The 144,179-nt window shown below is 42.9% G+C and overlaps 1 long non-coding RNA gene across 2 annotated transcripts; it reads right to left on the minus strand.

Moving 5' to 3' along the window:
• Positions 1-17,801: 17,801 nt before the first annotated feature.
• LOC137518745 (uncharacterized) lies at positions 17,802-104,562 on the minus strand. Of its 2 annotated transcripts, XR_011020887.1 has the most exons (6): positions 102,286-104,562; positions 76,216-76,277; positions 70,368-70,508; positions 61,636-61,749; positions 29,878-30,036; positions 17,802-18,038 (listed from the first exon to the last, which is right to left on the minus strand). It is a non-coding gene; the product is annotated as an uncharacterized lncRNA (long non-coding RNA). The 2 variants fall into 2 exon arrangements; XR_011020886.1 differs by lacking the exon at positions 17,802-18,038 and having other exon boundaries at positions 26,782-30,036.
• Between the last annotated feature and the right edge of the window lie 39,617 nt (positions 104,563-144,179).

Consider the following 144,179-nt stretch of genomic DNA (forward strand, 5'->3'; position numbering starts at 1 on the left):
ACAGCCCTGTACTTTACAAGTGGGTAGCTGTTAACCTCTTGCCGACCGCGTCACGCCGATGGGCGTGGCCGCGGCGGCAGCCCCAGGACCGCCTAACGCCAATTGGCGTAAAGTCCTGGGGCTCTGTTTTGCAGGAGATCGCGCGCAGGCTGCTCGCGCATCTCCTGCTCGGGGGGCGGAGCTCCGCCCCGCCTTCAGTCTCCGAGCGGCTATTGCCGCTCGGGAGACTGTTAGACGCCATGATCGCCATCTATTTACACTGTGCAGCGCTGCAATCAGCAGCAGCGCTGCACTGGGGACAGCCGTGTGACAGGGCTGTCCCCCTGGGGGACAAGAGAGCGATCGGCTCTCATAGGCAGAAGCCTATGACAGCCGATCGCCGTAATTGGCTGGCTGTGGGGAGGGAGGGAGGGAAGACGTTTAAAGAAACAGGCATTTTTTTTTAATAAACACAAACAAAAATATTTCTTATAAAAAAATAAACATGGGGGGAGCGACCAGACCCCACCAACAGAGAGCTCTGTTGGTGGGGAGAAACGGGGGGGGGGGGGGGGGGGAATCACTTGTGTGCTGTGTTGTGCGGCCCTGCAGCTTGGCCTTAAAGCTGCAGTGGCCAATTTTACTAAAAATGGCCTGGTCACTAGGGGGGTTTAGCCCTGCAGTCCTCAAGAGGTTAGAGTGTGTAACCAATCTGCAGCAGTAGAAATATTACCTGCATAGTGACAATGCTGGATTGGTAGAATGCAGAATGTGCATGGTGGCCAGATTTTGAAAATGTGTTGTGTGCCTGATTTCATATTAACTAGAGATGGCCCGAACTGTTTGCAGGAAACAGGCCATGGGGAATGACCTTGGGGTCATTTCCACATTCATCATACTATGCATTACTGCGCAGCCGCTTTCCCGGTGGCCGCACGCCTGCAGCCGGTAGTGCTCTGCGTGACGTTGTGCACATGCGCAGAGCACCCCTGGCTGCAGGCACGCAATCGAGGAGGCGTGGTCGTCAGGAAAGCATTTGCACAGTAATGCATAATATGACGAATGCTGAAATGACCCCGAGGTCATTCCCCATGGCCTGTTCGCTGCGAACAGTTCACAACATCACTAATATTACCCTCCCTGGTGGTTCATTTCTTTCTAGATTTATGGGTCTTAAAGCGGTACCTTTTTTTCCAAGAATTTTAAGCCCTCTATTCTTAAGTCATAACTCACCAAAATACGGCAGAATAAAAGTCTTGTAGACATCCCGCATATGATAAAAGACTAGAACACAAAATTGTTGAAGTAATTACATTTAACATTACACTTAAAAAATTGTGAAACTGTACAAATAAGGCACCAGTCTATACAGTATACCTAATACACCTCCTGCGTGTGGTATTTTGAAACTGGGAACAACACAAAAGTTATATTTCTGCAAATGCCAAACCGAACAGGTGGGTTTTCAGTCTGGATTTAAACACGTCCAGAGATGGAGCTGTCCTGATCTGTTGTGGAAAGGAGTTCCAAAACGTAGGAGCAGCATGACAGAAGGCTTTGGGACCAAAAGTTTCCAAGTGGACTCTGGGTATGATTAGATTATTAGAAGCTGTGGATCTGAGATTGCGGGGATTGCTATGCAGCTGCAACATTTCTTTCATGTATCCAGGGCCCAGATTATTTAGTGATTTAAATGTCAGTTGGCCGATCTTGAATAGGACCCTCCATTCTATAGGTAGCCAGTGAAGGGAGTTCAGGACTGGCGTTATGTGGCAGTGACGGGGTTGGTTGGTCAATAGTCAATAGTCTGGCAGCAGTATTCTGTATCAGCTGTAGGGGGTACAAGTCCTTTTTTGGAAGGCCAGCAGAAGCGTGATTCCTTTTGGACTTTTTCCCTTTGCTATCAGTCATAGGCGGCAGGCAAAGAGTAGTCAAAATCCATGCAGAGGTCTGTACAGGTGGCAGGCAGAGAGTAGTCAAAATCCAGGCAAACATCAGTAACTGTAAAGCAGATCAGCAGAAGCACTTAACTCAGAAGCAGTTGGGAACCAAAATGGCTATATTGTTAACATACTGTGATTTCAAATGAGCTTATCTGCCATCTCTGCCATGGCAGTCATGTAACACAGGGGAGAGATCAAATTACAACTTGTGATTAGAGACAGGCAGCACGCAGAGAGCAGTAAAAATCCAGGCAGAGGTCTGTACAGGGTACAGGCAGAGAGTAGTCAAAATCCAGGCAAACATCAGTAACTGTAAAGCAGATCAGCAGAAGCACTTAACTCAGAAGCAGTTGGGAACCAAAATGGCTATATTGTTAACATACTGTGATTTCAAATGAGCTTATCTGCCATCTCTGCCATGGCAGTCATGTAACACAGGGGAGAGATCAAATTACAACTTGTGATTAGAGACAGGCAGCACGCAGAGAGCAGTAAAAATCCAGGCAGAGGTCTGTACAGGGTACAGGCAGAGAGTAGTCAAAATCCAGGCAAACATCAGTAACTGTAAAGCAGATCAGCAGAAGCACTTAACTCAGAAGCAGTTGGGAACCAAAATGGCTATATTGTTAACATACTGTGATTTCAAATGAGCTTATCTGCCATCTCTGCCATGGCAGTCATGTAACACAGGGGAGAGATCATATTACAACTTGTGATTAGAGACAAATGAGGAGGAATTAGACAGGCTAAACTCTCTACATACATACAGGGTGCATTTATCTATGTTTTTCTTCTATCCTTTGCAAGAGTTCAGGTCCAGAGGGGGAATTAGACAGGCTAAACTCTCTACATACATACAGGCTGCATTTCTCTTGTTTACCTTCTGTCCTGTGCAAGAGATCGGGTCCAGATGGAGGATTATGCTAGGCATAGAAGGGTCAACACCTCCTTATCAATCGAGCCGCTGATGGCTCGATTGATAATATCCGACAGGTCCGATGACCCGCCGGATAGATTTCCCGCTCGATCCCCTCGACGAGCGGGAATCTATCCGGCCGCCCGCGGGGATGAGCGGGGACGCGGCGGGAGTCGATCCGGTGGCTAATTGAGCCGTCGGGTCGACCCGTCTATGCCCAGCATTAGACAGGCTAAACTCTCTACAGACATACAAGCTGCATTTTTCCATGTTTACCTTCTGTCCTGTGCAACAGATCGGGTTCAGATGGGGGATTAGATCAGGTTCACATGGGGGATTAGATCAGGTTCACATGGGGGATTAGACAGGCTAAACTCTCTACATACGTACACGCTGCATTTCTCTGTTTTCCTTCTGTCCTGTGCAAGAGTTCAAGTCCACTTTACATTTTGGCGCCACCCCAATGATATCACACCGCACCGCCGCTGGCCACTGAGATCCAGGAGGAAGAGAGGAGATGGGGATCCCAGGAGGCCAGCAATGGAAGCCTGTAGTCCCGCTGGACATCGCTGATCATGCCAGAGACCCAGGTAAGCTGCAGAAGCAGAGATTTTAGCTAGCTGGAGCGTAGTTCAGGCTTATCACTCCCAACCTCTAATTCTCACGCTGAGCTACACCCGGGCTTGCTGCCAGGGAGGTTAATATACCGGGTCACCCTCAATAAAGACCATGGCCTATTGCATGTTATTCATTGTAGTGTTGTTTGTTAATGTTAGTACAGTTACGTATAATCCAGTATACTAACACATTACATCTTGTTTTGTGCACACTTGCAAACCAATGACACAAATGTGGAGGGAGGATTTCTGGGATTTACACTAAGCCACATACTGTTGTCATGGTTTCCAGGCAGGGCGGCCCAGTGGCGTGATGGAAAGCACTCTTGTCTTGCATCAGTAGGTCCCTGGTTAGCATCTGGACCAGGACACTATCTGCATGGAGTTCATATGTTCTCCCAGCATTTGTGTGGGTTTCCTCCGGGCGGTACTCAGGTTTCCTCACGTTAATCGGCTTAAAAATTGGCATTAAGTTGGGTAAGTACGATGGTTCTTGGTAGAGGTGGTTGTTGAGGGCCACCTCGCCCAAGAGTCTAACGTGTGTACTGCATCCCCGTGACCACCCTCGATGTGCGAACAGGCAATCCGCCACGGCTGATCAACTCGGCTGAGGGTATTGATTTTTTCCCTCTCACTGACTGCTCCATCGTCCGCTGCTCTGTTGTTTCTCCTCTCCCCTCCATAGCAACAGAAGGCATTGCCTGCCTGCAAGCCAGTAACGCATCTGTACAGAACTCAGCCCAAACTGTCCTTGAGGGATTGAGTCCTGATCCCTACTGGGGGCATTCATTGTCTGTGTGTCCACAGCTTTAATCTAAAATAGGAAAAATCCCTATGGTAGGAATTAGATTGAGAGTCCCTATAAGGGACAGATAATTCCAACACTGCATAATGCCCAGTGAAAGATGTCAGCACTATATAAATACTACATAAATAAAATTTAAGCAGTTGCAGACTGAAGGTGAAAGGTAATATTTAATGGCATTCAGTTACAAAATGACTTGCACAGTAATGATAACTGTTATGTATATTTGTGATAAAGCGGAGTAACCCTTAAATCTGTCTCTACTGAAGCATTTTGTTTTTATCTTTAATTTGGCCTTCCAAACAAAACTATTCAGTGTCGCTGCTCATCTGTAATGAATAGCAGTTTAATCTATTAATAACAGATTTGTGTTAATTGTTAATTACTGGTTCCTGACTTTTTGTGCACTATTCCGTGAGGAACAAAAATAAATTTACCATTAGAGTTATGACCTTTACACAACCTTTCCACCAAAGCCATGAACTAAATGTGTAAAGCGAAGAAGTTATTCCACAAGACCAGCTCACACAGACGAGTAATAAAAATGCATCTTTTTTGCCAAGAAAAATTCCTCCTAACTGTGGATGCCGTAGCCAATGTACATATGTGTAACAGTTTGAATTTATTTGGACTGTTATTAGCTAAATTTCACGCTGTTTATTTTCTCAGAGATTAATTACATTTCTTTTATCTGATCAGCTCTAGCACAAGAAAGGATATCAAAAAAGTGTATCCACCATAGGGTGCCTGTGTACGTAGGAACAAAGGGAATGCTTTAAAGCAAATAAAGGTACTCACAGATTTTTCCAGTTGTTCATGATTATGTTTTTAAAGTGAACCAGGTGAAAATAATCTGATGAGACAAACAATTGTATTTATCCTCCTATTACTAAAAATTACTTTTTTTTAGCTATCCAAGGGTTTTATTTTATATTTAAACATTTACAAAGTAATTTGAATGTTTTGTTTTCTCTGCTCAGAGGCAGCCTATTAAGCATCCCTAAATGAAAATACATGAACTATTGACCTTTTCTATCCCCCCCTGCTCTTTCATTAACTCTTTCAGGCAGCAAAATAAGACAAGTAAAACAGCCTGGTTATTTATGTTTTACACTGTATATACACATATTTATCTCATCATGTCACGTCGCCTTGGGTACACATTAAGAATTGATGTTGTCACTATCCACATTTACTGATGACGCATTAGGGAGCACGCTTGTATGAATTGTGCACGTTGTGCCTTGTACAACAAAATATGCACCGCCGTGCTTGTACGTTTTTTTTCCATGATAAAAAGATCCAACAAGGTTCTCCTTTTTTTCACACAATGCATGCATTTCCAATCGCAATGTATTTAATCGCAAAAAATAATAAAATTGCAAATGAATGTAAAAAAATGCACATGGAAAATGCAAATGAAAAAGCAATGGCAGAGCATGCAAAAATGAAATTGCAAGAACAAGTGTGCTCCCTGCCTAAAGTGGGCTGTATTGCAAAATAGGGATGCTTTATCTTTTACATGTCAGTTATTATATGCAAAAAGACAATAATCTAGATCAGATTCATGTTAAGATAAATGCAGGAGGAACTCGGTCACCATAAACCGGATTAAGAGCTTGTGTGTTTTACAGCAATGGACATAACTGTGTTGCTTTAAAGAGGAACTCCAGTTAACATAACGTAATGAACAAAAGTGCTTAATTTTTACAATAATTATGTATAAAAGATTTAGTCAGTTTTTGCCCACTGTAATCTTTCATCTCCCTGATTTACATTTTGACATTTATCACAGGGTGACATTTTTACTGCTGGCAGGTGATGTCAGCTGCTGATTGCTTTTTTGGCAGTTGGAAACAGCTGTTATTTCCCACAATGCAACAAGGCTCCCACAGTGTGATGTCAGCACCATGGTCCTGACATCACATTGTGGGAGGGTTTCACCCCAATATCAGCCATACAGAGCGATGATCCGTTTGAGGAAAGGTACAGATTTCTCATGGGAAAGGGGGTATCAGCTACTGATTGGGATGAAGTTCAATCTTTGGTTACGGTTCCTCTTTAAGTTGCAGCACTGATCTGAATGGGACCATGCTACATTGCAAAAATGCATGCATGTAGCAGTGAATTGTGATAGCACACTTCTGTCAGAGGGATCATCAGGCAGTGCATTGCATGGACCTCTGAAGTCCTTGTGTATCACATGCTATATGCATTGCTGAAATGCGCGTTGCAATGTGGATGGTAGGAACATGCTCTTGGGCTAAAGAACCAAAATGTTTATGCAAATATTTGATTGGCTGTTAGGTGGGAAAAGTGTGGTACCCTGGCATCATATCAGATGAAAGCAAGGGTTGATGAACTGCCAATGAATTAGCGGTTGTGTAATTGCAGCCACATGCACACACCCACAGCAAATCATACTTCTGTGATAAAACCAGTTCAATCATAAATTTTGTTTCAAAAGTTCTCACAGCAGAAGCATGCATTAGGCTGCAATCACACAACTGCTAACTCACAAACCTGTGAGAAACCCTCACTAGGCCCATCATCAACAAAGAGGATTGCAAACTCCCGCACTTTGAAGCATCACAGTATTTTGCCTACTGGCTAGTCTTTCTCAAAGTCTTTTACATTTAAAGTGAGTATAAGTTGGTCAAAACCATGGATGGATTTATGTTTTTCCCATCTTTGGGCCACCTTTCTTGGACAAGGGACAGATCCATGGGCAGCCCCCACTTCCATGTGTATCATCCATGTGCAGCAGCCCCTCTTTTCCAAGCACGGCTTCCTAGGGCAGCAGCTTCCCTCCTCCATGTGTTGCTCCTGGTTTTCAGCTTTCCTTTTGCATTGTAGCCTCCTTTTTCAAATGCAGCAGCCTCTATTCCATGTCCAGCCACCCCATTGGGCAGTAACCACCCAACACCAGGGCCTTTGGCCTTTCCAGAAAAGCGGCCCTGGACTCAAAACCATTTAACCACTTCAGGACTCAGCCTTTACCCCCCCTTAAGGACCAGCGCTGATTTCGAAAATCTGTGCTGGGTGGGCTCTACAGCCGCCAGCACAGATCAAATAACAGGCAGAGCAACCAGATCGCCCCCCCTTTTTCCCCACTAGGGGGATGATGTGCTGGGGGGGGGGTCTGATCGCTCCTGCATGCGTGTGGGTGGCGGGGGGGGGGGGCACCTCAAAGCCCCCTCCATGGCAGGATTCCCCCTCTTCTCCCTCCCTGCCCCGGAGATCGGAGGCTGCACAGGAACAGATCTGTCCTGTGCAGCCTCTAACAGGCTCCTGCCTGTCATGTGACAGCGATCCCCGGACGCTGATCGGCCGGGGATCGCTGATCTAGTACAACGCTGCTACTGTTAGCAGCGTTGTAAAAATGTAAACAAAGAGGATTATTTCCGCTTGTGTTTACATTTAGCCTGCGAGCCGCGATCGGCAGCCTGCAGGCTATTCACGGAGCCCCCCGCCATGAATTGACAGGAAGCAGCCGCTCGCGCGAGCGGCTGTTTCCTGATTAATTAGCCTGCAGACGGCGACGCAGATGTGCGTCGCTGGTCCTGCAGCTACCACTTTGCCGACGCGCGTTATGAGTGCGCGGTCGGTTAGTGGTTAATACTGCTACGCGAAAATAGTGTAGTTAACTTAGTGAATGAGGAAATGGCTGATAATGAGTAATGGCTGTACATGCACAGACTCCACCTCTTGTTCCCTTTGCTGTCTTATGTAACTAACCATGCATTTCACAGAACAGAAGGTGTTACAAAGGCTGCTTAGCACCAAACAGTAGATAGGGACAGATAACCTGCTGAAATATAGAACCTTTATTTATAAAGCTTTGTTGTAGAAAATTTCTCATTCATGTCATTATAATTCATCTGGAATTTGGAAAAGCCATCATGAAGGTGGAATCAGTGTTTGTGCAAAGAAACCTGGAGCCAAAGTGAAGTAGCTGCCCTGAGGAACGAATTAATAACAGGCTGGAAGTTGACTGGACAACTGCCAGAGTCAGATTAAGACAGGCCAGGCAAAGTTGCTGCGGACCACGGGCCGCATTGCTAAAATATTTTCCCTCTTCCCTCCCTTCTTCCCGGGCAGGCAATAAGCGAGGGTTAACACTCACCTAATCCCCGCTTTCAGTGTCACGTCTCTATGGAAACAAGGCGTCACATGACATGCTTCGGGATGTGCCAGCGTATTACACTCTGGCAGCCTGCCTGTGATACGCTGGCACGTCCTGGCAGCATGTCATGTCATGCTAAATAACTTTATTATATTCTACTACAGTATACAGTATGTCACTATGGTGCCTCTTGGAATTTAGTGCCTTTAGAGCTTCTAAACCCAAATTTTAAAAAGGCAAATTACCAAAACAATCATGCAGATTCATATAAATTACAATTTGGTTCTAAACATTTCAAATGGGAAAAAAAACAAATAGTATCTCTGCTTGCCTGCAGCTGTGCACCCATCCACACATGCTTAAGATTACTAGATCTTGGATAGTTTCCTTTTAGCAGACTGGGGGTCATATCCTGTTGCTGAACTCACCCGCGCTAAGCATTGGCGAGTTATTAATTTAGGCGATGGGGGCATCACCTAATCCTATTTAACTTAAGACCCCCAGGCGGAAAAGAACTCGCTTGAGCAATATAATCGCCCAGCGAGTTCTTTACACGCCATCCAATTGCCCTTTTCATGTCTCCGGGAAGCGATGCTTCCCTGCAGATATGAGTGTTAGCTTAGACCTGCAAAGAGCAGGTCTAAACATGCTAACGCATGTGTTGCGCCGCTGCATCTGGGGGTCTCCTTAAATAAGGAGAACCCCATTGCTCCCTGTTGGGTTCCTGCACATCTCTAAAGCCCCCCACGTAGCTGCACTGTCACCCCTGTCATCATACATACCACCGCTAAACACCCGCCACCTCTCGCTGCAAGTTCTGTCACGTAATTACAGTGTATCTGTCATTGTAATTATTGTGTGCATTGGAGCGTGGGCAAAGCATCTTTGAATCTGCAGAGGGGTTCACCATTGGTCCATTGTCTGAGCCATTGGCTCAGACAATGGACCAATGGGGAGCCCGGCTGCAGATTCAAAGATGCTTTGCCCACGCTCCAATGCACACAAGAATTACAATGACACATACACTGTAATTACGTAACGGAACTTGCAGAGAGAGGCGGTGGATAATTAGCGATAATATATATAATAACGGGTGACAGTGGAGCTACGTGGGGGCTTTAGAGATGTGCGGTAACCGGACGGGGAGCTCTGGGGGTCTTCTTATTAAAGGAGACCCCCAGATTAAGAGGCAGAAGATGGCGGCGGATGTTCAGTGGGTGCGCGCATGTGTGGGGAGTGAGGTCGTGGTGCTGAAGGACAGCACCACAGCATAAACCTCGCTCCCCATCGCCCAGAAAAAGGGAACATCGCTCAGGCTTTCGCCTAAGTAATGCTCCCTAACGATCGGCCATTGCGCTAAGGAAATGGGCAATAGGATTTGCTGGTAATCCTTGCAAGATGGCAAGGTGATAAGTAGCTCGCATCTGCAAGCTAATTATCACCTGGAATAAAATATGCCCCAGGGAGTCTTACAATTGCTCTCCACCTATTTCCTCTCAACTACCCCTTCATGTGCATATATGGTTTATCCCGAATGAAAGGGATGCTGACAAATGTAGTCTAGCATCTACTGTTTTTTTCTACTTTGGTTGTCACATAGTCTCACCTGATTGGCTCACCAAGCAGCTGAATGGAGGTAGAACAATAAGCAAGTTGTACTGCAGTTCAAAGTACATTTGGTTAATGAAACAGATATTATGCTCACCACTTTGCCTCTGTACACAGTTTGTATTCACAAATCATCCAAAATGCTGCTAGAATCTGTCTCGTTCAATGTTGAGTTTAGTTGGGCTTTAAATGTATACATTAAATCTTACATGACCTTTGCCTTGGACACTTATGCCTTAATATAGCCCGAGGACACAACATTTTAAATGTAGCTTAGTTAGATTTTCCATTGCACTATTGTTCTGTTTAAAAGTAAATCAATAACATATGTGAATTACTCCCAATGTCTAAAACCATAGACTGCTGAGTGGGGCCTGAAGATTGGCTTTGAAACCTTTAGACCATAAATAGTGAAACATATTGACTGCGTCCCATTCCCACTAACACTTAGCCAGTCTTGATGGAGGCTGTGGTATGGAATGATGAGCTGAACAGTTCATCATGTATTGTCATTTGATATACTTTGTCCATTTTAGGGATTTTTGAGTTGTGTTCCGAATCAAAAACAAGTTTTTATTTACTGCTGAGCAACTAAAATTCAAACTTTGGAATGTTGGTTTTCAATAACTTTTTTTTAATTAGAAGCAGAGGGGAAAAACACGAATCTACGATTTTCAGCAAAGTTTAATTTCCCTGAAGACACTTGTAGGAGACAGTTATAAAATAAGAAAAACAATGGAAGGGATTTTTCTGAGATTTGAGAACAGTGGAGAACATCAGTTTTCCAGGAAACCTGGGGTGGATATTTAATATATTTTGATACTTACCCGGGGCTTCCTCCAGCCCCCTAAGCACTGCTGAATCCCTCAACGTCCTCCTGAGTGCCTCCGTTCTCCTGCTAGTGGTCCCGGTAATCTGCCTCAGTCACGCAGTCAGTCTCTTCTGCGCATGCGCGGCCCCGACTGGTGCGGCTGAGCCAGTTACTGGGACCGCTAGCAGGAGAAAAGAAGCACTTGGGAGGACGGCGAGGGATTCAGCGGTGCTTATGGGGCTGGAGGAAGCCCAGGGTAAGTATCAAATCTTTCTTTATTGATGTCTCAGGGTTACGTTAAGAAAATCGTTTACTTAAGTGGCAAAAGTTTGCATCCCTCTCCTTAGTCATATCAGCATATGCTGAAGGTTGCTGGAAACTTAGTGAGAAGTTTATGTTATTGGAGTTGCAGCCAGGCACCCAAAACAAAAACAAACCTTTAATAACTCCAGAACAGTCTTTATTTAATTAAAAACTGTATCTGTGGGTATGTGAGACGACCCAAGTGGTGGTTGCAACTTTTATCATGTAATAACAAAAAATTGCTTTAAAGAGGAACTGTAGTGAAAATAACATAATGAATACATTTGCTTATTTTTTACAATATTCATTTATAGATTATTTTGTCAGTGTTCGTCCATTGTAAAATATTTCCTCTCCTTGATTCACATTTTGAAATTTATCACTAGTGGTGACATCTTTAGTTCTGGCAGGCGATGCGTACGGAATGTTTGTTTACTGAGAGTTCTATGCACAGAGGGAGATATTGCTTACTTGGCAGCTGGAAAATGCTGTTACTTCCCACAATGCAACTAGGTCCACAAACAGCAAGGTCCTGACATCACACTGTGGGAGGGGTTTAACCACAATATCAGCCATACAGACCCCCTGATGATTTATTTGAGTAAATGGGGTATCAGCTGCTGATTGGAATGAAGTTCAATCCCTGGTTAAAGCTCCTCCTGTGAGGGTTTTTTTTTTTTGCCCAAAAATACTTATCTTCATAGAGGGTAGCCTTTGGATCCTCCTTACTTCTGGATCTAGTAGAAAGAGTCAAGCCTATTTGGCTCCATGCTAGTGTGCAGGTGCAAGGGTCTTTGAAGGGTCCCAGTGCTGGAACAGCGAGATGATGGTGTATGGGGGAAGCCTCTGGATTATCTGGAAGCTTCCCTCCATCTAGGTAAGTACCCCTTTAGGGTACTTTTTGGATACAGGTAAACTTTATAAGCACCTCTCATGGGCCTGCCTATAAGACTCCAACCAGTAGTGCAAAGTAGATGCATACCTTTCTGTAGCTTGTGCTACATTTTTTTCATTTAAGAATTTTCAATTTTAAAATCGTAGCTGCCATCTTGGCTATGTTATAACTTCCGGGTCACCCCTGTCTTCTCTGTTAGAGAAGTGCATCACTGCATGAAGCAGGAAGAGGAAGTGACACGCATGGCCATTGCAAGAGGCTCCTACAGAGGGGTCATAGCACGACTTTGTTGGAAGTCTTAAAGGCTTAACCACTTCCCGACCGCCGTATGTACAATTGGCGGCCGGGAAGTGCACCCCGCAAGGACCGCCGTATTGACAATTGGCGGCGGTCCTTGTAGGGGCATGGGCGGAGCGATCGCGTCATCAGTGACGCGATCCTCCGCCTCCGCCTGGCGCCGCTCACCCGCCGCAACATCCCGCCGGCCATACGGAAGCGCCGGCGGGATGTTAACCCCGCGATCGCCGCATACAAAGTGTATAATACACTTTGTAATGTTTACAAAGTGTATTATACAGGCTGCCTCCTGCCCTGGTGGTCCCAGTGTCCGAGGGACCACCAGGGCAGGCTGCAGCCACCCTAGTCTGCACCAAGCACACTGATTTCCCCCCCCCCCCCCTGCCCCAGATCGCCCACAGCACCCATCAGACCCCCCCCCTGCCCACCCCCCAGACCCCTGTTTGCACCCAATCACCCCCCTAATCACCCATCAATCACTCCCTGTCACTATCTGTCAACGCTATTTTTTTTTTTATCCCCCACCCTGCTCCCTGCCCCCTCCTGATCACCCCCCACCCCTCAGATTCTCTCCAGACCCCCCCCCCCCCCAGACCACCCCCCCTGTTTACTGTATGCATCTATCCCCCTGATCACCTGTCAATCACCTGTCAATCACCTGTCAATCACCTGTCAATCACCCATCAATCACCCGTCAATCACCCCCTGTCACTGCCACCCATCAGCCAGCCCCTAACCTGCCCCTTGCGGGCAATCTGATCACCCCCCCACACCAATAGATCGCCCGCAGATCCGACATCAGATCACCTCCCAAATCCATTGTTTACATCTATTCTCTCCTCTAAACACACACTAATTACCCATCAATCACCCATCAATCACCCCCTATCACCACCTGTCACTTTTACCTATCAGATCAGACCCTAATCTGCCCCTTGCGGGCACCCAATCACCCGCCCACACGCTCAGATTGCCCTCTGACCCCCCCTTATCAATTCACCAGTGCATTAATTACATCTGTTCTTCCCTGTAATAACCCACTGATCACCTGTCAATCACCTGCCAATCACCTATCACCCATCAATCACCCCCTGTCACCCCCTGTCACTGCCACCCATCAATCAGCCCCTAACCTGCCCCTTGCGGGCAATCTGATCACCCACCCACACCATTAGATCGCCCGCAAACCCGCCGTCAGATTACCTCCCAAATGTATTGTTTACATCTGTTATCTTCTCTAAACACCCACTAATTACCCATCAATCACCCATCAATCACCCCCTATCACCACCTGTCACTGTTACCTATCAGATCAGACCCTAATCTGCCCCTTGCGGGCACCCAATCACCCGCCCACACGCTCAGATTGCCCTCAGACCCCCCCCCTTATCAATTCGCCAGTGCATTAATTACATCTGTCCTTCCCTGTAATAACCCACTGATCACCTGTCAATCACCTGCCAATCACCTATCACCCATCAATCACCCCGTCACTGCCACCCAACAATCAGCCCCTAACCTGCCCCTTGCGGGCAATCTGATCACCCACCCACACCAATAGATCGCCCGCAGATCCGACATCAGATCACCACCCAAGCGCAGCGTTTACATCTATTCTCTCCTCTAAACACCCACTAATTACCCATCAATCACCCCCTATCACCACCTGTCACTGTTACCCATCAGATCAGACCCTAATCTGCCCCTTGCGGGCACCCAATCGCCCGCCTACACGCTCAGATTGCCCTCAGACCCCCCCTTATCAATTCGCCAGTGCAATATTTACATCTGTTCTCCCCTGTAATAACCCACTGATTACCTGTCAATCACCTATCAATCACCCATCAATCACCCCCTGTCACTGCCACCCATCAATCACCCCCTGTCACTTCCACCCATCAATCACCCGTGTCACTGCCACCCATCAATCAGCCCCTAACCTGCCCCTTGCGGGCAAACTGATCACCCACCCACACCAATAGATCGCCCGCAGATCCGACATCAGATCACCACCCAAGCACAGTGTTTCCATCTATTCTCTACCCTAAACACCCACTAATTACCCATCAATCACCCCCTGTCACTGCTACCTATCAGATTAGACTCCTATCTGCCCCTAGGGCACTCAATCACCCGCCCACACCCTCAGAATGCCCTCAGACCCCAGCCCTGATCACCTCGCCAGTGCATTGCTTGCATCTATTCCCCCCTCTAATCACACCTTGAGACACCCATCAATCACCTCCTGTCACCCCCTAGCACACCTACCCATCAGATCAGGCCCCAATTTGCCCCGTGTGGGCTCCTGATCACTCGGCCAATCCCTCAGATCCCCCTCAGACCCCCTTCCGATCACCTCCCCAGTGCATTGATTGCATCTATTTTCCCCTCTAACCACCCCCTGAGACACCCATCAATCACCTCCTGTCACCCCCCTAGCACTCCTATCCATCAGATCAGGCCCAATACAACCTGTCATCTAAAAGGCCACCCTGCTTATGACCGGTTCCACAAAATTCGCCCCCTCATAGACCACCTGTCATCAAAATTTGCAGATGCTTATACCCCTGAACAGTCATTTTGAGACATTTGGTTTCCAGACTACTCACGGTTTTGGGCCTGTAAAATGCCAGGGCGGTATAGGAACCCCACAAGTGACCCCATTTTAGAAAAAAAGACACCCCAAGGTATTCTGTTAGGTGTATGACGAGTTCATAGAAGATTTTATTTTTTGTCAAAAGTTAGCGGAAATTAATTTTTATTGGTTTTTTTTCACAAAGTGTCATTTTTCACTAACTTGTGACAAAAAATAAAATCTTCTATGAACTCGCCATACACCTAACGGAATACCTTGGGGTGTCTTCTTTCTAAAATGGGGTCACTTGTGGGGTTCCTATACTGCCCTGGCATTTTAGAGGCCCTAAACCGCGAGGAGTAGTCTAGAAAACAAATGCTTCAAAATGACCTGTGAATAGGACGTTGGGCCCCTTAGCGCACCTAGGCTGCAAAAAATTGTCACACATGTGGTACCGCTGTACTCAGGAAAAGTAGTATAATGTGTTTTGGGGTGTATTTTTACACATACCCATGCTGGATGGGAGAAATTTCTATGTAAATGGACAATTGTGTGTAAAAAAATCAAACAATTGTCATTTACAGAGATATTTCTCCCACTTAGCATGGGTATGTGTAAAAATACACCCCAAAACGCATTATACTACTTCTCCTGAGTACGGCGGTACCACATGTGTGACACTTTTTTACACCCTAAGTACGCTAAGGGGCCCAAAGTCCAATGAGTACCTTTAGGATTTCACAGGTCATTTTGCGACATTTGGTTTCAAGACTACTCCTCACGGTTTAGGGCCCCTAAAATGCCAGGGCAGTATAGGAACCCCACAAATGACCCCATTCTAGAAAGAAGACACCCAAAGGTATTCCGTACGGAGTATGGTGAGTTCATAGAAGATTTTATTTTTTGTCACAAGTTAGCGGAAAATGACACTTTGTGAAAAAAAACTATTAAAATCAATTTCCGCTAACTTGTGACAAAAAAATAAAAACTTCTATGAACTCACCATACTCCTAACGGAATACCTTGGGGTGTCTTGTTTCTAAAATGGGGTCATTAGTGGGGTTCCTATACTGCCCTGGCATTTTAGGGGCCCTAAACCGTGAGGAGTAGTCTTGAAACAAAAATGACCTGTGAAATCCTAAAGGTACTCATTGGACTTTGGGCCCCTTAGTGCAGTTAGGGTGCAAAAAAGTGCCACACATGTGGTATCGCCGTACTCGGGAGAAGTAGTATAATGTGTTTTGGGGTGTATTTTTACACATACCCATGCTAGGTGGGAGAAATACCTCTGTAAATGACAATCTTTTGATTTTTTTACACACAATTGTCCATTTACAGAGGTATTTCTCCCACCCAGCATGGGTATGTGTAAAAATACACCCCAAAACACATTGTACTACTTCTCCCGAGTACGGCGATACCACATGTGTGGCACTTTTTTGCACCCTAACTGCGCTAAAGGGCCCAAAGTCCAATGAGTACCTTTAGAATTTCACAGGTCATTTTGAGAAATTTCGTTTCAAGACTACTCCTCACGGTTTAGGGCCCCTAAAATGCCAGGGCAGTATAGGAACCCCACAAATGACCCCATTTTAGAAAGAAGACACCCCAAGGTATTCCGTTAGGAGTATGGTGAGTTCATAGAAGATTTTATTTTTTGTCAAAAGTTAGCGGAAAATGACACTTTGTGAAAAAACACAATTAAAATCAATTTCCGCTAACTTTTGACAAAAAAATAAAATCTTCTATGAACTCACTATACTCCTAACGGAATACCTTGGGGTGTCTTCTTTCTAAAATGGGGTCATTTGTGGGGTTCCTATACTGCCCTGGCATTTTAGGGGCCCTAAACCGTGAGGAGTAGTCTTGAAACGAAATTTCTCAAAATGACCTGTGAAATTCTAAAGGTACTCATTGGACTTTGGGCCCTTTAGCGCAGTTAGGGTGCAAAAAAGTGCCACACATGTGGTATCGCCGTACTCAGGAGAAGTAGTATAATGTGTTTTGTGGTGTATTTTTACACATACCCATGCTGAGTGGGAGAAAGATCTCTGTAAATGGACAATTGTGTGTAAAAAAAATTAACAAATTGTCATTTACAGAGATATTTCTCCCACCCAGCATGGGTATGTGTAAAAATACACCCCAAAACACATTATACTACTTCTCCTGAGTACGGCAATACCACATGTGTGGCACTTTTTTGCACCCTAACTGCGCTAAGGGGTCCAAAGTCCAATGAGCACCTTCAGGCTTTACAGGGGTGCTTACAATTTAGCACCCCCCAAAATGTCAGGACAGTAAACACACCCCACAAATGACCCCATTTTGGAAAGTAGACACTTCAAGGTATTCAGAGAGGAGCATGGTGAGTCCGTGGCAGATTTCATTTTTTTTTGTCGCAAGTTAGAAGAAATGGAAACTTTTTTTTTTTTTTTTCACAAAGTGTCATTTTCCGCTTACTTGTGACAAAAAATAATATCTTCTATGAACTCACTATGCCTCTCAGTGAATACTTTGGGATGTCTTCTTTCCAAAATGGGGTCATTTGGGGGGTATTTATACTATCCTGGAATTCTAGCCCCTCATGAAACATGACAGGGGGTCAGAAAAGTCAGAGATGCTTGAAAATGGGAAAATTCACTTTTTGCACCATAGTTTGTAAACGCTATAACTTTTACCCAAACCAATAAATATACACTGAATGGGTTTTTTTTTATCAAAAACATGTTTGTCCACATTTTTCGCGCTGCATGTATACAGAAATTTTACTTTATTTGAAAACTGTCAGCACAGAAAGTTAAAAAAATCATTTTTTTGCCAAAATTCATGTCTTTTTTGCTGAATATAATAAAAAGTAAAAATCGCAGCAGCAATCAAATAGCACTAAAAGAAAGCTTTATTAGTGACAAGAAAAGGAGCCAAAATTCATTTAGGTGGTAGGTTGTATGACTGAGCAATAAACCGTGAAAGCTGCAGTGGTCTGAATGGAAAAAAAGTGGCCGGTCCTTAAGGGGTAGAAAGCCCTAGGTCCTCAAGGTCCTCAAGTGGTTAAAGGCATGCCCATGAGAGGTGCTTGGAATCCCTTTAAAAAATCCAGACCGAGTGGGTTGGTTCGCTTATGTTCCTCAGTTTTCTCTTCATCTTTAATAAATTGACCTCACTGAAATGAAAGCAAAAACAGTGCAGTAAGCTGCGGTGCCACATGCACATATCACCGGACAGCATCACAAATTACTGCCTGGCAAATTGAATTTAAAATAAAGTATGACCCTAAAGTGTAATGAAGTGCTTTATGACTAAGCACCACTCTCTACATACTGGGGCTGACTGAGCTACAATGCCAAGTACCTGCAGCTTAAAAAGTTTTTTATCGTGATGATAGATTCAGATCTGTGGAAAGCAGAAACAAAATAAGTAGCTCCTCCCCTTAAATAATTCCACAGTCATAAGCAGAGGGGGCATGACTTCAAAACAAAGGGGCAACATTGTTCCCTTTTGCTTTTAGAGCTTCGCCTTTACCACGTTGGGACAGGAGTTCTTTGGGAAAGATCCTATGCCTAGTGGAGTGCTTACTCATAGGAATGATCACCTTGAATTTAGAGCAATCAGATAATATGTGTGGAGTTCACAGATCTCATACATATTGGCCCACTGAAGGTGATGAAAAACACAAGCACTGGCTGGATGGTACAGATGGATGGAGTGGTGAATGGTTGGTGGACAGCCACCATGTCTCAACAAAGCTGCAACATCATCAAGGAGGTGGCAGAGTCATGTTTGCTATTGCCTAAGTAATGCAAGCATTGCTAGGGTTACACACGCTAGAAAGTGCATTACCCTAGAAACACTCATGTTACTAAGGTAATCCTAGTCACACTAATTGGGAAACTCGTGCTATGCTGACAGTGGTAGTAATGATAAAATTGCTGTGCACAAAGAACATTTAGGAGAAATTGTAATTTAATAGGGTCCTTAATTTGTTTTTCAGTTTTATCTAAATAAAGACCCAGCTTGTAAAAAAGTACTAAAATTAAGGTGAGATAGTCAACCCCAGTGTCACGTACCTGGTATGCGTGAATCCTCTGGGTGGCTGGATGGGCGCCCAAAGGCGACTACTGAGTGTGACTGGATAATCCGATGTAAAGTACAGGTACAACAGATAGTAGACGTAGTCAGTGATAAGCCAGGAGTCCGTTAACAGGAAATCAGTCCGAAACAGGTGAGGTACAGGAACGCAAGTCAAATGGGTAGTCAAAGGATTGCCAAGGATCAAAGCCAGGAAATCAGTTCATAAGGGAAAGTCTCTTAGGACACAGGAACACAGGGAACAGGGACTCAGAAAACCTGATGCTCAGGCAACCAGCCTGAGTCCTGGAAGTGCTTATAAAACATAATGCAAGAAGTGAGCTCACCTGCTCACATGCAAACAAGGATGCATAGCAGATTCCAGCCACTAGATGGAGGGGGAACGTCTAAAGGTCCTGGAAGGGAAAACAATAGTCAAAGTCCTGAGCTGGTGGGTTGCCATAGGCAACCACTTGCTGAGGCGTGACACCCAGTATGTACAAGCAGTATAATCTGTTATGCTGTATTTGTACTGATAGTAGGCAGGCTTCAATGTTTGGTGTTTCCTGTTGTTTTCTTTCTTTTTTTTTTATTTGGTTTTAAACTGTCCTGCTTCTTCTATGGTTGTAACTGCCTCTCTTCAATCAGCACGAAGAATGGGCATACAGAATCTAGTGTTGCCTAATTTATGTAGTGTAAAAAAATTATGCTTTAAAAAAAAAAAAAAAAAAGAACTAAAATCAGTAAGCAACCACACTGAATAACTGTTCCAAGCCTCATCTAAAGCTATTTTAAACACACTTAGGTATACATTTGCTATCACTTATCTTTAAATAAGCCTTTCCAATTCAATACGCAAATCACCTATGTATTGTATAGCCAGCTCACGCACTGTAGTTCCACCCCGCAATGCGCATGAATCGGCATAATGCATAATTACATGGCGCAACATAATGGCGATGGGGATCACAGTTACGGACTTAGTCTGACCCTTTATCAGAGGGAGCTGACTTCGGCTAGACTAGATCCAGCGGCGCAGACATTGAGGGGATCAAATTGTTGAACTATAGATGAAACTTTGATTTAAATGGGCTGATGCCATGTCAAATTATATCTAACAACGGCTCCTCCAGCGGCAGCCGTTATGCTCCGTGTCGGACCATGTCTGACATCAGGAACTGGGGAGGACAATCCACTATCAGACAGTGGATTGGAAAGGGTTAAAGATATAATTTGAGAAAGACAAAATTATATTTATAGATTGTAAACACTGGATGTAAGCAGAGTATGTGGTAAAGTTGTTCGTTGTTCAAATGGATATCTGTCGGTGAACACCTATAGACCCGATGTACATTGATCTTGCACTGGTTGTGTACTTCATATACCAAGGGTGTTGTGGCAGATTATAATTTAATCAAAGACCAGAGCTTGCCACCTGTGGATTGTTTTGAAGTCTCAGCATGCCCTGCCAGCCATAGACTGGTTTGCTGAAAATGTATACACGGGTTTCACGAATACAGTGGGGATTAAGACTGTACAGATCCTGCCAAAATACAACACACTGTGTGATTTAAAGAACATATGTGTTTTAGAAACAATTTAAAGCTGAAGTAAGTCCAACATACAACAGTAGCAATGCTTAGAGACTTACATTTTAGAAGAATACAATTTTGAAGATCAATGTGTTAGCACATTTAAATAATATTAACATGTGTTTCTGAGGCTCACAATACATTGTAGTTTAATGTACTATTTATTCTTTTCATTATAGCGATGTAAAACATTCTGTAGACCAGCAAACTATACACAGATCAGGAAGTAATTGTATTGAAAAATCAAATTGGTATTCTTTGAAAATCACACAGTCTACTGTTTTTTCACTCAGACCGTTTTGTTTTTGCTGTCCACCAAGTCACCATAAAAGTTACCTTTTTCCCACCCCACCCTTTAGGATAAGGGCCCACTAGAAATCGCTAACCGCAATCAAAATTACTTAAACACTTTTGTAGCAATTTTGTAGCAAATTTTGAAGTGTGTTTAAATCTACAGCTCACAATTTGTATAGCGATTGATATTTCCATTACCACAAGGCTATTGGCACAGCAAGTGGTTTGGGGTAATAAAAGCATTGCAAAATCACTTTGTACAGCAATTGAAAAGTGTTTTTTCAGTGAACCTATACTTTGTATTGAAGCGCAAATACCCCAAAAATGCTGCAGGTACCGTAATTCTGATTTAGGAAAATCACTATGCCTACTGTGGGATCACCTCCATTTACTTTCATTAACCTTGCCGTTTTGGAATCACCGGTGATTTCCAGACGCTACTGAAAGCGCTCCTGTGGGCTCCAAGCCTTAGTTCACAAGAGAAGGTTCTGTCATCAGTCACTGCCTCCAACTGCAGGGGTTAACAGCATACTGTGCAGACTGAAAGGTCTAAAGACTGAAACTCTGACAAGATTGCATTGTGCAGCTCAGACAGTCTGCAGGGCAGGTTAGTGATGGGTTGCTGACCAACTACTTTTAAAGCAAGTTATTTGACATCAACCAGTCAAGGACCAATAAAAACAAGCTGTGCCTCTAAATGTCTACAGAGGACTAGGAAAGCACTTCAGACTGAGGTTGCCCTTTAAGGTAGACAGATCTTGTTGTTAATAATGTGCTGCTAGGGCCTTACCTGCATTTAATCAGCCACAGCTACAGCATGTCAGTAAGTAAAGTAATGAGTTGGCAACGTTGTATAAATGCAGAAATAACTATAAAATATCACCAGCAGTTGGGTTCAGTCTGACTTCGCCAGAATATTTATTGCCTTAACTTTCTTGTATAGTTCAGAATTGACGAACCGCTATTGAATGCCCCAGCTCTTGAAATTCTCTATTTATACCAATGTTTTCAGCATAAAAAAATATTCTCCTCATTATTTAGTGCAGACATTTTGTAGCACATATAAAAAATGTAAACCAAAAAAAATGTATAAGGTTGTATGGGGAAAACGTGTGTGTAGCATTTCTGGGATACAGGAGAGGCACATGAATATAATGGGGACTATATATGTATTCCTCTGTCAAGCAGTGGTAATTGCCACAAACATAATGGAGAAAATAATCCACATCTGTCACATAGAAATATGGTACAATGTAGGCCTTTTATTCTGTATTTAGTGTAATGGTGCTGGCTACATAGAAATAGATTGGCAACACCGCTCTACTTATCCGCGAGTGTTCATATGTGCCAATGCATCTGGATGATTTTCCACCATTACCCATTAATCTTTCTTAAATGTAGGATAATGCAACAAGTTGATGTAAAAGAAAGCTTTATTAGCTCTGAAATTTTTACTCCAGAAGCATAATGTACTCTATAAAATATACATATCATGTTGAATGTATTAAGAGGCTAGAATTCATCATAAGGCCAAAAAGTAATGAAAGTTTCATGTAACAATTCCAATAAACCTATAATACTATTAAATAATTCAATGGTTTTAAGGCATATGTGCTTCATTGGCTAAAGATGACCACATGTTCACTCTTTTGTTATTACAAAATAATTTCTTATCAAGTTTTATATTAAAAAGTACCACCTCTGCTTTATACCCACAGCAAAGTAAACAATGTGTAAATGTTACTCTTTTTCAGCCAGTCCAAAATATATTACCAAGACTCACTCTACTTATAAGAGAAGGTTGACACTGTGTCGGGCAAGGAATTTTTGCTGAAAGCGTGTCGGGCATGCCGCTCAGGGGGTTTCCCTAGCTACAGGAGCCCCACAGTATAAGTTAGATAGGTGCAGGGGCTCCTGTACAATGTAGCCAGTATTAGGAACGTACAGCATAGTTCCCCCCACCCCCCGATCCCCCCCTAACACCCCCCGATGCAGCCGATGCCCACTAGATACATACCCAGCCTCGTTCCAGCGAGAGCCCCAGCTGGTCTGCACAGCTCCGCATATCTTCTGGTATGCGGAGGATGTGTGCTGAAGTCATGTGACGTGTTTTACAAGGCGTTTTGCGTGTGTTTTAATGCATTTGTGGTTCGCATATGCAAAATGCATATGCATTTTTTATGCATTTTGTATGTGTTTTTCATGCGTTTTTCTTTTGCGTTTTATGCAAATCACTAGGAAGACCACAGGAAGAGGAAATACATCATAAAACAATTTTTTTTTCCAAAAATGCATGGAAAACGGATACCATTGCATTTCCATTGACTTTCATTATGTGCATTTTTTGCTGCGTTTTTGAAGATTATGCAACAAAACCAGCGTTTTTGAAAACGCACGCATCAAAAACACATGATTTCCTGCGGCCTATAGACTCCCATTAGCGGCAAAAACGCAGCTGTTTCCGCAACACTAGCGTTTCTGCTATGTGTGCACCTAGCCTTACAAATAGGATATGACAATTGATCTCCTGGAAGATTTTAGTTATTTTTTATGTTTAGAAAAAAATCTCTCAATGGTGGCTTTAGTTAATGCATAATTCCCAGCACTATAAACATTACTTTTAGTTGAAGAATGTATAACTTTATGTAGGTCTGTAGGTAAGCACTGAAAAGTGATGGGTGGGGCTGCAAGGATTTTGGATTGCAAACAGGCACTTCTCTTATATAATAGAGACACTTTGGACCCATATGAATGACATTATGACTTCAGTACTCTTCCTTCAGTCAGTTCCAAACTGTCAGGAATATTGAGGTGTCTGCTGCGTCAGTTAGCAGATATGAGTGTGGCAATTACTGCGAGCTTGGGATCTGATGCTGTCTACCTACCACTAACTAAGCAAATAGGCAGGAGGTCTCCTATTGCAGGGAAATATAACAACTGACTACCAAAAAAATCCAGCATAGGAAATTTCTTTACCCAAATCTGGGCTAGCTGCAGAAAACAAAGGACACCTTTTTAGACATTTCACAGTAACATTTATTCAATTGTAAATTATTAGTTTGGGTTACAGTAACTAAAGTACTTTGTACAAGGCCTGAGCTGTTGGTTCAGATCTGTAGAAAACTCCTCCCACAACAGCTCGCTGACATGGCTGTACATGGGTGCACAATGTACTTTAAGGCCCATACACACGAGGCACGGATGTCTCCAGTTGCATGGAGACAAGAGACTGTTGAGAGTATCCGGCAACGACAGTTCTCAGCACTGACACTTATCTACACGCGGCGATTAAAGGTGCGCGACACAACGGAAATTGTCTCTCAGATACAGTAGTCGCTTGCTGAACATCCCATACACACGCAGAGACAAAACTGGACTAAATGCTGTGCGCAGCTTCCAACTCACAGACACCCGTGTACAGCCGACACAGACATAAATAAATACATATATACTCGTGCTGTATATGCAGCATCATACAACTGACTGCACATAATTAAGCTATGTAAGTATATAAGTATATATATATATATATATATATAGAGAGAGAGAGAGAGAGAGAGAGAGAGAGAGAGAGAGAGAGAGAGAGAGAAAGAAATGTGCACATCACCATACAAGTACATTACGCCTGCATAGTGTGCAGTTCCATTCATCTGTCAGTGATTCCAGCAAGTAGGAAACCTTGGGCAGAGCAGCGCTCAGGAAGTGGCGTTGAACTGTCGCAAGCGACACAAGTGTACGCAAGAGACCAGCGTATACACGTTCATACCACCAGTAGACTAGCGACAGTTCCTGCGACAAAGGTAGCTGGCGATTGACCAGTTCAATCGCCCGGCGACAACCTGGACTAGTGACGGTTTGTGGTGCGCGCCTTGTACACATGTACGAACTGTCGCTGCAACACGCGCGCGCCCTGTGTTGCTTCAGACAGTTGTGCCTCGTGTGTATGGGCCTTTACAGTTGCAGACCTCAGTTCACTTAGGGTAGTTTGGTAAAATAATTTAGGTCAGTTAAACACAGCCTTCGGTATTTTACACTTTTTTTTCCAAATTCACTAAGAATTCCCATATGCAGTAGAAGTTTGGTAATTTACCAAAGAAACATGCTTCAATTAACTAAGTCCTGCTCGGTAAGTCTCACTTACCAGCTGTGGAGCAGGTCAGGCAGGAAGCCGTGAGTCTGTGTGCACGAGACAGGGTTTTTCTGTCCAGTGCATCCACAGCATCCCTTTAAATTTGCTGCAGCCACCAGAGGGAGCTCTTCTATATACCAGTAAACAGATATTCACATCTAAAGGGATACAGAAAAGCTTTTTAAAAATATCTTCTTCCCCTCCTCTGCATTCTGATGTACCGCCCTCCAGAGTATCAGACCAAATGGGGTGAGAAGCAGTGCTGTTTGGCTCTCACTACTGGCTAATTGGGTACCCCTATTGACTGTATGCTTTATCTGTCAGTTATCTGTCAGTATGTTACCACATGAAGATTGTGAGTTATTGGCTGGTCAGAGCTGGAGGTAAATACCGAACACTTTTTGCTTGATTTACTGAATGATTTAACTGTTATGAATTGCAATTTCTTTATATTTGTTTAGGTAATTACCACACAAGTTGATAATTTACCTCACTAGTTGGTAGTTTTTATGATTATGGTGCTATAGGACTCCGTGATATGGAATACGCAGCTTTTTTGTGACCTTGTTTAAAGAGACACTGAAGTGTCTAAAAAAAAATCTTTTTATGTAATAAATGTGTTCAACCTACCGTATATACTCGCATATAAGCCGGCCCGCATATAAGCCGACCCCCCACTTTTACCTAAAAAAAAGTAAAAAATGATTGACCCCCATATAAGCCGGGGGTAGGAAATGCTGGCCGCCTTATTCCCCTAGTGTGTCCCAGTATAGCTAGTATAGTGCCCAGTATCGCTAGTATAGTGCCCCAGTATCGTTAGTATAGTGCCCCAGTATCGCTAGGTAGTGCTCAGTATAGCTAGTATAATGCCCGGTATCGCTAGTATAGTGCCCCAGTATCGTTAGTATAGTGCCCCAGTATCGCTAGGTAGTGCCCAGTATAGCTAGTATAGTGCCCAGTATAGCTAGTATAGTGCCCAGTATAGCTAGTATAGTGCCCCAGTATGGCTAGTATAGTGCCCAGTATCGCTAGTATAGTGCCCAGTATCGCTAGTATAGTGCCCAGTATCGCTAGTATAGTGCCCCGGTATCGCTAGTATAGTGCCCCGGTATCGCTAGTATAGTGCCCCAGTATCGCTAGTATAGTGCCCCAGTATAGCTAGTATAGTGCCCCCGCCTCCCCTCTCCCCCGCGGCCACCGCTGCTTTTACCTTAGCCGGCGCCGCTTCTTCTATTCCCCTCCTCTCCGGCTCCGTAGGACAGCAGCACTCTTCACGGCGGCTGCTGTGATCAGACAGGAAAAAGCGGCGTCGGGTAAGGTAATTGCAGTGGTAGCGGCGGCCACGGGGGGTGGGGGGGGCTTGGGGGGTCTTGGACCACCACCACCAGACTTGCATACAAGCCGACCCCCCAACTTTTGACCCATTTTTTGGGGGTCAAAAATTCGGCTTGTATGCGAGTATATACGGTAATAGCCCTAACTAAACCGCCGCATCCCCGCCGCTGAAAACTATCTAAATCCCCCCTAACTCCCCCACCCTCTCCCCTGCAAAATCCACGACTTTCTTGGTCGGCTCATAGCCCTGCCTCACACGGAAGCGCTGCCCGGATTGCCCCCCCCCCCAGAGAGTTGGGGGGGATTTAGTTAGATTAGAGTGGCGGGAATGTGGCGCTTTAGTTAGGGCTATTAAGTTAAACACTTTTATTAAATAAAAATAAGCTTTTTTTTGAGACTTCAGAGTCTCTTTAAGGTTTACAATTAGCATTTGTGCTGCTACCTCAGCCCAGTTGCTGTTGGTAACAATTAAAATACTTATTAAATCATTGAAATAGTAACCATGATTTGATTTGATTTATTTATACGATTCCTGCCCAGTACACACAAATCGTGCCTTTATCCCAGCACCTGCAAGTCAATGTTTTTATACAGCAATTTCATTGGAAAGTCTTTTTATAGTTTGTTTCTAAGGCTTCTTTACGAACTGCGGAAAATCTGGGATGCATTATCTATTTCATGCACTAACTTATTATTCTGCCTTGGAAATAACAAGGAGCAGACTTTGTGCTGGAAAAGAATGATTTGATCCATTTCTGCTGGTTTGAAGATGGTGCTTTTGAAACTTCCAATTGTGAAAGCATTACAATGTGACATTAAAATGCAATAGGTGATTGAAATATTCTTTCACATTAGTATAATCACTTTCATGAAACTCTGTTGTTGTTTTTTTCCCTTAAAGTGAACCCAACATAAGTAATGAATCTGTGTTACATACAGCTTTACTGCTAGTCATTAATCATACACACATTATAATATCTTTATCACAGCAGAATTGTCTCACTTAAAGGGAAGCTGAAGTGAATTTTAAAGCAGCAGGGACAGCCATACTATCCCAGGAAAAAAAAACCACATACTGGTATATAAGTAGATAAATACTTGTTCTACTTACATAACATACAGAATGTATTGCACTGTCCATGTTTCGATTTCAGTGAATTAAATATAGTAGATAAAGAGAAAACTGTTCCAGGCATTTTCTGTCTTTACAGCATTGACTGAAGTCAATCCTGATGTAATTTCCTCCCTTACTCTTTTTTTTTTTTACCTGAAATAAATGTGTCTGCTGTAACGAATCTTATCTCAGTCAGCCTGGCTCTATTCTGGTGCATTGCTGGGGAGAGGAAAGCTTGTTATCTGCCCTCCCACATTCCTGCTCCTTACTGATTGATTGAGGGCAATTCAGTGTGATAGGAGGCTGAGAAGGGAAATACACATCAACGCTCTGCAGAAGCTGCTGAAATATGATCTATGCTGTGCTCTCATGTGTTTACAAAGCAAGCTAGATATGACAGTGCAGTTTTTAGTACAGAGCTCAGTGGGGAGGCAGTCTGGCAATGCATAAACCATGATCATATTGGAATGCTTGCAATGCAGACAAGTAGTTCAGAAGGCTACATAGGGAATGCTGAAGGCAAAGAAGTATTTTCCACTGGGGACAGCACATGAATGACGGGATGGACCAAGGACCAGGAAGGCTCTATGGTATCCAAAGCCTCCCCTCTACATAGATATGTATAAACCTGTATTTCAATTTTCACTTCAGATTTGCTGTAAAAGGTGCTGAAACTTATAGCATGCTCCACTGTTGATAGCACAGTTACATGAGTTCAGTGGTTTCAAAGCTAGCACTTTTGAAAATCTTGTGACTCTCTCTGTTCTGTCATTGGGGTATAGTACGGGCATATGTGAATTCTGAAACTCTGAGGTTTTAAAAGTAGCATATAATGGTTGGAACCTGCAGCAATAACTTAAGACAGGAAGCCAAGTAGGTACCCATGGCTGCTAGTACTGTCCCTGCAAATGCCTGGAAGTAGGATGAGGAGCTCTCAAAACCCCTTTGATGCCCCACCCCTTCAGGAGCCACAAGGGCTCAGGGGGGGCCGATTTCTAATAAAACTGATGAGCAGGGCATCAGACAAAGTTAAAAGTTGACTAAACCTGATTTCAGGTATACATTAAAGTGGAATTACAGTCAAAATTTCCACTCTGCTTAAGTAGAGTTTTCACCCTATTATAAATATATCCTATCCCTGTGTCCCTGCGTCATCCTGTCCCTGATCCGTGTGTTGCACTACTGCGCACTTGCAGGATGCACAGCTGTTGGGACAGGAGGACGGGGCCAGGGAGCTGGGTGGATGGGTGCGTGCGGCGGACAGGTGCGCAGCGTATGGGTGTGTGCGTGTGGTGGACAGCACCGCGCATGCGCACTGGCTGGCGGCGGCGTGAAAAGACCTAGAGCCCATTTTTAAAATGGCTTAGGTTGACTAATATATATATAATATTGTGAGGAAAAAATCATGTAGATATCTGCTGCGGACCATATACTGCTCTTTGGAGAGAGGCGGAGGGGAAAAGAAAGGGAATAAGGTACAGTAGGAAATTACACTAGCAACTAGACATGTTTTTCCATCAAGCTTGAAAAAAGCTGGCAGACATTGGGGACACTTGTATATACTCTAAAAAAAGACCCCAAACTATAAACCAACATTAGATGCAAGCACTTATTTTCACCATCTCCTAAGGTCTTATCATGTGACTGTGCAACACTCAGCTCTCCCTGCTGTGCAGAATATTATTCTTTGACCTATGGACAGCAACAGAAAAGGCTGGCTACAAAATAAGCAAAGGGGGGATTTTATTTGGATGACTGATGTGATCGCTGTACTGATCATAAGCAGAGCACTGGTGTTTTTGACTAGATTACTGTCTGATAGAACAGGATATGAGGCATACATGTCTCTTCCCAACACGAGCTGTGCTGTGATCTGCATGGGAGGGGGACTTTTTTTATTTTGACACAGTTGACAATTCTTTGGGATAAAGGCAGGCAAGACAACTATATGGGCACTAAGTGTTTCAGAGGCAGTTCTATAACTTTAATTTCTTCTGGACAGAGGTCATTGAAATCTACACACTTTTTACTGTCTGTTATTCCTGCCAGGGTGTAGATTTTAATCACTTTTGTCGCACAGTTCCGTCGCTCCCACCACTCTCGTCACTTCAGCACCACTGCAGTTTGCTTGCTCAGCAGTCTGCTATGGATTTAATTGGCTCCTGACCCTGTGATCACTGTGAGCCAATCACAGTGATCACAGCTGAATTCCAACCAAAAAAGGCTCTGGGCCACAGCCTCCCAGTACTCAATGGGGTAAACATGCTTATTACACCTCTCCCTGCTGTGGCATAAAGGCAAGTAGTTTCTCTCAGAAGATCCCATGATGAGCCTTGAGCTCTGAATGAGGAATTTGATCAGGTGGACATAGACATACAGCTGGCTAAGCAATCATTACAACAACTGTTTTGCAGTTGGTACATTTTTAAGGATAGAAATTGTGAGAAGTCTATATATTACAAATGCTAACACCAGTATGATGAATCTTCATAGAGAGGTAGATCAGGTCTGGTATGAGAAATGAGCGCCGGCTTCATCTGCTCTCCTCTCCACTGGAACCCCATGTTCGTTTTGTAGTACCGTATGCACTGTTATGTTACCAGCTAGGGAAATATTGCTGCTCTGTGACCTAAAGAAAGAAAAGAAAAAAGGAATGAAAACAAAATCCAGCTACGGTTCTATGAGGATCTCTACAGTATAAATAATTACATAAATAATTTTACAAAGCAAAACCCAAAAAAGAGAGCAGAAAAAGTACTAACTACACTCTGGGTAAATACATGATTGAATTAAGTCTACTAATAATAAGTCATGCTGTAATCACAGAGCATAGAATAATATGGGATAATCAGGCACTCAGAAGGCATGAATTCATTATATCATACCATAAATTGCTTTCTTTTGAATAATGTTTGTTACCCACACAGAAAGCAGTGTGTCAGCAGCACTGAATGCAATGATCTCATGCTCTCTGTGCAGCACGCTCTTAACTGTCTCAATCAAATTAGTTCTGCAGGCTCCTGATAACGATTACTAAAGCAAAATGGGAGAAACATGTTGCAGAAATCAAAGGGAGATAGATTATAAGTAAAGTAAATGACTTGCTAAGGCAATATGTACACACACTGTGTGAAATAAATATTTTATTTACTGAATAGCTCTTAGTCGTATTATTCACATATGATGAACACGGAACACAAGCAGGTTAAGACTGATGGTGATCGTTTAGCTAATTAAAGGAAATGAACATTGTGAAATGCATGTCGCCTTTTGTAAGAAGCTTTTCGAGCATAATTATTATTGCTAGAAAGGTAATGACACTTAAAGTAGAACTATAGTCGCTAAAGTGTCCAATAAATTATATTGCTATCAGTGGACATATAAATAATAGCGCAAATGATTGTGTCAGAAATGATCTAAGGAGCGGCATACAGAGGTAGTGGTGGCAATGATTAGGAATGGTCAAAGAGATGCAAATCATTCTGAACTGATACCATTTTTAACCTCAACACGACTGATGTATCGTGTATTTACCCCCTCCTTCACGACCGGGGGAGTCAATACACGTACCAGCGTTGTTTACCTCACTGCTCCACGCCGCTGACGTTTATTTCCACCGCAATCCCGCCATTGCGTGATTGGGGAATGGGAACAGCTCATTCCCAAACCCATCACAGTGCCCGCAATGAATGAAAATCCAGCATCACGCTGACACCGGCATTTCATTTACATAAACAGATACACAAACTACTTCCAAGTACTGTGTACAGTACTCGGAATTTAAGTGTTGTGGCCAAAAAGTAAAATGCACCCACACATACACTTTATATATAGACGTACATAATGTTTTATTACATTTTCACCCCTTGTACCCCTACCCTATAGTTACCAAAATAAAACACTTGTAAAAAAAGAAAAAAAAGGTAAAATGATGCCATTTAAAAAAACATAAATAGTTACCTTATGTACTGTTTAATAAGTATGTATAAGTAAGAGTTAATTTTGCAAATAAAGGCTTGTATTTAGTATTATAGAATTAAAAATCACTAAACTGAAAAAATGCACCTATGTTTACAGATAAAATATTATCGCCATACATTGTATTAGGGACACAATTTAAACAGTGTAATTAACCAGGACAAATGGGCAAATAAAATATGTGGGTTTTATCCACAGCAGCAAGTTTTATTTTAAATCTTTAATGGCCAAAAACTGAGAAAAAATGTTTTTGTTTTTTTTTCTCTTATTATTCTCTTTAAGATGCATATAAGATAAATATTTTTTAGCAAAAAGTATCACCCAAAGAAAGCCTAATTTGTAGCAAAAAAGAAAACAATATATAGATCATTTATGTGTGATTAGTAACAATAAAGTTATTGGCGAATAAATGGGAGGAGTGTGATGTGAAAATTGCTCTGGTTTTTATGGGAAAAAACCTGTGTTTGGGAAGTAGTTAAGCTCATTTATGCAGCTTTAAAACAGATCAATCAACTGCCTTAGCGCCAACATTTGGTCTGTGTTCATATAGTATAAAAATTTGCATCAACACATCCAATTTTGATTGGCCAATGACTTGCTAATTTTACCACCTTCATGTACTATCAGGGCCAACAGATAATGGGGTTGATTCACTAAGAGAAATAGTGCGAGTGACATCTGGTTACTTGCACTATTTCATCAGTGTCACTTGACAAGCAGCCTATTGGGCCAATCAAAGTGTGGGGATCACGTCCTTTAATGTGACTGGACCTGCAGGTGCTCAGGGCAGGAGGAGAGGAGCGACGTTGAAGAGGAACTCCAGTGAAAATAATGTAATAAAAAAAGGGCTTCATTTTTACAATAATTATGTATAAATGATTTAGTCAGTGTTTGCCCATTGTAAAATCTTTTAAATCCCTGATTTACATTCTGACATTTATTCCATCGTGCCATTTTTACTGTTGGCAGGTGATGTAGCTGCTGCATGTTTTTTTGGCAGTTGGAAACAGCTGTAAACAGCTATTTCCCACAATGCAGCAAGGTTCACAGACAGGAAACTGCTGAGAGTACGTACTCAGGATTTCTTTGTGAAAGGGGTTTCACCACAATATCAGCCTTACAGTGCCCCCTGATAGTCTGTTTGTGAAAAGGAATAGATTTCTCACGTAAAAGGCGGTATCAGCGACCAATTATGGTAAAGTTCAATTCTTGGTCGGAGTTTCTCTTTAAGTTGCTAGCACTCGCTATGCTGCAATACAGAAGCATAGTGTGCACTTCTGACAGTGGGGTTAACCACTTTACCCCCGCCCGTACGAATTTCTCTGTCCCTTTTTCCATCCTTTAACCCCACCCCCAGGGACGGAGAAATCCGTACTTTCCGCGCTCCCGCTCGCTGTAGCGCGCACTCCCGCACGTGAACACGCCGCCCGCCGCTCGCCCGGAGATCAATGAACGGGAAAATGATCCGCTGCTTTTCCGCTAAGAAGCGCGATCATTGTGAAAAAAAAAATGTACCCAGCCTCCTAGTACTGCCTCCAAACGTCCGGAAGGACGCTTGGAGGTCGCATTAACCATTTAAGGACCAGCAGTCTCTGGGCACTTAAAGACCAGAGACCGCTTGTCCAATCCAGATGAAATCCCGACGAATCGCCGCACATACCCGCCATAACCGTCGTCATCGCTGCTCGCCGAGACCCCCAGGACATAGACTCTGCCGTCTCTATGACGGCAGAGTCATGTGAGCCGGTCAGGAGCCGCTTTCATTGGCTCCTGACCCTGTTTTTCAATGTAAGCCAATGAGAACGGCTTACGTTGAAAGACAGGGCCAGGAGCCAATGAAATCGGCTCCTGACCCGCTCACATGACTCTGCCGTCATAGAGACAGGCAGAGCCTGTGAGATGCAGCAAGAATCGTCGGGTTTGACCAACGCGATCGGCGTGGAGCAGCGGAAACGGCGGATGCGCGCTGCGGACAGTGATTGAGATCTACGCCCTGCCAGCCAGGAGCCCACCAATACAGGGCGTAGATCTCAATCACTGCGGTCCTTAAATGGTTAAACAAAAAGTTACTGTTGCCATCTTGTGGCCAAATAGTAAAACTACACCCTAAATCATTTTTCACATAATTTATTCCTGATACACAAAAAATTAACTCATTACCTCCCACATTCCCCATTTTTTTTTTGTAATTAAAAAAAAAAAAAAAAAAATTACAATTAAAAAAAAACATAAATAGTTACCTTAGGGACTGAACTTTTTAAATTTTTATGTCAGGAGGGTACAACACTGTTACTTTATAAACTATGGACTTGTAATTAGGGATGGACGCAAAACTGAAAAAAATGCACCTTTATTTCCAAATAAAATATTGGCGCCAAACATTGTGATAGGGACATAATTTAAACGGTTTTATAACCGGGACACATGGGCAAATACATTTCATGGGTTTTAATTACAGTAGCATGCATTATTTAAAAACTATAATGGCCGAAAACTGAAAAATAATCAATTTTTTCCCACATTTTTCCTATTTTCCCATTAAAACATATTTAGAATAAAATAATTCTTGGCATAATGTCCCACCTAAAGAAAGCCTAATTGGTGGCAGAAAAAACAAGATATAGTTCATTTAATTGTGATAAGTAATAATAAAGTTATAGACGAATGAATGGAAGGAGCGCTGAAAGGTGAAAATTGCTCTGGTGCTCAAGGGGTAAAACCCCTCAGTGGTGAAGTGGTTAATAGCGTGCGTAACGCACAATTAAGGCACACTGATGAAATAGCGCGAGTAACAGGAGGTTACTCACATTATTTCTCTTAGTGAATCAACCCCATAGAATGCTATGAACAGATTGTGTATGGAAGCTCTCATATTACATGGAGTTGGTAAAATTGGCCAATAGTTGGCCAATAAAAATTGGAAGTGTGCACCAGACTTTAAGTCTAAATAATTAATCAGGGATATACCAAAGACACGGAAGATCAAAAATTGAAAAATACTTTTTCTTTTTTATTTGCAAAAAGGTGCAGAAATATGTACACAAAATATTTAATCACGTAAAAAGTGCTTATAGTTGATTGAAAAAAAGGCAACAACATCGATTTGTTTCGGGTTAGTAACCCTTCTTCAGGCCTTTAAATATAGTGAACATCTGCACAGTTGGAATACAAGGTAGAAACTCATCTGGTCAAATATAAAGCCAGGGCAGACCACCACAAGATCAAACAAAGAGCCGCATGGAGACCGGACATCCAAACAGGGTGTTTGGATCCCTGTTTGGATGTCCGGTCTCCATGCGGCTCTTTGTTTGATCTTGTGGTGGTCTGCCCTGGCTTTATATTTGACCAGATGAGTTTCTACCTTGTATTCCAACTGTGCAGATGTTCACTATATTTAAAGGCCTGAAGAAGGGTTACTAACCCGAAACAAATCGATGTTGTTGCCTTTTTTTCAATCAATTATAAGCACTTTTTACGTGATTAAAGATTTTGTGTACATATTTCTGCACCTTTTTGCAAATAAAAAAGAAAAAGTATTTTTCAATTTTTGATCTTCCGTGTCTTTGGTATATCCCTGATTAAGTATTTAGACTTTGAGCTTGGTGTTTGTGGTGCACCTGCAGGGATTTTTTTGTATGTTTTGCTTCTCCCAAATACACTAACTACTGCACCAGACTTTAGGCTGGTTTCACACCAGGACGTTGCGTTTTTGGGGACGTTATGGTCGCATAACGTGCCCCTAACACAACGCCTGGTGCTCCCTGCTTTGGACGTCAGAGTGAGCCACGTTGTGCAGCTCACTCTGGCGTCCGTGATGCCGTGATGCGCACTCTTGGACGCATGCGGCATCACGTGGTCCCGCCGGCCAATCGCCGCACAGAGCGGCCGTTCCAAGAACTAAACACTGCACGTCACTGAGTGCAGTGAATATTAAATAGCCATGTGCCTGGCCGCTCTCCGCTCCTCCCCAATGTTACTGAGCATGTGCAAGCAGTCTAAAGCGACTCTGCCGCTTACAAAGTACTGCATGCAGTACGTTGACTTATGGCGCAGCGTTACTGTGTAACGCAACGTGGGCACTGTGAACAGCCCATTGATTTATCATTGCTGTGCGGTGGGCTGCGTTACAGGCTGCACTAACGTGCGCCTGTAACGTCCCACTGTGAAACCAGCCTTAGACCAGAGAGCCCTCCCCAGCTGCTGCTACTATAATGATAATTATCATCTCTGTAGGTGCTACCTAGCAGCAACACTAGCTGTGATAGTGTGGGAGACTTGACAAAAGAAAAGAGACTTTGGGCACAAGGTGGTTGATTCCCTAAAGCAATCGTGCTATCAGCTAGTACGGTATAGCACGCGTTCATTAGATAGCGGTTGGTAGTGAAACAATAAAGAGCGTTGATGTTTTAATGCGCGTAATACTTTGCAGCGTTAAAGAATTACCCGCATACACAATTATGTGTTATTAATTTAAATAATGTATAGTTTAATAGTGCATGCTTTAAAAACATAGCAAAGTTAGCATTCATTACCTAACATGCACTCATCCAGTCAAACCTCAAACGGTTCCATCACTGAGGGAAAATGTAAACAAAAATATAAAAAACAAATTAACATTTATCCAGGACTATTCATACTTTTTAAATGTCATAAATACTAATTTATTTGATCAAGCACTTTTGAGCATCTGTAAGGGACCAACAACACCATGTAAATACATGTTCCCTATGGGGGGAACCTGGGGTGCAGGGGGGGAGTAAATTGGGGCCCAGCAATGCAGGTGCCCCTGCAGAGCTCAGGGGCCCTGGGCCAATTGTCCCCTTTACCTCTATGGGCCTGATTCACAAAGCGATGCTAACAGTTAGCACGCTGGTGAAAAGCCCTTTATCATGCCTAAACTCAGTTTAGGCATGATAAGTTTAGGTGTGATAAGTTTAGGCATGATAAGTTTAGGTGTGATAAGTTTAGGCATGATAAGTTTAAGCACCAACTGCGTTAGCACCGCAGTGCACAGCTGATCAAAAGTTTTGTGCTAGCAAAGTCTGGTGCACTTCACATAGAGTTTAATGGCGCTGCTTTGCGTGCAGGACTTTGCACGCTATCTACACTTATCTAAACTTAGCATGCCTAAACTTATCACACCTAAACTTATCACGCCTAAACTGGCTTTTCACCAGCATGGTGCAATGGTTATCACGCCTAAAGTCTCTAACTGGGTTAGCACCGCTTTGTGAATCGAGCCCTACGTCAGCTCTAGCAAACACTGTGTCCCAGCTTCACAGTGTCCCCAGCAGTGTGCTGCAGCTTCACAGTGTCCCCAGCAGTGTGCTGCAGATTCACAGTGTCCCCAGCAGTGTGCTACAGCTTCACAGTGTCCCCAGCAGTGTGCTGCAGCTTCACAGTGTCCCCCAGCAGTGTGTGCTGCAGCTTCAGTGTCCCCAGCAGTGTGCTGCAGCTTCACAGTGTCCCCAGCAGTGTACTGCAGCTTCACAGTGTCCCCAGCAGTGGGCTGCAGATTCACAGTGTCCCCAGCAGTGTGCTGCAGCTTCACAGTGTCCCCAGCAGTGTGCTGCAGCTTCAGTGTCCCCAGCAGTGTGCTGCAGCTTCAGTGTCCCCAGCAGTGTGCTGCAGCTTCACAGTGTCCCCAGCAGTGTACTGCAGCTTCACAGTGTCCCCAGCAGTGTACTGCAGCTTCACAGTGTCCCCAGCAGTGGGCTGCAGATTCACAGTGTCCCCAGCAGTGTGCTGCAGCTTCACAGTGTCCCCAGCAGTGTGCTGCAGCTTCAGTGTCCCCAGCAGTGTGCTGCAGCTTCACAGTGTCCCCAGCAGTGTACTGCAGCTGCACAGTGTCCCCAGCAGTGTGCTGCAGCTTCACAGTGTCCCCAGCAGTGTACTGCAGCTTCACAGTGTCCCCAGCAGTGTGCTGCAGCTTCACAGTGTCTTACATTAAACATTTATGTCAGCAATAACATTTGATAAACTATACTATCAAAATTCACAGTATGCATTCATACCACACACATTACACAGCACACAACACAAGTCACACTACACAGTATCTCCATGTTACATTGCCTACAGTACCTATACAATCAATAAAAGTTATGGTTGCTTGGCACTGTACATATGACCAACACAATTGAATTACTACTTAAAAAAACAATGAAAAGATACACATATGCCAAAAACAGCTGAAAAATGTAAAGGACACATCCAAACAAATAACACTTATTGGCCCAGTTTCAAACTATTCTGAAGCAGGTGCTGTTAAGCAAAGCTTATATAGGCAAACAGCTGACAAAGGTTAACAATACGCACGTAAACTTCTGTGCGCTTAAAGTAATGAATGCTATCTAGTTGTAGCGTGATGTATATCCATACCGCGCTTTGCGTAGTTATAAAGCTTTACATACGCAATAATTCATGTAGCGCTATAGCGTTATTCACTAGCGATGTTTAGTGACTCAAACCTAAGATCTGCAAGTGGCTTTCTTGCAGTTACCATTATAAGTCGTGCTGTTGATCACAGAATGTATGTATAAGATCCATACAGAACTTGTAATACTATTACTATTTTCACATGAATGAAAGGTGTTGAGAATTCTCTGAGTTGTAATCTCATGGTAACACAGTGTTGTTACTAATCAAACCTGGCTCCTGCCATAACAAGATTATAAGACCACTGTTGCAGCAAGGAATGGATCTGACATAACTGTGACTCCAAAGCCTAGAATAGGGACGTGTTGTATATTAATGCCACATTGATTTATATATGCAGGATATGTAGGTAATGTTTAAACCCCCTGTCCATCCAAAAAAGTTATCAGCCTAATGGGCTCATGGCCTCCTTTCATTCAATAGACTACTAATAACGCTGTATGATTAGAAACATGCAGTAATTTTTTTGAACATTCACATGCCTGCCAAGGGATTCCATAGAATTAAGATTCTGGTTAATCCGTGCTGTGCAGCCTTCTGGGAGGGAAAGTACAGCCAAGCTACTGCTCACCACCCCTCCCAGTTAGGACACAGAATGGGGTTGGGCTGAACTATCACTAAAACCCCTCCTGTTGGGGACAATGAAAGATTATGGTTCAGTTCAGTGGGGTGCTTAGTTTGGACACGTCCTGCTGATTCTTCCTTAAATATCAGCTGTACATTGCATGTTATTTGTTTTAGCCAAATGTGTAACAGATCAGTATATCCAAAACTGCAAAGTGTGTCATTGATGAAATAAATCCTTAGTGGAGATGGGACATTATGTGATTCAGGATGTCTTTGCAGAACTGCGTAGTGAAGTAATTAGTACAGTTTAATGTAAGCTATTGTGGCAAATACCAAAGAAAGCAGAGATAATGGGGTATATGCATTAAATTGCAGTTAGCAGAATAACATGCATAGTCTTACCACACAATGAGTAGAGCCGAATGTATTGCATTACACTCTGCTCATCGTGCAGTAAGACTTTATGCACGTAATTCTGCTTAACAAGGTTTGGTGCATACATACCCCCCCATGTATTTCTGTGGGCTTGTGAGGCATTTTATGGATAATGGAGAAGAAAATATTCAGACTTTAACTATTTTTGCCTCCTGTACGTACTAGCTACATCCAGGAGGCCATGTGCGCGTCCAAACACTCCCGCGGCCGATCGCGCTCCCGACCCGCGGTTCGTTAGCCCAGGAATCAATGAATTGGGCTATGGTGCCCGATCACTGATTCCTCTCCCCCGCAGAAAAGGCGACAGCTTCTCTTGGAAGCTTCGCTTTTTCTGGCTCTAGCGTCCCCATGCGTCCCTCTAAGCATACATGTTATGCTTAGAGTGACGTCATGTAAACAAACTCATGGCTGCCATCTTGTGGCCAAAAAGTAAAACTACAACTAAATGTAATAAAAATAAAAATCAACACATATTTACAGAAAAAAAATTACTGTTTACATCCCACCGTTTCAAAAATACCCAAATAAAATGTTTAATATAAAAAAAAAACTAAACATTACAATAAAAAAACAAAACATGTAAATATTTACCTAAGGGTCTAAACTTTTTAAATATCAATGTGAAGATCAAATATTTCTATTATTTTTTTTATTTTAAACTTGTAAATAGTGATGGATGCAAAACGGAAAAAATGCACCTTTATTTCCACATAAAATATTGTCGCCATACATTGTGATAGGGACATAATTTAAACGGTGTAATAACCGGGACAAATGGGCAAATACAATACATGAGTTTTAATTATGGAGGCATGTATTATTTTAAAACTATAATGGCTGAAAACTGAGAAATAATGATTTTTTTCCGTTTTTTTCTTATTCTTCCTGTTTAATTGCATTTACAGTAAAGTGGCTCTTAGCAAAATGTACCACCCAAAGAAAGCCTAATTGGTGGCGGAAAAAAACAAGATATAGATCAGTTCATTGTGATAAGTAGTGATAAAGTTATAGGCTAATGAATGGGAGGTGAACATTGCTCGGATGCATAAAGTGAAAACGACTGAAGGCTGAAGTGGTTAAGCAGCTGTGCAGTACTGTGGTACATGTGAGGTCAGTTATGTGAACAAGACATTATGTTGAATCTAATTTACTAAGGCATAGAATGGAAATTGCCAGTCTCTTGCTTTAGTGCTACTGTAACTGTCTTAGTACAAGTTGGATGACACTGTACATTCAAAATTATGACCTATCACACTGTTGGAACTGTGGCTTGCTCTTTTGAACTGAATGGCGAGACATTGCATGCATGTGTACATTTCTTTAAAGTGGTAGGAAACTCAGCATTTCTTCCCTGCTTTAAATGATTATTTACAGCATAAAACCCACTCCCAGAAAAAAATTGTTAGTAGAAGAACAGCATACAAACAGTTAAACGCAGCACTTTTTTTTCAGTGGGAAGCTTATTTCCGAAGTCGAGAAAGAGGAACTGATTGCATTATCTTGATTATGTTTTTTTATCAGCCACAATTCGTAAACATCCCTAGCAGTGCTTTAGCTGCATGTTTAGCAGAAGGTGAAACAGCAGACAAATTCTCACTAAATATATTATAATATATAAATACAGCAGCTATGCAATAAAATGCAATGGTAGCTTTCAGAGCATAAAAAATGTACTGGGAATTTATAATTTGTAAGTTCAATCCCGCTTTAAGGCTGCTTTACACTATGAGCGTTCTTTCTAAGTGCCAACGATATGAAAAGTGCTTGCTAATGTAATTTAATATTGAGGTGTATCTAAACTTTAATGTTTTTTCAAAAAAAAAAAAATTATATCTATGTGTGTGTGTGTGTGTGTGTGTGTGTGTGTTTTGTTTTTTTTACTAAAAAACAGCTTTGTAAGCTACTGAGTAAGTGAATATTGTACCACTGCAGATCACGATTCAGACTAGTGAATTCCTATACAGCCATAAGTGTTTTTGCTTAGTAAACGTTTGTGGTATAGGCACTATTATGATAAGTTGGTAAATCATCCTCCCAGGGGGCTTTCTTTTCCATATTAGACAACAATGCCATTTCCTGGATGCATTAACTTAAATGTATGCATTGCCACTATTGCCTAGAACACATTTATTTTACAAATATATTTAGCACCTGCATTATAAAATAACATTTAATAGTGGTGGCTGGATAGTGTACTGGTTAAGGGCTCTGCCTTTGACATGGAAGACCAGGGTTTGAATCCTGGCTAGGTCAAGTACCTATTCAGTAAGGCGTTCAAGGCAAGACTCCCTAACACTGCAGGGTGGCCTCTTGAGCGCGTCCCAGTGGCTGCAGCTCTTGAGCGCTTTGAGTCCAACAGGAGAAAAGCGCTATACAAATGTTCGGATTATTATTATTATATTATTAATACAGTAAAGAAACTTGAGTGATTCTAAACCTTGAAATAAATACTGTCTGTTCATCTTTCTCTCCAGGACATAAAACTTTGCAGTACAATTACTTGCAGATTTTTGATACAATAATATATAAAATACTCTAGAGATAGGATCTAGTAAAAGTTGAGAAATAGAAATAACTAATGTCAATGTGAATGACAGACTTTGCCACCCTGAATTCTTAAAATCTTCCGTATTTTTCATTGAATACCAGCTAATCTGTAATACAGGGTAATATTAATTTGTATTTGGCTCCACATGATTTATTAACATATCTATTGCACAAGCAATAGGGGGAAACAATCCCTCATCCACTCTTAAACAATTAAAAACATTAATGTAGCAAAAGGTAATGGGGAAATCCCTACACAGTTAAAGACTACCTCCAGCATAAAAAAAAAAAGTTTGAATGGCAATACATACAGTATATGTAGTGTATACACTGTGTACAGTTAGATGAACATATTAAATTTACATCTGGTACATCCTAGTGTCTAGCTCAGACACATATTTATATCTGTAGTAGCATCTCCATCTTTCTTCTCATGCTGAAGCTGTGCAAGCACACCCTCAGCCTGGTGCCCTCACCTGCCCTCTGCCTGCCTGGATCAAATTACACCTCTTTTTATAGTGTGTAGGAGAGAGGAGAGAGAGCAGAACAACTGCAGCCTGTCTTATCATGTCTGTTTGCTATAATTCTTATTTCAGATGTCTTGTCTGCCTGCCTGGGTTAGATCACATTTCTTTTCACAGTGATTGTGGGCTGGGAGCAGGACATGGAGTTGAAGTTATGACATTAATCCCCCAGCATCCTTTGCTCCTATCTTTAGGAAAGAAAATAATTGCCCGGGCCCGATTTTAGACAAGGGGCAGGTATTTCAAGACCATATGTGGAATACGAACTCTGGGCGTGAGAAAATTACTTTATTATGTGTGATGTAATGTATCTTGGCAATTTATCAGATTTTAAAGAGAATCTGTATTGTTAAAATCGCACAAAAGTAAACATACCAGTGCGTTAGGGGACATCTCCTATTACCCTCTGCCACAATTTCGCCGCTCCTCACCGCATTAAAAGTGGTTAAAAACAGTTTTAAAAAGTTTGTTTATAAACAAACAAAATGGCCACCAAAACAGGAAGTAGGTTGATGTACAGTATGTCCTTACATAGAAAATACATCCATATACAAGCAGGCTGTATACACCCTTCCTTTTGAATCTCAAGAGATCATTTGTGTGTTTCTTTCCCCCTGCAGTTCTCATGCACTGAAGTTTCAGGCTGCTCTTTTCTTCCTGCAAACAGCTTTGCCCTTGTCTGTAATTCTTCAGTATGTGAAAGCCCAGCCAGCTCAGAGGACAATTTATCCAGCTTGTAAAAGATAAGAGAGAAGAGAGAAGCTGCTCTAATCCTAAATAACACACAGGCAGTGTGCATAGAGGGGCCTGGAAGGGGGAGTTCATAGCAGAACCACAACACTGAAGAACTTGGCAGCCTTCCAGACACAGGCTGACAAGTCTGACAAGAGATAGATAAGTTGATTTATTACAGAGACTGTGATAGTACAAAGTGCTGCAGTAAGCCAGAACACATTAGAATAGCTTTTGGAACTTGTAGGATGATAAAAAACAGGATGCAATTTTTGTTACGGAGTCTCTTTAAGCAAATCGTAATTTATAATATATGTACTATTTAGGACAACTATACTGTCTTCAGATCTTAACAAGTCTCAATACAGCAAGTAAAAAATAAGCATGCTGGCACTTTGCAACTGCATTTTGCTTTGCTATTAGTTGACTTACTCTTTAAATATATGACAGGTTTACCTTAATTTAAAGATAAACGTTAACCAAGAATTGAACTTCATCCCAATCTGTAGCTGATTCCCCCTTTCCCATGAGAAACCTTTTCCTTTTCTCAAACGGATCATCAGGGGGCTCTGTATGACTGATTTTGTGGTGAAACCCCTCCCACAGTGTGATGTCAGCGCCTCACAGCTCTGGAAATAACAGCTATTTCCAACTGCCAAAAAAGCAACAGCATCTCCTTCCAGTGACATCACCTGCCAACAGTAAAAATGTCATCGTGTAATAAATGTCTGAATGTAAATCAAGTAAGTCCTTGACTTGTAATATACACACTGGCTGTCCTTGTATTGTTTTTGTTTGCGTTTGTTAAGCAACTGCCAAGACAAATTCCTTGTAGGTGCAAACTTACTTGCCGAAATAAAATTGATTCTGATTCTGATAAGCAAACACTGACTAAATCATTTATACATAATTATTATAAAATTAAGCACTTTTTTTATTACATTATTTTAGCTGGAGTTCCTCTTTAAGGGATTTAAGTTCACAGAAAAAATAGTCAGAAGAAAGGCAGTGCAGCCAGATCTATACCTGTAACTAAGGACATGTGTCAGATCCAATGAAAGATGAGGATGAGGGAGATGATGATGAAGAACATGTTCTATAATTAAGAGCCTTTATGGATTAGGAGAGATACAAGGAAAGAGGATCTCTATTATACATTATAATTCTTTAAGGTTCTTAAAAGAAAGAGTTGACAAGGATTAGCAATCGAGTCATGACAAATACTCATCGGAAGCCTAAGTATTTTTCTTTTACAGAGGATAATAATTTAATCCAAATGTTAATCATCTCTCACACAACACCATTCTGGTAGTGTAAAATATTCAGCATATGCATCAATGATAAAGGCTGTATTTCCAATGATGAATTTAGGAATAGCTAGTATTTATAAAGCATGGCTTATTAATGACATCATGTGCACTGGCGTACCAATAGGGGATGCGACACCTGCCGTCGCGGGGGGGGGGGGGGGGTTTGACTAAAAGTGTACACGAGGTGAACCTCGGGTCAAAAAAAGGGATACTTACCTAAGAAAGTCTCTGGATCCTATAGTGGCTTTCCACGCTGTCCTCCGGTTTACCATTGCCGCTCGTAGACCCCTGAAAGAAACCCGACAAGAGCTTGTCGGATTTCTGATCGCAAATACACTCCTCTTCATGCATAAGTGAGGCCATACTGGGACTGCGCAATACTGCTTGTGTTATTACGCCTACATCAGACTCGAATCCTATATATCTATATATACAGGATTCAAGTCTGATGAAGGCAGAATAGCCAAAAGCTTACTCATACTTTTTAAGTTAGCCAGTAAATGGAGTCATCCTGATTCAAAACTTCTTGCTTTTACTGAAGGCTAACTCGGTACAATACTCTACTGCTACTGGATAATATATGGTGCTTGCCGGCACAAGAAATGACTCGGCATCAGTTACTGGAATGTAGACATTTGTAGCAGGCTACAGAAAGTAGTAAGCGGGAGCAAAATAATCTCTTTCAGACCTCCTCCACCAGGCAACCTAGGCATGTGCCTGGGGCCTAATGGGTGTCAAGGAGCCCACCAGGCACCTTCTCTGACCTCTCTCCACTTCAGTTTACTAAAAAGACCACAAGGGGGGGGGGGCACATCTATTACCTTGCCTACGGCCCTATTGCATCTTAATCCATCTCTGCCTCTTCTGGATACAGCAATAGGAGTCGTGTTACAGAACAGTACCTATTGAGACATGCATTGATGCCTGTGCTCCTTCTATCACATATTCTATAAAGCAACCCACTTGAACAGCCAGTAAATCTATAAATCTAGCTCTGTCTGGAGCAAGGCATAACACAATAAATGTCATTAGCAAGTCATTGTGCGTGTGAAAACAAAAGTGTAGCCATTAAATGAATATATTAGAATGTGATTTATATCCATGCTGTTTATTCAACTGTTTATGCTTCTGTAGAGGCAACACTGTTGACATGCACTTCATAGCTAGCTGTATGACCTCATCTAATGCACATTTCCAGAGTCATGACATTTGCAAATGCTAACGTTGTAATGGCATTACCAATAACATTATTTACTTACAGTTATCAATCTAGCACATAATACCTTCTATCTGACAATTTATTTCAAGGATGCACTCTCACTGATGGTTTTCTACACAGCTGTGCAATAGGATTACGATAAAGTGCCCTGAGGGTTCTCTTCCAAGCAGGTTGACTATGTCCATACAACATCTTATTCTGTTCATCGCTGCATTATCTTCCTTCCATTTTGTTCCTTATCTGGGCAAACAATATGTTGGCACGAAACAGATATCTATGTGTAAAATCACAAAACACTGGTGCACATGACAGGTGGGGGCCCCGGGCTCTGCCACCACCCGGGACACCTGTCTCGCATGCAACACCAAAAGGGGGAGGGGCAGGTGGATTTGGTACGGCAGACACAGGCGCAAGTATTTGCACCTTTTATTGGCTAACTGGTTATCTGCGGACCAATTTAAATGAGTGCTGTCTAGGAGTGAGCATTTGCTTTTCCTATGCTTGGCTTTCAATTGAGGAGCCGTTGTGGGCGATTCCACTGGTGGAGGGAGCACTAGCGTCCACTTGCGCTCCCCCCTTTTAGTGATTCGTGTGGGACAGGGGTCCTGGCTGGTGGCAGAGCCCTGGGGCCCCCACCTGTCATTGGCACTAGTGTTTTGTTTTGCAGCTCCTAGTGATAGGGAGGGTGACGATGAGAGGGATACCTGCACTCGGTGCCCCCTGCTGGTCACATAATCTACAATTATGTGCGACTGAGCTCTCTCTCCTGTCTATGGCCCATTTTGTCACAGCTCCTGCCAGATTTGGTACTGCAGACACAGGTGCAGGTATTTATGCCGTTTATTGGTTGACAGGCTGCCTGCTGACCAAAGTTAAATGGCAGAGTGCTGCCTGGGAGTGAGCATTTGCTCTCATATGCTTAGATATCTATGTGTGTATAAAGACTACGGGATCGTTGCCGCTCCAGATTGGTCTCATTCTCTTTGTTCCAGTTTGTAGAGATCATTTCTCCTGGATCTCTCAGCTCTGCGCAATACTCAAACACGTCAAAGATCATTAATATAAGTACAAAGTATATGCTAGCAAGGTGTTTACTTTTGTGAACATCCCTATTTGCATATAATAAGGTCAACACTTCCATACGGCTTTTAGATTGATAAGTGAATCTGATAGATTCCAACGCTGGGATTTCCCATGGCGATGTGTAATTATGAAGAGCAGTGCAATACTCCTGTGTTGAAATATCTTCTCATTATAACAGATGGTAAGATGTATAACAGCATCTGTAGGGAGGTATACTGTATGCATTTTTAAAATAATTACCTTAACTAACATTTTACACGATCAAGTTAAATTTGGAATATGTTTATTTATGCTTTAGACAAAGATCAACGTACACAGTGAAGTAAGTTACTTGGGCGGTGGGTTTAAATGCTACCAAGAACAACAATATGCATAAATAAAATAATGAAATGCTCAGTTTTTGTTTTCCCAACTTTGACTGCAGTACACTTAAATTTGCCTCTGTGGGTTAGGAAAGCTCCTTGGAATTACTATTTTTGCAAAAGTGACCAAGGAGACGTGCGGCCAGGGCCATGAATGTGTAGTAGTCCCCAACTGCCGGGGATGACAGCAAGAGAACAGAACGGCCTAGGAGGACACTGATGGAGCCCAAAGCCTACAGGCGACTGGAAGAAGCCCCAGGTAAGTACAAATCCTTGTGACTGAAAAATCTCAGGTTTCATTTAAAAATAGTAAAATGTTTTATAAGAATGCATGTTACCAGAGCAAAATCACATCTGACAATGGGATTTATGTCTATGAGGCTACAAAGGAGCTTGTGAATGTAAATGAATGAAAGCCCTTCCTACATGAAGGGCTGTCCTAAGGTCCTTGACTCTCACTCTGCCCTCCAAACTCACAACCAGTGGCGTAGTGGATAGTACTCTCACCCTGCAGTACTTGGTCCCCAATTTGTCCAAGGTGATGCTGGTTCACAACAGTCTTTCTGGGCTTTCACCCAAATGTGTTTATAGGCTAAGTAGTACCTATGCACCCAGTGATAGGGTGTTCAAAGAGCAGAGTGAGAGAAGAGGAAGCTGTCAGCTCTCATTCTCATCTATTCTCCATTTCTATTGATTCCATTTTATAGATATGTGGTGCTTTTTGGCCCACCTTCAGGGCCCTTTTCACACTGGTGTGGTGCGGCATTTTTACCACACCTCGCCACAGGCCAATGTTACTCTATGGGGCCTTTCATACCAGACGGTGCGGCACGATGCGATGGAATTGATGTTTTCTCCGCATTCCCGACAAGAGGGCAAACACATACATTACCGCACGGCTCTGTGGTGACGTGTTTGTTAAAATGCCGCCCCAAGTTTTATGCGTTGCACATGCGCGGAAGCAGATTTTAGCAATACTCTTCCACGCACATGATTGCTTCGGCCACAGGAAGTGAGTGTCACTTCCTGCTTGGCCGGCTGCCAGGTGGGGGGTTACCACATACTAATGGGGTGATCCCCAAAGGCATGTCTTTGGCAGTGCGGTGCAGCCCCTCTTAGCACTGTGCTACATTCAGGAACAATATTTGTACATACAGGTAAAGTACAGTGAACATGGGCAAGTGCAGGTAGGCAAATCTACAAATCTAATGAAATTTGTGCCCTTATGCCTCTGACAATACTATGTTTACCATGTTATAAATATCTCACTGCTGTAAGTTTGTGTTATTATAGCCCATTGCAGGTGTTGCTTCACTTAAACACACAACCATAGAACACAAGGTTACCGAGTCATTTACCTAACATTTCACCTCAGCAGGATTCACAGCAAAATTATTAGGTAAACAATTGGCGCCAACATGAACAGCCTAGCCCTGACCTTTGCAGTCATTACTCACTCTTCCCATTCATTACAAGCAGGGTGTGAAGTGAGAGGTAGAGCTCGCCCATTAGCAATCTGCATTATTTTCTAGTAAGAGTGGTGCATACCTGAAAGCTCAAGCACTCTTTGCCAGCGTGAGTTTTATCTTAGAATCATGTTAAAATATTTATAGTAATTACCTTCAAAGCAAAGTGGGTCAGTCTGATCTGTGCGACCCGTGACAAGCCATTCCTCTTCAGCTGTGTGAGGAGAATGTAAAGGCTTGGATGCACAAAGCCCAGCCTGACAAACTTAATTTTGCATACTACATAATAATAAATGCATAATAATAAATAAGTATATCAATCTGCTACCGTAGTTGTTTGAACTTGTGAAATGGAACCAGTGGAAGATTTTATCTTGATAAAGTGTCTTATGAAAGTCTGAGGACACAGAAAAGGCTGCCTTAACTTTGGAAAAATTATAACTGGCCAAGTGCAGTATAGATGATTATGCTGTAGATGTAATTCACATTCACACACTGATGATGATCTGGGCTGTAAAATGAAGCTGAATTTGCTTTAAATATACAGTAGACTTTAGAGAAGTTTCTGAATACTTAAAGAGGCACTGTAGTGATATATAGTAGAATGCATTAAAATATTCAGGATACCCACTTTTACAGTAATTTTCCTGGTATCACTTTCTATATTGCTATATATTGGCATGTAGCCTGATGCTTAGCCTAGACCAGGCATGGGCAAACTTGGCCCTCCAGCTGTTAAGGAACTACAAGTCCCACAATGCAGGAGTCTGACAGCCACAGTCATGACTCATAAAGGCAAATGCATTGTGGGACTTGTAGTTCCGAAACAGCTGGAGGGCCAAGTTTGCCCATGCCTGGCCTAGACAGTCGGACGCATTTTAGAGCAAACATATTTGGTTAAAAGAAATGTCTCAAAATTTGGTGACATCAGGGACCCTTGGTCTGCATGGGCCTCTTTACATGCCTGACGAGGCTCATTGTATGCATATTTGCTTTAAAGAGAAACTCCAGTGAAAATAATGTAACAAAAAAGTGCTTCATTTTTACAATAATTATGTATAAATGATTTAGTCAGTGTTTGCCCATTGTAAAATCTTTTAAATCCCTGATTTACAGTCTGACATTTATCACATGGTGACATTTTTACTGCTGGCAAGTGATGTAGCTGCTGTATGCTGTTTTGGCAGTTGGAAACAGCTGTAAACAGCTATTTCCCACAATGCAACAAGGTTCACAGACAGTAAACTGCCAGGAGTACCACGGTACTCAGAGCTTCTTGTGGGATTGGTTTCACCACAATATCAGTCATACAGCGCCCCCTGATGGTCTGTTTGTGAAAAGGAATAGATTTCTCATGTAAAAGGGGGTATCAGCTACTGATTGGGATTAAGTTCAATTCTTGGTCGGAGTTTCTCTTTAACAATGTGTGTCTGTTATTTCAAATGTGAGTTTACCTCAGAAGATGGGGTGAAGGTTTTGTTTCAGATATTTTTGTAAGCTAAATGTATCTAGAGGTTGCAAAGGATATTTGGTTGTTCAAAGCTTTGTCCTTTACTCACTGTCTAGTTTTGCCTTTTTGCTAGTTTGCATTTGGTTGTATCTGGTATTGTAGTCCCAGATTGTTTGTTTGTTCAATGGTTAGTTTTTGGGTATATTTTACACACTTTCTTGTCTGTATTAACTTTTGCAAGAAAATTTAAAACCAAATAAAAGTTTTTGTTTTTTTTAAAGGGACCCTGAGCTGTGTCCTAAAGCAGAAAACGGGACTTACCTGTGGCTTTCTCTAGCCCACCATAGCCCGCGAGGTCCCCAGCATCCTCCTGGTCCCCTCCGCGGTCCCGCTGGTGGCTGCGGTAATGCACCGACTTTGAGTGAAGTCATGCGTGCTTGCCCGCGCTGCGTCATCACACCGGCCGCCATAAGAGTCCTGCGCATACGCGGCTCAGTCTTTATTCTTAAATATTTGTATATCAGTATTAGTATATCAATATTTGAAAATAAGCACTTGCAATTTAGAGATTAGACATAACACTTTGCACAATGTAGCCACTCTTTAAGAAAGTAAATACAGCAGAGTCTCGGTTATCCGGCACTGACAGGGATTGGTTAATGCCAGATAAGTTTGCTTTCTGGTTGCTTGAGATTCAGTGTTAAAAATTAGCCTAATTAATACAAAAGTATACCCCACCCTATATACACAGATTAACTCTGTATGAAATGTCAAAATGCAGTAACTGAAAGTATAATCCTTGAGGGAGAATGGAACCCAATCTTTAAGTACAGCAGAGCCCACAAACAGCCTAAAGGGGCCCATACACCTAACGATTTTCCCGCCGTTATACGGCCGATTTGAGGACAGTGATTGAATCGGCTGTGAAATCGTCGCGCACACCGCTGACAGAGAGATTGATTTCCGTCCAAAATCGATCGTTCCCGTCGATCCGTCCGTGCGGAAGATTTTTCTCGATCGCCGGCAGGTCGGGAGTGCGTCGATAGCGGAGTTCGAATGCCCGACGACTGACGCAATACAGCTGGTATACATTACCTGTTCCGGCCGGCGCGAGTCCCCGCTGTCACCGTTGCTTCTTCTCCACGCTGGGCTCCAGGGCTGCAGCTACACTGAACTTCCTGTCTCGGCAGGAAGTTTAAGCAGTAGAGCGCCCTCTACTGTTTAAACTTCCCCTGGACAGGAACTTCAGGCGTTCCGGCACCGGCCGGAACAGGTAATGTATGCGGGCAGGGGGGGGGTCGGCAGCAGCGGCAGCTCCACAGATTGTGATCGGTTTCAGGCTGAAATCGATTCACAATCTGTTTGCAGTAAAGGTGGCCATACGATCCCTCTCTGATTAGATTCGATCAGAGAGGGATCTATCTGTTGTTGGTCGAATCTGATGGCAAATCGAACAGTGTATGGCCACCTTAAGATATTGGCCTTCACCACTGCTGGCGATTTATGCTGGTTGGTTGAGAATTCTGGTTAGTTGAGTTCAGGATAAGCTAGACTCTAATGTAAATGTATACATACAAGTCTTTGCATAAAACCAAAGGGAATGCGCCTTCAGAATAGAGACAGTGCTGAGCTATGATTATGTGCGTGTGTATGTCTGTATCTATAGCTAAAAGTAACTTCATAATTGATTCAGATGTGACACATCTCTCTCTCATGTTAGATTTAGATATGGCAGATAATTTGTACATCAGAGCAATGAATGACAGATCCCATCTGACCATGTCTAAACATCATCTCACAAAACATCTGTACACAATGTAGCTGACATGATATAGATGAGGCAGTATGCTTCCCTACAACTGAGCTCTACCATATGGCCAACTATACTGTAACATATCATAACACCTGCAGCTTGAGGCATTTACAGAACTTCAATATAGAATTTCACGATAGCAATTAACCAAATTAAGCGATTGACTTTCAGGAGCACTTGAAGAGTACTGCCAGCTTATAGAATACCAATAGCTATTCATTTTATGGCGTCATGTAATCCAACATGAACACATCTGTATCAATTTGTCTGCAAGCCAGAGAATATAACTGTAAAATAAACAGCTGAAGGTGTACTTTGCAGCATCAGCCAATACTTTTCATTTGTGTAACTTGTTCACTCACAACACCAATGCAGGCCTGAGTAGGATTATCATCATCATCACAAACTTCAGAAGATAACCATAAAATAACACTTCTAGCATCGTACACAACAGCTCATTTGTGACCTTCCTCAGGCTGGCTGCCCACATTTGTTAGTAAATCGCTCTCACTAGGCTGTGAGCGATTTGCCAATGTGATTTTGCAGTGATTTCCGGAGCAATTTAGAGGAAAGCAATGTTGGGCTCTGCTTTCCCCAATAAATTGCTCCAAAAATGCTGTAGGAACCGTGATTGCGAATTCAGCTAATCTCAATCACTCCTGAGGGCCCACTTCCAATAACCTTCACTAGTTTAGTGTTTCTCGGGCCATCCGCTACACTATTTGATGGAGACACTACAATAATAATATATGTTATGCACATGGTAAGTTATACGGCTTATGGTTTTAAAGAGAACCCGAGGCGGGGTTCTAACAATGAAATCCCCATACAGAGGCTGGGTCTGCCTAAAGAGCCCAGCCTCTGTTGCTATTTAGATTCCCCTTAAAGAGTAACTGTCAGGCTGCAAAAGCTAATTTAAACCTCTATTCTCCTGTGTTAAACAGTTTAGAAGGAAGCCAAAAAGGCAATACTGCAGTTAAAAATCTCTCTTACTTTAGATGTTTGCTGACAGCAAGGCTCCGTATTCCCAGGCTGCTAAGGAGGACGCAAGCCGAATAACAGATACTGCAAAGCATTCTGGGGCCCTCCCCTGGCTGCTAGTGAGGCTCAAGTTTCAACAGCATGTAACAGTCTAGCTCACAGCACTAATAAATCTCGGGCAGAGTACACTGCAGGAGTCCGCTATTGTTCCTAGCCACATGGCTGATTAATATTCACTGCACAGTAGTGTTATTCATTACCAGCGTTTGTGAGAGTGGAATCATCAGGAAGCAGGCAGGACATGACGACACATTTGGCTTCATAGGAGACAGACAAACATGGAACCTGCCATGAGCTGTCAGGAGCATCATTCTCTGCAAACACTATATAAAAATTATGTGAAGTACAAACATGGACAGTGAAATGCATATGTAATGTAAGTACAGCCAATCTTTAGCTACTGATATATGTGTTTATTTTCTCTGAGACCTTATACCTAACAGCTCCTCTTTAAACCTCCCCTGTGCTTAGCGAGACCCCATTAATCACAGCCCGCCTCCTGCAGAGCTCCGGTCCCCGCCCACGTCCCTTCCCTCCAATCAGCGGGGAGGGAAAGGACGTGGGTGGGGACCGGAGCGATTCAGGAGGCAGGGGAGAGCGGAGACTGGCATTACAAAGGTAAACACAGCCGCTGCTGACATACTCAGTGTAGGCAGCGCGGCTGTGAATAATGGGGGGGGGGGGCTTAGGGGGAATCTGAATAGCAACAGAGGCTGGGCTCTATAAGCAGACCAAGCCTCTGTATGGGGATTTCATTGTTAGAACCTCGCCTCGGGTTCTCTTTAAGGTGAGAACTGTTTTGTGGTAGGAGTTCTGCACAATGAATTCAATCAAGAACACCTATCTAACTACATATCTACAAACAATTAATTTAAATACAAAAACAGGCAATTGCAAAACAAACTTGGAATCAGAAAACAGGTCAATAGCAGAATGCAGAGTGAAAGAGTCAGTAAAAGGTCCATGCACATGATAGCACCAAGTGGTGAAGTAAGGATGTGGAGGTGAGCACAAAAACTGCAAACAGTAGCATTAAATATCACCAAGGAATTTCAGGACATGGGCCCATAAGCAATTCACTTTTTCTCCTGAGTTTTCACAACATGTTAATAAAATACATTTTAAGCCACCAGCAAGCAAGAAAATATTCAAAATACTTTTGATAGTACTTTTTCATCTACGTTGTGGTAATTTGTCAGTTGCAAATTGCGGAAAAGATTTTTTAAATAGAAGATGGAAAATGACCTCCTAGGAGGAAATGTGAATTGCACGTGGGCCATGGTGCGTTATATTTAACTTACTCAAGTTCCCACCCCGGTCACCTTCCAATTATTCGTCTAACTAGACAAATGTCACTGCAACTGCACTGCCTTGGCCGCTTACGTCTCTGGGAGCTTACTGATAAAACAGAAAGGACCGACACCGCTGTCTTGTATCAAAGCTCTTTTAATAGCACCAAAGTGGCAGTAGTGACAGACTGCTGTTTCGGTTTACACCTTTATCAAACTGCTCAAAGCCATGTGGCTTTGAGCAGTTTGATAAAAATGTAAACCGAAACAGCAGTCTGTCACTGCTGCCTCTTTGGTGCTATTAAAAGAGCTTTGATACAAGACAGCGGTGCCGGTCCTTTCTATTTTATCTGGACTGCACTTCCCAGGAGGCACTGGAGAGAGACCTTGGGCACGCTGCATACTCGTTTTTGGAAACAGTGCTCCCTCTCTTTTGTTTATCTGGGAGCTTTCTGCGCAGACACAGTATGAGAAAATTTCCTAAAGCGCCTGCACAGTAAGCTTCGGGAGAAGCAAGCGGGAGTGAGGACGTGCACGGATATCTGCAGGGGATTGTTAGAAGCCCCAGGTAAGTGACACTTTTTGTTTTTATATACCACTACAGAACAGCTTTAACCACTTGAGGACCTAGGGCTTTCTACCCCTTAAGGACCGGCCACTTTTTTTCCATTCAGACCACTGCAGCTTTCACGGTTTATTGCTCGCTCATACAACCTACCACCTAAATGAATTTTGGCTCCTTTTCTTGTCACTAATAAAGCTTTCTTTTAGTGCTATTTGATTGCTCCTGCGATTTTTACTTTTTATTATATTCAGCAAAAAAGACATGAATTTTGGCAAAAAAATGATTTTTTTAACTTTCTGTGCTGACAGTTTTCAAATAAAGTAAAATTTCTGTATACATGCAGCGCGAAAAATGTGGACAAACATGTTTTTGATAAAAAAAAACCCATTCAGTGTATATTTATTGGTTTGGGTAAAAGTTATAGCGTTTACAAACTATGGTGCAAAAAGTGAATTTTCCCATTTTCAAGCATCTCTGACTTTTCTGACCCTCTGTCATGTTTCATGAGGGGCTAGAATTCCAGGATAGTATAAATACCCCCCAAATGACCCCATTTTGGAAAGAAGACATCCCAAAGTATTCACTGAGAGGCATAGTGAGTTCATAGAAGATATTATTTTTTGTCACAAGTAAGCGGAAAATGACACTTTGTGAAGAAAAAAAAAAAAAAAAAAAGTTTCCATTTCTTCTAACTTGCGACAAAAAAAAATGAAATCTGCCACGGACTCACCATGCTCCTCTCTGAATACCTTGAAGTGTCTACTTTCCAAAATGGGGTCATTTGTGGGGTGTGTTTACTGTCCTGACATTTTGGGGGGTGCTAAATTGTAAGCACCCCTGTAAAGCCTGAAGGTGCTCATTGGACTTTGGACCCCTTAGCGCAGTTAGGGTGCAAAAAAGTGCCACACATGTGGTATTGCCGTACTCAGGAGAAGTAGTATAATGTGTTTTGGGGTGTATTTTTACACATACCCATGCTGGGTGGGAGAAATATCTCTGTAAATGACAATTTGTTAATTTTTTTTACACACAATTGTCCATTTACAGAGATCTTTCTCCCACTCAGCATGGGTATGTGTAAAAATACACCACAAAACACATTATACTACTTCTCCTGAGTACGGCGATACCACATGTGTGGCACTTTTTTGCACCCTAACTGCGCTAAAGGGCCCAAAGTCCAATGAGTACCTTTAGAATTTCACAGGTCATTTTGAGAAATTTCGTTTCAAGACTACTCCTCACGGTTTAGGGCCCCTAAAATGCCAGGGCAGTATAGGAACCCCACAAATGACCCCATTTTAGAAAGAAGACACCCCAAGGTATTCCGTTAGGAGTATAGTGAGTTCATAGAAGATTTTATTTTTTTGTCAAAAGTTAGCGGAAATTGATTTTAATTGTGTTTTTTCACAAAGTGTCATTTTCCACTAACTTTTGACAAAAAATAAAATCTTCTATGAACTCACCATACTCCTAACGGAATACCTTGGGGTGTCTTCTTTCTAAAATGGGGTCATTTGTGGGGTTCCTATACTGCCCTGGCATTTTAGGGGCCCTAAACCGTGAGGAGTAGTCTTGAAACGAAATTTCTCAAAATGACCTGTGAAATTCTAAAGGTACTCATTGGACTTTGGGCCCTTTAGCGCAGTTAGGGTGCAAAAAAGTGCCACACATGTGGTATCGCCGTACTCAGGAGAAGTAGTACAATGTGTTTTGGGGTGTATTTTTACACATACCCATGCTGGGTGGGAGAAATACCTCTGTAAATGGACAATTGTGTGTAAAAAAATCAAAAGATTGTCATTTACAGAGGTATTTCTCCCACCCAGCATGGGTATGTGTAAAAATACACCCCAAAACACATTATACTACTTCTCCCGAGTACGGCGATACCACATGTGTGGCACTTTTTTGCACCCTAACTGCACTAAGGGGCCCAAAGTGCAATGAGTACCTTTAGGATTTCACAGGTCATTTTTGTTTCAAGACTACTCCTCACGGTTTAGGGCCCCTAAAATGCCAGGGCAGTATAGGAACCCCACTAATGACCCCATTTTAGAAAGAAGACACCCCAAGGTATTCCGTTAGGAGTATGGTGAGTTCATAGAAGTTTTTATTTTTTTGTCACAAGTTAGCGGAAATTGATTTTAATAGTTTTTTTTCACAAAGTGTCATTTTCCGCTAACTTGTGACAAAAAATAAAATCTTCTATGAACTCACCATACTCCGTACGGAATACCTTTGGGTGTCTTCTTTCTAGAATGGGGTCATTTGTGGGGTTCCTATACTGCCCTGGCATTTTAGGGGCCCTAAACCGTGAGGAGTAGTCTTGAAACCAAATGTCGCAAAATGACCTGTGAAATCCTAAAGGTACTCATTGGACTTTGGGCCCCTTAGCGTACTTAGGGTGTAAAAAAGTGTCACACATGTGGTACCGCCGTACTCAGGAGAAGTAGTATAATGCGTTTTGGGGTGTATTTTTACACATACCCATGCTAAGTGGGAGAAATATCTCTGTAAATGACAATTGTTTGATTTTTTTACACACAATTGTCCATTTACATAGAAATTTCTCCCATCCAGCATGGGTATGTGTAAAAATACACCCCAAAACACATTATACTACTTTTCCTGAGTACAGCGGTACCACATGTGTGACAATTTTTGCAGCCTAGGTGCGCTAAGGGGCCCAACGTCCTATTCACAGGTCATTTTGAAGCATTTGTTTTCTAGACTACTCCTCGCGGTTTAGGGCCCCTAAAATGCCAGGGCAGTATAGGAACCCCACAAGTGACCCCATTTTAGAAAGAAGACACCCCAAGGTATTCCGTTAGGTGTATGGCGAGTTCATAGAAGATTTTATTTTTTGTCACAAGTTAGTGAAAAATGACTTTGTGAAAAAAAACCAATAAAAATTAATTTCCGCTAACTTTTGACAAAAATAAAATCTTCTATGAACTCGTCATACACCTAACAGAATACCTTGGGGTGTCTTTTTTTCTAAAATAGGGTCACTTGTGGGGTTCCTATACCGCCCTGGCATTTTACAGGCCCAAAACCGTGAGTAGTCTGGAAACCAAATGTCTCAAAATGACTGTTCAGGGGTATAAGCATCTGCAAATTTTGATGACAGGTGGTCTATGAGGGGGCGAATTTTGTGGAACCGGTCATAAGCAGGGTGGCCTTTTAGATGACAGGTTGTATTGGGCCTGATCTGATGGATAGGAGTGCTAGGGGGGTGACAGGAGGTGATTGATGGGTGTCTCAGGGGGTGGTTAGAGGGGAAAATAGATGCAATCAATGCACTGGGGAGGTGATCGGAAGGGGGTCTGAGGGGGATCTGAGGGATTGGCCGAGTGATCAGGAGCCCACACGGGGCAAATTGGGGCCTGATCTGATGGGTAGGTGTGCTAGGGGGTGACAGGAGGTGATTGATGGGTGTCTCAAGGTGTGATTAGAGGGGGGAATAGATGCAAGCAATGCACTGGCGAGGTGATCAGGGCTGGGGTCTGAGGGCATTCTGAGGGTGTGGGCGGGTGATTGAGTGCCCTAGGGGCAGATAGGGGTCTAATCTGATAGGTAGCAGTGACAGGGGGTGATTGATGGGTAATTAGTGGGTGTTTAGGGTAGAGAATAGATGGAAACACTGCGCTTGGGTGGTGATCTGATGTCGGATCTGCGGGCGATCTATTGGTGTGGGTGGGTGATCAGTTTGCCCGCAAGGGGCAGGTTAGGGGCTGATTGATGGGTGGCAGTGACAGCGGGTGGTTGATGGGTGGAAGTGACAGGGGGTGATTGATGGGTGGCAGTGACAGGGGGTGATTGATGGGTGATTGATAGGTGATTGACAGGTAATCAGTGGGTTATTACAGGGGAGAACAGATGTAAATATTGCACTGGCGAATTGATAAGGGGGGGTCTGAGGGCAATCTGAGCGTGTAGGCGGGCGATTGGGTGCCCGCAAGGGGCAGATTAGGGTCTGATCTGATGGGTAACAGTGACAGGTGGTGATAGGGGGTGATTGATGGGTAATTAGTGGGTGTTTAGAGGAGAGAATAGATGTAAACGCTGCGCTTGGGTGGTGATCTGATGTCGGATCTGCGGGCGATCTATTGGTGTGGGTGGGTGATCAGATTGCCCGCAAGGGGCAGGTTAGGGGCTGATTGATGGGTGGCAGTGACAGGGGGTGATTGATGGGTGATAGGTGATTGGCAGGTGATTGACAGGTGATCAGTGGGTTATTACAGGGAAGAACAGATGTAATTAATGCACTGGTGAATTGATAAGGGGGGGTCAGAGGGCAATCTGAGCGTGTGGGCGGGTGATTGGGTGCCCGCAAGGGGCAGATTAGGGTCTGATCTGATAGGTAAAAGTGACAGGTGGTGATAGGGGGTGATTGATGGGTGATTGATGGGTAATTAGTGTGTGTTTAGAGGAGAGAATAGATGTAAACAATGGATTTGGGAGGTGATCTGATGTCGGATCTGCGGGCGATCTATTGGTGTGGGGGGGTGATCAGATTGCCCGCAAGGGGCAGGTTAGGGGCTGGCTGATGGGTGGCAGTGACAGGGGGTGATTGACGGGTGATTGATGGGTGATTGACAGGTGATTGACAGGTGATTGACAGGTGATTGACAGGTGATCAGGGGGATAGATGCATACAGTAAACAGGGGGGGTGGTCTGGGGGGGGGGGTCTGGGGAGAATCTGAGGGGTGGGGGGTGATCAGGAGGGGGCAGGGAGCAGGGTGGGGGATAAAAAAAAAAATAGCGTTGACAGATAGTGACAGGGAGTGATTGATGGGTGATTAGGGGGGTGATTGGGTGCAAACAGGGGTCTGGGGGGTGGGCAGGGGGGGGTCTGATGGGTGCTGTGGGCGATCTGGGGCAGGGGGGGGGGAAAAATCAGTGTGCTTGGTGCAGACTAGGGTGGCTGCAGCCTGCCCTGGTGGTCCCTCGGACACTGGGACCACCAGGGCAGGAGGCAGCCTGTATAATACACTTTGTAAACATTACAAAGTGTATTATACACTTTGTATGCGGCGATCGCGGGGTTAACATCCCGCCGGCGCTTCCGTATGGCCGGCGGGATGTTGCGGCGGGTGAGCGGCGCCAGGCGGAGGCGGAGGATCGCGTCACTGATGACGCGATCGCTCCGCCCATGCCCCTACAAGGACCGCCGCCAATTGTCAATACGGCGGTCCTTGCGGGGTGCACTTCCCGGCCGCCAATTGTACATACGGCGGTCGGGAAGTGGTTAAAACTCTGTGGAGACAGAAAGTTACTTCTGCAAGCCACTAAAGGCGGTGAGGGGCAAAATGTATTGACTCAGCCACTGTTGGGCTTGTCTGCAATAGTTTCTTTGGATAGTGAGTTTAACAGGAGATATGGAATAGCAGTGATTGTTGAACTCTGCAAACTAAAAAAAATGAGGCACTGCTTTAAAAACAGTAAAAGATACTTACCTCAGTAGAGGAAAGCCACTAGATAATCCAGAGGCTTCCCACGTCCTTAAGTTTGTGTTACTAAAGGAAGGGTTAGTTGAATACAAATTTAAACTGGACACTAACTTTATAAATGCCACTTGCGTTTATACTGCACAGGTGAAGCCTTTACCACACCAACACACATTTGGGACCAGCCTGTTAAAAGATCATTCAATATAGATCATTGGCAAGCTGTGGGTGCAGTTTTCAATGATCTCATGAACAAACAAACCTGTTTGTTCATGCCAGGGGCGTAACTAGACATCACTGGGCCCCCCTGCGAAACTTTGGAAGCCTCCCCCCTCCCCCCCTTGCTTTCTGCACAGGAAAAGGACCAATGTGTTTTCTCCATGCAGAGAAAAATACTTAGACTTAAAGGACTTCCGAGGCCAAAATTAATAAAATCACACTATACCTTTTTTTTGCAGAATCCACGGAGGACGTCCTGCCCGTCCTCCGCTCTGTTCCGCCATCAATGCACGTCTTATTGTTCCCCTACGGCTCGGCCCGACCCCACCGAACGGGTCGCATGGATGCCACCTCTAATATGGCCGCCGCCTTGCTCCGCGGCTGCGCAGTACGCTTTGTCGCTAGCGCGACTGCGCAGCCTATTGCCCGCCTCCCGCCGCGTACTAGGTCCCGGCATGCTCCCCAAGCGTACGTCGGGCGGGCGCACACAGGCTGCGCAGTCGATCGGCGGCTCGCAGGGTAAATGTAAACACACAGGGAAGATCTTCCCCGGTGTTTACATGTATACGGCGCTGCTGCATAGCAGCGCCGTAGAGGAGATCGGCGATCCCCGGCCTCTGATTGGCCGGGGATCACCGGCATCTGATAGGCTAAAGCCTATCCCATCAGGCGCAGGACGGAAATCCGTCCTGCGCCGCTCACAGGGGGAGGGAGAGGGAGGGAAGGGGAAGGAGGCCAGGAAGCGCTGCGGAGGGGGGCTTTGAAGAGCCCCCCCCCGCAAGCGCAAGCAGCCGGCGGCGATCAGACCCCCCCCAGCAGGACATCCCCCTAGTGGGGAAAAAAGGGGGGAAGTCTGATCGCCCTGGCTGCTAGCTGATCTGTGCTGTGGGCTGGAGAGCCCACGCTGCACAGATCAGCATAAAATAACATGGTGTGGAAGTGGTTAAAGGCTATGTCAGGCAATCTATGCTACCCACAGATCTACTTACCCGGGGCTTCCTCCAGCCCCTTGCAGCCGACAAGGATTTGTCACAGCTCTGCTTCCAGTACATACATACACACACAGCCGTATTAATATACTACATGAGAGCACATGCTATATGGAGGAACAACAATGACATGCTGAACATAAGATATATTCACTGTAACTTTGGCAAAACGTTCAGAATATCACTGATTGATACTGTTATTAGGGGATCGATCTCGGACTCAGTATGAGAGACAACAAGCTCTCAATGAGGCAGCTAGTCAGACATCAATCTTTCCCATTCCACTGTGTCCAGTAATCAGACACCATAAGGTCAGGTCACTAGCCTGTGTGTGATAAGAATCTAGGAATCTCTTCTGATGGAAGGTCTACAACTTTTTTTTCCAACCGTGACTCCTTTGTTTGTAACGTTGTACATGAACTGCTGCAGTGTGAGACAGATGTTTTTTTACGAACCCTAGGGAGCAGGGACAGTGTACAAATTCCAAAGTGTGTATGATTCCTTATCTGTGTGGTGGACACATGCAGTCAACATAACAATGGTACGAGAGTAAAATACATTTTCTCTCCATGCCCTTAGTTGCTTGTCAGTCTCTCAAACTTTTTCCCTCATGGGGCTCCGTGTGGGTTCTGGGCCCCCCTGCGGAGGCATCCCTTGCAGGGTCTATTGTTACGCCCCTAGTACATGCATTTTGATAATAGCATACAGAAGTACAACAAATCCAGATTAGCATGGAAATTCACTTACCAGCAAAAGTGTTATCAAAGTAGTTTTAACCATGTCCTATGTTCTGCCCACGCCTTACATGACTCCTCCTTTTGTAAGATCGATTCATCAGGAGCAGTTTATACCCTTCAAATTCTTTGTACAAACAAGATATAAAGACATTTCAAGAATGTTAAAACTACAAAAAAAATAGAAGGTCTAGCAAAACGCAATATAACATGTTATAAGACTAAACAAGAACTATTATGACATTCCCCAGCATAACCTAAGCACCAGCAGTGCCGAAGTGAAATATGTAAAAGCATTCTGCTACCATGGTGACATGTGTAATTGACGAGTCATGTTGACAAAATTATTTCACATCAGGTGGGCGGAGCTGGAGACGCAAAATATAAAAACTTCTAAAGGCGTAATGCCCTGACCTTGGTTAAATGGCATACCTATGAAAAAGTGGCGGGAGACTTGGGCACAAGATATAGCCGGTATATTGCTAACCCTGGTCCTACAGAACTCCTGGCGGCGTTAATAACTATTCCCTCTCAAGGTCGAAGTGGATGGTAGGGAAGTCCGTAATTCGGCTTCCATCGATTTCTGGCGCCGTTAATTACAGTATTATAAAAGTCACTTCAGCTCTGTCTTCCGACGGTGCCGAAGTTACTCAGTGTGCGCCGCTATAGCCGTAATTCCTATTACGGTCTATGGTGGCGCCGGCTGCGCCCAAACCTCCTGCGCTGGATTCCAAGGGCCTGATTCACAAAGCGGTGCAAACACTTTGCACGCCTGTGAAAAGCCCTTTATCACGTGATCTGAAGGAATTCGCGCCAACTCCCGCGCGCAAAGTTTTGCGCGCGCAGCGCACCGTGCTTCACACGAAGTGCCCATTAAGCCCTATGAGACTTTGCGCGCAAAACTTTGCGCGCGGGAGCTTCGCGCGAGTTAGAGCACAAAGCGGTGATAACTTTGCTAGTGCAAAGGTTATCACGCCTAAAGTCTTTTAGGCGTGATAACTGAGTTATCACCGCTTTGTGAATCAGGCCCCTAGTGTTCGGTTAAATGTACTTTGTACCCCATGAGTCTTTCCGTTATTATTTTTATTGAAAAGCCGTTTTTACAGGAACTGTGATTTTTTTTGTTTGAGGAAAGCTTTATTTGCTGTTTACTATGGACTACTATCAAAATGAGTGAGCAATCAGGATTATGAGAAGAGTGATCTGGAAATTAGAAGGGGCACTTAGAGATTGCTATCACCAATTTAAATTGGGGCTTAGCAGGGAGTGTGTGATCCGTTCTGTAAATCGGAGGGCAACCTTCTCGTAGACAAGTGTTTCTGTTAAAAAGTGCCACATTGTGTAGGTTAGTTTATTTGAAATTCCCTTATATATACTGTCTATCATTAGCAGTTCCCTAAATGTATTGCCATTTCTAAACATGCACTGAGATTTCAATCTGTCTATGCCAAAACTGTTATTCTGAGTATTCTTTTACTGGGCAGAAGAATCCTATAAACACCCCCGGGCTTATGCATGTCACAGGTTGAGTAATGCTTCCCAGGACATGCATTAACCAGGAGCCTCTAGTAGCCAGTGTAGCTCCCATTGCTCTTTTTGACATAGTGTTGATGATGGAGAGAGAGTCTTGCCATGACAGCAGCATCAGGTCTCAACGCTGGTTATAATGATCAAAGCTTGCATGCCGCCAAGCCTTCATCCAACCCTTGGAGCCTGGAAATGGTTTTAATCAAGGCTATACATACAAGGAAAAGCAGCCCTCATATACAGTATGCGATATACCAGGCCAGATGGCCTGGCTTGCTGTAGTGGTATTCAGGCCAGTATAAAACAGCCAGTGGCTATTTTTGAAATGCAAAGAAAGGAAGAGAAAGCAGCAAGTAAAGTTTGGGTGCATAAAGCAAACCACTAATACTAGCAGAACAGCAATTTTGGCAAGCAGTGCGCTGTCAGATGTTTGGGCCTGGTTGTGAACACCAATGGTTCTTTCTTTTCATGCATAAAAGCCTAGGCAGGGCCCGTTAAGTATTTATGATCCTTTCAGATCTTCAAAATTTCCAATACGTCCTAATTGGGTGGTTCTGAATAGCCTTTATGCCCTGGGTGGCCTGCTGAATGCTTATCATCTTTTTATTCAGAAAACAATCTGTGAAACATTAAATCTATGGTCGCAAGGATTCTGAGCATAAAAACTTTACTTTTATATAGTTATAGAGAACAGTCACTGTGGTTCTCAAATGACCCTAATTTCTAAAAACTGTTACATTCAAATTGTACAAGTAAAGAATAATGACCATCTGTCTTTACTGGAGAAAGAAATTCATAAAGTTTCAGATGTAATAAGTGTCTAAAACAAGGGCATCTGCAATCATAAGAGTACAGTTTTTAGCATTTCCATTTGATGCTGTCTGTAGTGTTATTCAAACCTTTAGTGGCTTAAATCATCTTGCCATCTGTTCCATGACATTTGTGTCTCAGTCAATTAAGATCCCCTATTTTCAAGCTGTCTTCATTGTTTAATGTGCAACTTCTATCTAGTTATTTTGCAAGCACCACACGGGAAAAGCTTGCTATCCCTGCTGGAGACCAGCACATACGAGACAGAAGAGAGTAATGACAGCAAGCTTTGCTAAGAGTTTCAGCATGACAAACGCACACAGATACTGATTCCAATTATGAAAGCGGATGGAGAAAAAAGGTGCTGCCTTTGGGAGGCTCCTGTCATATTGACAAGCTAAAGAAGTCACTCATCTCTCTTTAGCACTGTTAACACTGCTTGAAAGTCTTTTTCTAAGGAAGCAATATGTTTAAACATTCATTTCTCTGCCGTGAAGGCTGTAACGTGTATATTCCGGTTATTCATGTCATTGCAACAATTACTGTTGCTGCGGAATAAAATCACTACCATGTGCAAATGTTACACATCAGCTGATGAAATATAACGTTAACATTGACAGATATTAACTGTAACACACCAGCACCGATTACTGCTTTTCCTGTGGCTCTTGCTACAAAATGTTGGTTCTAAGACTACTATGAAAAGAGGGTTCTACTGTATATACTATTTTGGTAGTGTAAGATCCGGTGGGCGCTCATGGCCGCGGAACGCTGAGACCTATGCATGGCGCTCAGCTCCCATTGGATAAGCAGCAGGCGCGCTCTCAGTATGCACTCCGCCGCTGTAAACATTAACCACGTGTGTGCATTGCGTGTCAGCCTCCCTGCTGACACGCTCTCTGTTGATTGGTTCCTTTGGATTCCTTTACTTTCTGATTGGTTAGTCCTTGTATAAATGAAAGGTGAGCGCCCTCTGTCATGGCCCGTGATAGCCAATGCTGGGCTTGTTGCTGAGACTGCGCTCACACCAAGTTGCCTGTCTTGCTGCCGACTTCTGTCTGTCTCTTGACTAAGCTTCTTATAGATTGCCTTATCATTGCCGACCTCTGCCTGTACCTGACCACGCTTCTCTATTGGATTACCCGTTGCCGACTCAGCTAGTACCCAGATTCCCCTGACTGCCGCCTGGACTGACCACTGCTTGTAAAAGGACTTCAATGAACTCTGCCCGGACTGACTCTGGCCTGTTTGACCACGCATCTGTATAGTGATTATACTTCAGCCCCAACCTGCTATCTTGTCATCATCTGGATTGCCTCAGCCTATAGGCCTCAGGTGACTATTAAGTATATTGTGTTTGCATTGCTCATTGATGTGTTTGGTGATTGCTGTCTGTCAGTTTGTATGCTACATCTGCCTGCAGGGTATTGTAGTTTGTATCAGGCAGGAGTTTCCGCAGGCGTTAGGGCTGGGCTATAGGTCAGTCACATGGGTATACAGCCTGACTCATAGCAGGTGACCAGACAAGCCTGACAGGTACATGGAGTTTGGAAGATAATACAGGAAGGTATATGGGTGGATTGCCTAACTTTGTCTCAAGCTGGAGAACACAGGCAATCCAGCAAACATGAACTTAGTATTTCTGCGGTGGAAATCACATGCATACACCCACAGCCAGCACCTATTTTCAATAAATTAATAGTAACAGTGTTAACAAAGAAACCATCTTCCCTCATATGTCAGTAAATATTGCCAAAGTGAAGCTTCTAAGGTCAGAAATAGTAACGAGGTTTGATGATGGTTAAGGCTTGTTGTTGACAGAGTAGGTCAATGATAGGCAACTAACTGGGTCTAGAGAGCCTCAACCTTGGCCCCAACATCACTAGAGGCCCACAAGGTAGGACAACAAAGGTTTACAAAGCATACTTCAAACTGACCATATCTGATCCTCCAGTCCTGACCTTCTGACTAAAAACCTTTTAATTACCCGTATTTCGCGCCGTATAAGACGCTCCGGAATATAAGACGCACCTAGGTTTAGAGGGCAAAAACCAGGGGAAAAAAAATATACATACTAAACCTGATGCGTCCATGTTCCAGGAGCGTCTTGTACATGTTCAAGCCCAAATGGTGTCCTCGTGTCTCCCCATGTGTCCTGATGTGTGCTCCTGTGTTCCCCCATATGTCCTCCTGTGTCACCCATGTTTGCCCCATATGTCCAATATGTCTCCCCATGTGCCCAGTGTGCCTCCCCATGTGCCCAGTGGGCCTCCCCATGTGCCCAGTGGGCCTCCCCATGTCCTCAGTGTGCCTCCCCATGTCCCCAGTGTGCCTCCCCATGTCCCCAGTGTGCCTCCCCATGTCCCCAGTGTGCCTCCATGTCCCCAGTGTGCCTCCATGTCCCCAGTGTGCCTCCATGTCCCCAGTGTGCCTCCCCATGTACCCAGTGTGCCTCCATGTCCCCAGTGTGCCTCCATGTGCCCAGTGTGCCTCCATGTGCCCAGTGTGCCTCCATGTCCCCAGTGTGCCTCCCATACATTCCCCCTATCTCCTTCATGTGGTCTCCTGGTCCCCGTGCTGCAGTACATGGCCGCAACTTACCTAGTCAATGCTCCCGCGGCGATGTCCGACCTCTGCGCTCCCCCCCGCTAGCCTCCTCTCCCTCCCCCTCGTCTCTCCTGGCCCCCCCTGTGCTGTAATGTGTGGCGGCAGCTTACCTTCCAAGCGCCTGTGGTGAATGCAGACATCGGTCTCCACGCTACTTCTCGCTCTTGTGTCCGGCTTGTACTGATGACGTCAGTACAAGCCAGACACAAGAGCGAGAAGTAGCGTGGAGACCGATGTCTGCATTCACCGCGGGCGCTTGGAAGGTAAGCTGCCGCCATACATTACAGCACAGGGGGGGCCAGGAGAGACGAGGGGGAGGGAGAGGAGGCTAGCGGGGGGGGGGCGCAGAGGTCGGACATCGCCGCGGGAGCATTGACTAGGTAAGTTGCGGCCATGTACTGCAGCACGGGGACCAGGAGTCGCAAGGGGGAAGTGGACACAAAGGCAGGGAATCCCCAACATGGCGGCGGGTCGGCGGTTTATATCAGCGGGCGTTCGGAAGTTGGGGATTCCCTGCCTTTGCCGTATAAGACGCAGGGACTTTTTCTCCCCATTTTGGGGGGAGAAAAAGTGCGTCTTATACGGCGGAAAATACGGTATCATTTGGCTTTGGGTCTTATACAGAGTTGAGCAACAGGGGTGTTGGCTGAAGCACTAATTACTACATATTTTCGAGTGACTGGGACTGAGGCATATCTAGCAAACCTTTGATGGGACCCTCATTCCCTCCACTGAATTCAGTCATCCTGGGGGCGGGGATTTGCACACAACATTGTCTAACACAGGCATCCATGTAGCTTGTTGATTTCAGACTGGCCTATCTAGTGTGTCTACAAAATCACCAAACAATTGTACCATGTCATATCACTAGGAGACCAAACCTACTACCCCACTAACAGCAGGCAACAAGCTCAGCCGTGGACTTTGACCAATCATCCGCACAGTTCTACATGAGAGGAAGGAGGCAATGAGTTTATCCATCTTACAGTGGCTTGCAAAAGTATTCAGCCCCCTTGAAGTTTTCCATATTTTGTCACATTACTGCCACAAACATGAATCAATTTTATTGGAATTCCACATGACAGACCAATACAAAGTGGTGTACACGTGAGAATTGGAACGAAAATTATACATGATTCCAAACATTTTTTTACAAATAAATAACTTCAAAGTGGGGTGTGCGTAATTATACAGCCCCCTTAGTCAATACTTTGTAGAACCACCTTTTTCTGCAATCACAGCTGCCAGTCTTAGGGTATGTCTCTACCAGCTTTGCACATCTAGAGATTGAAATCCTTGCCCATTCTTCTTTGTAAAACAGCTCCAGGTCAGTCAGATTAGATGGACAGCGTTTGTGAACAGTAGTTTTCACATCTTGCCACAGATTCTCGATTGGATTTAGATATGGACTTTGACTGGGCCATTCTAACACTTGGATATGCTTTGTTTTAAACCATTCCATTGTTGCCCTGGCTTTATGTTTAGGGTCGTTGTCCTGCTGGAAGGTGAACCTCCGCCCCAGTCTCAAGTCTTTTGCAGACTCCAAGAGGTTTTCTTCCAATATTGCCCTGTATTTGGCTCCATCCATCTTCCCATCAACTCTTACCAGCTTTCCTGTCCCTGCTGAAGAGAATCACCCCCAGAGCATGATGCTGCCACCACCATATTTGACAGTGGGGATGGTGTGTTTAGAGTGATGTGCAGTGTTAGTTTTCTGCCACACATAGCGTTTTGCATTTTGGCCAAAAAGTTCCATTTTGGTCTCATCGGACCAGAGCACCTTCTTCCACATGTTTGCTGTGTCCCCCACATGGCTTGTGGCAAACTGCAAACGGGACTTCTTATGCTTTTCTGTTACAATGGCTTTCTTTTTGCCACTCTTCCATAAAGGTCAACTTTGTGCAGTGCACGACTAATAGTTGTCCTATGGTCAGATTCCCCCACCTGAGCTGTAGATCTCTGCAGCTCGTCCAGAGTCAGCATGGGCCTCTTGACTGCATTTTTGATCAGTGCTCTCCTTGTTCGGCCTGTGAGTTTAGGTGGACGGCCTTGTCTTGGTAGGTTTACAGTTGTGCCATACTCCTTCCATTTCTGAATGATCTCTTGAACAGTACTCCGTGGGATGTTCAAGGCTTTGGAAATCTTTTTGTAGCCTAAGCCTGCTTTAAATTTCTCAATAACTTTATCCCTGACTTGTCTGATGTGTTCTTTGGACTTCATGGTGTTGTTGCTCCCAATATTCTCTTAGACAACCTCTGAGGCCGTCACAGAGCTGTATTTGGCCTGACATTAGATTACACACAGGTGCACTCTATTTAGTCATTAGCACTCATCAGGCAATGCCTATGGGCAACTGACTGCACTCAGATCAAAGGGGGCTGAATAATTACGCACACCCCACTTTGCAGTTATTTATTTGTAAAAAATGTTTGGAATCATGTATGATTTTCGTTCCACTTCTCACGTGTACACCACTTTGTATTGGTCTTTCACGTGGAATTCCAATAAAACTGATTCATGTTTGTGGCAGTAATGTGACAAAATGTGGAAAACTTCAAGGGGGCCAAATACTTTTGCAAGCCACTGTATATGCCTGACTATGTGGATCAATATGTGTATTTTTATGACATTGGACTATATAAGGTATGTTTTTAACTTTTGAAGAGTACTTAGCCTGTGTTCTCTGTATGGAAGAACACTTCTTGCTCTTGACTCGCTAATTGGCTTGCAAATATAGTTTTCTCCATTCTGCTGATATGTGTGTGCTGATTGCTGTCTTATGACTATAGGTTTACTGGGATGCATTGTTCTCATCTGCCAAACTGGATATACGGAAGTCATCCACTTCATCCACAAAATCAATTCTTTATTAAAATATGAGCCACATTAAGGATCACACCACCAAACTTACATGTTTCATACTGATGGTTGATATGTAATCAAACTATTATTAAGGAGTATGATTAAAGGGAACCTAAACTGAGAAGTATATGGATTTTTCCTTTAAAAATAATACCAGTTGCCTGACTCCCCTGCTGATCCTGTGTCTCTAATACTTTTAGCCACAGCCCCTGAACAGGCATGCAGATCAGGTGCTCTGACTGAAGTCAGACTGAATTAGCTGCATGCTTGTTTCAGGTGTGTGATTCAGCCACTACTGCAGCAAAAGAGATCATCAGGAGTGCCAAGCAACTGGTATTGTTTAAAAGGAAACATCCATATCCATCTCTGTTAAGGTTCCCTTAAAGGGAAGGTTCAAGCAAAATAAAAAAATGAGTTTCACTTACCTGGGGCTTCTGCCAGCCCCATGCAGCCATCCTGTGCCCTCGTAGTCACTCACTGCTGCTCCAGTCCCCCGCTGGCAGCTTGCTGACCTCAGAGGTCGGCGGGACGCATTGCGTACATTTTTACGCATTCCCGCTAGTGCAGGAACATTAACACATACATTTTTACGCGTTACTGGTTCAATGCGTACATTTTTACGCATTGAACCTGTAATGCGTAAAAATGTATGTGTTAATGTTCCTGCACTAGCGGGAATGCGTAAAAATGTACGCAATGCGTCCCGCCGACCTCCGAGGTCGGCAAGCTGCCAGCGGGGGACTGGAGCAGCAGTGAGTGACTACGAGGGCACAGGATGGCTGCATGGGGCTGGTAGAAGCCCCAGGTAAGTGAAACTCATTTTTTTATTTTGCTTGGACATTCCCTTTAAAGGGAACACATAAGCATGAAGGTTTTATTTTTGATGAGGTATGTATTTTATCAAAAGGATGTACTGTATCTTTTGGTCACAGTTGTTACCTTCGGTATAGCTGTTTTGATGGAGAACAAGAAGCATCTTGCACCAAACTTCAGTGTGGCTTTAGAGCTGTGGTTGAGCTTCAGTGTCTTTAAGTACTCCTCTTCCTTCACTCACATATTTCTCTGAGCGCTGACCTTTAACTGTATTAATAAATAAAGAAATACATTTATATACACACACCCACACACACAACAGTAAAGCAGAGCACACTATACCTACTCTACTATTCTGCAATACACTATATCATCACCCTATCATGTGAAATGTATTGAACCTCCACAGAGGAATACTTCTGCGTGTTGATATGCTACAATGAAGAAGATGAGAGGGCTCGATACTGGATTATGTATTTGTGATCCGTTGCAGCTGCTCTACATATTCAAATACGAATAGATAAGAGAGGCAGGCCCAGAGCACTTCTTACTGGGGGTGGGGGGGACAGATAACTGACCACACTTCTAACTGGGGTCAAATACAGGATGCACTTCTTACCTGCTGTGCTTAAAGTGAACCAGAGACGAAGCACCCTCATGTATTTTACCATATATATCAGTGGGAACATTAAAGAAAACACCTACCCTGTTTTCTGTTTCATCCTTCACTGCTCAGCTTGCTTATTATCAGCACTGCTCAGCTTGCTTATTATCAGCACTGATAAAATCCCTGACTGAGCATTCAGTCTGGCTCTGCTCAGGAATCATTATAGCTGAGTCATTATAGCAGAGCCAGAAGGGGGCAGGCTTGGGCTTGAAAAGATATCAGAGAAGACAGAGTCAGCTATAATGATTCCTGAGCAAAGCCAGACTGAATGCTCAGTCAGGGATTTTATCAGTTCTGATTAGAAGCAGGTTGAGCAGTGAAGAATGAAACAGAGAGCAGGGTAGGTGTTTTCTCTAATGTTCCCACTGATATATGTGGTAAAATACATGAGGGTGCTTTGTCTCTGGTTCACTTTAAACTGTGTGTTCGTATTTATCAATTAATCAGCCACAACAATAAAATCATCACAAGTCAAGGGGTGGGATACATTAAACTGCAAGTGAATAGTCAGTTCTTGAAGGTAATTTGTTGGAAGCAGAAAAAAATGGGCAAGCATAAAGATCTACAACTATGACAGAATCCAAATTGTGGTGACTGAACAGCTGAATTTGTACATTCCAAAGCCACATGTCTCATGGAGTGTTCTTGGTATGTAGTGTTTAGAGCCCCCACACCACTAAACTGACAGCAGGGTCACATGTGTATTGATTTACATGGAGAGTGAAAGCTATCCGGCCTGGTCCAGTCCCACATAAGAGCTACTGTAGTATAAATTGCTGAAAAACATACAGTAATGTTGGCCAAGAAAGAATGGTATCAGAAAACACAGTGCTCTGCATCCTGCTCCAGAGTGCACTGCACCAGCCAGAGTGCCCATGCTGACCCCTGGAAAGCATGAACATGTCAGATCTGGACCATGAAGCAACAGAAGATGGTAGCCTGATCTAAAGAACCACATTTTCTTTGACTTCTCATTTCCCCCGGGGGCATCGTAGTGTAGTGAATGGCATTATCCTTTCAATTCTAGGGTTTCGGGTTTGAACTTGAGCCAGGACTTTGTATGTTCTTCTTGTGTTTCTGTAAGTATCCTATGGGCTTTTTCTAAAACAAAACTGGTAAGTTAAAGGGACTCCAAGTAGTGCAGTAACTATGGAAACATGCATACCATTTTAAAGCTCTCTTTCTCCTCTTTCCAATTATATATAAACCGCCACCCTACGCCTTTTAGTTTTCGCTATTTTTGCGATCAAAATCGCGGCCGCCATCTTGGATTCCTTATTCAGCATTGTATGACACAGGACGACACTTTCCCCAGTGTCGGCAGCTCCATTCAGCACAATGCAGTGAAATACAAGGAACCCAGGGGGGTATAATTACAAACATCATGCTGGTAGGTGTGAGGATATAATTAATTAGTTGTGGGTATGCTTAAAGGCATACCCACAGGCACTGCTCGGAGTCCCTTTAATTGGTTCTCCCCAAAAGCTGACCTTAGACTATGGTAGGGATATCAGACTATGATATCGGAAGGGAAGGTCCCCTCCTGCTTCAAAAGGTCATCAATCATACCAGTCCCCAAAAAAACAGGGAACACGGAGCTCAACAACTTCAGACCTGTAGCCCTGACCCCCATCATCATGAAAGTATTCGAGAGGCTGGTGCTGGCCCACCTGAAGCACTCCACCAGCTCCCTCCTTGAACCACACTAGTTTGCCTACAGGGAAAACCGATCAGTAGACGATGCCATCAATGTCAGCCTGGAATACATCTCGGAACACCTCGACAGACCAGGGGCCTACGTTAGGGTCCTATTCCTGGACTTCAGCTCGGCCTTCAACACCATCTGTCTGGACATTCTGATCGACAACCTTGCACATCTTGGGTCAGACTCCCTTCTCTGCAGGTGGGTAAAGGACTTTCTCTCCAACAGAACACAACGGGTCAAGCTTGGCAGTCACATCTCCAGCGAGAGAACCACCAACGTTGGTGCACCGCAGGAATGCGTGCTGTCTCCATTCCTGTTCTCTCTGTATACTAACAACTGCACCTCGGCCTCCGACTCTGTCAAAGTTATCAAATTTGCAGACGATACCATGCTTATCGGCCTCATCGACAGAAACGGGGAGGATGCTTATCGAAATGAAGTTACGAAGATCTGTAATTGGTGCAAGGACAACAATCTCGTTCTCAATACTGCAAAGACCGTTGAACTGATCGTGGACTTCCGGAAACTCCACCCTGCCCCCCTACCTGTGTTCATCAATGGGTCCGAGGTCTCCAGAGTTCAAAGCGTACGGTTCCTATGCACAATCTTAACAAGCGACCTCAAATGGGGACAGAGCACTACCAGAACTCAGAAGAAAGCACAGCAGCGGTTATTCTTCTTACGCCAATTGAAGAAATTCGGCATGTCACGGGAACTGCTTACCAGCTTTTACACCGCGACCATCGAATCCATCCTCTGCTGCTCCATCATCGTCTGGTATGCAGGAGCAACCGCCAAAGACAAATACAAACTCCACCGAGTGATAAATGCAGCAGAAAAGATTATCGGCGCCCACCTGCCCTCGCTAGATCTCCTCTACTCCACGAGGATGAAGACAAGGGCCTCCAAGATCTTACTCGACCCCTCCCACCCGGGCAGACGCTACTTCGAGACCCTTCCACTGGGACGCCGTTTCAGATCCATCCCCTCCAAAACCACTAGGCGCATGAACACCTTCTTCCCCCAAGCAGTTCTCCTGTTGAACTCACTGAACTCAGGACGCTCTGGCCCCCAGAGCAACCCTCTATCACAGCTGTAAACTCTGATAAGAAACATGGACTGTCACACCTGTAAATTCTGACCTCCTAAGACTCTAATCGTTGCTCTATACGTTTGCTGTTTGTTGTTATATGTTCCTGAACTGCCATTTGCCATGTGAACCACAAGCAATTCCGGGCACACCTAGCGGTGTGCTTGGCGATAATAAAGATGATTCTGATTCTGATTGTAGATTAGATTGTGAGCCTCTTTGAGGAACAGTTATTGACATAACTGTACTATTTAAAGTGCTGCGGAAGTTGTTGAAGCTATATAAACACATAAATAATAATAATAATAATAATAATAGAATTGCTTGGTCTACACACTGTTTAAATCTTTGCACTCCTTAGAACACTGGACTGTATACAACAAGTTTCTCTGACTGTGGTTGGGTGTTGGAACCTCAGATTGTATACGTTCCTCTTTCAGTGTTAAGGTGGACACACAACCTTACACGTTTTTAAATATCTGTTCATTTCAAGAATAGCAATCAAAAACAGCACCTAAAAGATAATCAGTTATGGCATTGCACAAAACTCTTAACCAGTGTAATTAAAGGACAACTGAAGCAAGAGGGATACGAAGGCTGCCACATTTATTTACTTTTTGGCAATACTAGTCATCTGGCTATCCTGCTGATCCTCTGTGACTAATAATTTTGGCCATAGACCTTGAACAAGCATGCAGCACATCAGGTGTTTCTGACATTATTGTCAGATCTGACAAGATTAGCTGCATGCTTATTTCTGGTGTTATTCAGACACTACTGCAGCCAAATAGATCAGCAGGGTTGCCAGGCAACTGGTACTGTTTTAAAGGAAATAAATATGGCAGCCTCCATATACCTTTCATTTCAGTTGTCCTTTAACTACTTGGGGACCGCCTAACGCTGATGGGCGCGGCCGCAGCCTAACACCAATTGGCGTCAATGATGTTATCAATGATGTAAAATATATGTCTCTATTATGATTTCTCCTGTTATTGTATTTTCTCTATTTTATTTAAGTGAAAGCCATGCATATTGTATATTAGCAGTGAACCCAATTTGTTTAAATTATTACTTCATTAATCTAAAAGGTCTTTTTTTTCTTTATTTACACAATTATGTAAACAGATTTGTGTTGCAAAATTTTTTCCACCAATTTGCTGCAGTTCCTATGTCAAAACACTCTGTTTATATGCAGAGATGAGTGGACAATGTAGGATAGAGAAGAATGGAAGGAAACAGCTTTGTAGAACTGTTGCCTTGTAGCTTTAAAGGAAACCTAAACCCCCCCCCCCCCCCCCCCCCCAAAAAAAATGAGTTTCACTTACCTGGGGCTTCTACCAGCCCCCTGCAGCCATCCTGTGCCCTCGACGTCAGTCACGTCTCCTCCAGTTCCCCAGCTGTTAGCTAGTTTCATTTTTCGGTGTAGGTGCAACACGTACAAAGATACGCGTTCACGTCTGCACCAGAGGTAACGCATGCAAAGGTATGTGTAGCAGCCCGCCAATTCCGAGTCAGCAAAAATGAAACTAGCTGGCGGCGGCGACCGGAGCAGCAGTGAGTGACTACGAGGGCACAGGATGGCTGCAGGGGGCTGGTAGAAGCCCCAGGTAAGAACTCAACTTTTGCATTTATCCAAGGCAATGACATGATCTGCATGGAATATTAATGTTTTACATGATCGTACACCTGTACTCATGCCACGAGATCGCGGAAATGATCATTCGTCGCTCAAAAAAAATTGCTGGTCATTGGAAAAATCGTTGGGGAAATTTCCAGGTAGGTACAGGCCTTTAAAGTTATGGATTTATCTCGGGCAATGACATCACCTGTATGGAATATTAAACTTTTACCTATATTTACGCAAGCTCGTTCAAGTTGTGTAGGTTTCTTTCCACATTTTAAAAATAGTGATGGTCATGTCTGGGAGAACTCATGGAGAAGCATGTGATTTTTTGATCAGCTGACACATTTGCAAAACTGGGATTTGCTGTGATTACATACTGTTTTAGCACATTATCATGACAAGCAAATCAGAGACTTACATATCTATCATCTGACCAAACTGATGCTTCTCCATGAGTTCTCCTAGACACATCTATCTCTACCCAAAAATAGTGATGGCAATTGGTGGCTGTGTTAGCACTGGAAATAAACAACGCTCTCTACAACTGTTATTAGCTTATTTTTTCTGCTTATTAAATGGGACCTGATAAGGCAGGAAATCAATGTTTGTATTCTAAATTACACTGGAGAAATGTATTGTGCAGTGTCAAAGCTGCATATTTTCTAGATGCTATATCAAGACAAAGGCAGAGTTTTGTAACATATCTTGTTTAACAAAGTGGAGCTCATTTCATTATGCGTACAAGAAAAACACATTTAAACAATGCTATCCAACAACCTATTGCAAAATGAGTTGCCCTCTTAGTTGTTTCTTCAACTAAATGACTAAGTGAAATTCATAATGTTACTTAGCTGATCACTCAAAACCTTGCTATTTATAAATCCTTACTATGAGAATGGAGAAGACATCACAACAGTTCTTCAGTAATGCCATACTTCGACTGGGGGATTCTGGAAGAGATAAGAAAAGAGATAAGAAAAAAGTTGAAATGTATTAGTCTAGAAAGGGTTCCAGAGCAATTTCTAAATCCCTGGGACTCCTCTGAACTATGGCGTAATCCACTAACTTCATATAAGAGGCTTGGAACAGTGGCAAATGTTTCCAGGAGTGAGCAGTTTGGCAAAATTACTACAAAGGAGCAGCGCCAACTCAGTTTCCTAAAACATGAAAATCACTTCCAGGCTACTCTAGCCTCATCCAAAGCAAACCTTCATAACACTACACAAAGAAAGAGACAAAAATGAGAGTGTAGCAGAATGGAAATCAATGCAACATAAGAGTATCATCACATTTGTAGGAAAAAACACCTGGGTATTTACAAAGCATTTTAAGCTAGTATTCTATGGGGATACAAGTCAAAGGAATTCACTAACCTATGTTAACCACTTCCCATCCTGCATACAGTATATTCACGTCGTCTTAAGTGGCTCCTGAAAGCCACACGATGTGAATATAAGTTATTGCACTTTAATGAGCACAGTGTGCGTGCTAGCACGCACCTGGGCTCATTAACATCCATTATGCATCCTACACTAATCAAGGATCCCCTTCCTGATGTCTGATCCTCCCACCCCCCACCCGATCCCCTGTACTGAGCCACCTGCCCCCCTTCTTCCCATATGCTGCGATCGGGACACAGGCAGGATTAGCAGCTGTAAACAACATACCTCACCTCGTTCCAGCGCGATCAGCCTCCCCTCCGTGCATCACCGCTGCCTGTGTCACTATGCTGAATGGATCGGGTCCCGGCTTGATGACGTCATTAAGCCGGGACCCGATCCGTTCAGCATAATGACACTGGCAGCGGTGATGCATGGAGGGGAGGCTGATCGCGCTGGAACGAGGTGAGGTATGTTGTTTACATGCTGCTAATCCTGCCTGCTGCCCAATCGCTGCATGGGGTTTTTTTTGGGAGAGGGTGTTATGTGTACATTACATTGCAGCCCATCTAGCTAGGGGATTTAAAGGGCACACCTACCATTAATGGGGGAGGGGGGCATAGAGGCACACCTGGCCATCTATGGGGCAAAGCAGCATACCTGGCTAGCTATGGGGGTGGGGGGAGCAAAGGGGCACTCCTGGCTATCTATGTGCAGGGGGGGGGGGGGAATAAATCTGCACACCAGGCTGTCCATGGCAGGGTCAAAAGGGCATATCAACGTGTTGATACTGGGGGGAGGAGCTAATAAGGGGCACATCTGGCTATACTGGGGGCAAAAAAAGGGTACACCTGGCTATCCATGGAGAAGTGTGGGGATAGAGGGGTACATCTGGCTATCTGTTGGAGGGGAAGAAGGGAGGGGCACACCTGGCTATCAATGGGGGTGGGAGGACAAAGAAGTGAATCTGGCTAATTAAGGGGCACATCTGGGCCTTTTATATGGGGAGGGGCTAATAAAGGGCACATCTGGCTGTTTATACCGGGAGGGGGCGATAAAGGGGCACACTTGGCTATCTATGGGGGGGCAGAGGTAATAAAGTAGCACACCTGGTTATCTATGGGTGGGGGGGGGGTATGGCGGAGGGGAATAAAGGGGCACATCTGGTTAACTACGGGGTGGAAGCTAATAAATGCGTTTAGCTTTTTGAATATGTATGCCATGAGGGTAAATTACTGTTATTTTGTCAAATACGGCTTCAGAAAGTCCACTTGGAGCAGGCACCAACGATGTAAGCAAACGTCTCTTTATTAATCACATCAGTTTAAAAGCAGCAGTACAACAACGACAGACCGCTGTTTCGAGCCACCATGCTCTTTATCAAGTTGTCAAAACTACAATACACATCTTAACCTTCCACCACTCATTATATACATTATCAGCACCAATCAGTTGTCAGCGTTTGAATCATCCAATCATAGTGCAGCAACAGTGAGGAGGACCTGATGGGGAACTATGTGACACACAGTAAATCCCACCCTCTAGGTAAAATCACTCCTACTACCTACAAATATTTGGAAATAAAGATACTTAAAAATCTCACCTAATGTTAATGGACAGTTATCTATCTGAGATAACTGTCCATTAACATTACCTAGAGGGTGGGATTGGGCACTCGCTTCACTCTGTTGATGGGTGCTGATCCAAACCCTCCTTGTGTTTATCGTCAAATACGGCTTGTAATTACTAAAAAAGTACAATGCGAAAAAATTGAAAAAATACACCCTTGTTTACAAATAATATATTGTCGCCATACATTGTACTAGGAACATAATTTGAATGTTGAAATAAACAGGACACATGGGCAAATACAATGCGTGGGTTTTATCTATGGTAACACTTTTTATTTTCAAACTGTAAGGTCTGAAACTTGAAAAATAATGACTTTTTTCATTTTTTTTCTCATTATTCCCTTTACAATGCATACAAAATAGATAATTCTTAGCAAAAAGTACCACCCAAAGAAAGCCTAATTGGTGGCCAAAAAAACAAGGTATAGATCGATACGTATTGATAAAGTTATTGGCTTATGAATGGGAGGAGAGTGAAATATAGAAAACTGCTCTGGATTTTTAGGGGGAAAACACCAGGGACGCGAAGTGGTTAAGATTACCGTGGACTGGCAGTGCACAGCACTGTTCCATGCACAGGCAGTGCACAGCATTACTATCACTGTCAGCGTAGTGTGCATTGTCTAATTAGCATGACCCGTTCTACCCTGGAAAGGATCTATACAAAGATGCTGGCTGGCCTCCTTACTCATCTGCTCATTATTTTGGCAGTTGGTCTGAGCAACTGCCGTTCAATAGGTGCTTTTGAAAACAAAGAAAACCCTAAGAAACCCTCATTAGGAGATGGACTAGTCCAAAACCTGTGAGATCTGTTACTGTTTTACTATGTAGACAGCAACGTAGGAAAAAGTACATTATAGTGTATTTTACTCTGGGACAAATGTATATATTATACATTTACATACACGTAATTTAAATGTTACCGTTTTTTCACAATAGCTGTCTCTTAAAGCGGAATTGTCACCATAAAAATCAAATTTCATAAGCAACTGGTCTGAGTGTATTAAGTGACATAGATGCTAATCCTGCATTCAAAACTTTCAAAACTTTCAAAACTTTTTCTGCTGTTATGGTTTGAAGTTATCACATACCTTAGGAGCACTGGCCCTTTAATTGCCATTGCCATTGGCTGGCAAAACAGTTGCATGCTGGGGGGGAGGGGTCTTTTTATCTATAATATATTCCTCCTCATCCCTTTATTTCCCTCTCCTTCTAATGACATAAGACAGTGCACTTCCTAGTATAGACCTCAGTGGGAGGAGAGCGGGTAACAAATACACAATTAGCAAGAAGAGAAAAAAGAGTGAGGGAGGAAATGATGTCAGGATTAGCTTCATTCAAAGGTAACCAAGATGGAAACTGTCTGGAATAGGATTCTCTGCTTTTCCTTTATAAAATTCACAGGAATCATAACGTGAACAGTGCAATACATTTGTTATGTAAGTAGAACCAGTATTTATCTACTTATATCTGTGTTTTTTATTTCTCTGGTTAGCATGGGTGTCACTTGTTCTTTAAAAAATGCTGAAAAGTACAAAAAATCTGAAATTATATTTTATATTCATTACTGCCCAAAATTGGGGAATGCTAGAAATTGATTGTCGTAGGTTAATGTACTTTGCATTGTTACCTTTGGACAACCATATTAAATGAGCTTTTATCTAAAATCCACCAATGTAAAATGCCTTTAAACCTCATCAGAGTAATTATGAGACACAGCAGTGGAGTCTGCTTGTTGGGCTTTTGTGCCTTTAAAATTACCCTATAAAGCAGGGTAAACACATATCATAATGCAATAAATAGGTAATTTAGGTAATCAGCAATAAATAATTGAGTCAAAATGACTTGTAATTGTATCAGGGCCTTTTTGTTTCATATCAATGGCTTTCTAAGATGAAACCTTAAGTGCTTTATGTTGTAAGCAGAGGCACAGTGCACAGTTCTGGAAATCTATTTACTGACAATCAGTCCATTACCAGGCTGAAACACTAAAAGCATTTACAGTCAGGTTAGTGACTGCACCATGCTGACATGCAAGGGCCTGAGGGGCTGCAGCATGGAAAGTCATAGAAGACCTATCACTAAAATCACACTTCAAATTGGTCAATACGTCAGGATTAACAAGCGTTGTCAGGATTTAAAAAAAAAAAATGCTTCTTGGCCTTGAATAATAAACATTGTTCTGGAATGTTTCCTTCTTTTTTTGAGCATAAGCTAAAAGTGAAGTGTACATGCTGTGGCTTAGAGGCAGCAGCTTTATTTGCGTTTGACATACAACAAACTTTATTTGTGTTTGGCATATCACAAAATGGAGAGATTATGACCCATGCACAGGTAGTCCCTAACTTACGATCACCTGACTTACAAATGACCCGCAAATACATAGTTACATAGTTATTTGGGTTGAAAAAAGACATACGTCCATCGAGTTCAACCAGAGAACGGCCTAAAAATTTGAAATTTGATTCTGAGGAAACAAGTGGAAAAGTTTTTTTTCAAAAAAAAACCTTGTAGTTTTTGAGAAAATCAATTTTAAAAAATTCAAAGGAAAAATGTCTTTTTAAACTGGTAAAATGACATTTTGCTGCAGTACACTGAGGGCATAGGGGGGCAGAGGTGACACAGAGGGGGACACTGGAGGCATAGACGAGGTTCAAGGGACAGACAAGGCACAGTGTTTTATGGACAGATTCAGGTTAGGAAGAAATCTACAGTCCCTCTCTCATTTGTTAACCCGGGACTACCTGTACAAATTCACTTGTTCTCCTAAGTTTTCTCCTAGGTGATATTTTCACACCTTATCAATAAAGTGCCTTTTAACTACTTATAAATTTTACTACGGTATATCTACCACCCCCCCCCCCCAGACTTCATCTTAGCCCCAGGGGTGTAGATATATGTACCTCACTGTGATCGCCACTGCCTGGGCTCCCTCACACGTTCAGGTCTCTGCCCATTAGTATACCAATCGGTGAAAGTAAAAGCATACATAAAGCATTTCCTATGTACGGTTCACAGTACACAGGAATATAGTAAAATTACACCTGCATACATAAAATAAATAAAACAGCCCATTAATTACCTTCCTCCTCTTCCATAATTACCAAAATAGAACACTTGTAATAAAAAAAGCACTTGTTAAGTACCATTTTAAAAAAAATACATAAATAGTAACCTTAGGGACTCAACTTTTTAAATATGTATGTCATGAGGGTATATTAGTGTTATTTTTGCAAATCAGGTTCTGTTATTAGTGTTATAGTGTAAGAAGAAAAAAATACATCTTTACTTCCAAATAATTGTGCTAGGGATATAATTTAAATGTTGTAATAGCGGGGACCAATGGCCAAATAAAATGTGTAGGTTTTACTCACAGTAGCACATTTTCATTTAAAACTATAATGTCTGAAAACTAAGAAATAACAATTTTTTTTATTATTATTCCTGTTAAAATGCATATAGATTAAAATAATTCTTAGCAAAAAGTACCACCCAAAGAAAGTCTAATTGGTGGTGAAAAAAACAAGATATAAATCTTTTTGGTGTGATAAGTAGTTAAACCCCCCTAGTGACCAGGCCATTTTTAACAAATTAGACTGTGATCGGCTGTCATAGGCATAAGCCTATGACCGCGGATCACCCCTGAGCCTGCCAGCAGGCCAGCCATGCCACACAGCTGTCCCCAGTACAGCGCTGCTGTAGATCGCAGCGCTGTACACTGTAAATAGACGGCAGTTTCACTGTCTAACAGTCTCCTAGCGGAGACCACCGCTGGGAGACTGATGACAGATTGATTTGGTAAGTTCTCATGCTACACACAAGTGGCAAGTTTGTTCAATCAAGAATGTATGGAGTATGGACAGCTTTGGGAGAATATCCTATTGGATACTGACTGGAACACTACCACCGATAGCCTTGTATAGCTAGATGTAATATTAAGCTATTCAGCTGAGGATTGCCCACTGCGCTAATCTAGCTTGTGCATGAGTAAAATAAGAACCACCTTTCACAATCAATGACCAATAGATTTTTCAGCCAAATGGTTGTATTTTTAATTAGATTTTTATTCAAATTATCCAATAGTGTACAGGAGTAGGTATAACAACACACAAAGCTATAAATTATATTGATATAGACAACCAAGCGTACATATACTGTATATTACAGATGGCCATAAATGTATCTTTTTTTTCCCAGCCAATTAGATCAGCGTGGTTGAATCTGCTTGACATCTATTGTTTCAACATATCTAAACGAAGGAGGGTGGAAAATCCAACAATCCCTCTACTACTTGTGACACCCCTTTGTCACAATGTTAAAGAATATCCTAATCTACATGAGCCATAAAACTGAAGTGTGGATGTGCTCAATTGTGGGGGGAGGAAAGGTATGTTCCATGAAGGTAAACCCTAAAACAAAAAAACAAACAGGAGGTATAGTGCTGACTAGTTCAGCACTTCCCTTCTGTATGATTGACTTTCCTTCATTTACCAGAGGCACCACCAGTGTATAAGCAAGGCATGCCCATGCTTGATGCGTCCCTTTAGATGGAGCCTCTCCAAGCTGGGCTGCCGTGTGCTGTGTGACCCCCGGCTTCTGCCTATTGTCTCCCTTCCTGTACTCTGCAACCTGAGCCCCTTCTGCCATAACTTACATAGCCCTGATCCATCGCCAATTCTTGCCACTCTCCTGCTGGCCGATAAGCGTCCCATCACCATAGTTACTTCCAGCCAGCGCCTGTTATGACGTCAGAGGTGCTGACAGAAGTTATCACAGTCACCAGAGCTTAACGGCAAGCAGGAGAGCGGCAAGGATCGGTGCTGGATTGGGGCCATGTGAGTTTTGGCAGAAGGGGGCCGAAGTGACACAAGAGCTGTAAAAGGGGAACATAGGGGACACAGGGGGATGAAAGACACACAGGGGGAACAAGAGGTGACAGAGGGGGGGGGGGGGATAGAGGTGGCACAGGGAGAAAAGAGAGTGACAAAAAGGCACAGGGGGAACAGAGGTGGCACAGAGGTGACAGTGTTCCGACTTAATAACGGATTCAGGTTAAATATGTACTTACAGTCCCTATCTCATTCGTTAACCGGAGACTACCTGTATCTCACTAGTCACTTTATTAGGTATGTCTTGCTAGTACTGAGTATGACCTTTTTTTTTGCCATGAGACCGTCATGAGCTCCGAATGGATTCCGAATTGATTTTGATTCGAAATAATTCGGAATCCAAACGCTAATTACTGCATCAGAGTGGGCGGGTGAGGGAGGGTTAATTTAGCCAGGCTTCCGTATTCTTTAATCCACATCTAGTTGCGTCCCATGTCACGTCACGTGTGACCCACGGTTCCTCCTGCCGGATTAAATGAGGAAGCATGGTAGTCATGTAATGCGAATTGGAACATAACATGGGACGTAATTAGATGTTGATTAAAGAAGATGGAAGTCTGGCTAAGTTAACCTTCCCTCACCCGCCCACTCAGGTGCAGTAATTAGCGTTTGGATCCTGAATGATTTTGAGTCGAAATCGATTCGGAATCCATTCGGAGCTCATCACTGCCATCAGAACTGCCTTAATTACATTGGCGTTCTTCAGAGATTTTTAGACCATATTGACATGTTAGTGTCATGCAGTTGGCTCCGCCCACATCGTGCCATGACACTTTTTCACTGCAGCTACCTGGAACGGGGGGGGGGGGGCACAAATTGTGTACTGTTTGGGGCCACAAAACCTAAGCTATGCCTGTTATTTACCATAGTGTATGGTATAAGTGCTCCAACATATCCAATCAAGGAGGACCACTTACATACTAAACTAGTATCAAGGCTCTTTTCCACTTTTTCCCAGTCCTAATCTCTTATACATTATTAAGAGATGGTGCGCATACAAACACGCCACCTAGCATTAGTGGTTGGAAGCTGGAAATGGTGGGAATGGGAGAAGAGCTGCAGTACCAGCTCCAGCATGGGGTGTAGGACACAAGCATTCCCTATACTATGAAAAAGTAATAGCGATCAGAGGAGAGACAAAGAGAGCAGTAATAAACTAGGCATCACTGCGCTGCTGTCTGTTTTTTTTGTTTCAGCCTCTAACTGGGATTTAATGAGGGGGTTAACAGATAGCCACGTACTTGAATAAGTTAAAAGGGTAATTTTCTGACCTTTTCCTTACCACAAAGGGTTAACAGTTTAAAAAGAAAAACACTGAAATCATGCAAAAACCTGTTTATAAAATTACCCCCCCCCCCTCCCCACAGATTGGATTTAAAATAGCAAGTTAATAAATACTTTGTTAGTAATCTGTGAGGTGAATATCTACTTATCTGGTGGATATACAATAGAAAACCCAGCATGAAAACACAAATTGTAAGGAAATAGTGTTCAGATGCGGTTTGAAGAGTTTGCTTTCAAGGATGCCTGACCCGAGGCAAAGCTCTGTGCATTGTCCATTCCTATCCTCATTCCCCCCTCCCCATAATCACTCCTTGAAAAATCTGACTTCTGGCTAAAGTCAACTTTTTAAACAGGAAGAGTCATTCTCACCTATCACCCACCCAATTTCCTGTCCCTAAAAGGGAGTGAATGGGGCAGAGAAGAGGTGGTAAAGGAATGGCGATTGGCAGGGACATCACAACAAGCTTGCCTCTTCCTGTCTGAAAATTTGACGCAATTAAAATTATACCACATATCACTCAGTTGATGGCTAGTTGGGCATATAGCAGGCCATTTACTCTAAACAAAAAGGCAGTATATCTTGCACTCTGTGAGGCTGGAAACCCACAAAGTCCTCCTGTTTTCCACAAAGGTGCAGCTCTTGTTTTGGGGGCGTGGCAGATACTAAAGAAAAAAAGAGCGCTCCATAGTAAAAAAAAAATCCAGGTGTACACAAAAAATTCTACTTACAATTCAAGGTTTAAAACAGGCTTTGTATCAAATGAGAAGGATCCTCTCTCCTCCTGCACCGAGCTGTGGCCAGCAGCGTGGGGTCCGGTGGTGGGGACTGTCAGTGGAAGTGCGGCAGGTGGATCCGAAGTTCAGCGTGCCCTTGACGTCATTATGCGCACCTTGTGTGTCTCATCATAGCTGATGAAGGAGGAATACTTGTGAGAGTACAGATGAGATGAAACTCAAAAAATTAGAACTCATTGTATGCTGAAACGTGTAATAACGTCAAGGGCTTGCTGAACCTAGGATCTACCACTGTACCCGCCATCGGACCCCGCACTGCTAGCCACAGCCCGGTGAACTTATCTGCAGGAGGAGAGAGGATCCTTCCCATTTGATACACTATGGAGTGCTCTTTTTTTCTCTTTATTTACTCTAAGCAGGCTTTGTACTGGTCAATTTTTTCCACAAAATATTTTAGCATAGCCTTAGAAGAGTCTGAACAGCAAAAAAAAAAAAGGCCACAGATGTCACCATTATGGAAATCTAACAATCAGGGCTATTCAAAAGTGACTTGTGTCATTTTGCTGAAACTTTCCCAAGTTTGGTGATAACTTTAAAAATGGCATTTGTTTTCCATGATGGATTGAGTTTGTACCAACCTATTTTTTATGTGACAGTGTTCCAAGCTATAAGACACATCAAAATGTATTCTACAACCCTATGATTAAAATGAGGTCACATATAGGTCATTTGATAACAAACTGGATACACAGCAATCCATTATTCTTAAGGTGTGCCTATGGATTTTTTTGCAGTCCATTTTTTTGCACTAATTGTTTCAGTGCAATTATTTGTTTGCATAGCCCCAGAAGACTCAGGACATCAGAAAAAGGCCACAAATGTCACCACTGTGGAAAGCTAACAACCAGGGCTATTCAAAAGTGGGTGTTTTATAAGCTACCAGCTCATGTAGTTTTGCTGAAAGTTTCCCAAGTTTAAGTGTAATTTTGAAAATGACATTTTGAGTGATGAATTGAATTGTCCCTACCTTTTCTTTATGTGACAGGGGTCCAAGCTATAAGGCACATCAAAATGTATTCTACAACTCATTATGATTAAAGTGAGGTCACATATACGTCATTTGATAACAAACTGGATGCACAGCAATCTACTATTCTCAAGGTGCGTCTGTTTTTTTTGCAGTTCATTCAGATAGGGCCTGGTTAGCGTTGGGAGTAGTTGAGGGGTGTTTAGGGTTAGGCATAGTTATAGGAGGGTTGAGGTGAGAGTTAGGGCGCAGCTCCTGTCACCTCAGAACACAGATCTGAGGTAACACAGAACTGCTGTGAGAGAGGCACAGTTATGGAGAGGCCACACGTGGAAAACACTGGCATTTTCTCATGGGCATTTCTTTGCATCCTTTGTGCTCCTTTGCACACTTATTGTCCACCATAGACTGACGGCACCTGCTACCCGTCTATGGGAATCGTATGCACATTGAGATTTTATGTGATAGGAAAATCAGTTTTTGTTACGCTCATGAATTACATCCGGAAAACAAATAAATGTGCACATCGCCATTAAAAACCATTATGTGCAATTTCGCATTGCTTTTCAACAAAGCCTTACTTACCTAGCATTGTTTCTTATTTTTATGAATGATTACTGTTAATGGCTGTAACAGTCATCATTCAAATATAAGATATGTACCAAGGTGAATGGATAGGGATCAGCCGCAACCAGCAAACGTGCCCCGATTCATCTTCATTATTGCATTATTATGATGCCAAAGATCATTTAAACTAATGTTGAAATGATCACTATAAAATTATTATGGGGTTTTGAGCAATCGGTCACTCAGTGATCCGTCATGACGGTCACGATCGCCGCACTTTGCTAAAGATCGTCTAACTAATTTTTGTTAAACGATATAGCGAGAAAAGCCACAAAAATTTAAAATGTAACTGGGGACAGTGACTTAACTGCTTCCTAATGATGCTAATTGCGCTATTTTACGCCCTGTTTGGGACCCGCCGCACGCTCCCGCTACTCGCACCACTCTCCCACTGCTACAGCCCACTCGTCCTGCTGTCATTATGACAACAGAGCTCCGTGAGCCAGTCAGGAGCTGATTTCATTGGCTCCTGACCCTGTGATTACTGTCAGTCTTATTAGCTTACATTGATCACAGGGATAAAAGCCAATGAAATCAGCTCCTGACTAGCTCATAGAGCTCTGCTGTCATAGCGACAGCAGAGCAAGTGAATTTCAGCCACAGGAGAGTGGTGAGATCAGCGGTAGCGGCGGGTCCATGAATCCTGGCATTGTTAGGCCCCGTTTTTTGTACCAGTGGTTTCTGGTCCTTAACCTTCCTGGCGGTAAGCCCGAGCTGAGCTCGGGCTATGCCGCGTAGGAGGATTTCTCATGCCCTGCTGGGCCGATTTGCATATTTTTTTTTGTGCAACACGCAGCTAGCACTTTGCTAGCTGCATGTGCACTCCGATCGCCGCCGCTCCGCGCCGATTAGCTGCCGCTCGGCGCGTTGCGCCTCCCCCCTCCAGTCCCCGTGCGCTGCCTGGCCAATCAGTGCCAGGCAGCGCTGAGGGGTGGATCAGGACTCCCTTTGACGTCACGACGTCCATGACGTCACCCCGCTCATCGCCATGGCGACGGGGAAGCCCTAATGGAATTTTTTTTTTTAAATAGTGCTGCGCTGCCCCCTGGCGGTTTTAATTAACCACCAGGAGGGTTAAGGGGCCAGAGAGTGCTGATACCGAAGTGGTTAGGATAGAAGAGGTGTACAGCATCAACACAAAAGTCAGGAAATTAGCATTGTTTATTAGAGAATAAAGATGGCAGCTTCTGTATCCCTCATTTCAGGTTCCCTTTAACTGAAGAGATTGAGTTTGACTTTAAACATTACCAGTGTTAAAGCCCATTACACAGATAATCTCATTGCTAGTGACAGCTCCCCAAATTACAGTCATTTTACCTGGATGGGGGTGCATTGTTGTTAGAAATCAGTCTTTTGTTGCCTCAGCACTGGCAGATATGCTGCTGATACTAGCTCTAATCATTAGTAGCATTTGGGTGATTCCTCAATTGCAGTGAACAGCAAAGGAGCCAGACATTCATGTGTCATGGGCTTTAAGGCAACCTGAGGCGAGATTGATAAGGAGGCTGCCACATTTATTTCCTTTTAAACAATAACAGGACCAAGGGAACAGCCATGCAACTTGCATTGTTTAAAAGGAAATAAATATGTCAGCCTCCAATTGTCTCTAACCTCGGGTACACTTTAAGTGAGAGAGAATTTACTGAGTTTTGTGATCTTTTTCTGATCCCATGTAAATCCAAAACACAAGGACAACTTCAATTTGCAGGAACCCTTTTTTATACCACTGCGATCCAATTGCGCTCCAAATTCGTCCAATAGCAAACGTCCTGCATGCTGCACTCCTTTTTAATTTCTTCTTTTGAATCACAAAAAAATTTGCCTTGCAAAAAGAAATTGCATTGCGTTTGCAGTGCAAAAGAACCCTAAGTATGTGATTTAGGGGGCTTACCTTATAACTTGGTTCATGTCAGAAAGTTTGGATATATCCTTTTACCAGGTAAGACCTGCTTTGCGTTGTGTACCAACAAACAGAGCTTTAAAGAAAACCTGTACTGAAAAAAAGTTCCTCTGGGGGGTACTCACCTCAGTAGGGGAAGCCTCTGGACCCTATTGAGGCTTACCCCGTCCTCCTGTGTCCCACGGCGGTCTCGCTGCAGCCCCCGGAACGCACAGGCGACAAATCCGCCAGCCTGTGCAATATTTACCTTTTCTGGCTCCAGCGGGGGCGCTGTTGCTGCTCTTCTGACGGAGATAGGCGAAAATAGCCGATCTCCGTTGGGTCCGCTGGGCACAGGAGACTCCCGCCTGCGCAGTAGAGCAACCCGACGGAGATCGGCTATTTTCGCCTATCTCCGTGGGAAGAGCAGATACTGCGCCTGCGCTGGAGCCCGAGAGGCAAATACAGTGGCTTGCAAAAGTATTCGGCCCCCTTGAAGTTTTCCGCATTTTCTCACATTACTGCCACAAACATGAATCAATTTAATTGGAATTTCACATGAAAGACCAATACAAAGTGCTGTACACGTGAGAAATGGAATGAAAATCATACATGATTCCAAACATTTTTTACAAATAAATAACTGCAAAGTGGGGTGTGCGTAATTATTCAGCCCCCTTTGGTCTGAGTGCAGTCAGCTGCCCATACGATACAATCACGAGGGGAGAGTGACGCTGGTTCCCTCATTCGGTGGTGGCACTACCCCCAGGAGTGCAAGCACGGGGTGCAAGCTATAGTGTTTTTAGACAATACTTTGCACTATGTGCGTTTTAATCTGATTTTATAGGGTATTGGAAGCGCAGTGAATCGATTGGAAACATTGGTATATGAGTCAGCTGCCCATAGACATTGCCTGATGAGTGCTAATGACTAGATAGAGTGCACCTGTGTGTAATCTAATGTCAGTACAAATACAGCTGCTCTGTGACAGCCTCAGAGGTTGTCTAAGAGAATATTGGGAGCAACAACACCATGAAGTCCAAAGAACACACCAGACAGGTCAAGGATAAGGTTATTGAGAATTTTAAAGCAGGCTTAGGCTACAAAAAGATTTCCAAAGCCTTGAACATCCCATGGAGCCCTGTTCAAGTGATTATTCAGAAATGGAAGGAGTATGGCACAACTGTAAACCTACCAAGACAAGGCTGTCCACCTAAACTCACAAGCCAAACAAGGAGAGCGCTGATCAGAAATGCAGTCAAGAGGCCCATGGTGACTCTGGATGAGCAGCAGAGATCTACAGCTCAGGTGGGGGGATCTGTCCATAGGACAACTATTAGTCGTGCACTGTACAAAGTTGCCTTTATGGAAGAGGGGCAAGAAGAAAGCCATTGTTAACAGAAAAGCATAAGAAGTCCCGTTTGCAGTTTGCCACAAGCCATGTGGGGGACACGGCAACCATGTGGAAGAAGGCTCTCTGGTCAGATGAGACCAAAATGGAACTTTTTGGCCAAAATGCAAAACGCTATGTGTGGCGAAAAACTAACACTGCACATCACTCTGAACACACCATCCCCACTGTCAAATATGGTGGTGGCAGCATCATGCTCTGGGGGTGCGTCACTTCAGCAGGGACAGGGAAGCTGGTCAGAGTTGATGGGAAGATGGATGGAGCCAAATACAGGGCAATCTTGGAAGAAAACCTCTTGGAGTCTGCAAAAGACTTGAGACTGGGGTGGAGGTTCACCTTCCATCAGGACAATGACCCTAAACATAGAGCCATGGCAACAATGGAATGGTTTAAAACAAAACATATCCATGTGTTAGAATGGCTCAGCCAATGTCCAGATCTAAATCCAATCGAGAATCTGTGGCAAGATCTGAAAATTGCTGTTCACAAACGCTGTCCATCCAATCTGACAATCTTTAGCAAAGAAGAATGGGCAAGGATTTCAGTCTCTAGATGTGCAAAGCTGGTAGAGACCTACCCTAACAGACTGGCAGCTGTAATTGCAGCAAAAGGTGGTTCTACAAAGTATTGACTCAGGGGGCTGAATAATTATGCACACCACACTTTGCAGTTATTTATTTGTAAAAAATGTTTGGAATCATGTATGATTTTCGTTCCACTTCTCACGTGTACACCACTTTGTATTGGTCTTTTATGTGGAATTCCAATAAATTGATTCATGTTTGTGGCAGTAATGTGACAAAATGTGGAAAACTTCAAGGGGGCCGAATACTTTTGCAAGCCACTGTATTTACATCGCCACCACTCTGGGAGGATTTTCGCTGCCGCCGTGGGCCCGAGGAGGACGGGGGAAGCCTCAATAGGATCTGGTGGCTTCCTCCACCCGAGGTGAGTACCCCCCAGGGGAGTTTTTTTCATTACAGATTTTCTTTAAGGCAAAAAGTAGCATGTGCAGGCAATAGACATGTTCCGTTTTGAGGAGTAAATAATTAAAATATACCGTAAATGTTTTGTAGACAGCTGCTGAATACTACAGACATCTGTTATAGTGTTGTCACCTTATCCCATTTACAACTAGACATTAGTTACACAGCCTCTGCAATTAATTAAACTCAGTCAGGGCCTTGGCTGCAGTTAACTAGTCACAAAACCTGTAGAGTTCACATACAGAATCTTAAGTATTTAAGGGATGAGATAGTTACGCTTATTTGTGCATGTGTTGTGCAATGAGGTTTTGCAGTGTGTAAGTTATTATACCAAATCCCAAATGAGTGGCCATCAAAACCCAATTCTGGTCATGTGGCTTCCTCTTTCTTTCAGACATGTGAAGTTATATATTTACTGCCTTGAAACCTCAGATTATTGAACTAGCCTGAGTGCACAAAACACATTTATCCACTCAGAGTTGTTGGTGTGAACAGAAGGTGCAAAATAGATTATTGAGATGCAACAAATTCTGAGTTGCTGCAAATATGTATGCTGATTTTATGCAAATATATTCATAGCTTGAAAATGCTTGAAAAAAGGATCAATCGAATGCAGCAGCATTATCACCTATTTCATCATTATATCATCTATGGTCTATTTTCACGATGTATTCGTTTTCACAAAATTAGCTAAAAACGAACATCAACTGAAAATGATTTGCACGTCATTGGCCATCCCTAATGGAGAGTATGACATTCACAGAAATTGTAGGTAGCTATGACGTGTGTATGTTTATTATGACTTTTATTTTTCAGTTCAGGTTTGCTTTAAATATAACATATCTTCAATGACATCACACTGGATCACCTAGTACAAAATCCAGTGTCTTCTGGAGAGAAGTTACTTCGTTATGAACCACTCATTTCCCTTCCTGGCGGCTACTGAACATGGTGTGGTTATTGCAGCCACTAGCCACCCAATGCTGTTTAGATAAAATAAATGCTAACAAGTCTAGTCTGTGACACAAATATTTTTTTTACATTGTTGCAGATTAATGGATAAAAATGGATGCAGTAGATGTAAAAAAGAAAATGGGGCTGATGCATGAATGGCTGGTAATTGTGCTCTGTGTAGGGCAGTGGCGCAGCAACAGGGGGTGCAGAGACAGTGGCTGCACCAGGGCCCCTGGACCAGAGGGGCCCACTTTATTAGCTCTTTATTGATGCTAAGCTGGTAATGATCACCTCTATACGTGCTTTGATTAGTTGTAATCATTAACAGACTGTTCTCCTCCCCAGCTTACACCTCTCTGACACTGCAGCTGTCCTTGGCACATTTTGGTGCTCCTTATCAATTGTTATGTATAGCGCGCCTGAGGGGGCCCAATGTAAAACTCGCGCTGATGCCAAGAGCTCCTAAGCCACGCTACTGGTGTCAGGCGGTACTCCCATGTAGTTAGCACCAGTAAAATTGCCGTGTGCTGGGCCTTTTGTGCATCAGGCCCTATATCCTATTATTAACTTCTCACCTGAGTTTTCACCAAGGAGATATTTTCAAATCTTGTCAATAAAGAAAAACCTTTAGGTTAGGTGCACACTTAGCAGAAATGCTAGCGTTGCGGAAAACGCTGCATTTTTGCCGCTAATTCAAGTCTATGGGCCGCAGGAAAAAATGCAGATCAAAAACGCAGATTTTGTTGAATAATCTTCAAAAACGCAGCAAAAACTTACGTAATGAAAGTCAATGGAAACGCAAAGGTATGCGTTTTCCATGCGTTTTTCTATGCGTTTTTGGTTAAAAAAAAATTGTATGCTGTATTTCCACTTCCTGTTGTCTTCCTAGTGATTTGCATAAAATGCAAAAAAAAAAAAAAACGCATTAAAAACACATACATTTTGTATATGCAAACCGCAAACGCATTAAAATGCACGCAAAACGCTTGAAAAACGCAGCTGCGGTAAAAAACCGTCAAAGCAAAGCACCAAAAACGCAGTAAAAATGCAGCAAAAACGCACAAAAAATGCACACAACATAAAATGAAACCTGACATAAAACGCAGCATTTCATGTTATGTTATGTGCGCACCCAGTCTTAAAGTGGATCCAAGATGAACTTTTATTCATTGCATAATTGTGTTCCTTATATATAGTTTACAGGGCATTCCTCAAGCCAGATACTTTTTTTTTAATACTCTAATTCCCTATAAACTAAACAAGCCTCGCCCACAGCTTCTCTGAAACGCCAAGGCACTCAGAGCCATGTAGCAAGGGCTTATGGGAGCTCAGTCTGGGCAGCCGGATGAGGAGGTTACTAGCCAGAGATTTCAGAGGCAGAGGGGAGGAGGGAGTGAATTTTTCACAGGCTGAGGGGTGGAGATGCAGTTGCAGATTACCTATGTAATGATGACAAACAGAACATGGCCGCTCTCATTGTATCACAGGAATAAATCATCATAAACAGTTGAAGCTGTATGCAGCTAGATTTAATGTGTAAACTATCTAAACTTTAGATAAGATGTATAGACAAGTTACTTGTTATAGTTAGTTTTTCATCTCGGATCTGCTTTAAAGCTCCCACCAAGCAATAATATGCTCAAAATAAGTTTGATATTACTTTTTTGTCTATGTTTTACTACATTTTCAATTGCTAGGTGCTGAAAGTAATTTTTTTTTAACTAAAATGAAAAATTATCTCCTGAGAGAAAAGTTAATTGAATAAGGGCCTATGTACCTTATATGGGCTGATTATATATAGTGGGTATAGAAAAAAATACTCCCTTCAAAATATTCTCATCCTGTAACACAAACAACAATAAGCTTTTCATCTATATTTACTCAATACAACTTTTAACACTCAAGTGAAAGATACAGCAGAAACTGCTGAGAAAAAATTTTAAAAAGGCAGAATCTCTGACAATCAGAGAAATAAAGAAATGGTTTGCATATTTTCTCTTTGAGAAGAAGTGGTGCATCATGGCAGGTTCTTCTTTGTCATAAGTTTGTTTCAGGTACTGTAACAGACACGGAAGAGACAGCTGCGGTGAACAGCGATACCACCACAGCTGCCTCCATCTCCCTGCCTAGCGATCTATCCGGTTCTCGGGCGTCTAGCACGCCGAGGACGAGTTTGTCAGCAGCACATAGGGTTACATTGTCGCGTGCGCGTGCGCATAGACCTTTATGCGGGGAGGAGGCGCGTCAGCTGACCGGCCGGTCGGCTGACGTCAGAGGAGACGCTCGCCGCTCCTCATTGGTTGATGAGAGGGGGCGTGCCGGAGGGGTCTCCTCTGCTTCTTAAGCTTCCCTGAATCACTCGCAACTTGTCTGCTGTTGTGAATACTTGTGTTAGCGCTCAGATAGATCCGGTGTGCTTTGATCCGGGAGGAAACCGGGGATTTCACACAGTGATAGGATTGTTTGACAGCTATAATCATAACTTGAATATTATATTATCTGTGTATGACTCTTGCTCATTCTGACTATCCTTACTCTCAGAGATTCTGTACTTCTGCCCATCTGATCTTGTTGCCGACTCTGCCTGTTATAACCTTTTTGCCTTAGCCTTCTGACTTTGTACTGTATCTGCCAGTCTGTTGCCAACTCGTTTAGTCTGACCACTCTACTCTCACCAGAGGGCCCTAGTCTCTGGTGAGGGGTTTTGTACTGTTAGTGCCCACCAGCTCCTCTGGTGTGGCATAGCTAAACCTATCAGTACTAGACAAGACAAGACAAGACAAGACAAATAACATTTATATTGCGCTTTTCTCCTTGCGGACTCAAAGCGCCAGAGCAGAGCAGCAGCCACTAGGGCGCGCTCTATTGGCAGTAGCAGTGTAAGGGAGACTTGCCAAAGGTCTCCTACTGAATTAGTGCTGGCTTACTGAACAGGCAGAGCCGAGATTCGAACCCTGGTCTTCTGTGTCAGAGGCAGAGCCCTTAACCATTACACCATCAGCCAACTGCCACTACTGTTGCACCAAGCAGTATACTTGCTATCACATTAGCTGTTGGTATACTTGCAGTATAGGTGATACTGCAGATCACCTAATAATCAGAACTCTGTTCTTGCTGACACCAAACATTACAGATACACTGTAAAACTCCTATTTTTCAAGTCCTACCCTAGTTCTACCGATGAAGGACTATTTCACCTGAAACAGCTATCTGCAAGTTGGATTAGTATGGATCTGTAAAACTGATTTTAGGCTACAGGCATGTTGTACAGAAGTGACTAAGGATGTTTGAATGACTTTTCAGAGACATAAATAAATTATTTGCATATATTCTCTTTGAGGAGAAGTTGCGCATCATGAGAGGCCCTTCTTACTCAATAAAGCTAAATAATTATAAACATCTTCTATTTTAAGAAGGCAATTTTTTTAGCATGTTTTTTAACTTTTTTCCTGAGATTTCTCCCAGTAGATAATTTTTTTTTATTGTAGCTGTGAAGTTTCTCACACTTAACAGCTGAAAAAGTACAACAAGTAGATACAAACTTCATTTCAAACTGAAAAAGATAATTGAATAGGGGCCACAAAGTCTGTCTTGTCTAGATTCAAATTAATCCTGTACTAACACACCTGGGGAGGAATTACAAGCCTGATTCCACATCACAGTTGTTTGGACCAGGTGATTAAGAACCCGAATTTTGATCAGAGTTCTAAACTCACTGGATACTGAAAATGTACTAAAATATAAAGAACTGTATTTGGAAACAATGTACTCATAAATCCATCTTAAGAGTCCGCCTTGCAGCTATCTATTCCAGAGCACTACTGAATTTCATTATACTTTCTTAGTAATGTAAAGAAAACACAAAAAGGGAAACTGCGAGCCCAATATTGTGTAGTATGTATCAAATCAAAGGTGATCATAGAATAGAGTATTGCTTACAAACTTGAGTCACCTCAAAGGCAACCATTGTAAAAGCATGTGGGGAGAACAAGCCCTACCCCACTCAGGTTAAGAAGTCGCTCTCTGTAGTAGCTAGAAGCAGGTAGCACCCATCCACCAAGGGAAGACAGTAGACAATTAAACAATTGGTGAAACAGAGTCGCCAACAAAAATAAAATACACTGGATAAAGTTTATCCAAATGAAGGATGTTTTGTTCTTTAGAAAGTACGCTATTGTCTTCTATTCGAAGGCACGTCCACCGCTACCACCTTTTGTAACTGTTTTTTGTGTATTTTATTCTTGTTGGTGCCTTTATTTTACAACGTGTTTTATTATTAACTTAACTCTTATGTAAGCTACATGGTAATTTGGCTTATAGTGCAAAGATTGGAGGTCTCCAAAGATGGGAAACCTAAACTTCATGCCTTTAAAAGGCCTTCCTATGGTTTCCATTTTGGCCAAGATCTTCTTCCAAGAAGTCGTCTGCATCCACATTTCACCTGTTGTAGTTAATGTCTGACTTTGGTTTCTGCAGAATTTTGTACACAAAACTTTCAGCATATCAATAGACAAAAATATTTAAAAAACAGGATCTTAAAGCATTTTCTATATGTTTTTGTAGTAAGTAGGTTGATTTTTCTCATAGTCTGCATTTGTCCACAAAAATCTAATTTAAATGCAAAAATGTTCAAGAGCTTTCTGGGTCTCCCCCCAAAGGTTAATGAAATAGATTTGACTCTGGCAGTACAGACAGCAGAGGTATTAACTTGTTGGAGGAGACACAGAAAGCTCTTTAAAATTATTGTATTTGTTGTAAAAAATGGACTGATATAGGAAAAGCATTTAAAGAGGAACTCCAGTGAAAATAATTTAATATAAAAAGGTGCTTAATTTTTACAATAATTATGTATACATGATTTAGTCAGAGTTTGCTCATTGTAAAATCTTTCCTCTCCCAGATTCACATTCTGACATGTATTACATGGTGACATTGTTACTGTGGGCAGATTATGTAGCTGTTCTGGCTTTAACAGACAGCTATAAACAGCCATTTCCTGTGTGTGTCATTGTTACATTGTGGCAGTTTGCCCAGAGTACCGTACGGTACCAGAGCCTCTTGTGGGAGGGGTTTCAGCACAAAATCAGTCATACAGCGCCCCCTGATGGTCTGTTTGTGAAAATCATTATATTTTTCATGTAAAAGTGGGTATCAGCTACTGATTGGGATAAAGTTCAATTCTTGGTCGGAGTTTCTCTTTAACTCCTCACTGAATAATTGGCCATTTAACAAATTCATGTTTGGGAATGTCAATACAAGTTGCCCATCAGTGGCGTAGCTAATGGACCCCAGAGCAAGTTTTACATTGGGCCTCCTCAAGCTCTCTATACATAACAAATGATATGGAGCACCAAGGACAGCTGCACTGTTAGAGAGGTGTATACAGAAGAGGGGCACATCTTCAAAATGATTATTACCAAAGATGGTCAATGAGATGCAAATAATTCTAAGGTGATGCTGAATTATGCAAATTTCCTATGCAAATGTATACAGCCTGAAACCAATCGAATCCCAACCTCATTTTAAATTGATTGATCCATTTCCAAGCTGCAAAAAATGGCATTGAAAATAATAATTCTGCATCAACCCAGAATTATTTGCATCTCATTGAACATCCCTAACTATCACTATTCGAAGCACATTTATAGGTGCTCATTGCCAACACAGCACCAGTGAAGAGCTAATAGAATGGTTGAAGGGGGGCCTCTAGTAAGTTACCCATATGCAAATATCCAAATCTTTTGCTAAGTGAAGTATTGTACACAGGAATGCTTGTGAACATGATCAGTTTAACAGCAAATATGATTCGTTCTTGCGTTCTCTCTGTTTCGTTTAGTTGTGACTTTGTTTTGCCCTTGACTTTGCTTGACTGTATTCCACCTGCCCCAATTTGCTGTTTGATTTCTGCTGACTGCCTTGAGTTACAGCTTCCTTATTGCTACACATCTGCCTCATTAATTAGTGCTTTGCATGATAACAACTCATCCAGTCTTTCAGTAAGTTGTTTCCAGTTGCTGAAGGTGATGTTTGAGTCCATGTACATGCTGTTGTGTGTGCTATTATCTGTTGCCATCAATGTAAGCCAGAGGGCTATCACCTGTTGTTGCCTTGTAATGTAGTATCCCAAACATGAGGGCTTCTAGGCGAAAGCAGAATACAGACACTGCATCATAGGTGAGCCACATATACATGGCTGGTGGCATTTAGGATCCACAATCATCCAAAATCTAAATTCACATTTTTCTTTCTCACAGACTGCATACTATACACAAATGGATTTATTTATTATTTAGTATTTATACAGCGCTGACATCTTCCTCAGTACACACAAAGTACTCAGCCCTGTGCTATCAGGAATAAAGGGTGCAGGAGCCCTTACGGAAAAAACAGCACCGCCATAGGCGCCTATTGTAAAAGCCGCAATTTGCAGCAAAAAAATGAAAATTTGGGCGCATGGCGTTGCCTGCTATTGTGTGTCTCCCGGGGCCTAAATTTACCTTCTTTGCCGCAAATGGTGGCTTTTACAATGTCCATGGTATGCGGCTAGGAAGGTAACTGTTGGTGCCTCCCACGCTTGATTAGCGGCACACATACTAAGGAGCTTGCATAGAAGGCCAGAGATTTTCGGCAGAGTTAATTAAGGTTGGGGGGGAGGGATAAGCTCCATGGGGGTTAGGCACTGGGGGGTTAAGGTTAGGCACTACCAGAGGGGTTCTTTGGTTTAGACACTGGGGGGTTCTTAGGGTTATGCACCACCAGGTCGGGGTGGTGGTCTTAGAGTTAGGCATCACCAGGGAAGATCATAGTATTAGGCACCACCAGAGGAGGGTTCTGTGTGAGAGTAGGGTTAGGTTAAGCCATAAACTATCAGAATTCAGCAGTAGATTATAGCTAATTGTAGTGATATTCTACTACTGGCAAACCCTGTGCCCTTTATTCCTGGTGCCTTTTTCCATGTATACCAGTCCTGTTAAAGTTCTGTACACACACTAAATCAATGTCCCCTGACAGGGATCAGGATCCAATCCCTCAGGCGACACTGCAGGGCCAAGGCTTTGCAGATGTGTCACTTGCTTGCTAGCGAGCAACATGGTCTTCTCTATGCAGGGGAGAAAGCGTAGTGGTGTGGGAGCAATGTCACGCGCTGGGCAGGGTGGTTGAGGAGAACAATGCTCTCCCCAGTCGCTCGGCCAAAGTGATTAGCCAGGATGGATTGCTGGCCGAGCGGTAAAGTGAACCTGAAGTAACAGGTATATAGAGGCTGCCATATTTATTTCCTTTTAAACAATACTAGTTTCATGGTAACCCTGCTGATCTATTTGGCTGCATTAGTGTCTGAATCACATCAGGAACAAGCATGCAGCTAATCTTGTCAGTTCTGACAATAATGTCAGAAACATCTCATCTGCTGCATGCTTGTTCAGGGTCTATAGTCGAAAGTATTAGAAGCAGAAAATCAGCAAGATAGCCAGGCAACTAGTATTGCTTAAAAATAAATAAATATGGCAGCCTCCATATCATACTCTCACCTTGAGTTCACTTTAAAGAGGAGTTGGGGGTTGCTGTACACATGCTGGGATCCTGGCAGAGGCTGTTGTTGGCTTCCTCGGACAAATTTAATCTAGTGTTTGTACAGGGCTTAGCTGTCCCTCAGAGGGGCTCACAATCTAATCCCTACCATAGTGATATGTCCATCATAGTCCAGGGCCAATTTAGGGGAAGCCAATTAATTTAAATATATGTTTTAGGATGTGAAAGGATACAGGATAACCCGGAGAAAACCCACGCAGACACGGGGAGAACATACAACCTCCTTGCAAATAGTGAACTGGCTGGATAGCACTGCAAGGAAAGAGTGTTATCCACTATGCCACTGTGCCGCCATTAAGAGGTATACACGTTTTCTATTCTCTAGTCATTTCCATGTAGCATTCAAAACATAAATGAAAGTTATTAGAAGGAAAACAAATAGAGTCTATATAATTACGGGAAAATAACAAGTTATTTTGGAAAGCTGCATGGCCACTATATACATACATTGCAAGTGCATCTACTAAAACTATAGATCAATAGTACAGGTAGCATTTGTAATATCTGATTCAAGTCAAATGTTCTCAGTGTCAAATCACGCTTACAATTTAAGTCTTGACACAAACTTTAAATGTAGTACTATGCGCTACCTAGCGGCCGTCCCTCTGTACGCTCAAGAAATAAAGTGGTTCATAACAATGTGTGAATTGAGCTGATGTAGTAGTGTAAACTTCAGACATACTTTACAGAATCCCTCGGTATTGTACGCTATTGTAATACAGGTTGAGAAACGTGTGAAGCTATCTGGAGAGTAACAGTGATATTATAAGTAAGGAACCCTAGTTTAAGGGTCTCTCGTTGGCAATATAATAAGCTCCAGTGATTTAATATTAGATAGTTGGACCAATGGCTAATAACTTATGCTAGGTATATATATTTTTTTCTTACTTCCTCCTTATTTGTCAAGTCTATATTCATCACGTAAAAGGTGCCTGTCGCCTTAAGGAAACCATCTTCTTTACCTAGAATGACCCGAGGCTTACATGACATTTCTATATGAAATGTGCATTTCTGCAGTGAGTTTTAATCCATCCATTTTTCATGGACAGACAGAATCTCTGTGCTGGAAGGGGGGGGGGGTGGACTGTGCACAAATCCTAGACAACGCAAATATAACAGCTATGTACTGAACTGGAAGAATAATCCATTAGAATATAACTAAGCTTGGTTGCATGCATACATATTCACAGAGACGTGTCGTGTCACCATCATTTTTCAAAACCATTACCAGTGTGAAAGTGAATGCTTATATTCTCGTTTTGCCTGTAAAATCTTATTATTATTGGTAACCCCGGTGGTAAAAGCTAAGCTGAAAGTATTCAAGTAGGGAGAGAGCTATGGCTGAGTCACCGTTTATGCTATGTGAACCTGAAAACATACAACATTAGGAATATAGCCCATGGGAAGGAGAGCAGTCTGACTGTATCAAAATGAATGACTGTCTGAGTGTGACATTTTCCAGGGGGATCAAAGGAAACGCAAGGCATATCTAGGTCAATGTGAATAACACGGTTATTCTAGCATTATGCCTGATTTTCTGTCTTAACTACATTACAGCCATCCCCTGTATGATCTTAGGGAATCATCACTTTATTTTTGACCCAGTTGTACAGCTGGAAAGTATGGCTACCTCTTAAAGTTAACCAACTAATCAGATTTTTGCTGTGCGCCACTCTAGAGAGGGCAATAATCCCCCCAAAACAAATCTTTTTACCCTGACATTATTATCTTCTGGATCAGAGCTTTGCTTGTTCGTTTTAACCCTTGCTGTGCCAGAAAGGGACAGAACCTCACCACGGGGGAAATTTTATATTGTTAGCTCAGCAGATGACATGAGCAATGCATTCTCAACACATTCATGGGTTTTTATAATACTTGAGAAGGACATCTTATCAAGAATTATTAATTGTTGTGTTTTTATAGTGAATTTGAAGTGTTTTGTTCATACAGGTATAAAGTCAAATGAAAACATAGCAAAGAAAAAAAAAGGATTGTTAAAAATACATTCTTGAGCAGGAATTGAACATAGGTTAGTTAGGTTCTTCTAGGTTAGTTGTGTGCTAATGTCACTGCATGGTACACATTTCACCTTACATTACCTCTTACCTGAAAGCCACAACTATTACCTATTTAGTGTCACAATGTCACAGCTTTGGTTTTTACATATGTACAGTTAAACCCTGAAATATTTATATATCTAAATCTGAAAAAGATGCCAACTTTGGAGCAGAGATTTATATCATGCCAAATGACATTTGCTAATTTTTAAAAAACTTTTAAATAAGGTCTATGCGTAAGTTGAAGAGTTGTATTTATAACGTATGCATTTTACACTAATGAATGTTCCAGGCAAGGAAATGCTGATGCAGCAAAATAAATAATAATTAATAACATATTGAACATGCTTTTTGGTGAACTTACAGACTTAAAAATATCCATAATCGTGGATGGTGTACATTGATGCAAATAGGATCTCAATATGCATGAGAGGATGCAGACTCCATCCCCAAAAGCAATAGTGTTTTGTTACAGTGCAATCTCCTGTCGCTCTTGTTTGCATACTTACATGGATGGGCAGGTTTTAGTCTGGTCCTGAAGCTGCATGCCAGGCTGCTGTGTGAAAGTCGCAGTACATTGAAGTTGCGGAATCTTATAGCTTGACATGAATCTCTTCTGCAGCAGGTGCTCAGAGGCAGCAAGCCTGAATCCACCTCCTGAAAGTTACTCCACAAAGACCCAAACAAAAGCGTGCAGATCACATTGTACAGACGATTTAGCCAAACATACGCAGCATAGTCTGGTCATTGCGTGGGCCGGCATCATCAAACTGACATTCACCTGGAAAGAACTGTAGCCATAGCAAAGTGTGAAGCAACATGACACTAGAATAGAGCACAGTCATTTAAACAGAGGCAACGAGTGAAAAACAAAGGCGAATATTTCACTGAGCACAAAACACAATTCCAATTTTAAGCATGAAACGCTCGGTGCTAGCAGATTATCGACCCACGGTTGCCAGACTTTGTGTCGCAGTAGCCATTCAAGTGAGATCATCAGTCGTTGAAAATTAGGCAAATTAGAGATCATTTGATGGCATTCTACTGTCGCTATTGTAATCACAGTAATTTTCCTTGGTAAAGCAGCTTCGTGATGAAGGGGAGTTCTCATCGGATAATTGTGAAAGATACTGAAAGATTTCAGGATTCAGCATCTGGTTTTCGAAAAGCACTTCAGCTTCAAACTGCCATTTTCCTATATCCTGAAAATGTATTAGAGATTCAGATCATGTCGCTTTAAATGGAAAGGTGAAAGCAGGGTAATTTCAATCTATGAATTATTCAGCTTCAGACTGGAGGAACCCATGAACTGATTCCCTGACAGTGTCTCTTCCAGAGTCTCCATTACGCTTGTCATTTTTATTTCTTTATCTACGATCTCTTTCTAAGCTACTGAGCTTGTCCCTTAGGGCTCAGCTTCAACAAACCAAGTATTTCAAATTGGCAATAACCTAAAAATGTGCTGCAGTCTCCATAGGCTGTATTTTTTTCTCCAAATCATTAAAAAAAAAACCCACACAAATCCATGATGGTATCTGTTAGATTCTTCGATTAGATGTATTAGAAACAAAAGAAGGAAATGAAGGATAAGGAGGAGGCATCTCATCGGAGAAGACTTATGCTCTTGTAACAACCCAGAAGATAAAGTGATTCTTTGTGCTTCCTCCTTTGTTGTCAGCGTGCAAGGCATCCTAGCTGCATAGCATCACGTAAAACAACTGTTAAAGCAGGCTGACTTAGTTCCCTGGCTTCCAGCAGGAGCAGATAAGGACTGCATCACAGACAGACTAATCCACACGTATGTGCACTTACACCAGGCACAATTCAGAGCTGCAAAGGCAGAAAAAAAACCCACAATCAGTTGGCAGCATGTAAACAAAGATCCAAAAGCACAATAAAACAATACAGTAAAAGTGGTGTGTTTCAATCAGAGAAGCTCAATCCAACAGACATTGCAATCCTATAAATTCTCCACATGATGGCTGGTTGTGTCACTGCTAGACGGCTGCTGCCCTGTATCCAGACAAGCAGTGGGATTGATTCAGGTCAGCAAGTCTGGCTACTCTTTTTTCCCCTCTCTCTCTTTCTCTCTCTTTCTCCAAAGCATGTTTCCAAATCATGTGAAAAATATTTCGCATCCTTCTATTTTGCCGGCATAACATGTAAACCAAGAGGCACAGGAAAGCTTCGGCTGCACAATGGCTGGAAAGGCCCCAGATATCCCCAGTAAGCATCGTATCCTTTGTCTTAGGGATCCTATTCTTTGCAGGTATGGTAGCGTAGCACAGAAAACTAGTACACAAGGTGAGAAAAGAGATGCCTCTGTATTCTTCGCAAGCATTTTGGAATCCAGACTCCGAGCAGGGCTGGTTTAATTGAAAACGTTTCAAGTTCGATGTCATCGTTTGTGTACAAGCCACTTCCTTGCTCTTATCCAAAAAACACAGCAATCCTTTCTTTATCCGAAATAGACAGAAGGGTAACTCCCCGGACAAAAAAAAATATAATGGCGTTCCCGTATCCCGTCTTAGGCGTCTGTATTGCCGCAGTGCGACCAGAAAACTGCAGTAGAAAGAGCTCTTGCAGTTGTGGAAATGTAGAAAGCAGCAGCTCTGTGACACAGCAGTCAGCTGACTTGTAGTGTTATCATTCAATGTCCTCTATCCAAAAAAAGGCCAAATTTCGGAAGAAGAAAAAAAAAAAAGCACTGCGGAACGAACCTGATGATCTAAATTTGAAAATAAGGCTGTGAGAGCAGGTCTGACTGGTCTGTCTGCACACCTGAAAGTCACTCCTAGTGCAACGCGTGCAGTTTTGCTCACAGGAACTCTGGCCACATGAAGCTAGCTGACTGTCTGAAATCTCAGACATGCTGACGTAAGATTAGGCATCTTTTTTTTTTTTTTTTTGGGTAACAAAAAGCTTTTGTTGCTGCATGATCATAACTGTGAAATTGTTTATTTAGCTGAATATGCAAGACTGGATTCCGGTTACTGTTTGATGCAAAAGCATAATCTTACATATGTTGTTGTGCTAATGTATAGACATATAAAAAAACAAAAAAAAGTGTTCCTCTTTTTCAGTTTCTGCCATCGCCATGTTTTCTGGTAGAGACAATAACAATAGGCTTAGGGGTGTTCATTTCACAGGCTGTTTACTGCTAATCTATAGATTATCTGCATATTATTTTAATACATACATCAGTTTAAAAAAATCTTTAATTATAAATGTGAGATGGGGCTAAATAAATTATTTATTAAAGAAGAACACACAGATCTCAAGCTTATGACTGTTAGACTAGCACACTGCCCTTTTATCCTGTAAGTGCATTTTGTTGGTAGTAAATGTATAGTGCTGAAAATCATATAATTCAAGAGCCAGACGCTCTCGTTTGAATCCAAAGCTGAACCTGAAGGGGTCGCCAGGCACTGTCTGGATCTGAATGTCTGCCCATATAACATTTTAGCTTTGTTTGTTTTGTTAATTAAGCGAGTTCTTGTCCTCCGCAGTCTCCTCTGCTGTCTAATTTGCTGATACCTCCAGCATGCCCTTATAGGCTGCTTGTTCACTTACTTTATCCTATTAACATGTTTAGCTCTACAAGGAACTAACCGTAATGCTCATCCACATTGTTAAGTTCAGCATAATAATCCGTATTCTGTGTTTTCTGCGGCCCCATTCATCACCAGTCGTTTTTGAGCAGCCCCTGAGGAATTGTCAATCAATATCTTCAATACTAGTAAGTAGGTATTACTAGTATTTGAGGTTAGGAAGGTTAGGGCAAGTTCATGATAGACTTTTGAGATAGTCATGCTAGGACACTAGGGTAGTGTAAACTTAGGTTTAGATGTAATTTTCATATTATGTTTAACAATAGTCATAGGGATCCTGTGAGGGATTAAACAAAACCTGGCGTAAAAAGAAAATAAAAAAGTGGCCACTGGGGTAAGAAGCCAACACAACATTGCCACAGTTACTAAATGTGATATATAATCCTCTTCTGTTACAGCTTTAGCCTGCCACACTAGTTCCTGGTTGAGTTTGGAAGGTCCTGCCCTCCTACATATGGCTCAGCCAATCATTAGGCTGAAGTGTAGTCATATGAAGACTGCACCTGTGCTAATTTCTAAATATTCGTGCTTTGAGAATTAACATATAGTAGGAGTTGTAGCTGTACCGTGTATTGCCACAGATAGTCCAACTTTTTTACACCAAAATTTGGGGTATAAAGTGGGGTTGTTGGCCTATTTGCGGGTGATATAGTACTGGTGACATATGTGAGGGGTTCCATATGCAGATTGTGCATTAGAGCGTGCTTCAGCATGTATAGCTACTTGTTCTCACTCTGGCTTGCTTCTTCTAATGTCCTGTGCAGCTTCTGAACTGGCCACTAGAGCTTCAGGCTCACTGGGATAACATGAAAGTGAGCTTGGAGCTCTAGTAGCCAGTTCAGAAGCTTCACGGGACACTAGAGGATGCAAGCCAGAGTGAAGACAAGTAGCTATACATGCTGATTCAACGTGCACGCTGTACCTGCCGTCCCACTTCATTGTGTGTTCTGCATGAGGCGCTACAGCAGCACACTGGAAGGTTAGCCAATTGGTGGGTCATAATTTTTAGTCTATTTTTTAAGGCCAAAAGTGTGTGTGTGTGTGTGTGTGTGTGTGTGTGTGTGTGTGTGTGTGTGTGTGTGTGTGTGTGTGTGTGTGTGTGTGTGTGTGTGTGTGTGTGTGGAGGAGTCGGCATCTGCGCAGCAGAGCTTATCAGCGCATATATATGACCATTGAAATGTCGTCATAAAAAGTAGGGGGAGTGTGAAAACAGAAAGTGTTACTTCTATAAGAATATACTAAAGTGGCCTGGGTACAATTGTTAGTGCCCCTAAAAAGACCATAAAGAACTTTATTATTAGAGATTTTTTTGGGAACTATTGGGTTTTATTCAATTAGTATCGCATAGCACCATATCATGCAATCAATAATTCAGCTTATTTAAATGGAGAAAAATAGTTACTCCCATTTGGTATCACCATGTCTCTCTCACTAAAGGTGGACCTAATAAAGCAAGATGACAAACACATAACATTTATATTGTAGTTTTCTCCTGGCGGACTCAAAGCGCCAGAGCTGCAGCCACTAGGACGCGCTCTATAGGCAGTAGCAATGTTAGGGAGTCTTGACCAAGGTCTCCTACTGAATAGGTGCTGACTTACTGAACAGGCAGAGCCGAGATTCGAACCCAGGTCTCCTGTGTCAGAGGCAGAGCCTTTAACCATTACACTATCCAGCCACCGCTGGATGAGAGTTATCTGAAGAGATCAGAAAGAATATTATTGACAGCCTTGTTAAAGGCAAAGGCTATAAGACCATCTCCAAGCAGCTTGGTGTCCCTGTGGCAACAATCAACAACAGGAAACATTATTAAGACTTTTTGGGGTTGTAGACATGACTACAACCTCAAAATAGGTTTGTGAAGAATTGCGAGAATGGTTGACAAAAAGCCATGGATGACTTTCAAAAGAGATACAAGCTCAACTCCAAAGCAAAGGTCCATCCATAGCTTTTTTTTTATAAACAATTTTTATTGAAGAGGATGTAAAATAGTACAACAAAATAAACCTTTACAATCACAAGTATGCCCATCCATTGCTTTTTTTAAATGGCAGCTATCTCAATGGAAGAAGATTCAGGAGGACGCCACTACTGCAAGAAAAACTAAAAGGGAGAGTGGAATTTGCCAACATGGCAAAAGTAAAGTTTTTGGCAAATCACCTCTACTCTACATCCACAGATGAAATTAAGAAACTTTCATGGAAAAGACCACCATAACTACTCTGAAACATGGTGCAGACTTGGTTATGTTTTGCAGCTAGGTCTTGCATGGTCAATTCAGACTGTCCAGGAAATAATGAATACTCAAAATTACATTAGTCCACATTCAATTCATTATTTCCTCTAAGTAATATTTTCAAACATGTCAATAAAACGCCTTTTAAATCCCTAGCAAGCAAGAAAATACTTTTGATAGTACTGTTACACCTACTTTTTAGTACTTTTCAACTGCAAAGTGCTGAACAGTTATTCTAAATGGAAGATGAAAAATTATCTCGTAGGAAAAACTCAGATAAAAAAGTTAATTGCATATGGGCCATTCTGTCTTAAAGGAATACTTAAGTCATTTAAAAAAAAATGACTTTTACTCACCTCGGGCTCCCCTCAGCCCCCTGCAGCTGAACAGTGCCCTCGCCGTGTCCCTCCGATGCGGCTGGTCTCGCCGGCGGCCACTTCCGGTTTGGCCGCCACCGGCCGACAAGCTGTGAACGCGGCTGATTATCCGCGTCCCCGGACACAATAGCGCCTTTTACAATGCTATTGCGTCCGGGGACGCGGATAATCAGCCGCGTTCACAGCCTGTCGGCCGGTGACGGCCAAACCCGAAGTGGCCGCCGGCGAGACCAGCTGCATTGGAGGGACGCGGCGAGGGCACCGTTCAGCTGCAGGGGGCTGAGGGGAGCCCCAGGTGAGTAAAAGTCATTTTTTTTAAAATGACTTAAGTATTCCTTTAATATCAAAAAACTGTTTCCACTGCAGGTTATGGATCCTCCAAAAGGATAATTATCCCAAATAAAAAGCTAAAATCACTCAAAAATGCCTTAGAACAAAACTTTGAACTATTTCAAAATGTCCTTCTGTGAGCCTTGATTTGGACATCTATAGGAAGAGGTGAAACATGCAGAATGTAGAAGGTGCCCTTAAAACCTGACACAACTGGAGCAGTTTGCTCAGGAAACGTGGGCCGATCTACCAGTTGACATGAGCAAAGTCAGGGAAACTTTGTTTCTAGCGGTCGCCACTAAAGGTTGGGCAACAAAATAGTGGGGTAACGGTCCCATCATCTTCGTCCATGCAGTTTTCATTTGTGTCATTGAAGGCAACTGTGGATGGTACCAAAATTCTGGTTCGATTTTTGTGGAGGGTACCAATACATTTGTCCATACCTGTAGCTGCTTCTGATTACATTTTTTAATGCTAGATTTTAGTTGTTGAAGCATTGTTTCACACAAAAAGGTATCATTAGAGAACTTTGACTACTAACCTATTAGATGGTATATTTAGATATGTGCCCGGAGATGGGCTTTATAAAATAGCGGGGTTGGCCTCTTTTGATTACATGGAACAAGAAACTCATGTCTGTAACTGCAGCGCAAAACAGCACATAATGGGGCTGATTCACAAAATGCATCTCATTAATTATCTCCATAAATTTGCATTTATCAATCCCAAAGTTTTTGGGAGGGAACTATAGATATGCTGAGTATACCAATTTGTTTCTCTTCAAGATATTCTGCATCGGTTTTGTTGGCTGCTTTCTGCTCTTCCTCCCTCCTGAGATTTGGCCAAGCCAATTGTTCATGTTAATAAGGAGGCCTGCCTGAGGGTGGTTGGATTATACATGCATGTCCGTCTGTCCTAGCATGCGTATAGACACCTTTCCTGCCATGAGATTGACTGAAACAATATTAAAAACAAAATCTCCTTATGTTCATTAATGCAAGGAATAAGATCATATATAAAATACGATCATATACATTTTTGTCATTTCCAGTGAGCTGGTGCCCACCAGTAATCAACTCGTATTTTTCTACATCTTGTAAGAAAATGCTTGACAAAATCCCCCATTCTAGCTATTTATTTCAACGGAAGAGTTTGTAAGTCTCAGACCGTCCAGAGCTCTCAATTTTTCCAACTTGATCACTTTTTCCTTATACAGAATAGTTTGGGGTGACCCAAAACCACTAGGAAAGTATAGGGGACTAAAGGGGACCAAAAGCTCTCCTACTAAAGAAAAAAAGCAATGCTTAGTCATTTGCCTTCTTAAAACAGAAGGCATTTGCGATAATTCAACTTTAAAGAGACACTGAAGTGAAAAAAAATTATGAGATAATGATTTGTATGTGTAGTACAGCTAAGAAATAAAACATTAGGAGCAGATACATAAGTTTAATATTGTTTCCAGTACAGGAAGTGTTAAGAAACGTCAGTTGTTATCTATGCAAAAGAGCCATTGAGCTCTGCAACTTTCAAAGTTGCAGAGAGCTCTGTCTTCTGAAGCTTAATGTCTCAAGTGTCTGGCATGTATTTTTTTTTCTGCAGGGGACAGTTCAAAAGTTCACTAGCCTGCTCTGACAACCAATTCATTATATCATATTTTTTTTCGCTTCAGTGTCTCTTTAAGTGATTGTGGTTACCCACAATGCACCGCTACTGAATATGCAAATTATCTCTTTATGCCCCTGAAGCCAAGCTTCCATCCAGAAAGGCTGGTGTATAGCAAGACTATACTATTGCTTTCTCATATTAGCTACCAGAATGTCCTACAGGCATCTCAGTTTGAGGAAATTATGTCTAACCTTCTTCTGAGTTGCACTGCAGAACTAGTGATTGGATATAATAAATGTCAAGAGAGCTACCCATTACATTAAAAGTATTAACCAGTGCCCACAGCTTGCCCTTATTGATACTGATAGACATAAGTGGATTATCTTGTTTTGTTGGCCTTGTTACTCATCACTACCCAACCTCCTCACTAGACAACATTTATGCTACAATTAGGGTATTTAATCTATTATTATTATCATGAAGATTCGTAGAAATGTGGTGTCTGTATGCAGGATATAATTCTATATTGGGTTTAAAACACCTTTATCTAGAACACTCTGTATATATGGTTTATTTATTACTCTGATAGAAATAGAAAGTTGCAGCTTGCACCCAGAAATATTCATGAATTTTCTTTGCACAAAGGGACTGATGCACAAAACTATTTTAGTTCTGGGTGGAGTTTATTTTAATTTTCCACTGCATCATCTGGCCAAGTCTATAAATATAGACAAGACCAGCAGCAATGTGTTATTATCACTGATAAAGTATCTTCCGCAGAGTATTTAGTCACTAGCTGTCACTCAGAGATCACAATGCAATCACCACTATAGTCATATGTCCAGCATAGTCTAATGCCAATTTAGGGGCTAGCCAATTAACTTATCTGTATGTTTTTGGCATGTGGGAGAAAACCAGAATGACCGGAGGAAACCCACACAGGGGCCCAAGTTTTCTCCAAATAACTTTAAAATAACTTTTCTGCTTTTTGCAACTGAAAAAGTACCAAAAGTAGCAGAGAAAGTACTATCAAAATTATTTAGTGTAATTTCTTGGTTGCTAGAGGTTTAAAATCCATTTAATTGACAATTGTGAAAATATCAACTTGGAGAATACTAAGGAGAAAAATGTAATTGCATATGGGCCAGTGGCTCCTATCCAATAAACTTTTCTCCTGAGTCTTCTTACAGGAGATGTTTTCACAAATTATCAATAAAATACCTGTTAAGTAAGTAACCAAATACTTAAATTAAGTTTGATATTACTCTTTACCCACTTTTTCAGTTGTTGAGTGTTGACAACTTATTTTGTACATTAGATGAACAATAATCCCCCAGATATAAACGGGAGAAAAGAGAATTGAATAGGGGTCAATATTTCTTCAGTAAATCTGAGAAGCCTGCAATGAACATGAAGTCTATAATTAACAAAACTGGAGACTTTGGTTGGCAAGTGGCAGATGAAGACACGGAAAAGCAACTTACTAAAGAAAAAGCATTGCAACAAATTAGTTATTTATTAATTAAACTTTTGCAACACCTTCAAGTGCATAATGGATCTAAGGCTATGTCCACTGTTCCACTTTTTACCACAGTGGACGATGGATGTGTTTTTCTATGGGCCTTGTCACACATGTCCATTGTAGAAAAACCTGACCAGCACAATTTCTAATGGCATCAGTTAGGGTTGCCAGTCATTTAATGAATGCCATGCCTCTACTCCAGGGTGGTTTCGGACCTGACCGTAAACCCTGGAGCAGAAGATTATATCTGCGCAATACATGTATGGTACTTTACCCCATTGGAATAGTGCAAACACAGCTTTAGGACAACCCTATTTCAAATGTGATATAGCACGGTTCTTACACCAGCACTCAGACACCAATGTACAAGCTTATCACTTACCACCAGCTAACATGGCCACCAAACTCTGCTCACTGTTGCTTCTATATGTAGAGGAAATGTGGTGCACACCCCATAATGGGGTTACCAGTTATGGAGGTAATATTTTCATAATCATTTACAAACTGATGGTGCAATGTCAGGACGATTTTTTAACATTTAATTACAATCTTAGGCAGAAGACCTAAAACCTAGGAGCATCAACATCTTAAAGTGAACCTCGAGACTAAAAATCTACTCAGCAGCACTGAAAAGGCTTGGTGTTTCTTTAACAGTTTCACAGCATCAGAACTTTGTTTTTATTACTAAAGCATCATTTTAGCTGCATTTTTACCTAAGCTCCTCCCATCAAAGAAAAAAAGTCCGGGCTTTTTTTCCCTGATGCTGTGCAGAGCATGATGTGATTTCCTATGTTGTTATTCACGTTGCCTAGCAACTGGGAGAGGTGCTCAGGACACAGGACAGTTGGAACTGTGTTTCATGCTCCCTGTCACCTCCTTTCAACCAAAAAGATGGCTGCCATCATGAAATCAAACATTTGCCTGTTCTTTTAAAACAGTGTGGGTAAGAGATTATATTACCTATCTATTTTAATTAACATAACTAATGTAACTTAATAACAGTATGTTTGTTTAGGCTGGATTTCCTCTTTAATCTTCTTAAAGGACATTCGAGGTGAAAATCTAAAAAAAATTTTTTTTAGTTATCCCACAGTTTTATTTTATATTTAAATCTACTTTTAAGTTTTTATTGTTTTATGGCCTCTTCTCAATGACACATTCATTGAAGTTTGCCAGAGCTAAAAATCTGTGAACTATTGATCCTTTTTATCTCTTTCCTACTCGCAGAAGCCATTTACTGCCAGGTAAGTGTTATATGGCTGTGATTCCTTATCAGTGAGGGTTACGTTATAATCCGATCTGGTCCCTACCTGTACAGGAATTGTCACTTGCATACCTGATCTTTAACTCTTTCAGGGTAGGTGCACACATAACATAACATGAAAGGCTGTGTTTTATGTCGTTTTTTTATGTTGTGTGCATTTTTGCTGTGTTTTTTGGTGTGTTTGCGTTAGTGGTTTTTACCGCAGATGTGTTTTTCAATGGTTCTGCGTGCATTTTAATGTTTGCGGTTTGCATATACAAAACGCATATGTGTTTTATATGTGTTTTTCTTTTGCATTTTATGCAAATCACTAGGAAGACAACAGGAAGCGAAAATAAAATACATCAGAAAATAATTTTTTAAACAAAAATGCAGATCCACATATCAGTCTAATGCGGATATCCTATCCCATTAAAAAAGCAATGAGGGGCATATAATACACGTACAGACTTTTAAAGAGGAGCTGTCAGTAATACTATCTCAGAAAAAAAAACACATATATAAGTAGATAAATACTTGCTCTACTTACATAACATATGTATTGCACTGTCCACGTTTTGATTTTTAGTAATTTTTCTATAGTAAAAAAAAGAGAAAATCCTTCTTGAAATTTGTCACGGAACAGCCATGAGAAACGCAGGCAAATCGGGAAGATTTGCGCAGTCGATTTTCTGATCGCTCCCCGGTTAGATTTGCGCAGTCATTGCAGCGATCAGAATGACATTTTTTTCTTTTCCTGAAGTATGTTTGTTGACCAGTGAAGTTAATGTTTGTGTAAACACAGAGGTGTGAAACCCTAGCCAGAAGCCGGGTGTAACACATCAAAGGTTGTTTTAGCTGGTCACGATTAGATGATAATTAACACTCCAAAAGGGTGGCTTTCATCCAGGGGAAGCCAAAAGAAGCTAGCTCCACAGAGGTACACTGACGAACTCAGACACATTGGCACTGCTGGGGAACAGATTTAAATACATGTGGTTTATGATTTCGGTCTGTTAAATAAAAACCGTGTAGAGCACAGCTATGAAATTCATATAGTCTTATTCGTTAAAATCTGCCCAATGTGCTGATATAAAATTCATAACAATAACCTGTCCGGTTATGGGTGTACGACCCTTCTCGGGGACAGGACAGCCTAATGCACTCCTCATGCAAGATGTCATATTATTCGGTATTTTCTGACAATTATGAATCTGCTATCCACCTAAATATGACATGTATCATTTAGGAGTTACAGTTTAGGAGTTTACAATTTAAGCTCAACATCCTCCTAGGAGGAGGTGGGCTGTCATTGGTAAGTAATTGAGAGGGGGAAGGCGTTGCCACACCCCCAAACCAGCTTCATCAAAAGCACATTGCCAGCAGGCGGACTTCCGTGCTCCATCTTAACATTATCTGGATTACAACTCGACCTGCTGCTGGGCAGAGGACCACCCAGCAGCCATCTTGGAACTGTAACATCTGCTTGGATTACAAAATATGCTTAAAGATGTATTATTCTGAAACCAAGGACTTTGCATTTCTTTTCCCAGAAGGACATATTTCCACGAACTTAAGTATTTTCACCCTTTTTCTTTTCATACTGGCTACTAATGTCTCTATAATTGTTGATTTTAATGATTTTCTGTATATATTAATTATTTATATTGCATTTTTAATAAACGAGGCTAGCGTCATTTATTTGTTCGGCTACACCTATTATTCAGCAACACAAACTGAACCCTGGTGTTTAACCGTTTTCTATCTGCAGGTCTAGAGTCAGCCAGTCAGTGGGTTCCTCTGTCCCATGGTAACAGAGGTGGTGGCAGTTATACCCTGAAATAGTGTGTAATTTGTATTACCGTAACTCACAGGCTCCCTTCTAGTCGGTCTGCCACCAAAATCCCAGCGGTTTCTGCTCACCGATTGCGACCACAGATTGCATGGTCTGTGTGCTGAAACCGATTGGCCCAAGTGGCCTTGTGACAGGATTCTCCATCTTAACTGTGTCTATTTTGAAGCCAATCATGATGTCATTTCCTCCCTTACTCTCCTCTGCCTGATTGTGTATGCATTGCCCGCCCTCATCCCAGTCTTCAGGCACTCTCACCCAGGTGTGGGAGGGGAAAACAGGAGGGAAAGAAGCTTCAGCCAATCAGGCTGCATTAGTTAAGTCTGAGGGGAAAGTAAAGCAGCAAAAAAGACAACTCAGCATGCACTATAACTTCCTTTCTGAGGCAGATGTACCAAATAAGAGCCACAAAAACTGGGGAATGTTGTTTCATGGATAAGAAAACTAAGACTTAACTTTTGGATTGTCTGGTTAGCAACCTTATTACTTGTTTACCACAGTTTTTAAAATTTTATGACCGACAGTTACACTTTAAAGCCTAAATGTAACAGTTGGACGAAAAGGTAATAAAGCATGCCTTACGAAATAGAGCAGTGTCAGTTTGTTAGACATGAAGCAAAATCTGATCATACCTTAGGTACCAGTACGTTTTTAGGTACCAAATGGAAGGGGTCATTTCCTTGCCTATCGTGCAGCAAATGCCAACCCGTTATCAAGGGGTCAACATTTGGCGAAAACTTCCAGATAAGAAATGTCCTTACGTGCTGAGCACCGTACTTGTGTATGTACTTATCTGCCCTTGTGGCCTGAACTACGTGGGTGAAACCACACAAAAGGTACGCGATCGTATCGCACAACACAGGTGCTCTGTTAGGGGAGTATCTTCTTAATTATCTGTGACCTGACACTGCAGAGCAGTGGGTCACAGGGATACATATCTTAAAGGAATCATCAATTAAATTATGCTACCCCAAGTACTAGTTACCGGGGGCTTCCTCCAGCCCCTGGCAGCCGCTATGTTCCTTGCGACAGCTTCGCTGGCCCCCATTCCCCTACGGTGCGCAGGATGACCTCAAGGTCGTCCTCTACTGTGCCTGCGCAAGAGCCACTGTCAATCACCTCAACGTGGTCCGGGCGCCAGTGACATATCGGGGTCCTTGCACCCCAATGGCCTTATCAGAGACTTGGATTTGCATTTATTTTTATGATATTTCACACTTTCAGAATAATCTTGGTTATGGTGTCAGATAGAATGATTGGGCACAGTCAGAATGATATTGACAATGGACTGTTTATTTTGAGATAAGTGTGCAATGGCACTTCCTGTTTTTTTAGTGTGTGTTTTTGGGAGAATATCTAATATCCATGATATAATTTCATGTCTGGGCGGATAAATATTTAATGTTTGATGCATTTATTCTTTGCCATTAATAAAGGTCGGGGACAACCAAAACCACCTGCTGTGTATATTGCTGTTTCGTGGTCAATAAACAGAGCTGTGTGCTGCAACTCAATGTTGATTTATATATACATATATATATATATATATATATATATATATATATATATATAATATTATATATATATATATATATAAGGTATATATGGTAAGAAGAATTTTCAGTTTAGCTGTTTTTTAATGTGCATGTGAACATTCAGCTTATCAACCAAATACCCCGTGTGGTTTTCTCTATACAGGAAAAACTCAAAAGTGCCCTGAAAAAGAAATTGAGAGATTAAATATGACACTGGAAAACTGTAAAGCTAAAAGCCCAGGGGCAATATCTAAAATACTGTGTCACCAGGCATCTACTAAAGGAATGAAAGTAAGGAAAATAAATGCTTTAAGTCTGCACAGAGATGATTTTAATGAGCTACTCCTTAAAATGGAATGCTGCTGGATTTTTAAATGTACAAACCTGAATTTGGGGTTTTCTTACAAATTATTATTATGACCATTTTGGTTTATATGTGCTGTCCTTAGGAAATTGATCAAGATGTTTTATGTATTTGTAACTACATATATGTATAAATATGTATATTGGGCACTGCCTTTGACATGGGAGACCAAAGTTTGAATCCTGGCTGGGTTCAGTACCTATTCAGTAAGAAGTCCTTGGGCAAGACTTCCTAACACTGCAGGGTGGCCCCTTGAGAGCATGCTTAGTGGCTGCAGCTCTTGAGCGCTTTGAGTCCAACAGGAGAAAAGTGCTATACAAATGTTTGGATTATTATTTTGATTATATATTGTTTGTTTAATTTTGCTCCTACCATGGGAAAGGCAGGAGGCTGTCTGGGCAGTGTTTCTTTATTTGCAGCCTCCTGGTCTTCATTCTTTGTGTTAGGAGGAGTACTGTCACCTTATGGTGGTGTACAGAAGCTCCTGGAAGAGGTAGGTGAGAATGACCATTGGGATGGCAGGCTTGAGTATGCTCTGTAGTGCTGTTGTTTCTAATCTGTGAGGTGTTAGCTGGATCTCTGCGAAGAGGAGATGTGTAATGGAGCTGTGTGTGGGGAGTCCCTACAGAGAGGAGACTGCAAGTATAGAGAGGCAGTGGAGAGCTTTACACTTAAACTACTTTAAGACAGGCGCCTCTGGTCCCTTTAAGGATCAGAGGCTTTTTTTTTTTTTACTTCCCGATCACTGTGAGCTAATCACAGTGATCAGGAGGTCAGGAGCCAATGAAAATGGCTCCTGACCGATAGGAGGAAGCTTGGCTGACACATGGCAGCCGAGTTAACATCCTGCCACATAGCAGATTCTGACAGCTCCACGGCTATAAATTAGAATATATCTAATGGAAAGACAGTTATGGATATAATAAGCGCTGAGGTAATACAGGGCTTATTTAGTGGAGCGGGTCAGGAGTATACTGCAATTCTTTATAGGGGTGACAGCCCTTTCCCCTAAAAGGCATGTAGAAGTTATCAGTTATTTCTTATCTTCTGCATGCAGGGCCGGATTTCCCATAAGGCACTGTAGGCACGTGCCTGCAGGCACCTGATGATGGAAAGGCGGATCACTTCCCTCCCCAAGTGCATTCCTCCCTCCTTCCCTATGCAGAGTCCCAAGCAGAGCATAAATGAGAGGTTACTCACCCAGCTCTTGGCATTCCACTAGCTATATAGTTCTAAGGGACACCTGTAGCTACCTATGACCTGCAAAGGAAGTAATGGAGAAGTGAAGGCCAGCAACCTTGAAGTGCGGCTCGGCGGGGGTTATTAGGTTTATGGAGGGTGAAGTCTATTGTGCCAGGACATCTGTGCTTATAGGTTCCTGTGATTTAAATCTGGGCCTGTCTGCATGATATAAAAGTATATGGGCACTTACATAAAGGAGGTATCCATGGTAACCACCAGGGGCGTAGCAATAAGGGGTGCAGAGGTTGCGACCGCATCGGGCCCTTGGGCCAGAGGAGCCCTCCCTCAACTTCAGTATTAGCTCTCTATTGGTCCTCTGCTCATGATAATCACTTCTATAGATACTTTGAATAGTGGTGATCATTAATCATTAACAAAGTGCTCCCCATTCCCTTCTTGCACCTCTGACACTGTAGTTGCCATTGGCAGGTTTTGGTGCGCCGTATCAATTGTTATGTATAGAGTGCTTGGGGGGCCCCATTGTAAAACTTGCATCGGGGTCCACAGCTCCTTAGCTACGCCACTGGTAACCACTCACCTGTATATAGAAAGTACATCTTTTCACTCCTAATCGTTGCTAATAGTAACTGTACATCTGTAAGCACCGTAAGCAAATGAGAGCAAGAAGAGACATTGCTATACAGTGAAATGGAAAGTTCATTTTATGGCTTACTGTGACTTGTTGCTAAAATAACTTCAGTCAGCTTTAAATAACTTTCAGTTGCAATATGGGAAGGAGGAGTAAAATGTGTTATGTACTATTTTTTATGGACACGTGTAAGCTATTATTTTGAATTGTACCCTGAAGTGATACATTTTCAAGAACCTTGTTACTAAAGAAAAGCGTTCCTAGTATTGAACTATTATTGTTTTTTTCATAAAATGTGTTTTATAAAGAAGGCATCTGGTGTGTACAGTATCCGATTGGTGAAAGGGAACAGTGAAATACACCCTACATCAGCACTGTTAAATTTGGTGTATTTTGGCAGAATATTACCTAAGTGCTTTAAAATATGGAATCTTAGCCTACTCTATCTGCTTCAAATAATAGTTCGGCCACTCAGGCTGCAGGTGAATAGTCAGCAAGCTACACATTAGTGTTGACCATGACTCTTATGGGACTGTTAGCAGCATACCATGTAATTACCAGCCAAACTACCAAAACCAAGAAACGAGGTGGAGATGATGTTAATCAACAATGTCTTATGGTGATGGGTATTTATCTGCCATCCTATCTGTGGAGACCTTATGGACAAACACTCCATTGTGTTCCAGCACAGTACAAAGGAAAAGAAGATGCAGGCGATCAAAGTACTGGAGACCAAAGATGTCCCATTAGACAGCTCTTGTACATAGACTACAGACACGGATTCAACAAGGGACCACCTAGTCAGAGGCAACCAACAGAAGACTAAGCCTAGAGTTGGCCTGGGCAAACTTTACATGGCCTGGGTTGCAGGCTGCGGACCGCAGGCCATAATTTGGGTCTGTGGTCTATGTAAAAGTTCTGTCTAATTGGACATCCTTGGTCTCTAGTACTTTGGTTGTCTGCATCCTCTGTTCCTTTGCACTGTGCTGAAATATAATGGGGTGTTTGTCCATAAGGTCTTCACAGATAGTATGGCAGATAATGACCCATCTGGGTAAGGCATTGATCAAAATCATCTCCACCTCTTGTTTCTTGGTTTTGGAATTTCTGCTGGTAATTACATGGACAACTTCCAGGATATAAATAGCGCCTATACTATTTTGATAAGGTCTCCACAGATATGGCAGATAATGACACCTCTTGGTAAGGCATTATTGATTAATACCTGCACCCCACCGTTCATCAGTACCTTCCAATCCTAATTATTTTGGATCTTGAAAAGTCTGATATTTGATTTTTTTTTTTTGTCTAATAATAATTGTAGATTGTTGTTCATGGAAAAATAAAACATCTCTTAAAATAAGTCCTATTGCATCTTATAGAATGACAATTGATATAAGACCCTGTCTTATTTTCTAGGAAACAGGGTATTTCCAAAGCTAATGTTATATTGACAAGTATTTGCAATTACAAAAAAACTAGCATTAGACAATTAGGCTCCCCTTAACATTCTTTAAGACTCCGCAGTCTTGAAACTGCAGACTATTTTATCATATAACGCTATTTGGCCTTGAGATGTAGGAGTGCAAGAAGAAGCTGTCTGCAGACTGTGTTCTTGAAAGGCAATAAAACTGTGTGCATTATGCATTGCAAAAGATACTGTTATCTGATGTGAATGTCAATACCTTCCCTTATAATATAGAGTATCCAAGTAATAATACAGTCAATTTCACAAGGCTCCAATTCTGCCTTCTGCAATAGCAGGGAAAATACTTTGCTCTTAATGAACCAAGAAACAGCTCTAAGGTTTCACTTGACTGTGTGGTACAACAATAAGGCCTAACAGCTGGGAAATTTAAGTTTTCTTCTTCCGATGTTGACCAAAGTGAAACAAAATAGATATGTCTGTGAAATGGAACAAAAACCTCTTCATAAAAAAAACTGTAGGGACGTCTAGAAACCTCAGTCCAGGGCTATATTTTGATTTGTATACTTTGCTGGTGAATAACTGATTGCAAAAGAGTAGCCAACAACTGGTATTACAACTTCATAAAACATGGGATAATAAAATATATGTAAACATTCAGAAAAACTAGAACTTCAAGCAACCTTTTGTTTCTAGAGTCTAGTGCCCATATTCAATTAATTTTTTATTCTGAGTTTTCACCTAGGAGATAATTTTTCATCTTCTCTTTATAATGACTTTTAAGATTTTCACAATTGAAAAAAGTATAAAAAAAATAGGTGAAAAAGTATCAAAAAATAGGTGAAAAAGTATTGTAATAATTATTTTTAGTATTTTCTTGCTTGCTGGGAGTTCAAAAGACATTGTATTGATAAGATGAGAAAATATAATCTAGGATAAAACTCAGGAGAAAAAGTTAATTGTATATGGGCCAATGCCTCATCTTCTCACAATTTTTATTGAATTATTATCACAAAACAGCATATAATTTTGGTGAAGAAATGGTAGTGTGTGACTGCCTTGATATGTACTACTAGTCTGCTGTAAGAGAGCTACGTTATGTGATAATGATGAAGTATGCATTCACCCCATAAAGTTCTTATGGGGGGGCATTCACTGTAGCAGTTATTGGGGGCAACTCTTCATAGTTTTCAGAGTTAATGAAGTGGTTGTTTTTAGCAAATTTATTTTTACTTTTGGTGCCATTAAACAATTACTCTTACAATGCTCTTCTATAAACTCTATTAGAACTTTAGTGGAAAAAATGTAGGCCATTACAAAAAACTTTCAGAATTTAGCCATTTTCCTGCTTTTAGTGGAGTGTCTTTTTCTGGATCATACTGTAGTTATTTTACAGTTTACCAGGCACAGACAATCTTTTTATCACTTTTAACAGATAAACATGGTTGTTTTCTTTTTGTACCATATTAGTAATAACACACATTTTAAAAAAAGATACGTTTCATAAAGTTTGGGATCCATGGGTAAAAAGTTGTAACTCAGTTACTACAAACCTTGATATTAACCCCAACACACTATATTATATTTTAGCCTATTGATGTACAGTATAGCATGCCTTATAACCCTTTTGAATAATAATCTGCAACTGTTTGTATATTGTAAATGTAAGTGAACTTTTTAAGGTCCTTCTGTCGGGGAGTATTTTTCTCTTTTTTGTTTGTTCTTTTTCTTGTGGACAAACCAATAAGATTATGAAGCAACAACACGTTTATGTGTTAAAATTGTTACAATCATTATGACTATTATTATTATTAGAGTAAACTATGATATCTTACATTACATACATTGCTGTAATTATTACTATTAATTAAGGCATTTTTTTTAAATTAAAAATATATTTTTTATTTGTACACAGAAACACAGACAGTTTTGCCAGCAGGCTGTTCTTTGTTTTTATGCTGCAGAGATCTAAGGACACAGCAGACACACAATAGCTTCTTCCTCTCGCTGTACAAGAACTCACAACAATCACTTGGAGAGGCCTGCATTTTAGTTGTAGAACTCACTTTCACAGTAAAAAGCTGGCACCATAGTCATGGGCATCTGCAAAAATTTTCCAGATGGGGTAAGGCATGCCAAAAAATGGTTGTGGCCACGGACCAGAATGTGGGAGAGGTCACGAGGGGAGACAAATTTACATGAACTTAGCAATAGTGGGACATTAGACTAGGACTATGGTAGGGATTAGATTGTGAGCGCCTCCGACACAGGTGCCTGTGACAGGCACCCCCCAGTTAAGGTAGTGACAGGGCCCCACCAGTTTAGGTAAAAACAGGGACCCCCATGTTTAGTGACAGGGACTCCCCCAAGTTTAGGTGGTGACAGGTGCCCCTCAGTTTAGGCATGACAGAGACCCCCCCGGTAAGGACAAGGACCCCCAAGTTTAGAGGCAGTGACTCCCCCCAGTTTAGGTAGTGACAGGGACCCCCCCTGGGAAGGTAAAGGCAAGGACCCAAGGACCCCCAAGTTTAGAGACAGTGACTCCCCCCAGTTTAGGTAGTGACAGAGACCCCCCCCCCGGGAAGGTAAAGGCAAGGACCCCCAAGTTTAGAGACAGTGACTCCCCCCAGTTTAGGTAGTGACAGGGACCCCCCGGGAAGGTAAAGACAAGGACCCCCAAGTTTAGAGACAGTGATTCCCCCCAGTTTAGGTAGTGACAGGGACCCCCCCTGGGAAGGTAAAGGCAAGGACTACCAAGTTTAGAGACAGTGACTCCCCCCAGTTTAGGTGGTGACAGGGACCCCCCGGGAAGGTAAAGGCAAGGACCCCCAAGTTTAGAGACAGTGACTCCCCCCAGTTTAGGTGGTGACAGGGACCCCCGGGAAGGTAAAGACAAGGACCCCCAAGTTTAGAGACAGTGACTCCCCCCAGTTTAGGCGGTGACAGGGACCCCCCGGGAAGGTAAAGACAAGGACCCCCAAGTTTAGAGACAGTGACTCCCCCCAGTTTAGGTAGTGACAGGGACCCCCCCGGGAAGGTAAAGGCAAGGACCCCCAAGTTTAGAGACAGTGATTCCCCCCAGTTTAGGCGGTGACAGGGACCCCCCGGGAAGGTAAAGACAAGGACCCCCAAGTTTAGAGACAGTGACTCCCCCCAGTTTAGGCGGTGACAGGGACCCCCCGGGAAGGTAAAGACAAGGACCCCCAAGTTTAGAGACAGTGACTCCCCCCAGTTTAGGTAGTGACAGGGACCCCCCCGGGAAGGTAAAGGCAAGGACCCCCAAGTTTAGAGACAGTGATTCCCCCCAGTTTAGGCGGTGACAGGGACCCCCCGGGAAGGTAAAGACAAGGACCCCCAAGTTTAGAGACAGTGACTCCCCCCAGTTTAGGTGGTGACAGGGACCCCCCGGGAAGGTAAAGGCAAGGACCCCCAAGTTTAGAGACAGTGACTCCCCCCAGTTTAGGTGGTGACAGGGACCCCCGGGAAGGTAAAGACAAGGACCCCCAAGTTTAGAGACAGTGACTCCCCCCAGTTTAGGTAGTGACAGGGACCCCCCGGGAAGGTAAAGACAAGGACCCCCAAGTTTAGAGACAGTGACTCCCCCCAGTTTAGGTAGTGACAGGGACCCCCCCGGGAAGGTAAAGGCAAGGACCCCCAAGTTTAGAGACAGTGATTCCCCCCAGTTTAGGTAGTGACAGGGACCCCCCCTGGGAAGGTAAAGGCAAGGACTACCAAGTTTAGAGACAGTGACTCCCCCCAGTTTAGGTGGTGACAGGGACCCCCCGGGAAGGTAAAGGCAAGGACCCCCAAGTTTAGAGACAGTGACTCCCCCCAGTTTAGGTGGTGACAGGGACCCCCGGGAAGGTAAAGACAAGGACCCCCAAGTTTAGAGACAGTGACTCCCCCCAGTTTAGGCGGTGACAGGGACCCCCCGGGAAGGTAAAGACAAGGACCCCCAAGTTTAGAGACAGTGACTCCCCCCAGTTTGGGATGTGACAGGGACCCCGACCCCACTCACCGTGATGTGTCAGAACTCAGATCAGCGCCGCCCGCTTGCTGTGTCCCATCCATCCCCGCTGCCTATCATGAAACAGGCAGCCTCACTCAGAGGCAAAGACAAAAGAGAAGCGGGCATATGGGAACCCCTGTGGACACCGCTCTGCATATGCGGAAGTGACATATGGTGTCACTTCTGCATATCAGTGCGGTGTCCGCAATGTACTAGTGTCTGCTTCTCACTGGTTGCCGGCTGATCAGAGGTCTGACGCTGCCTGTTACTTAGGCAGCGGGGATGGACGGGACACACACATCTGTGCTGGTTTATTTGGCCGGGGGGGTTCTCCAATCCTGCATCCTTTTTGTCCACTGCAATCGATGGAATTCATCATCTTCCATTTTAAAAATGGCCAGTACCCCATAACAGCTTCCGCGTCAGCAAACTATTAAACTGTAATATTGCCCACATGAGCCATAAGGAAACATAGATATTACCTTGCTCCTCAGTTGTCCTTTCAGTTATAACTGACAGCAACTGACATATAACTGACAGCAACTGATATACTTCAGTTCTGGCAAAATCTTGTCAGAACTGGAAGTGATTGTTGTTAGAAGAAAATGGTGAGCTTCTGAGAGGAACTGATGGCAAGGTAAGTGTGTAACATTCATTTGCACGTACATTATGTGTTTATTTTAAATAATTTTACTCAGTTCAGGTTCCCTTTAAGCCTATAATACAAATTTACAGGGTCCTCTTCTCTTGTTAAGTTATAATTACCTGCCCGGTCTTTTTCTTGTAAACCAATCCCAAGGGTTGATGTCCTACAACTTTTGGCACGTAGCCCACCCAAAGACACTGTTTGTTTTCTTTATCTTAAAGAGACACTGAAGCGAAAAAAATATATGATATAATGAATTGGTTGTGTACTATGAATAATTACTAGAAGATTAGCAGCAAAGAAAATATTCTCATATTTGTATTTTCAGGTATATAGTGTTTTTTCTAACATTGCATCATTCTATAATATGTGCAGATTACACAACACTCAGCATTCAAAATGATTCTTTCAGAGCAGTCTGTGAACTAATGACCTCTCCTCTAGCAGAGAAAAAGTAAATAGTTAAGGAACAGTTGAGATAATAAAAGTCAGAAAACAGCCCTCTCCACGACTTTGAAAGTCGTAGAGATTAAAGAGAACCCGAGGTGTGTTTAAAGAATGTTATCTGCATACAGAGGCTGGATCTGCCTATACAGCCCAGCCTCTGTTGCTATCCCAAACCCCACTAAGGTCCCCCTGCACTCTGCAATCCCTCATAAATCACAGCCATGCTGTGAGGCTGTGTTTACATCTGTAGTGTCAGTCTCAGCTGCTCCCCCGCCTCCTGCATAGCTCCAGTCCCTGCCCCCGTCCCTTCACTCCAATCAGCAGGGAGGGAAGGGATGCAGGCAGGGACTGGAGTTCTGCAGGAGGCGGGAAGAGCAGCAGACTGACACTATAGAGATAAACACAGCCAGCTCTGACAAGCTGTTTGTCAGCAGCGTGGCTGTGATTTATGAGGGATTGCAGAGTGCAGGGGGACCTTAGGGGGGTTTGGGATAGCAACAGAGGCTGGGCTGTATAGGCAGATCCAGCCTCTGTATGCAGATAATATTCTTCAAACCCACCTCGGGTTCTCTTTAATGGCTTTTTTGTATAGAGATAACAACCGGAGTTTCTTAACTCTTCCTGTACTGGAAACAATTAGACCGATGTATCTGATCTTAATGTTTTATTTCTTAGCTGTACTACACATACAAATCATAATATCATAATTTTTTTTCGCTTCAGTGTCTCTTTAAGTACAGAAAGCGTTTTTCAATGAGGGGAGGGGCTACATCAAGGGCCGTGGACTCCTGGGACTGATTTACAAGTAGAAGACGGGCAAGTAATTATAACTTTACAGGGGATGAGGATCCTGTAAATTTGTGTTATAGGCTGGATATTCACTTTAACTAAGGCCTAGTTCACACAAGACTGCCTGACTTGTGGAAGATCCATTGCATGTTCACTACCTATCACCTGCTCCCATGTGTAGGTGGCAATTGGCCTGTGCAGTAAGGCATTGTTCACATCATAAATCGCAACAGCTGACGCCAGCGTTTTGCGATTTTGTGCATTTTACCTGCGTGTTACCTATTTTTTGTACAGGGATTTTCTAAGCGCTTTTGCAGGGCTATTCCTTTTTTCACTTTCTGAAGTCATTCAGGAAGTGAACTCTTTCACCCAGTAATGAATAAATACAATGCATTTATTCATGAAAGCGCTGGGGAAATTGCTATACAAATCGCTTTTTCAAGCGCTTTGCGATTTCCCTATACCGTCTAGTCCAGCGTATAAGATGACTGGGTGTATAAGACGACCTCCCAACTTTTCCAGTTCAAATATAGAGTTTGGGATATACCGTAATCGTCGTATAAGACTACCCCTCTTCCAGCGCACACCAAATAAAAATTAAAAAAATGTATATACTGGTGCTGTACTGTATGTGTTACTCAGTATATAACAGTATATAGGCGATTGACTGGTTGGATTGGTCAACTCTCCCTGTCTCTAAGTGGATTGGTCAGCTCTCCGTGTCTACCTGTTTATCAGATCGGTATGGAAGAAGAGATCACGCTGTGCCCATAAAATACACCTCTTTCACCCTTCTGGCCCACCCTTGTATCCTATTTACCTCCTTCTCTGCCTCTCAGATCTCGCACATATGCGCCTGCGCCGCTTCACTACAGTCCTCAGCAGTGAGATCTGAGAGGCGATAACAGGATAGGGTGTATCACCCGATACCAATGACAACCGGCGTATAAGACGACCACTGACTTTTCAGAAGATTTTTAAAGGTTAAAAAGTAGTCTTATATGCCAGAATATACAGTACCTTCTATTGAGGCAAATCGCCCTGACAATGGTACAGGCAGCGCTTTGGTAAGCAGATCGTAATCAAACCGCTGATATGTGAACACTCTCATAGGGAATCATTGCACAAGCGCTTTTAGGGCGATTTTGAAAATTGCCGGCGCTTAAAAAAAAACAAAAGCGCCCTTAGTGTAAACAAGCTCTAACAGAGTGTGCAGTAGACTGCAGTTTGCTAGATACCTGGACTGTGAGGTTACTGCCCTATTCATGCTTCCTTCTGAACCAGTCCTAACTCAATGCTTGTGGCAGGAACGTGACTCAAACAACAGTTCAATCAAACGATATATAATACAAGAAATTGGCATTTTTACAAGAAAGCAATACATCAGCCTCTGTATTGCTCTCAGTTCAATTTCCCTTTAAAGGGTAAGGAAATGTAGATACAGTATGTGGGTTATATAAGCCCGTTGGATAATTCCAGTTTTATATTATTTTATTAGTCTTAATATAACATTAAAAGCATGCCCTTGATGGGTTATCATTTAATAGTCAATTGAAATAATGTTGTAAAATTTTTATAAGGTTTGTAAATGTTACACAGTTTATGATTTATGGGCTATGAAGGGAATTTGTCCCACTATCTAATGTCCATTGGAAAAAGTCACACTATCTCTTGGGTATAAAAGAAAATCATTAAAAAGCCGTGCAGATTGAAGCTTTACAGATCTGACGTGTGAGCATTCTGCGTGGTACCACCAGCAGGTGAAAGGATGCTGCTAGACTGACACCAAGTCTTTCTCCTACAAAGTCTTACCCCGGTGCTATTTAATGCGCGCCTGGATTTTCTGAATACTTTCAGACCCTTAAATTATTAGTTGTTTGGAACTGCGCACAAAAGAAAATATTAAGCTGCTGATGCCCTACAAAAAGATGACTCAATGCAATAATAGTGAGGGCAGTCCCATTCGCTGCACTTATCAAAAGTGCCAAGCTCTGTTCAGCATCCTTTTCATTAAACTGTCAGGCAAAAGAATGGCAGCAGTGAGCGGAGCAGCAAGTTCTTGTTAATGCATAAAACAGCCATACAATCACTGACACGCCAGTCTTTCATTAATGACAACTTGGTGTTACCATGATTCAGATGCATACCATTTTCTAGGATTACACACTGCAAGCTGGCTGTTCTTACCCTGTATTTTTGCTGTCAAATACTCTGTTGCTGGTTGCTTTGCCAGTTCAATTTGTTGTTATCTAGTCAGCTTTAGACTCTCCCATCTCTCTTGCCTATAGCCAAGAGATGGCAGTGTCCCAAACGTGGCTGTTTTTGGTTGGACTGGGAGACAGTAGCTTTTTGAGAATTTTGAAGATGCTGTTAGGGAAAAGCAATTAACCAGGTTGAATAAACTTTATATGATGGCAATAGATCCCGATCTGGTAAGCAGACAATACAGGAATGCAATTCTTTCTCCAGCATACATGGGAATGTTACTGCAGATCAGTGAGCAGGCTTTTTGAAGACCAAGAAAGCATTTAATGCCCTGCTTCAGGCTCATGTTTCATTAATGCATTTTCTGTGGAATATATCATAATTTTCAATACACAGATTCTGAGCAATACATGTTTGCATTATTCATTTTTTTTATTACCTAGCTTGCAAAACTGTCTTCCTGTGTGAATGTCAGATTATGTTTGTTGAGACCCATGCACACTTTCAAATATAATCCTGAGTTAGACTAAGTTTAGATCACATCCACTTGAGTAAAATTTGCTGCTATTCAGTAGGGTTGACCAGGATCTATCTAGCTCCAGACCTTGAAGCTGGCTCTGTTTCCTGTAGATAAAGCACAGCTTGCAATGTATGGCTGGAGCTGTGGTATTATTATTATTAATGATCTTTATGACTCTGTTTTGGTGCTGTGCAGTAGACAATATATAGTACATAAAACTGTACAAACAGTGAGAGAGATACAGATAATACACAACTAAAGAGCTCATATTATACACTGTAAATAGAAGTGAAATCAAATTATATTCAGCACTGCTGGAAACTTAAAAGGGTACCGGAGATGAAATGCTCTCTAGTAGTACTGCACACGAGCAAAAGGCGGGTGCGACAAGGCTGCACATGCGCAATGAAATGTGACTCCGTCAGGCTACCGGGCTATGCTCTGGGGGACAGGAGCCACCCAAAGACATGAGGGACCAAGCGGACTCAAGGGGAAGCCACAGGTAAGTATAACCTGAGATGTGTTTCATCTCAGGTTAACTTTAAAGCCCGATCCACACCATACAATTTTTTGTGCAATTCGATTCATCGATTCGATTCAATCCGACATGTCCGATTGGGATTTGATTCAATTCATTTTACCATTGTTCTGCAATAGCAAAATGAATCGAATCAAATCCCGATCGGACATGTCGAATCGAATCGATGGATTGAATCGCACAAAAAATTATATGGTGTAGATGGGGCTTAACTACTTGCCGACTGCTCCACGCCAATTGGCGTGAGCAGTGCGGCAGCCCCAGGACCGCTCCACGCCGATTGCTGTGAACAGTCTTCTATGGGGCTAGCAAGAGATCGCGCACGCTGCATGCGCATCTCCTGCTCGGGGGGCGGAGCTCCGCCCCGCCTTTAGTCTCCGTGCGGCGATTGCCGCTCGGAGACTGTTAAACGGCGAAACCGCATCTATTAGGGCAGTACAGCGCTGCGTTCTAAGGCAGCGCTGTACTGGGGACAGCCATGTGACACGGCTGTCCACTCCAGAGTGTCGGCGGTGATCCGCTGTCATAGGCTGAAGCCTATGACAGCCGATCACAATGATTGGGCAGCGTGGGGAGCGTGGGCAGGGTATTCAAAAAAAAAAAATATATATACACATTTTTATTTAAAAAATAATAATATTTATTAAAAATAAACACTGGAGGGGATGATCAGACCCCACCAACAGGAAGCTCTGTTGGTGGGGGGAAAGGGGGGAATCACTTGTGTGTTGTGTTGTACGGCCCTGCAGCTTGGCCTTAAAGCTGCAGTGGCCCTATTAACAAAAAATGGTCTGGTCACTAGGGGGTTTAGTAAAAGGATAACAGAAAGAAAGTAACAGATAAGGGAGAGTCACTAAGCTGTATATCAGCATGTCTAAGTAGGGGTACTAGAGTAAATGAGATGCTAATTACTCTGGATTACATACAAATCGTGTAAATCATATGCAGCACGGAATTAGGCCAATCAAATGCACTTCCTGATGATTTTGATTGACATTCGTGGCCCAGGCTGTGCGCCTTCTTGATCGTATGGGCAGAACACTCATGGCGACCGAAGCGCCAAGGCTACGCATGTGCAGTTGTCTGCGACTGGTTTAGTCTAGGAGCATTTGAAAGGGGCACAGCTGCACAACAGAGCAGAAACCAAGGGACCTGTAAAGCTACAGGTGGCTGGAAAAAGCCCCAGGTAAGTAAAATAGAACTTGTTTCTCTCATCTCAGGTTTACATTAAGGCACAGCATAGACGCCAAATCTATTGCCTGAATCATTGCAGCATTGGTCTCAGGCAATGGCTAATTGTGAAAAAAAAAGTAATTCACACAGTTCTACTTGCTTTTTAAAAAACAGCAACAGTGTCTAAAAAAGAGACTGTAAAATTAATAAGACTGATGGTTACCCAAATAATAGACACTGTTAAATAAGATGTACAGACAAGCGACCTTATAAACATACTCCTTTACACACACTCAATCCTATCTCTCCCCCTGGTAATTTGAAAAACCTCTAGGCGTTATAAATGATATGGAGTTATACAAATGAATCCCCAGCAGTGAGCCAGCAGTCCCATATATTATGAATCTTTGCGGGACACCTTAGTCCAGAATAGGTCATTTGATACTTAAGTAAAGCACCATTTATTAGTGAGATCATATCTGAGATTTGTGGACTCTCGCTATTAATCTATTTTAACAGGCTTGCCTTTAGAGCGCAGAATAAGATCACACAGAATAACAACAGGGAGTAACTCCTGCATACGTATTCATTAATGGCCCCCATGAGCAATATTTCTCGTGCAGAAGGAGCGGGAAAGCCCAATTGCTTCTTCATTAACTCATAAACATTCATCCCATATATCTGAATAGACTGACAAGTCCAAAAATATCAGTGAACAAGGTGGTCTCCTGCTTGCATTTATTACAAGCATTAGAGGGTTTTTCCTCCATCATATAAAAGTGTATACAGTGGCCTCCATCTCTTGAAAAAATTTTTTTTAAGAAAAACTGAATCTTAACAAATACAAATATTTGGTAAACAGACCACGTTCATGAGACTTATCTGTCCAAATTGGTTTAACTGAAATTTATTACAAATTTGGAACCTACCCTCCATTTTCCAGATCAAATGCAACAGCAGACACCACAAAACAATTAATCAGCATGGGCTTGATTCACAAAGCGGTGCAAAGTGTTTGCACGCCAGTGAAAAGCCCCTTATCACGCCTAAACTCACTTTAGGCATGATAAGAAGCAACTCGTGCAAATTTTCCGCGCGCAAAATTTTGCGCGCGCGCAGCGTCCCCGCTTCGCACGAAGCTCCCATTAAGCCCTATGGGACTTTGCGTACGCGCGGAAACTTCGCGCAAGTTAGAGCAAAAATCGGTGATAACTCAGTGGTGCAAAGGTTATCACGCCTAAAGTCTTTTAGGCGTGATAACTGAGTTATCACCGCTTTGTGAATCAAGCCCCATGTCTCTGCCTATATTGATTTCATATTGATTTTATACAGTGTTCAGTGATTATCACCAAGCTAACATGTTGAGCCAGACTACATACTCACCTATCACTGCACATTCTCCTGCAGAAGCAAAACACTTTTCAAACATGGTGACTACAGCTGAAATTTATGCAGGGCTGTTTCTTACCTCCCCCATCTGCCACGCCATGATCTCTATTATTTTGCCATGTCTTTCCTCAAAACATTTAAGAGGCACCATAGTGACATATAGCAGAATGTAGTAAATTAATCAGGATACCTATTTTTACTTTATTTACAGTATCCTGGTTTCAGCATTAGAAACACCGTCATTTTGGCCAGTTGCTGTCAGTCGGAGCATGTGCAGTGCACTCCTCCATCTCGCTACCATGGCTGGGAGCATTCTACGCCTATGCAGACCACTCCTAGCCGCAGGAGCGAAACAGAGGAGCACACTGCGCATGCGCTGACTGGCCAAAATGACGGGGCCCGTTACCGAAGATACAGAAGGCTGAGGACAGTGGCGTGGGAGCGCTCAGGCCGGAGGGGGCTGGAGGAAGCCTCAGGTATGTATAAATTTTTTTTTTTCGTCTCTGAGTCCCTTTAAGCAACCAGAAAGCAAGAAAATACTCAAAATAATTTGCCAGTACTTTTCAACCTACTTTTCGGTACTTTGTCAATTGAAATGTGCTGGAAAGTTACCGTATTTCGCGCCGTATAAGACGCTCCGGAATATAAGACGCACCCAGGTTTAGAGGGCAAAATCCAGGGAAAAAAAGATATAAATTAAACCTGGTGCGTCCATATTTCAGGAGCGTCTTGTACATGACCTCCCCCAAATGGTGTCCTCCTGTGTCCTGCTGTCTGCCCCATGTGTCCTGCTGTCTGCCCCCATGTGTCCTGCTGTCTGCCCCCATGTGTCCTGCTGTCTGCCCCCAGTGTCCTGCTGTCTACCCCCATGTGTCCTGCTGTCTGCCCCCATGTGTCCTGCTGTCTGCCCCCATGTGTCCTGCTGTCTGCACCATGTGTCCTGCTGTCTGCCCCATGTGTCCTGCTGTCTGCCCCCAGTGTCCTGCTGTCTGCCCCCAGTGTCCTGCTGTCTGCCCCATGTGTCCTGCTGTCTGCCCCCATGTGTCCTGCTGTCTGCCCCCATATGTCCTGCTGTCTGCCCCCATGTGTCCTGCTGTCTGCCCCCAGTGTCCTGCTGTCTGCCCCATGTGCCTGCCCCCATGTGCCTGCTGTCTGCCCCCATGTGCCTGCTGTCTGCCCCCAGCTGTCTGCCCCCAGGTGCCTGCTGTCTGCCCCCATATGCCTTCCCCCATGTGCCTGCCCCCATGTGCCTGCTGTCTGCCCCCATGTGTCTGCCCCCATGTGCCTGCTGTCTGCCAGGTTTCTGTCCCCCATGTGTCTGTCTGCCCCCCGTGTTTCTGCCCCATGTGTCATCGCCGGGTCCCCGTGTGTCATCGTCGGGTCCCCCCTGCTTGCCCCCCTTCTCGTGTCCCCATGTGTGTTCTCGCCGGGTCCCCCTCTAATTGAGAAGCGGCAGCTGCTTACCTCCTCCAACTTGCCTGCGGCGATTGAAGACATCCGGCTTCAGTGGGCGGCTTCCTCTAGTGCCGGCTTGTAATGACACGTCATCGATGACGCGTCATTACAAGCCGGCACTAGAGGAAGCCGCCCACAGAAGCCCGATATCTTCAATCGCCGCGGGCAAGATGGAGGAGGTAAGCAGCTGCCGCTTCTCAATTAGGGAGGCCCGAGTACACACAGGGGGGACACGAAGAGGGGGGCAAGCAAGGAGGGGGAGGAGACGGCCACAGCAGGACGCACAGGCAGGGAATCCCCGATGGCGGGTCGTGGTTCGTATCGGCGGGCGTTCGTAAGTCGGGGATTCCCTGCCTTTGCCGTATAAGACGCAGGGACTTTTTCTCCCCATTTTTTGGGGAGAAAAAGTGCGTCTTATACGGCGAAAAGTACAGTATTTTAAATAGAAGATGAAAATTTATCTCCAAGGAGAAAACTTAAAGTAAATTGCATATGGGCCCAGGGCCCATATGCAATTCCATTTTTCACCTCAGTTTTCTCCAAGATGATATTTTGAAACTTGTCAATAAAATAACTTTTAAACCATCACCAACCAAAAAATTGCTCAAAATAATTTTGATAGTACTTTTTGACCTACTTTTTGATACTTTTTCCATTGCAAAGTGCTAAAATGTTATTTTAAATCAAAGATGAAAATGTTTGAAAATGTAGGAAAAAACTCAGGTGAAAAGGTGAATTGCATATGGCCCCAGGTGTTGTTTTTACTGACTTCTACTGGAACACTAAGTTAACAAACATTCCACAAAGATGCACCTGACAGAACTAAAGATGTCACCACCAGTGGTAAATTTAAGACTGTAAATCTGGGTGAGAAATTTTTTTTTTTATAACGAGAAAACACTGACTAAATGATTTATAAAGTACCGGTAATATAAAAAATATAAGCCATTTCATTTGTTACGCTATTTTAGGTACAGTTCCTTGAGTGCAGTTTATTAATATTTTGCAGTTTGTTAATAAGTGTTTACTATGCAATTTATTCATATTTTGTACAAGTGCTGCATGGTTACAATTAATTGCTTTCAGGATTTCAAGGCCCCTGAAGTATCATTGCCAGCTTCTGAGCCAGATGACCCGGATGATATCTAGGAAGCAAAGGATAGCTGAAACTGCTGTGCTTGGGGTAAAAGATTCAGAGATGGGTCTCTGAACAGATTAGAGTGGAGGAGGGAGTTGACGGTCTGCAGTCCACCACTGCAGCATTCTTGTAGCATTCAGAGGTACTGTACAGTGGGTCCTGTAACCTTTTTGGGCACCAAAAACATACAGATAAGTTATTTGGCTTTCACCTAAAAATTGGCCCTAGACTATGATGGACATATGACTATGGTAGAGAATAGATTGTGAGCTTCTTTGAGGGACAGTTAGTGACAAGGTGATGTACTCTCTAAAGCACTGCAGAGGATGTCAGTCATAAATAAATGCTAAATAATAATAATATTTCCAAGTTGACTCAACAGGCACATGACAGTTGCCATCAGTTCTGTGCACACCACAAAAAGAAGGTAATCTAAAGTTTAAAAAAAAGTTAAACTTATCTGGGGCTTTTTGCTGCTCCCTGCAGTCATCCTGGTGAACTAATATACGTGTCTACTGACGTCATCCCGCCGGAGTCTCCGGCGGCATCGATCCACCCTGAGCCTCCGCCCCTCTTCCCTTGCCGGCTTCGCTCCGGATGGAAGCCATCGGTGCGGGCAATCTCTAGAAGATAACTTGGTCTCCCAGCAGCCCAGTGATCTGGACGGAGCCAATGAAAGAGACTGACAGTCCCTGCTAACCAGTCAGGGCGCGTGAGTACCAGCTATGTGCAGACTTTTTTAGACAAGTTGTGGAGCTGATGGAAACGCTATTGCTATGCAAGCCAGTTCACCAAGTCTCTTATTGCTGGATGTCATTTGTTTAACCTGCCTCGGTGGAAGCTTGGCCTGATAGGGTGGTGTAGCCGATGCTACACGTAATGGGGGTGTTCCTTTTGGAGAGACTCACATAGAGGCTTTTTGAAATATAAAAAGGGTGGATTGAAGATAATGCCTTTTGAGATGACTACATACAACATACTGCGCAGGATTTTAAGGGGCCTGAAGATTTACATTGTAATATACCGGTAACATTAGATGAATAGGTGCACCTTAAGTCTTCCTGAAATAACCTGGCCGGCCTAGTGTAGGGTTTGCTGTATGAATGTAATTTTTAATTGATTTTAAATTTCTGTGGTGTTCTTGTGATACTTAAAAATAAGCAAATAAATGTTTTGATAATTTGCATTAATTCAGGCTCCCTATATATACCTCATTGTGTACGTAGTTGATAGGTGAGACAGAATTTGAATTTTTTCAGGTTGATATCCCGCAATATTGTTGTTTTTTTGTTGAATTAATATACTACACTGTCTTTTCCTTTGTTTTATAAGTAAGAGTGTGGTTAGCCTTCCTAGCGGTATGCCCGACACTGTGTCGGAGCAGGAAAACTTACTAATATCGGTATGCCTGACACAGTGTCGGGCTGCAGTTCTAAGGCTCGCCACAGCTGATCGATGTGCTTCCGGCAGCTCAGACTGCATCTGCTGGCATCCCTCACCTCTCCGACATACAGGACTCTTTTCCCCATGGCGATTTCGCTGGAATCAGTGCAAGGTGAGTAAGATGGCAGCCCCCAGCTACCCTGATGACATCCATGCGTGAGCCCTCTCCCGAGGGGCGCGAATGTGACGTCACAAGAAAAAAACGGCCACAAATGAGTTGTTTGTATTAGACTCAATATCTAGTGGTTTTTTTGTGTCATCGCTAAACTTTGACCTTGGTGACCTTTGACATCTGGTGATCTTTGGTTGACCTGTGGCCTGCCTGCCGTCATGGCCTCAAGTTCCAGGAGGCGTGTGTCTGATGAGGCGCTGATGAATATTATGGAGGAGAGCAAAAGCGATGTGGAATCTATGGTTGATTCCACGGACAGCGATGTCATCAGCTTCAGAGACGGACAGCGACATTGAAAGGCCGGTTAGCGGTGCACGCAGACAAACCGCTACGCAGCGCAGCAACAAGGTGCTCCACAAAGTAGGTTCTCTAGGAGCAGGCGGTGGGAACTGGTCACAAGATATGATATCTGGCAGTTCTTGGGCATTGTCATCCTTCAGGGAAGTGGGGAAGCCACTGCAAAAGTGGTACTGGACCACTAATAAATTACTGGCCACCCCTTTCTTCAGCTCAGTGATGCCAGAGTACCACCTCAGCCTCATTATGAAATACCTAATAATAGAGTAATGAGGACTTTGACAAGGCCACCCACCCTGCACCAAAGCTCAAAATGGTCTGGGAAGTGTATCAAATGATTATTGCAAACTTCAGGATCACGTATGACCCAGAGAGAGATGTTGCTGTGGACGAAAGCCTTATGGCCTACAAAGGTCGTCTCAGCTGGGTGCAGTACATTGCATCCAAACAGGCACGTTTCGGGGTCAAATCATTTACGCTGTGTGACTCCCAGTCTGGCTATATCTGGAATGCAGTGATGTACATCGGCAAAGACACAAAGTTTGATCCTAAGTACAGTCCCTTTGGGATGGCAAATTTCAGCTGTACTCACCCTCATGGAGCCATTGCTGGAAAAGGGGTATTGCCTGACCACGGACAATTTGTATTCTTCTCCAGAGCTTTATGAACAGCTGGTCCACAAAACCGATGCTTATGGCACTGTGAGGGCTAATTGGCGCCAGCTGCAACGCCACTTTTCTGCAAAGAAACTGAAGAGTGAGGAAGCTAAGGCCTGGCAGAAGGGGAAGGTCATGGCGCTGTGGTGGTGGCGTGACAAAAAGTACGTGTCCTTTCTAAGCGCGGTGCACAACGCTGCCACTGTCCTTACCAAAAGTAGAGGGGGCAAAGAGGTTGAGAAGCCCCAAATTGTCCCGGATTATAATAAAACTATGGGAGGAGTGGACCGAGCAGTCCAGGCCATGACCTTCTATCCGGCTGTGCGAAAAAAGCTACGAAAGTATTATAAAAAGATCTTTCGGCATTTGGTGGAGCAGTGCCTTTGGAACTCTTATGTGCTTTATAAAAAAAATGGTGACGATCCAATGCCTCACCATGATTTTGTGTGGAAACTATGTGAGGCAATTTTCTTGAAACATACACAACCACATATGGAGAGAAATCGAAGGGGGCGGCAAGCTTCCTATGTGGTCAACCCAGAGAGACTTACTGGCTGCCATTTTATCGAGTGCGTGCCACCGACTGTATGCAAGCAGCATCCGACCAGACAGTGTGCAGTGTGTTGCTCCAAGAGAGGCCCTGACGGGAAAAAAGTTTAGAAAAAAGAGACACACTTTTACTGCCCGGACTGCAATGTGGTCCTGTGTCCGGTTCCATGCTTCAAATTGTACCACACTAGAAAAATGTTCTAGATCAATTATGTTCAGAGTTCTCTTTTATTTCTGCATTCATATTCGAGCAAACTGTTTCTGTTTGTGATTATTAGAATGAATTATTACATTACATTTTTTTTAACATGATTTTGTGTTTCAAGCTTTTATTATACTCAAAATGTATACTAGACCCTTGTTTGACACATTTCGGTAAGTTACAGGAAAAAAGGTTATGAAAATTAGCTGGATCACTTTTTGCACAGAAATCCAGCAGAAACTGAACGCTGTGGAGGTTAAGAGGAGGCCACTGATCTTTATACCGAAGATATAATTATACAAACATGAATAAGATTGTATAAATCAGAAAGGTGCTCAAAATCTATGATTGACATTATTGGAGCAACATTATGCATATCATGGCAAATAGGTTATTCTATGATTTTCTCGTATTCTTTGTGTTTCCTGATGCTTAGAACAATTAGCTTGGAATAGAATTGCCCAAGTGAAGTCTCAAATAGCAAACTACAAAAGAAAATATAATTTTTTTATCTATGAAATCAGTTCTTTAAGCTGTCAAATGTCTCATTTGCTGGTTCCCTGCCTCTGATGCTGCCAATCTCCCTATGCCTTTCACAGTAATCTGAAATGTACTATGTTCCCTGTTCCTTTATCTCTAGCATAGTATGGAAACATTGCATTGTTCTGTCACATTGCAGAGGGCTTTTAAGCAAATACATGCACATACATATTTATGTATATGATAGCACACTGATCTTCCCTGAATGCTCCATTAATGTTCCTCTTCAAAGGGTGCTGAAACTTTCTAATGGTAATGATGAAGCATTGACAAAGGTTCTTTATTTGTGAAATGCTACCTGATTCTTGGCAAACATCAGGAGTTCCAAACTAATTATCATGGGTTCACATCCTATGCCGTTTTTATCCAATATGCCAAGTGAACGTAAACAAGACTAAGTAGTGGAGATTCCTTTGGAGATATGACGGGAATAGCTGACATTTATCAGTGTCTCTGTCCCTTTGGTTAATGTCGGTATGTTTTCTTAACTATTGTTTTAAGCTGAAAGCTAGGAATTTTGCATGCTTTCAGCCAATTATGCTGACAATTCCATCCCATTTACATCTCAGGACTGTCATTGAAGTTTTGACAAAACTGATGCAGAAGGAGACTCCTGTCTGAACTCATCACATTAAAAGCACCAAAGTAATCAAATTAATGTGTAAAACACAGCGTAGAGGAGTAGCTCTATTTGCACGGCACCACTGCTTGAATATTATTGAAGTGGAGAGGCACTCCAGTTGCAGTGACCCGTGTTGTCTGGATGCACTTGCATTATGTATTATCCTCTCTTCTATCGGTCATGTGCATTATGTAATGACATTTTCACCAACCTTAACATCAAACAAAGGAGATAACAAAATTTAATTCAACAGGGTCATTAATTAATGATAAGAAAAGTGTAACTATAAAAACCTCCATCTATGGTTTGTAGCTATCATAAAACCTTAAAGAGAACCCAAGGTGGGTTTGAAGAATATTATCTGCATACAGAGGCTGGATCTGCCTATACAGCCCAGCCTCTGTTGCTATCCCAAACCCCCCTAAGGTCCCCATGCACTCTGCAATCCCTCATAAATCACAGCCACGCTCCTGACAAACAGCTTGTCAGAGCTGGCTGTGTTTATCTCTATAGTGTCAGTCTGCTGCTCTCCCCGCCTCCTGCAGAACTCCGGTCCCCGCCTGCATCCCTTCCCTCCCTGCTGATTGGAGGGAAGGGGGCAGGGACCGGAGCTATGCAGGGGGTGGGGGAGCAGCTGAGACTGACACTACAGATGTAAACACAGCCTCACAGCACGGCTGTGATTTATGAGGGATTGCAGAGTGCAGGGGGACCTTAGTGGGGTTTGGGATAGCAACAGAGGCTGGGCTATATAGGCAGATCCAGCCTCTGTATGCAGATAACATTATTTAAACACACCTCGGGTTCTCTTTAAAAATTGTACGTGCCCAAACAGACAAACACACACACACACACACACATGCAGACACACACACACACACACACACACACAAACACACACACACACACACACACACACACACACACACAGAAACACACACTCTACACATGTAAATATAAATAAAAGGATAAAACCCGATTCCATAGGAAAACATATTTTGAAGTTGGATAGTGTGGAAAGGGGTTTTTATCTTTGTAAAGTGGGAAAATGTTTACACGGCTGTTAGATTACACTCAGACACTATTTGTACACTATAGTTTTATAGTACTTGTTTATTGATAGTTGTCCTTTAATGAATGTGAATTTTGTCTTAACATACAGTAACATGGCCAAAGCGTCTCAAGGGATCCTGAACGTGAGAAAAAAAACAGAATCTGGACTTACCTGGGGCTTCCTCCATCCCCCTGTAGCCCGCGCTGTGCCTCGGCGACCTCTGGGTCCCATCCGTGGTCCTGCTAGCGTCACCATTAACCCAGCGACAATGGCTGAAGTCACATGGCCCATCTGCTCACCTGGCGCGATCACACATACATTGCCATAAGCGTCCTTCACATTCATTAAAGCACAACTATCAATAAACAAGCATTCCCAATGAAATCTCCACCTTTCGCAAAATTCTTGCAATAGTAATGCATGTCTCAGGGGATGTCAGTGTCTAATGGGATGTTAGAGCTACAGATTATCCTATTCTTATTATCCTATTTAAATATAGGCTAGCTTTTCCACTTAAAGAGACTCTGAAGTCTCCCTAAAATGAGGTTTTTATTTTAAAAACCTCATTAACATTATAGACAGATAGGTAAACTTAAATAACCCCCGTGCTGAAATGAGAACAGGGGGAGCGAGCTGGATAAAATTAGTCTTCTATATGTAGAGGATGTGTTGCCTGAAGAAAGGAGGAATGGCCTCCTGAAACTAGTTGTATTTGTTACATTAATTAAAGAATCAGTTACTTCCAGCACGGTCTCCTGTGCTTTCTTTCAGCCACTTCAGTGCTACTGCTCACCACCCAGCCACTGCTGTGGTGTATCTGAACAGAGCAGTGTGTAGATTGCTAACTTTTCAGGAAGGAGACTCTCCCTGCTAAGGGATTGAGTCTCATACAGCCCACAGGTGCCTGCAGCTCTGGTGTTACAGCCAGTGCTGGGACACTAACGGCTACAAACCAGACAGCTGCTCCTGATATCCTGCTTCAAGCCACAGGATCCCTTTGGATAAAGAGCCTGCTTCTGACCTGGTCCCTGGTCTGAGAGGGACAAAAGCCTGCAAGCTGATAATACCCATAAGGGCATATCAGCCACCACATCAGGTGAGATCTGTCTACGACCAGCCCAGCTGGTCTCCCTTTTATCATCAGTCATCATTAACATTATAGTCTCTCTTAAAACGCTGCAGAACCGCGGCTGAAAACCCCCTCGATCACCCCAAACTCACGGGGGTACAGGGCAAGCAAAATCCACGACTTTGTTCTATGTGCGTCAATCAGCGCGTATCTCCGCCTCTCCCCCACCCCTCTCAGTGAAGGAAGAATGAGAGGGGCATGGGAGAGGCGGCGATCCATGCTGATTGACACGCATAGAGGCGTGGCCGCGCTGCCTCTTTGCGGAAGTTGCCTGCGTGTACCCCCGTGAGTATGGGGTGATCTAGGGGGTTTTCAGCCGCGGTTCTGCGGCGTTTTAGGTGGTACAATAATGGTAATGAGGTTTTTAAACTAAAAACCTACTTTTAGGGAGACTTCAGAGTCTCTTTAATAGGGATTTTGAAGTATTTAAGCAAATTCACAGGAAGGGATAGTTACAGAAAGGAAACATGAAACGGAGATCAAATACAAAGTTAGTTAAAGGAACCCTGAACACAGCTGAAAAATGGAATACTGAACTTACCTGGGGCTTCCTCCATCCCCCCATAGCCCGTGAGGTCGATCGGCGTCTTCTGGTTCCCCTCCGTTCTCCCGCTGGCGGCTCCGTAAGCTGCGCAACCCTGCTAGGAGGTGTGTGCAACTGCTCATGCCTTTGCCTGTCACCGCGAGCGTTCTGGGCATACGCAGTTCTCGAAAGAATGAACCATGCATACACAGAACACTCATGGTGACAGGCTTACGCTACAGGTGTGTGGACGGGTCACGTATTTGCACGATTTCCAGCCGGGTCTCGCAGCTTACAGAGCCACCAGTGGGAGAACAGAGGGGACCCGGTAAATGTCGAGGGACCTCGTGGGCTATGGGGGGCCCCAGGTAAGTTCAGTATCCCATTTTTCAGCTCTGTTCAGGGTCCCTGTCCCTGTAGGGCTGATGTAAGAGAGAGAGGGTTCTTTTTTTGTAAGTAGTTTTACTTTAAATGTCAGTTTTTGTGTCCCATATTTGAAATATAAGTTCCGCTGTGACTTGGAAGTCATACAATATGACAGCATTGCTGACATCTCTAGCTCCAACTTTTACCATTCCGCATAAGAGACTGGCAAAATAATGTTAATGGAAGATAAGGTAATAATAACATACACAATTTGGAGACTTTTCACCCAAAATGATAGTTCCTGATCCTCTCAGGTAAAAGTGTTAAAGGGACGCTGAGCAGACCCTCAAAAGGAAAATCTGAACTTACCTGGGGCTTCCTCCAGCCCCCCTTGACCTGCGAGGTCCCTTGGCATCCTCTAGGTTCCCTCTGTGGTCCCGCTGGTAGCACCGTTAGCCTGGCGACTTCGGGTGAAGTAATGCCCAACTGCACATGCGTGCCCCGGTAGCGCACCCAGTTTAATCACTCGTGCGTCGGTGTAAGCCCCCTGCACATGCGCGGTTCTCAAAACACTGTACTGCACATGCACAGGAGGCTTATGGCCATGCAAGTGATCGAGCGGGGTGCGCGGATGGGTTGCGCACAACTTTGCCCAAATTGGCCAGGCTAACAGGGCCACCAGCGGGACCATGAAGGGAACCCAGAGAACACAGAGGGACCTTGTGGGCTACGGGGGACTGGAGGAAGCCCAAGATAAGCACAGATTTTTAATTTAAAGGGTCTGCTCAGAGTCCCTCTAAATAAGACCTTTTGCTTAGCTCTCTGGCTATTCTGCTCTATGGAGAGCAGAAGGAGAAGGCTGAGTGGGAGGAGGCCTGCAGTGGGAACGTCCTGCAACAACAATACCAGTTTGTCGACACTCAAGAGTAATCTGCTCTATTCAGGGCCATTTTTAGGCAAAGGCTTCGCGTGACATTGGTCCTGGGGGGCAGGAAGGGGGTGTGCAACGAAATGAGACATAATCGGCAGGTTGTTTGTATCTTGGGGACTCCCAGTATTGATCATTCACCTTATACGCTACATGGTTCATATTCTCTAGCGTGTGCTTTGTGTGTGTGTGTGTGTGTGTGTGTGTAAGGGGGGAGGGGGCACCTGACTTCTTGCCTGGAGTTACATAAAGGCTAGTAACGACTCTGGCTCTACTGGAACCCTGGATGGGAAGCCAAGGCCATTAAGAAAAACCCATACACACTCTAGATTTTTGGCTGCCATATTCACAGTCCCGGGTTTATTTCATGTTACTAAGTCCAGTGATCCATGTGCTAAAAACAAGTAAGGTAAAAAAGAGTTGAAATTTCTTCAACAGTTACGTTTAATATGAAGTTATGGAAAGCATTGGTTCAATTTACTATTGCCATTGTTGGTACAACCAGTTTATGGGTATTTACACATAGATAATACGAGGATACATTCCCTAAACTGCTTTAAGCAGAAAAACGTGTGTAAAGTCTTACGCATAATGAGAAGAGCATAATGCATTCCTGCTAAAAAACACTTGTGGAAATGCCCTTGATGATATACTACTGTAGATATTATATAAATAAGAATTGTAATATCTTACCTTCTCAGAAGGCCAAACCATTGGTAAAATGGAAATAGTATACTTGCACAATAGACAACACGTTTCACGGGTCTTAGTCAGTTTCTGCAGGTCAATACAAGTGCCCGAGAAGTTGTCGGTAGCATGGCCGCCTAAAATTTTAGGAGTCCTCACCACTAATCCAGGAGAGTGACCAACCAGCATCTGCACCAACAGACCTGGGACATCAAACAGGGATGGTTATATTTCGGTAGGCTCAGGCAGTGGTTGCAAGTTTTGCAACCCACGCCTGTGAATATATCACTTACACATGCATTCTCTCTTTTACCCCATTGTCCAATGATACTGCTTCATTGTGCTCCTGATCTCTCTCATCCTACAGATACTTTGAGGTTATGGATAACCATCAAGGATCAATACCCTTTCTAAAATGTGTTCATGTAATGTATTGAGTTTACCATCTTTATTCTGCTTACCACAGTTTAGTGAATATACCTCATGGGGATTGATACATTTTCTCCTTAAATAAAATTAGGTAAAAATGTCAAAATGATTATGTATTTTTGTTAGGTTTCCCTTTCCTCACAATGCATTGTATGCAAAACGCAGAAGTAAATGTATTTAAAATATAAGATGTACTTATTCACATCACTGTATAGAACCATCTGTATTCATACTAACAGGGGCGTAGCAATAGGGGGTGCAGAGGTAGCGACCGCATCGGGGCCCTTGGGCCAGAGGGGCCCCTAAGGCCCCTCCCTCAAATACAGTATTAGCTCTTTATTGGTCCTGTACTCAAATTAATCACTTCTATAGATACTTTGAATAGTGGTAATCATTAACAAACTGTTCCCCATCCCCTTCTTGCACCTCTAACACTGTAATTGCCATTGGCAGGTTTTGGTGCGCCGTATTAATTGTTATGTATAGAGTGCTTGGGGGGCCCCATTAAAAAACTTGCATCGGGGCCCACAGCTCCTTAGCTACGCCACTGCATACTAAACATCAC

This window comes from Hyperolius riggenbachi, chromosome 5, assembly GCF_040937935.1.
Source record: "Hyperolius riggenbachi isolate aHypRig1 chromosome 5, aHypRig1.pri, whole genome shotgun sequence".
NCBI lineage: Eukaryota > Metazoa > Chordata > Amphibia > Anura > Hyperoliidae > Hyperolius > Hyperolius riggenbachi.